The sequence below is a fragment of the Oreochromis aureus genome, linkage group 5, assembly GCF_013358895.1.
Source record: "Oreochromis aureus strain Israel breed Guangdong linkage group 5, ZZ_aureus, whole genome shotgun sequence".
NCBI lineage: Eukaryota > Metazoa > Chordata > Actinopteri > Cichliformes > Cichlidae > Oreochromis > Oreochromis aureus.
In genome coordinates this window covers 3,054,169-3,165,766 of record NC_052946.1, presented here as the reverse complement: position 1 = coordinate 3,165,766, position 111,598 = coordinate 3,054,169, and the positions used below count along the sequence as shown (strand labels likewise).

Genomic DNA, 111,598 nt, shown 5'->3' with positions numbered 1-111,598 from the left:
TTCTTCCTGATATTGCTGTCATTCGAACCGCTACATCGATCACTACGGCCGTCTTCTTCTGTTTGTCTACCACCACTATGTCCGGTTGGTTAGCCACCACCATTTTGTCCGTCTGTATCTGGAAGTCCCACAGGATCTTAGCTCGGTCATTCTCCACCACCCTTGGGGCATCTCCCATTTTGACCTCGGGACTTCCAGGTTATACTCGGCACAGATGTTCCTGTACACTATGCTGGCCACTTGGTTATGGCGTTCCATGTATGCCCTGCCTGCTAGCATCTTGCACCCTGCTGTTATGTGCTGGATTGTCTCTGGGGCATCTTTACACAGCCTGCACCTGGGGTCTTGCCTGGTGTGATAGACCCCAGCCTCTATGGATCTTGTACTCAGAGCTTGTTCTTGTGCTGCCATGATTAGTGCCTCTGTGCTGTCTTTCAGTCCAGCTTTGTCCAGCCACTGGTAGGATTTCTGGGTATCAGCCACCTCCTCTATCTGCCGGTGGTACATACCGTGCAGGGGCCTGTCCTTCCATGATGGTTCCTCGCCTTCCTCCTCTTTCTTGGGTTTCTGCTGCCCGAGGTATTCACTGAGCACGCTGTCAGTTATATATATATATGTATATATATATATATTTATATATACATATATATATGCGATCGTGGCTCAAGAGTTGGGAGCTCGCCTTGTAATTGGACGGAAGGTTGCCGGTTCGAGCCCCGGCTCGGACAGTCTCGGTCGTTGTGTCCTTGGGCAAGACACTTCACCCGTTGCCTACTGGTGATGGTCAGAGGGCCCAGTGGCGCCAGTGTCCGGCAGCCTCGCCTCTGTCAGTGCGCCCCAGGGTGGCTGTGGCTACAACGTAGCTTGCCATCACCAGTGTGTGAATGTGTGTGTGAATGGGTGGATGACTGGATGTAGTGTAAAGCGCTTTGGGGTCCTTAGGGACTAGAAAAGCGCTATACAAATACAGGCCATTTACCATTTGTATAGCGCTTTACTTAGTCCCTAAGGACCCGCTTTACACTACATTCAGTCATCCACCCATTCACACACTATATATACATATATATATCTGTATCCAGTAAGGGTCCTAAGGCTAGACCCCCCGTGTTAAGTGAGCCTACCGCAGACATGAGCGAGACAGATAAACATGAAGGCATGCTGGCTCGGTTGTCGCCCGGATCAACAAGGTCCGGGTCAGGTGTTGAAGAACCAGGGCACCCTGACGAGAGGTGGGCTACTGGAACAAGAAGGCATCGGTGTGCAAGAGATGAAAATAGGGCGTTGTTGGAATGCTACTACGCAAGTAACCCTGGCGGAAGGGGTTACATGAATAGTGACTCCCAAACTAGGCGAGTGGTTCCAGCAGATCCCGGGAACAACATCGGAGATCTCTGTCCAGAAGAGCGCAGTCCTGGGAACAGCTAAGATACTGCGCAGGACCCTCAAGCTCCCAGGCCTCTGGTAGAGGACCTGAGCTTGAAGGATAGACCGCCCACAGGGGCAAGCGGGGGATTTAAAAAAAAATAAAAATAAAAATGTAATAGTTTACTCTTGCTTTGTATGGTCAGCTGCTCAGCTGCTAAAACAGAACCAATTGCACCCCAATCAAATGTGTTAGATCTCTGGCCTACAACCACAAATTTAAAATACAAGGTTTCTACAGAAAAAAGCATGTGCCATGGACTCTCCAGTGTCACCCATAGTAGCCAGACTGAGCACTGAGGACACTTGGGTTGAAGTCAGTTCCCAAGAAGCAGATGCCATCAGTGTGAACACTTCAACTAAAAAGAAACAAACAAAAAGACAAACAAACAAAAAGCTAAAGATTCACATCACCACAGCTTTGTTTTATACTGTTTATATTTATCTGTATTTATTTGACCCTAACTCTCAGCTCTGCACATGATTTCCTGTATACCCAGACCTAGTGTATGTGTACAAATGACAGACAAAAGATTTCAAGATTTTATTGAATCTTTATCTTATCTCCCGGTGCATTTTAGACCTGGCAACTCAGACAAAAAAACCCCAAACCATTGGTTCATCCCAAAGACAAAACACCCAAGCACAAGCTAAACAACATAGTGTATGCAGTGCAGTGAAACCAAACAGCTACTCTACAAACACATTAAACAACAAAGGAGACTTACCTCAACAGGATAAGACTCAGCTATACACCCGCACTTAAAGGAGAAAATACACTCTTTCAGGCATGCCATTACTCACATTTTGGACAGAGAAGACAGACAGTTTGAGAGAGGAGTAAAAGAGGCCATCTAAACTGTGAACGACGGTCATTGAACAAAGGTGTAATGCCTTTATGATACATTTAATTTGGAAGTGAGGAAAATCCATGATACACCAAAATTTGAGTGCTATATTAGTCTAAAAAGAGCAGATGAATGTGTGTGTGGGTGTGTGTGTTTTGTATGGGCGATAATGTTGACACACTGTGCTCTCAACAACGGACACTCTCTAGACTATTGTTTTCCTCCCAACATGCAAGTGGGAGGAAGCGGTGGAATGACCCAAGACATTAGTACAGACAATATCAGTCCAGCGGGGCAGGCCTCTGATTGCTCCGAGTTTGGCTGCTGCTTGTGGTGCTCTGTCTCAGCCTTAGGGCGGTGGTCCTTGATTTAGAGGTGAAAGGTGACTAATTTGTGGCCTGATTTCTCCCCTGTCAAAATAATGCAACAATATATCTGCACAGAAAGCTCTGAAGGAGGAAAGAGGCTGACTTCCGCAGTAACCTGATGCCTGTAACGGCCCCTAAAGATCTCATAGGCTATTGTGTTTTCTCTTTTTTTGCTTTGTTTGATGACTCCTTTACTTTTAAAAAGATCATGTTCCCTAAATATATATATCTAACCCTTACTAGATAAGTAAAACAGATTTTTCCTGGGTAACTAAATTCCCATTCTCTTTTGTGACATATAATCAAACTCTACTGTGCACTTCCCTTTGACCCTCTGTGTCACCACAGAGTAATTAAAGGTAGTGTGCTTGTGTAGAGAGATTTTTAAGCAATAACTGTCCACTCGACACCGACAAATCCCCCGCACACAAAGCAACATATATTAAGTTGTGACATCACATAGGAAAATGTATCCTAGGTGTAAGGAAGCATGCAAGTCTAAATTTTAACTAGACATGAAGAATGAGCTTGGACCCAATAAATACAATTGTTCGCTGCTTGGAGCCTGCTGAATCTGGGAGATGGATGGGAGGAAGAATATACCTTGGAAAACTTTTGAACCAATTTCAACATCCACAGTAATTGTTTGGAGGATATCCTCAATCAGTTTCCCCAAAGAGCACAATGAATAGTCTCACTGATAGAAACCTACTGCCCCTAACAACCTCCATGACCTGCACGCTGTGTGCCATCAGAAATGAATATGTCATCCTATACTCCAACTACCTCTCAGAGAACAAAGCAAAAAGAGGCTCCTGCTGTTTCAAACATCTCACTTATCTGATAAGCAGGGTATTTGGGAATATAAACAAGTTACATTAAGCAAATGTTCCTGTTAAACGTTTTCATACTATTTTTGATTAAAATTGCTGATGTGCGATATGATGACTGAATCCTATTTCCATTTTAGAATATTAAGAATGTGAAAATAGCTATTAAAGATCCTTTCATAAGGAAGTTTCAGAAATGCTAGATTGTATAATTTAAAAGGGAGATTATATGAAAGTAAAGAACATGATTTCTTGATTTTGAAAATCTGAAGGTAAGTGGTTTTGACTTAGTGATACTAAGACCATGCAAGAGACAGGAGGATGCTATCCAAAAAACAAAACAAAAGTGTGCTGAGAGGGGATGCACAAGGTGAATCAGATTATATAGCTAAATACTGGATGAAAAGATGACTCCCAGCTCGAGCACTTTGTCAGGAGATGATTTTTCCAACACAACAATGAAACTGAATACAACCACCGAACATTTTAATGCACAAGAACTGCAACAGAACCTCTCCTCCACCTCCAAACATGTATACACAGATTTGTAATAGTTTGTTGTGATCCAATAATAAGGTATGAAAGATCAAAAATTAAGACAAACAACAAAAATATTAATGCTAGTAATGCTAGTTTGCTCACTTTTACTGTATTGTACTTTGCAGTCTTTATTTTTTAATAAAGTCGATCTAAAATGTTTTTAAAACATACAAAACAGACTCAATCCTCAGCACTCCAACTTCAAAATAATAGTTATTATTTATAATATAATATTATAATATTTAACATTTTAAAGACACGTATTTTAAAAATATACTTGAAGATACTTATTTTTTCAGCAAGAGATAAGAGAGCAAAAATTCTGTTTGCTTTAAAAATGTAAAATTTCGTGGTTAAAAACCACATGTGCATAAATTATTATTCAAAACACAATCATTTGAAAGTCATTTTGGCCTAATTTATGAAATCATTGCAAAGATTACAATAAACCAGTGAGCTCCAAAAAGAAGCCAACACTGTGTAAGAATCCTGATGCACAGCTGTGTGGTATACAGTATATTATGTTTCCACTACTCCTTAGGTGGCTTGCTGAAAGGAGACAGGCTGAAGAACATCATGCATGTTTCTTAATGTTGGGGCGCCCCCTTTTAGACACAGCTAGCATAGTTTTGAAGTTTCCTCAAGGACCTCACAGCATACCATATTATCCCAACACGCCCTCTTCCAGCTCCATGAATTTGCAGTTGAGTGAAAAAGAAGTAGCACTATATGCAGTTTCGTGAATAACTAAGTGCACACCATGATTCAGCTGCTTGTAGAACCACCTTTGGTATTTAAGTATTCATTAGAAACAAGCCTCAGATAATTGGACCAAAGAAAATGACACACCTTTCAGCCAAGAAAACAATAAAAATATGCTTCTGTAAGTTCATTCTAGTTTAATGTTTCTTCTTCTTCTCATATTTTCAGTTTTTATCTGTCATACTAACACCCAACATGCAAACTTGAGCCTGAGAAGAGCTACTGATGATGGGATATTCTGTGGAACACACTGCCTCTTGGCTTGTTTCTTCAAGCTAAGAGGCAGCAAGCACAGAAGAAATACAGGACAATAACGTCTTTCAGTCGTGTTGTCTTTGTATACAAAAAATGCTTATCCTCAGCTGTCATGCTAAGATGACTTCATCACCACTAGAAAAGCAATAAAGGAACTCTATCCGTTTTTTTTATATTACTACCTTAAAAATACAAAAATACAATCCAGAATAACTTAATAATAATACTTTAACGAGTCTCCAGTACTACAGTCTATGGTTTTGCAACTTTCTACAAGTTTGTCCCTCGAGTGTCCCCCTAGCAAATGTCTGGGACGTAGGGACGTAGGTGGTGGTGGTGGGCAGCCATATTGTCTCTGATACAGCAGAAATCATACACTGGCACGGGCGCACCGGCGAAGGAGGGAGGCGAGGACTGTTAGTTTGCCGAAACCCTCATTATTTGGAAGCATTTCGGTCGTAGAACTGATCAAGGGGGTAAATATCAGCCAATTTTTGTGTTCACTGTTGATTTCGCAAAAACAGCTTTTCTGTTGGAATTGGCGAGTTCTAATGTTAGCCATGCTAAGATTAGCAGGCTATTAGACAGGGCCTGCCCAGAGCCCACAAGTTAACGAAACCTCAATACACAGAAAGCAATACCGGTCTTGGATTTAACGAACTAGATCAAGTGCTTGAACTATCGATAAACACACTATCCGCCGCATTACATTTGAAAACACTGCATTTCTTCAGGCTTAATACGTAAGTCGCTATAACGTTGACTTACCGAATGTCGGACGAATTCAAGCGAGTACGTAAGTTATCTAATTGAAAGATAACATTACACTAGTCCACGTTACCGTTATAACTAGTATTGCGGTTTTCGGTGAAAGGTGGTATGCGAGCCTTGTGCAAAAGGTTAATTTAATTTGGCAATACTTAAATGTGCTAGACGACTACTTAATTCCTCCATCTAGCTAAAGTTAGCGAGATTTCTATTGAACCCATGAGTTTATCCGGTGTTCCACCGGTTCATCTGGAAAAAAAAGGGTCCCCAGTGCATGATTCTTCGTTGATTATAAGTGACGGACGAATTATTTCTTAATGTTAAGTTAGATTTAGGAATATATGCGGAAAGGTACATTCGGGATGTTTTTGTATTTACTTATGTTTTCATTTAAGGTTAGGGTAAAAAGCTATTCTATTCTATTCTATTCTATTTGTGGAACACTGTGTCAATCACGTGTGAAAGTGAGATCTAAAGGTTTTTTATTCCCCAAGATGGTGAGCAACCTATCAGTCGAAACAAAGTTGAAGTGATAAAATCCAGTTGGCGTTATATACATTATGTTGCTTTTACTTGTTTGCCTGACATGCGTAAGACCTTGAGTGACATCCCATTATTATTATTATGGTTTCAACTCTAATGGAAAAGCTTTCCACAAGGTTTAGGACTGTTTATGAGAATTTCTGACCATTCTTCCAGAAGTGCATTTGTGAGGTCAGACACTGATGTTGGACATGAAGGCCTGGCAAAGTTGGAGGCCTTCATGTCAAAGACATGTTCAAAATGTCTTTTTATACTAAAACGTTAAGAGTTCCTTTCACTGGAACTAACGGACTCATGAAAAACAACCCCACATCATAATTTCCCTCCAACGAATTTCACATTTGGCACAGTGCAGTCAGACAAGTACAATTCTAGCAACCACCAAAACCAGACTTGTCCATTGGATTGCCAAACAGGGAAGTGTGATTTGTCACTCCATGTCCAGTTGAGCTCAATGCTTTACAGCGCTGTGTCCAATGATTTACATTGTGGTTGGTGATGTAAAGCTTGGATGCAGCTGTTTGACCATAGAAACCCATCCCATGAAGTAAGGGTGGGCGGTATAAAAGGTATACGGTAGAAACGATATGAATTTGGCCAATGGTAGAGATTTTGACTATACCGCTCTACCGCGATAGTGCATGTTGATGGTGTCATCAAGCTGCATCTGTTTTTGGTCGAAAGCATCGCAGCGGCTGCAAGCAATATCATCGGCAAATTACAAAAGTCACTGCCGTTTAGTTTTCTGTCTTCGTTTATGTTGGAAGTGATAGCAGAGCTTTACGTTTTATTTTTTTCCAGAAACCTGTCAGAACATGCTACAGCATGTTTAGGTAGAAACTAGTGAGGTAACTTCCTTGGATATTTCCACTGTTGGAGAGGTCCAACACTGGATACTTTCAAAACTCGTTTAAAGACCCATTTTTACTCCTTGGCTTTTAATTCTGTATGAGTCTGTCATTATTTTATTCTTATTATTTTCTTATCTTTTGTTTTACTTTCCTTTTAAATTTATTTGATTATTCTACTGTACAGTACTTTGGTCAACAGTTGTTGTTTTTAAAAGTGCTATATAAATAAAATTGATTTGATTTAACTTCCTGCTAACTTCTAACTCTGTTCTGTTTTCATGGAAGCCTGGATGTTAAACTTCATTGTTACACCTGGTAAAGCAGTGACGCTGACCATTTTATTAAAGATTAACGAATTTAGACAGTTTTTAACGCTCAGTGATGCAGTGTCCGTTTGACTTTGGGACCTGAAGCGGACGGAGTTTTGGACCCAGATTACTCCGCGAGGCTCCTGACTACGGTAGCCGTAATGCTCCCAACAATCCGTCAAGCGGTGCGGCCTTGTAGCTAACCAAACCTGTACTCAAACATTTTTGACAGATTTTTGAGCGCCGTGTTCCACATAAAATTGGTTCGAGGTCAGTAAGCACAACCAGAATTAATACATAAGGCAACCCGAATTCTAAGATTTTAGAGAAAATTAAAGGATCGTAAGTGCGCCTTTATAATGTGGGAAATACGGAAGAAAAGAATATATCGCAATATATATCGTTACCGCACATACTTCAAATTATACCGCAATATGGATTTTAGGCCATATCGCCCAGCCCTACCATGAAATTCGCTATGCATTGTTCTTTAGTTAATCTGAATGCCACATGAAGTTGGGAGGTCTGTAGTGATTGACTCTGGAAAAAGTTGGTGACCTCTGCTGACTATGTGCCTCAGCATCCAATGACCCCACTCTGATCGTACATGGCTGAATTGCACCCATTCTGGATTTCTTCCACTAACAGCTAACTGTAATATTTAGTTGTGAGGTAATGTCACAACTGAACTTATTTGCACAGGTGCCATTCTACTGTGCTGGAGTTAATTGAGCTCTTGAGAGCGACACAAATTTTGAAAATGTGAAATCTTTGACAGATGTTAGTAGAAACGGTCTGCCTGCCTTTGTGCTTGATTTTTATACACCTGTAGTCTACTGTGGAAGTGCTCTGTGATTTGAAATGGGTGAGTTTGGGACTAGGACTGGGCCATATCATACCATTCACGGTAATACCGGTATAATGTTAGGAAATGATAAGAAAATGAAATATCGCCATAGAACATGGGTAAAACGCACATGCGCAGTGCCTTTGTTTTCATACGCACATGGCGGAAAAAGCATGGTGGTGACGGAGAATGAGAAGGATCATTGAATGAAACAGATGAACCAGAATTATTTTGTTAAAATGGTGCAACTTCAGTGGTGTGGAACTGGTTTGGCTTTTGTCCGTCAGATACACACCAGAGCACAATTTTTGGTAGAGCATGCAAGTGGACCGTTGTTATTACCGAACCGATTTTGTGTGGTACACGCCAGATTGCCCTGCCCCATTTGGGACTAATAGCCCTTTTCACCTAGTACCTATTCGACTGATTCTACTGGGTTTCGGTCATTTTCCATTACAATTGGGTACTACCTAATGTGTGTGGGGCCGTTATAGCATCACAGCCGAAAGTCCCGTTACGTCATTTGTGTTCAACACAAACACAGCACAATAACAAGATTCATTGGGTGTCTTTGTTGTTTTTTGGAGGACGCTTCAAAGTGCAGTTTTATGACTTGGTATCACATGTATGACATACATTTATAATTGGGACATACCATTTCATTTGCATTAGCTAATGACCGTAGTTGGTGTGTAGTTTGCCATACTGCTTTGGTACTGTGCCTGTAATCCACCTGTTGATGTCATGTTCTCTCTTAGGGTTTGGCCAAAGCCATTTGACTAATTGATTACTTCTGATGGTGTTTACTAGCTCCTTTAACCTTGAACTGAAACAGGCTAGCGTATGTTATCTAAAATAATTGTTGTTTTTTCTTTTTACGTTTGTAGCTTTAAAAAGGTGTACACTTTGCCAGTATTTTAATAGCCACTCTTTTGTTGTATTTATTGCAAACAAATTGCATTGCCATCAGAATGATGGCTTGATTAATGTACAGCAAAAAGACAATGGAGTTGGTAATACAGGAGTGTGAGTCCAAATCAGGTTTCTTTGATGATTAATTTTCTGTTCCAATCTTTTTTTTTTTTTTGTCAGCTTTCCCACCTTGCCCCTGGTGGCCCCTCCCCCCCCCATCCTCAGGCAAAACCCCCCCCCCCAACCCCATTCCCTTGTGGCATCTACCCCCTCACCCCTACCTCCCTCCCATCCCCTCTTCCTCCCCCCCAGCCTCCATCCCTCTGGCTGTCATCCGCTGCAGTAAGATTTCCCCATCATATCCGCCAAGCTGTCGGACATGTCAGGACCCGTGCCAAGCCGGGCCCGAGTGTACACAGAGGTCAACACTCACCGGCCAAGGGAGTACTGGGACTATGAGTCCCATGTGGTTGAATGGGGGTAAATATTTTGATTTGTAGACAAATTTACACATGCTAGTTGAGAAATGTTCGAGACTGATATTTGGTTGCAAAATTACTGTATTTTACAGAAACCAGGATGATTTTCAGTTAGTGCGGAAGTTAGGACGTGGCAAGTACAGTGAAGTCTTTGAGGCAATTAACATCACCAATAACGAGAAGGTTGTGGTGAAGATACTCAAGGTAAAGCTGTACAAAGGCTTACTTTTATATCTCATAAAGTCATTATGCATCCTAACTCTTTTTCTTTTATCATTTAGCCTGTAAAGAAAAAGAAAATAAAGCGTGAGATTAAGATTCTGGAGAACCTGCGTGGAGGTCCTAACATAATCTCTCTGATTGATATAGTGAAAGACCCTGTAGTAAGTATCATAGTTATTTTGAAGAACATCTAAGGTGTTGTTCACAAGTACAGCAGAGATTATATTTTATTTGCCTTTTATTTTTTCTGATTACATAATGTGTTATTCAGAAAAAAGATGCATTAAATATTGGGATGGTGTCATTGTAGCAATAGCACATTGAACCCACCACTTGTGCCAGCTTATTGGTTACACTCAGGAAATTTGTGTCTGTAAGTACTTAAGTAACCACGGCTAGATGTAAGCAGTTTTATAGTAATAAAATGCAGTGAGGGCTCTGTCCAAGCAGTGGAACAACACACTGTGTCTGAGCCATCATGGTCATTCAAGATTAAAACAAATACAGATTAAGATTTCTGATTTTGAATTTTAGAAGTCAAGAGCAGAAATACACTGTTTATGACAACGTATACCCCATTGTAACATGTAGTTTCTGAGTACCTATTTTAGTTGATTTTGGACAAACCTTCTGCGACCAGTTTAAAAAAAAAAAAACACACAAAAAAACAAGTGTCCAAAAAGCAGAGGGCTGAAAACTCCAGAACTTATCTCCCTGGGTGAGAGTGGAGAATGTCTTTCATGGTTATTTCTACTTAAATAGAAACTGATTTTAATAGAGCATCAAAGATTTAATAGTGAAAGTTGGTAGCTCTGATTCACACTGTGATTAGCATTATTTGTGGATATGGTTGTGCAGCCTATGGTAAGAGAGACCACAGTTTGATTAGACTTTTGATGTTTTATATTAAAAGAAAATTTAAGGCTCACAGTGTGGCTGTCTACTTGGCTTGTACAGAGATAGATTTAGTGCTTTTTCTTTGTGCATTCTTCTTCTTCTTAAATTGTTTGGATTTTGTATGAAACTGCAAACGAAAAATAAAATAGACCAAATGTCTCACTTGCAGTCCCGAACACCTGCCTTAGTCTTTGAACATGTTAACAACACAGACTTCAAGGTAGGAACACACTATGATTTTTCTGTCACGCATTTTATTGTAATATATTTCATCCTCCTTTCTTGGCATACTCGATGTTTTACCGTACACGTGTGTGTATGTGATGGAGGAATAGGATAGTCCAGTGCTATGTCTTCGGTGCCAGAAAGTCAACAGTCTTCTGGTTCTATCCTCAATCACTGGCACAGTGCTCCTTCTGTACTCCTTCTGTGTGACACATGGGTGCTGTCATTTAGCTCTAGGACTTTGCCATTTAAAGACTAATGATTTTAATTTTGGGATTCAGCAACTATACCAGACCCTGACGGACTATGATATTCGATTCTACATGTATGAGATCCTCAAGGTGAGTCCTCCAGCTCACTCTATGATGTGTCAAACTCAGAACGTTGTGATACTTGTTTAGATGAAGACCTTACACACGACACTATAATTCCCTGGAAAATGTTCTTTGACTGTGTTTTTCATCGGCTTTTTATACTTAAATGCTGATAACAAAATGAATTTTCCCGTAGGGAGAGTCATCTAATTATCTCTAGCTGTTTTGGAAATCTTGGGAAGAAAAACTTAAACATTATTTAACAATGTCCCTTTGGTATTGTTTGTAGGCTCTGGATTACTGCCATAGCATGGGAATAATGCATAGAGATGTGAAGCCACATAATGTGATGATAGATCATGAGCACCGTAAGGTGGGTAAGAGATGACGTTGCTTCGGAAATGTAACAACATGATAAAGTTCATTGTCATTGCTGTTGTGTTTTCTGTTTGCCTCTCTGTGTGGATTCCGATTCTTCACAGTCACTCTACTGCATTCACAGGTTGAAGCGCAATGTTTTAATTTCCACTTACTTTACTTGTACTTAGTACATGCCCTGGTTCTGAGTGCTAATCGCTTAATTTCTTTGTAGTTGCGTCTTATTGACTGGGGTCTGGCTGAGTTTTACCATCCAGGACAGGAGTACAATGTCAGAGTTGCATCTCGCTACTTTAAAGGCCCTGAACTTTTGGTGGACTATCAGGTACGGCAGTGAGGCAGTAGCATGTGCTTTAGCATTTTTCTAGAGTGCAGTTGGAGGTCTTTGTGCTGTGGATACTGAATTTTGAGTCTTTGTCAGTCACTGAATAACCCTGAATGATCCTGTTGTCCAAAATTACAGTCTTGTTCCTTTTGAACTGCTAGGCTGTATTTTAAGTCAAATCAGTTCAGTTTTATTTATATTGTGCCAAATCATATCAAGTCACCTCAAGGTGTTTTATATTGTAAGGTAAATAATAGACTTTGTAATAGATTTCAGCGAGTAGTGTTTCAGCCATCTTCTCATCTTTCCTCATGATTGGTTCTTCCACTGTATGTATTCTGTATTCAGATGTATGACTACAGCCTCGATATGTGGAGCTTGGGCTGTATGCTGGCATCCATGATCTTCAGAAAGGAACCTTTCTTTCATGGTCATGACAATTATGACCAGGTGAATAAATCTAAGCTATTATTGTCTTTCCCTTTTTATTTACTTTAAAATTGTTTTTTGCTCTTTGTCTGTACTTGTTCATTTTAAAGATTATGAGTTTCATAGTGCACATAGGGTATACACATAGGGCTGCTCAATTAATCGAATTTTAATCGTGATTACGATCTGGGCTTTCAACGATCATTAAAAATGACTGAGCCGATTATTAGCTCCTCCTCTCGCGCTGCTCCGTGTGGCAAATCGAGCGCACTTCTCTGTGTTTCGAACACGCGTCACAACAATTAAGAGGACCCGAGGGAAGCTCGGAAAGCTAAGCAGAAGTTATTTGGAGAGGATAATGGCTGCTGAAGAAAGAATGCCGTTGGTTGAAAAGAGGTAAAACGACTTCAGTGGTGTGGAAACATTATGGGTTCGCGGAGTCAGACGTGGATCAAATATTGTGCAGTATTTTAAAGTTCACTAAACATAGATGTTTACATTTTTCATTTATTTTTTATATTGCAAACATTTGCACTGTAATCAGTATTTGCACACTATTTTATATTATTTTTTGACATCTTTAAAGCCATTATTCAATACATTGTTATTGTTAAATAAATATCGTCAAATAATCGAGATCTCAATTTCAGTGAAAATAATCGTGATTATCATTTTTGCCATAGTCGAGCAGCCCTATATACACAGAATATTTATTTTGGCTGTTGATGTTTTCTGTCCTCCAAACTAGTCAACTACTGTAGTTTCTTTTTCTTTCATTTTTTTAACGACTATTAAATGAATTCCCAGCAGGATTTATAGATATTACCGTGAGCTTTTTTTTAATAGGGTTTTGATCTACTAAGTGTCTAGATGTTTTCTGTAAACAGCTGGGAAATAGATTTTATTATAGTGCGTGCGTGCGTGCGTGTGTGTGTGTGTGTGTGTGTGTTTGATGATTTCTGAATGACTGTGGCATGTTCTCCTGCAGTTGGTGAGAATAGCCAAGGTGCTGGGGACAGAAGACCTCTACGACTACATAGACAAATACAACATTGAGCTGGAACCTCGCTTCAATGACATTCTTGGCAGGTACTAGATTCAGCTGAATTATTGTTAGCAAATGCGCCTGCGGGGGGGGGGCGAGGCGGCGACGGGGCATCATGCCGTCAGGTAATTCTAAGATGGGTCAAATTGGAATTTCTTCATGGTTTGTGATAATCCAGTCAGAAACAAACACAACCAAACTCCACAAAGACTGAACTCATTTAAATATCCACAAGAGAACGGAGCAATACAAAGAATCAATGTGAATAAAGTTGTATTTATATAGCACATTTTAAGTTAAATATCACAGTTCAAAAGAAGAGTTTTAGCTGCTGGGTGACTGATGATCCACTGAGTATGTCTTCTCCACTCCCATCTTATTACTCATTCATGTGTGTATACCCATTTTGGTGGCCACAAAATGTTACAGAAATTTGTAATGGGATGATCTAAAGTGTTTACTGTTTTGTGTTTACATGCTGTAAACGAATACAAACACAAGGCACTAATCCCCCCCCCCCCCAAAATAGGCATTCTCGTAAGCGGTGGGAGCGATTTGTCCATAGTGAGAACCAGCACCTGGTCAGCCCCGAGGCTCTGGATTTCCTAGACAAACTGCTGCGCTACGACCACCAGGCCAGACTCACTGCCCGTGAGGCCATGGATCACCCATACTTCTGTAAGCCCTCACCATCACCTCTGTGTCTATCTATATTCATTTATTTTTTCTGCTAACAATAAAATGAAGGTTGCCATGACAAGAAGTAATTTATTTATTGTTTCTACAGTCCCTATTGGGAAAGATCAGTCTCGTGTGACCGGATCAGCCAACCTACCCAGTGGGAACCCTGCTGTTAGCACAGCAAACATGATAACTGGTGAGAACGCGCACCTATACCAATAGTATACTGGCCTACAATTTAAATCCCCATGCCTTTTAATCCATCCAAGTTTCTCTTTAAAAAACAAACAAAACTCATGGGTTTGTGCATCTTTGTGCTTTAGGTTTATGTTTTCCTCAACCAACATGGCAGAGTTATGTATTAGCTTCATTAAGATGGATGTCCTACAGTATAACATCCAAATCTCTTCAGTTTACTGTCATATAATAAAAAAAGGGAGTTGTGTACCAGGGACGACCATATTAAGGATATCCACTGTTGTCCTAAAGTAAAAATTTACTTCAGATTCTTAATGTTACTTCCTGGTTTACCTTTGGTCAAACACAGTGTGGTTGCATTAAATTATGGATTTATTTCCTCTTGTACAGAACCAGTAGTTCAAATCCTTGGAATTGATAAAGCTGCCTGCTTCGCTTACTGGTTTCACTTGCACTTGGGCAGTTTGTGTGCTGGAGGAGGAAACTAGTAGTGCGGTCTACAGCATGGATATGGGCATCACTTTTATTTCTATTGCACAAAAGGATCAGAGTGCAGTGGTAAATTTTAAATTGTGTCCAGGACAGAAACGACTACATTATCCCACTAGAAAGTGCATTTTCTGAAGAAACTGCAGTGTGAATGCTTGAATCTGAATGTATGCACTGAAATGAATTAATTGCTGAATTTTAAGTTAAAAATTTTGAATGAGATGAAAAATACAGAAATTTTCGCCTGAAAACAAAAGTGCTGAACGGCTAAAACCTGACATCCACAGAGAAGAAGTTTGAAAATAGTTGAAAATGTTTTAAACGGAAATTAGAAAAACCTAAGAAATGAGAAAAGAAAATTTAAAGTCAGAAAACATCTGAATGAATAATAAAAGTTCATATTCTTTAAATCACTGAATGACTAAAATGTGATCCCTCCACTTGGATCCACACAGTTTAAAAAGTTTGTATCTATGAGCTTTGAAAGACACGCTGTTGGAAAGAGAAGAACGATGGCGACGTTTTGAGGGTAAAATGATGGCTGTAGAGCAAACACTGTGGACACAGCAGTGGTTGAAAGACAAGTGTTTAAGATGAATCTTGGCACAGTGAGAGACAGAGCTCATTAAGCAGGCAGGTGTGAGCCTGGTTGCTATAGTGACTGCACCCAATGGCTCCATACACACGCTCACAGACATGCACCTCACTTTTGCTGCTTAAAATGAACAGAAAAGTCAGGTCGAAACAAATCGCTCCCAAATGAAAAGTACAAGTCCTATTGACGAAATTCTTTCACCGTGAGCGGCAGCAATGTCCAGTCTACCTAATTCTCAGTTTTCATGCCTGTGGAGTTTATTATATGGACGTGGTGACAGTGTAAAAACACCATGCTCTTCTGATTTTCAAACGAACCTTCTGAGCCATTTTAACATTAGAGTCTATGGAGGAGTTGGAGGGAGGAGGCTGTGCTTTGGTGACATTTATGAAAGAACCATAACACCTAGTACAATAGTAAACACATTGGATGAAAGAGGACAGCGATGGCTACGTTTTGAGGGTAAAATCAGACCTGTAGAGCAAACGCTGCGGACACAGCAGCAGTTTTAAAAATATTTTAAGATTAATTTTTTTTCGCTCCTCTCACTCTGGCAGTTGAGCTGTCTCACTCTAGCCCCAACATTTCGTCCCATACACACCCATTATAAACTCTGAAACGGCTGAAAAATCATCATGAAACTTAAACTGGAACTGAAGAAAAAGTATAATAGATATTGAAAAGATAACTACAAGTTGAATAGTTGAATGTCTTGTCTTCGTTTTAAAGTTTGAATGGTGGCGCTATGTCAACATATGTGGAAGTAGTAGGAGTTTAAAAATGAGTAAGTTGAATGAGGATTTGAAGGGTCTCCCCATTGAAATACATGGGAAATTTTTGTTGAAAAAAGTTGAATAATTTTAAAAATATAAATGTTAAAAATGAGAAAAATACAAGCAGTCATGTCCAAAAGAAGAGGAATCTAACGGTGTTTGAATGGTTTTTCTAAGTTGAACGGTTTTGAAGGAGTAGGAGTACAAAAACGTACGGAATAGATAATAATAAAATAGAACTAGAAAGTGCATTTTCCTGAAGAAACTGCAGTGTGAATGCTTGAATCTGAATGTATGCACTGAAATGAATTAATTGCTGAATTTAAGTTAGGAATTTTGAATGAGATGAAAAATACAGAAATTTGCACCTGAAAACAAAAGTGCTGAACTGCTAAAAGCTGAAATCCACACAGAAGAAGTTGGAAAAGAGCTGAAAATGTTTTAAATGTAAATTAGAAAAACCTAAGTAATGAGAAAAGAAAATTTAGAGTCAGAAAACATCTGAATGAATATTAAAAGTTCATATTCTTTGAATCACTGAATGACTGAAATGTGTGATCCCTCCACTTGTATCCACACAGTTTAAAAAGTTTATATTTCTGAGCTTTGAAAGACATGCTGTTGGAAAGAGAACATCGATGGCGACGTTTTGAGGGTAAAATGATGGCTGTAGGGCAAACACTGTGGACACAGCAGCAGTTGAAAGAGAAGTGTTTAAAATGATCTTGGCACAGTGAGAGAGAGAGCTCGTTAAGCAGGCAGGTGTGAGCCTGGTTGCTATAGTGACTGCACCCAATGGCCCCATACACACGCAGACATGCACCTCACTTTTGCTGCTTAAAATGAACAGAAATGTCAGGTCGAAACAAATCGCTCCCAAATGAAAAGTATAAGTCGTATTGACAAAATTCTTTCACCGTGAGCTGCAGCAATGTCTAGTCTACCTAATTCTCAGTTTTCATGCCTGTGGAGTTTATTATATGGACGTGGTGACAGTGTAAAGACAGCCTGCTCTTCTGATTTTCAAAGGAACTTTCTGAGCCATTTTAACATTGGAGTCTATGGAGGAGTTGGAGGGAGGAGGCTGTGCTTTGGTGACATTTATGAAAGAACCATAACACCTAGCACAATAGTAAACACATTGGATGAAAGAGGACAGCGATGGCTACGTTTTGAGGGTAAAATCATACCTGTAGAGCAAACGCTGCGGACACAGCAGCAGTTTTAAAAAATATTTTAAGATTAATTTTTTCGCTCCTCTCACTCTAGCAGTTGAGCTGTCTCACTCTAGCCCCAACATTCCGTCCCATACACACCCATTATAAACGCTGAAACGCTGAAAAAACATCATGAAACTTAAACTGGAACTGAAGAAAAGTATAACAGATATTGAAAAGATAAATACAATTTGAATAGTTGAATGTCTCGTCTTCGTTTTAAAGTTTGAATGGTGGCTCTATGTCAACGTATGTTGAAGTAGATACAGTTTGAAAATGAGTAAGTTGAATGAGGATTTGAAGGGTCTCCCCATTGAAATACATGGGAAATTTTTGTTGAAAAAAGTTGAATAAAATTAAAAATATAAATGTTAAAAATGAGAAAAGTAGAAGCAGTCATGTCCAAAAGAAGAGGAATCTAACGGTGTTTGAATGGTTTTTCTAAGTTGAACGGTTTTGAAGGAGATACAGTACAAAAAACGTACGGAATATATAATAATAACTAGAAAGTGCATTTTCTGAAGAAACTGCAGTGTGAATGCTTGAATCTGAATGTATGCACTGAAATGAATTAATTGCTGAATTATAAGTTAAAAATGTTGAATGAGATGAAAAATGCAGAAATCTGCACCTGAAAACAAAAAAGCTAAACTGCTAAAAGCTGACAAGCACAGAGAAGAAGTTGGAAAATAGCTGAAAATGTTTTAAATGTAAATTAGAAAAACCTAAGTAATGAGAAAAGAAAATTTAGAGTCAGAAAACATCTGAATGAATATTAAAAGTTCATATTCTTTGAATCACTGAATGACTCAAATCTGATCCTTCCACTTGGATCCACACAGTTTAAAACCTTTATATCTCTGAGCTTTGAAAGACGCAGTGTTGGAAAGAGAACAACGATGGCGACGTTTTGAGGGTAAAATGATGGCTGTAGAGCAAACACTGTGGACACAGCAGCAGTTGAAAGAGAAGTGTTTAAGATTAATCTTGGCACAGTGAGAGACAGAACTCGTTAGGCAGGCAGGTGTGAGCCTGGTTGCTATAGTGACTGCACCCAGTGGCTCCATACACACGCACACAGACATGCACCTCACTTTTGCTGCTTAAAATGAACAGAAAAGTCAGGCCCAAACAAATCCTTCCCAAATGAAAAGTATAGGTCGTATTGACAAAATTCTTTCACTGTGAGCGACAGCAATGTCTAGTCTACTGAATTCTCAGTTTTCATGCTTGTAGAGTTTAATATATGGACGTGGTGACAGTGGAAAGACAGCCTGTACTTCTGATTTTCAAACGAACCTTCTGAGCCATTTTAACATTGGAGTCTATGGAGGAGTTGGAGGGAGGAGGCTGTGCTTTGGTGACATTTATGAAAGAACCATAACACTTAGTACAGTAGTAAACACATTGGATGAAAGAGGACAGCGATGGCTATGTTTTGAGGGTAAAATCAGACTAGTGGAAGAAACGCTGCGGACACAGCAGCAGTTTTAAAAAATATTTTAAGATTAATTTTTTTGCTCCTCTCACTCTAGCAGTTGAGCTGTCTCACTCTAGCCCCAACATTCCGTCCCATACACACCCATTATAAACTCTGAAACGGCTGAAAAATCATCATGAAACTTAAACTGGAACTGAAGAAAAAGTATAACAGATATTGAAAAGATAAATACAAGTTGAATAGTTGAATGTCTTGTCTTCGTTTTAAAGTTTGAATGGTGGCTCTATGTCAACGTATGTTGAAGTAGATACAGTTTGAAAATGAGTAAGTTGAATGAGGATTTGAAGGGTCTCCCCATTGAAATACATGGGAAATTTTTGTTGAAAAAAGTTAAATAAAATTAAAAATATACATGTTAAAAATGAGAAAAATAGAAGCAGTCATGTCCTAAAGAAGAGGAATCTAACAGTGTTTGAATGGTTTTTCTAAGTTGAACGGTTTTGAAGGAGTAGGAGTACAAAAAAAACGCACGGAATCTATAATAATAATAAAATAGAATAAAGATTACAACAACAATACTGTGAATGCTTTTACAAGCATTCACACTAATAATAAAGATTAGAAGAACAATACTGTGAATGCTTTTACAATATTCACACTAATAATAAAGGTTACAACAACAATACTGTGAATGCTTTTACAAGCATTCACACTAATGAATGCTTTTACAAGCATTCACACTAATTAACACAACTTTGACTCTTTGTAAGCAGCTACACACGCAGCATGCTAGCCACAGCTAGTCAAGAACCCAAAGCTGAGTGAATGCAGCAGCCAGACCCTGAACTTCAGCAAACTGATGAGCAGTCAGGCTGCAGCCTCTATCATATGTCTAAAGTAGAATTACTGTGGGCTGGGTTTTAATCTTTGCTTTGTGCTGTTGGCTTTGTGTTCACACATAAATACTAAGAGAAATATCATCTCTGTCTTATTAGGATAGGGATTTGTGTTGCTGTGTGGGACTCTAACCCATAGGTTTATATTATTAAAAGGTAATTATGAGATAATACATTTCATGTTATTTTACAGAAAAAAAAACTTTCTCCTGGGAGTAATAATTGTACTGCAAAACTGTACTTTTTTAAAAATAATGACCCCAAAGCTGATACCTCCAACATTTGGCCACACAGCATGCAGTTAATTTGCACAAATGTCTTTAATATGCGATGCGATGGTGGTGACTCTTCAAGCAGGTCAGTGAGCACCCAATCAGAATCGATATTGGAATTGGTTAATTCTTATCAATTCCGATGCGAATTTGAAACTATTGAAAACTTTCTGTCGACTCTGAGGTAGAAATGCTAATAGTCGGAGTGCTCGACTGTCCTGATGGTCCTTTTCTCTCACAGGTATCTCTGCCTTGCCAGCCTCTACTGCCCTGGGGCCTCTCACTGGCTCACCTGTCCTATCTGCTGCCACCAATGCCCTGAGCACCCCGGTGCCCGCTGCTGCTGGCGCCCCACAGTGACACCCTCACCCAGAATCACACTAAAAACACCCCCACCCCTCCCTGACTTATCAATCTCCCACTTTCATCACCACCCAGTCAGGATGGGGGAGGGGTGTCTTAGCAGTTCTCTGCCAGCCGTCACCATATCCAACTTAACTCGGTGTGACTACGCTTCAGGAGCTGGAGGCAGCAGTTATCTTACAAAAAAAGAGCTGTTTTTCCCTCCTGTGAATGAGAGTGTTAACACGACATATGAAATGAATGTTGTTTATCTGGTATTTTTTTCATTTTGCCCCCCAAGTGTGTTTTGGGTGGTGAGACTAAGCAATGGTCATTCCTCCCCCACTGTGTGTTTTAGTTTGGCAAGAGAAGGCCACTGGTCAATAAGAATATCAGCAGAAGGTAAAAGGAGATGCTGGCTGCCAGGACCAAGAGGAGATACATATATGTATATATATATATGTACATCGTCAAACACACAACCTAATGAGAACACTCATCTGACCTCCCCAGGAGAGTTGAAAAACCCTCCAGATCACACTATTTTGGAAGATTTTGGTGCTGTTCTGTACCCCAGGTGTATGTAAACACAATGACACTTCAACACTTTCTCTGCCCGAGTAGCTTTGTCTTGCCTTTCTTACCAAACAAGATCACTCGTCTTCTTTTGCTATGTGACTCCCTGTCACGTCATCCTCCTTTGTTTTTTTTATTTTCTCTAATCCAAAACATTGTGGACTGCTGGATAAAAGTTCTCTACCATCAAGGTGTCTGTTCGACTCTAGTGTTGTTGTGCGATCTTTTAAGAAGCCAGGTAAGGGTCATTCAGGTTCTCAAAGAAATGGTTTCTCTAAATGCGCTGCTTTCCAGTTCCTTGAAATACTTCAAGTGGCTTTTCTTGAATTACTTCAAGCTCTAACCAAAGTTTACTCAAGTTGTTTGGAAGAAGAGGCTGACCAATTGCTTTTTTTCCCTTCCCCTCCAGTGGGAAGCTTGTTTAATAGGAGTTTCTCACAGAGTGGACAGTGTGATGTGTAGTGAATGGAATGAAAACATAGGACATTGTCATTTGCTGGTAGGGCTGTCACAATACCAACAAAATGAAGTACAGTGACGTATATTTTTTCTTCTTTTTTTTGGAACACCTTTGTGCTTTAAAGCCACATGCGAGGATGTATATTTGTGTAATCAGGACACAATCAGAGGAGGAACATTGTTGGCCCTCTATGTTCCTCTGCTGAACTTTTTATGGAACTGAAGAATAAGATAAGGGGCTGTCATCAACTCTCTTCACGTGCCGCTCCACAAATGAAACAGAATTGAGAAGCAAGTGCAACCAGAAACGACAGCAAAATGCGATAGACTCCCATCTATTTGAAAAGGAGTGTGCTTAAATGAGGGAACTGCAGCCCTTAAAATCCAGAGTAAGTAAAGTAAATTAAGATTAATGTTGCATTGCGTAGGGCAGGTATAATCCTTTCACTGAGACAGCCCTACCTGCTGGTGACTGTTAGAGAAAAGTTCACCTCTTATGTATAGTGAGTGACATGCTTTTTGAAGAGTCCTGCAGTTAGTTGGCTTTCACCAACACGTTGAGGGAAGCGGTGGAGTATAATAGCATTTGAAAGATAGTTTCCCCTAATGTTTTAGTGCCAGAGTTTGAAAGTGCAAGTTTTAGATCCTGCTGTACATTTGCCTTTTTTCCATTTCAAAACCTGAAAATGCAAATAAATCAAAACAAGTATACATTGACCTGACAATGGAGCAGTTTAAATCCCTACATCACTGTATATATTTTTCTGTCCTTATGTAGAAGACTAGTATTTGAAAATATTTGTGTAAATAAATGTGTTTTATTTATCAGGTAAATCTGTCTGATTCATGTCTGTCATGATTACACAGACTTGGCTGCTACAAATGCAACATCTGGAAATTAAGAGTTTTTTAAGAAAGATGCACTGATGCTAAATGAACACTGAAAATATAAATATGCAGAAGAAATGTGTGTGTATCCCAAAGTGCAACTTCAGTTTTGAAAGGTGTTGCCATCTCGAGTTCAGTGTTTACAACTCTGTCCCACAGCACCAATCGGATGTATGCCGTTTCTACTACTTGTTAAAATCTACTACCTCTTTCTGTGCAAAAACAAATCTGTGTCCAGTTGAAGTGGATGTTTTTCTTCAGATGTTGCACAGTATCAAGAATTTGAAGCCTGTTCACATAGATGGAACACAGTTGGTTTTTCTGCCATTAATTGTCCTCCTCCCATTCAAAAAGTCTACCATAAGGATGTGTCTGCTTATAGGCCAGTTGTGATGGACTATAACTCCCCCCTCCACACACACACACACACACACACACACACACATTTCTGTTGTAGATGGTGGGGAAACAGTTACTTTGGTGTAGTATGAAAGATTTATTCAGTAGGACAAGCTGTAAAATCTATGAAAAGTCCAAAAAATTTGCCGTCCTCCTCAAGACTACAAATAAAGTAGATGCAGAAGTTCCAGAGTGCATTTCTTTTGTTGCCATGTCATCAGGACTTCTGTGAACTTCCACTGCATTATAATCTTGTGTGTAACACTTATGTAAACTAGTGGAGTAGTAATGGTATTTGTTTTGTTTCAGTGTATGGGGGGGGAAAAAAAAAAAGCTGTAATTTAATTTGACAGTGAAACCACACATACACAGTTGCATTGACAATCATTTTGCCCCCTTGCAAAACACAGTGTTGAGTGTTTAAACCTGCTGAACTCAAGTTCACGTTTCTAGTAGACAGCTCCCAATTCCAGTGTCTATATGCACTCCCTAACACTTTTTTCGGGGGGAAGGGCACTTAATGTTGATACTTTGAGATAAACAAGCAAACTTTTTATTTGACAGTCACCTCTCATCCCCACTATCCCCTGCAGCTGGATAGTGTAGTGGTAAGACTACACACCTTTGGAGTGAGACTCGCACGTTTGTATTCCCCACCCAGTATCCAGTAAGGGTCCTGGCTAGACACCCCCCCCGATGCTAAAACCATGTCCTGGAATGCCGCAGCTACATCTATGTCTCTGCAGCTTGGACACAAGCATTTCACTACATGTTGTACTCTGTATGAATGTGTATGTGACAAATAAAGGTTGTTTGTTTGTTCTAAAGCAAGAGCTGGAAAGATAGTTGACCTGTTAAGTTCCCTTAACAAAGAAATCCAATAAGCCCACAATGGTAAAAAAAACAAAAACTCATGTCACCCAGTTAAATTCAAAAGACATGTTACAAAGTCCTATATCATTCATGTTCAACCCTCATGAACTTAGGCACACGCTAACTATCGACTTTTATTTTGACTAAAGATTTCAGGTCAGCTGTTTGAGGTGATGTCTTCCTAAACAGTTCATTATCTTTTTGGTTCAGTCCGATGTGCAAACCTGATAGTGCACTCTCTGGTATCGCGGGGAGGTATTTCTGCTGCTGATGAAGCCACAGCACTCCCGATGGTGGTAAAACCTGTAAAACAACAGTGGAGGCCTCACATTGCATCACTCGGGACTCTCTCTATTTGATCAAATGAATAGACTGCAGATCACACCTGTTCAAACGCAACTCCTTGTCTATTTCCTCCAGAGTCTTCCCTTTTGTCTCTGGTAGCATGAAGTAGAAGAACACTGCAGCTGCCACAGCAGTTAGCCCATACACAAGAAACATCCCTGACAGTCCAATCATATCTGCAGAATTAAAACACACATTTCTTTTTGCTAATATGTTCAAAAAAATATTTACACTTGTGGGTCTTGATATGTTTTTAAAGATCCCCTCTCATACTAAAGCAATTATTTAAAAAGAACATTAATCTTTTATTTTAAAAATCCTAAATGTTCAATAACTAGTTTTACATACACAGGCTGCCATTTGTGTGTTGGGTTCTAGGTCAATGACATACAACTAGGGCCATAAGTTTTTGAATAATGAAAATAAATAAAGAAAAAGAAATTTGCTCCTGTAAATCACAACAGTGGATTTTAAATCAAACAAGTAATGTTAATGGTTAAACTTTGAGCTTTCAAAAAAAATTCTGCATTTATAGATTTTGTATTTTGCATTTTCTGAGTTTATTTATTATTAAAAAATATTAAACTATTTTGTGCAACACATTTAACTTCAAACTGGAGATCTTTTATCTTGGTATACTATTAACTTCATGCAAATTATCCTTCTGCACAGGAGACCCAGCTCATCACATTTCACGCTGAACTTTTAGGGTCAAGGTTGGGTTCATTTAAAAGTCAACATTATAGCTATCTTAGTTTAAAAAAAGGAAAAAAATAAAGTATAATTCTCCATATTTCACACTTTCAGAGTTGTCTCCATTCAGTTATAAACAAGTCACTCCGAATTTTCACATAATTGACAGTTAACAAGCTTTCAAGCAGCTTTCAACTTTTATATGCTAGCATGACACCAATCACGAATTCCCATCTCAAGAAGCACAAATAATTGTAGTATTTGAGTATTATCCACAGCCAGAAGCAAATCTGATAAAAACTGGAGGTGGGAATGAGAGAGTAACTCGCTTTACAATACTAAAGCGAAGCGTTCCACATTTTTGTGGGTGGCTGTAGCGCAGGAGGTAGAGCCGATCATCTACTGATCGGAAGGCTGGTGGTTTAATCCCTGGCTCTCCCTACTCTGCAAATATCCTTGTGCAAGATACTAACCCCAAGTTGCTCTCCGATGCATCAATTGGAGTATTAATGTGTGTGACTGGCAGTTAGAAAGCACTTCAAAGCATAGAGACAGTGCTTGTGTGAATGGGATAATGTGGCATGTTGTATAGAGGGCTTTGACTGATATAAGAATCAGTCCATTTATCATGTATCATGAAATCAATAGATGTAATGAACATTTGTTTTGGAAGCATGTTATTATTATAATTATTATGATTTTTTCATTCATTTATTTTTTGTGATAAACTAAAGGTAAACATCTAGCTACTTTAAAACCTATAGTGCTATTGAAACTCCAAAACTCACCAATAACATTCAAAAAGGTGAAGGTGACCAGCAGATTTGCAGCCCAGTTGAAGCAGTTGGTGAATGCGAATGCTCTTCCTTTAACAGCAGCTGGAAATATTTCACTCAGGAGGAGCCATGTCACTGATCCAAAAAAAAAAAAAGTTATGATAACCCACAGGTAAAAATAGTATTGGAGGTAAAGCTATGCTTGACAAATACACAGAAATTATTTCAAGCTTTAAATCTATAAAGTAAATAATATTGAGTGAATTTACACACTTGGTCCAAATCCAACAGAGTATGCACTGACAATACCCATCATACACAGGAGGATGATCCAGTTGAATACTTTGCCGTGGACTTTAGGAAAAGTTTCTGGAGTGGGTTCCAAAGAAATGTGGCCGATTTTATTGAACACTACATCTTTATCTTGTGTGGTGTTTTTAAAAAGAGAGTGGCTTCCAGCCAGAGACGTATCAAAAACAGAGTCATTGCCAACAGGTGAGTGATATGCATGTGTTTCGTTATCATCAATGTTTTGAGAATTACAAGGTCTCATAGCGGTCACCTGCGAATGTCCACTGAGGAGTCCGATGGTTATTAGGCACAGAGCCATGACAGAGCAGCCTCCGATGAGCAGAGGCCTTCTGCCCACTCTGTCTGAAAACGCCATGGATATCAGAGTAGCAATCACTTTGACCAATCCCAACCCAACTGATGCCAACACTGCTGAGGAGTCACTCTGAAATCCCACTGTGTGGAAGATGGTGGAGGCATAAAAGAGTACGTTTGGCTGGCCTGTGAACTGCTGAAAGAGTACTAATCCCAGCCCGATGACAGTCCGAGTCCTCATATTGTCCTGGCGCTTGAACAGGTAGAAAGTGCTGTGTTGAACCTTCTTATTTCTCTTGCTAGACTGCACTTTTGAGTCATCTGCTTCTTGGGCTTCAGTCCTGTCATTTTGAAAGCACTGACTCTGGTTGAAAGAATCCTTACTACTGGAAGGGAGTAAGCAGATGGACATGAGCTGTACCAGTGTTGGTACCACAGCTAGACCAAACATCCACTTCCACCCTCTTTTAGAGCCAGACAGGATATAGTTAATGGCATAAGCTGACAGGATGCCCACAGTAATCCCAGCCTCATACAGTGTTACCAGGAAACCTCTGCGGTCTGGACTTACTACCTCAGACACAAAGAGGCAGCAGGACATGGAGGATACAGACATGGCAAAGCCTATTGTGATCCTTCCTATAACCAGTGCTAAGAATGAGTTGATGAGCAGAACCAGGCTGGCTGTCAGGATCATGACATTGCTGATGAGGATGGAGTTCCTGGAGCCATGACGGTCAATTAGGCAGCCGCCAATGATCGAGGCCAGCAAGGCTCCTATCAGCAAGGAGCTGACCAGCGCCTCCTGCTGAATGCACGACAGCCTGAAATCAGCCTTGAGCTGCAGTAAAGCACCCGATATGATGCCCAGCTCATAACCAAAGACAAGTCCGCCCAGAGTAGACACCACACTGGCCAGTGGGGTGATAGGACGACCTGTGAGGAAAGAAAAATTAAGATGGTTAATTTTCAAAGTATAAAAGAAAATGTATTGCCTCCCAAATAACCTCAGTTGTTAGGAATTACACAGAAGAAAACTACTGAAAGGTTATAAGATTTGCCTCCATTCATTTTATGTTATTCGTGGTAAACTGAATTGGAAACATTCTTTTTCTTTGTGTTTGTTGGGTTAGCGTCTAGAAATAAAGAGAGAACTTGAAACAGCTTGGTTTGGTGCATACTTAGATGATGTTATTTGGACAAAATCTTAAATCCTTCAGATGTCAGGAGTTAGTTTACAGTTTACTAAACTCCTGACATCATCAGCAAGTGGTATTACAACTTCATCTTGCTGATGACGTTAGATCAACAGGTGCATTTTAGCATTAGAAAGTACCCTAATAAATGAGCCACATTGGTCACTGTGATCAACCTGTGGTTCTCTGATGTTCAGAATCTATTGAGTGAAATGCAAATGAGGCAGAAAAAGATGAAGATGTAACCTGCTGGAGTTCAGTCTTCCCTTCATATGTGTGTATGTAGTGATTTAATTTGCACCTTTGCACCTTTGAGTAATTAAAGATGTTGTGCTGTTCAATAATCAAGTTCTGAATGTAGATTCAGGGCTTCAGTGTGAAATGTGAGCTATCAGCAGCTAGAACAATCAAGCATGCATTTGCACTGGCAGATCACATTAGTCAACGCTAATGCATTTTACACAATATTTACACCAATTGACTTTATGTCACAGTAGAGATCTGCATTTTATTGTGGTAAACTAATTTACATAAAATTACCTACTCATTGCTTCGGTCTTGTTATGTGCACATTTAAGCCAGACCATGAAGCTCTAAATCCATCTTTCAGAAGACATTCACTGTAGAGTATATGGGAAACAATAAAAAGATGATCTGCATTTCGTGTGCTGTCCTCCTGCTCTGGCGCCCACAGGAAGCCCTGCTGACAGAAAATCAAAGGAAGCCCATCAGAGCCTGTTGCAGCACCGCTGCCATGACAACGCTCTTGTTGATTACAATGATTTCATTAGGGAGTCCATGCAAAGTAGGTATAAAAAGAATGAAATAAAACATGTCTGTGTAGAAAGCAGTTAGCTTGTCAAAGTGTAATTCTGCCAAACATCCTGTCACCTGACAGTGACAGGGCAGTGGAGAATTTGATGTGTCGCTCTGAAATATCAAGAGGGAGAGGAACACCATTACTGCAGTTAAAAAGCACTTGTGTCTCTGCTGACTCTGGAAGCCATTAATTATCACTGACAAGCTTCAGTATTCAGTAGCTGGAACACTGAACTGTCACTGAAACATCCAAACTTTCCTGACTGGTGGATGAGTCATTCAACAGTTCATTCACTGATCAATAACTTGGACAGTGCTCATAACTAACATACAAAAGACAACGATTCAACTTAACGCTTTAACTGAAACTTTGACATATGTTGGCAGAGTCGTCTGTCTTTTTGTGCTAGGCGCATGTCAGTCCAAGGTGTATAAGAGCCTTCTATGAGAATAACCTAACTAGTTTAACAGAGTAACTTTTCATCACTTTTCTTAAAACAATTAATTTTTTTGTTAAACGTTTTTGTGTGAAAGATGGATTCATTCAATCTTTCAATTCATTAAATATTTAAATATTTAAAATCTGCAACTAGAATGATTTCATAAGTTACTCTCATAAGTTACAAAATTTGCTGTGCTTTTTAGATAGTAAGGCAGTAAATACGGTATACAACTATTATATTTGTTTCTGACTATTATTGCAAAAATAATGATAATAATAATAATGATGATAATAATAACAATCCACCTGGAATTAAATACCATGTTTAGAAATCTGTAGCACGGCTGGGTTTCGCACTTAAAACCATGACAGTAAAAAGTAAAATATTTCCTTATAAAACACTTCAATAGCATTTTTACTTTTAGTTACGTAAATGCCACCATATTCTTCTCCCTCTGCGTAAAATTCTGAATTCCGTAAAATTCCTCTTCACAACTCTCTTGCAGCCTATTTTAACGCTCCAGCTTCTTCTGTTGTGGAGAAATGTAGCTCCATTATTCATCTCTCCCACCGTATTTAAGCAGACACAGTGGGCACGCACACACGCACGCACAGGGCAATCCGTTGTGAATTTACATATTTTTGGGTAGGACAGAGAAATGGACTCACCTCTGGCAGCAGAAAACAATACACAAAAATGCTCCTGGAAAACCTCTGGCCCTCCAGGAAGTTGGGGCTACGTGGCAGCAGTGTCGAATTGCAAAGAAGAATTTCTTGGCCAAGTTTTGACGCCAGAGGTCGTCAGCTATGGAAGTTTCCCGGGAAGGTAATCCAGGCAGAGGATCTGCAAGCACCGCCCACAGCCGGCCAGAGCAGAGAGAAGGACCAGTCCGCTCGCTTTGTCACACACACACACACACTAATGACGAAAAAGAAAACCCCACACCCCGTTATGAAATCATTTAACGTGTCCGTGAAAGTGACGTGCTGAGTTGAGTAGCATAAAGATCTGAAGTGTTAAAAACATACTCGTACTGCATTTTGCGCGTATTATTAACTGTGATATAATTACTGGTGATGATAGTGATATGTCAGTGCAGTAAACATAATATAATATCACATAATTTGCAGTGCTGACACTGAAGGTTTCTAGAATAATTAAAGCTGTAGAATATATTCTTACGTTTAAAAAAAAGAGATATGTAAGCAATCTATATACTGTATACACTGTAGGCTTGCCTTAATTAATTACACTATATTGTAGCTGAACAGAAATACTGTTTAACAACCTCTGTTTGTGTGTGCCTGCCATTTATTCTGGTTTGGTAAACTGGAAATTCTGCTCTTACTTCATATGATCGATTTAATTTTCAATGAAAATGTTGCGCTGATGGTACCTTAGAAATATGTGCCTAATATGGAATTCACTATCATACCGGAGATAATGTATCTGAAGTTCAAGAGCAGGACCACACCCCACAAATCCCCCTTCCAGTGGTGTGTCTATAAACGTCGACCTCCTGCCACACACAAGTTTATCATTGTTTTCATGCCCCTCTCCTCCTCTCCTCCTATTTGCCATCCCCTTTTAAATTTATCAACATCTGGTAGGCCAGGAAGCTGCCATTTGTCTTCAGTTTGAACCTGCCAATGGATTATTTTTTTTGGACAGAATGTACTATAGAATTATTTTTAAAATGGTTTTGTAGGAGTCTTTCAAAGTATATATAAAGAAGACAATTTGATCTCAAATTTCTAAAAATGAGCTTCACCACCCTCATTCAAGACCATCCATGTTGAAACTACTGTGGGCAGCTATTTTGAAGTTTTGTCTAAACAAATTTTAAAACCTGTAGTCACAGTGATATAAATAACAATGACATAAAACTACCAGAAGTTTTGGATATAAAGAAAGTTTTCTTTTTCCTTTGAAAATTCCACCAGTGTCTTTTCTTTTTCATAATCCTCTCAGAAATGTAGATTCAGGGATCTTTGAGTTATTAAAGAAAAAAAAGAAAAGAAAAGTGATATAACAAAGCCACAGGATTTACAAATTCTACTTTATCCTTAATTTGCTGAACAGTTTTTCATCCTGACCCCATCTTGTATTTTGTCAGTAATGGCAAATAACTCGGAGTGATTATCAGGTGCCAGGAGTAAAGCTGTTAAATAAAATCATCCTCACCAAGCAGAGGTGAGGATGATTGCGACAAAGCAATAAAAACAAAAACTGGGATTGAAGGGTTTAGGTAAGCAGCAGAATGGCCAACGGCTGTCTTCAATTTGAAAATGGCTGATATGGATGTAACAGGTTGTATCAATGGAAACTAAACTTAAAATGTTAATACTATTATTACTGCAGGGTCTTTACATTATAAATAAAGTGCCTTTAGGCGACTGTTGTTGTGATTTGACACTATATAAATGAATCGAATTGAATGAATACACTAACTGGCCAGTTTATTAGGTACACCACTTGGTGCTACTGTGTTGTACCGCCTTTTGCCCTTATAACTGCCTTAGTTTTCAAAAGCATTGTTTTTGCAAGGTGACGAAAACATTCTTCAGAGATTTTGGTCCATGCTGGTATGCTGCCATCACACAGCTGCTGCAGATTTGTCATTTCCATGATTTGAATCACCGCTCCACTACATTCAAAAGGTGGTCTATTGCATTAATACTAACAATGAAGGCCTCTTTATGTACAGTGAACCCAGTGTCATGTTCAAGAAGCCGGTTTTAGATGGCGTGAACTTTGTGAGTCATAGGTTATCTGTGTATATTTTGTGTATTATTTGTGTATATGTGTTCTACATCGAAAACTTTTCTCTGTATTTATGTGTAGGTATTTTTGTGGTCGCTAGGTGGCAGACGTAAAAAAGAGCAAGGAGGAAAACGGAGGGACCGCACAGCGTGGAGGAGGAAGTAAACATGGCGCGGGAGAACAACATGGCGGTCCCTGAGTTCCTCAGGGAAGCAGAGTTGTTGAAGCAAGGGGCAGAAGCCCGGGTATACCGGGCCGAGTTTCTGGGAAGGCCAACCATAGTGAAGGAAAGGTTCCCTAAACGCTACAGACACCCAGCCTTAGACGAAAAGCTGACACACCGCAGGACCGTGCAGGAGGTCCGCGCCATATTACGGTGTCGGAGAGCAGGCAAGTCCTCCGCTTGTGGAAGTGATCAAATTAGCACCACCCGAAGGCGGTTTAAGAATATTTGTAGCCAACTAACCGACTGGATTGACTGTTGGCTTTGCTGGTTGTTAGTTTCTGAGTCAATGATTAAGCCAGACTTTTCAGCTAAATTGCTTTTATTATCTGAACACCAGACGATATTTAATCTGCAGAGACATAGACAGCAGCAGTTCTACCTTGTTGGAAGCTTCAGGTCTGTCAATATTTAGTTTTCTGGTTTGTGACTAAATGATTAAGCAGCCATTAGTAGATTAACAACAAAGTGAACTGTGTTTATTACTTTGCTCGTTTCATTCAAATACAAGAAAGTGATCCCTACATAACTCATAGTGGGTATATGATGTCTACAAACCCCTTCTCCACAAGGGGGCACAATAGATGAGCAAATGCTTCCACAGATGTTTAGTCACAGCTTCTGCATAAAGTCAACTTCATAAAAAATTACATATTCAACCCTTCTCACATTTTATCTCTTATGTTTTGTTGTGCATTCTCAACTTCTGTGTTATCTGTGCCCCTTATTCAGCATGGATTTGAACATTTTCTCTAAAATCTGCTCCACCCACACTGAAACATCTTTTAGCCACACACAAACCTTAATTGATGATTGATTGGTATTGTAGTCACACAAAGTTTGTAAAATCAGACTTTTTCATCTTCACAGGAATATCTGCCCCTGTAGTCTACTTTGTGGACTATACCTGCCACTGTATCTTCCTGGAGGAGATTGTGGGTTCCTCAACTGTGCGTGACTATATTGCATCTGCTCAACAGTCTGACTCTTGCAAGGAGCTGAAGTTGCAGAGGCTGGCTGAGCGCGTGGGGCAGGTCCTGGCTAAAATGCATGATGAAGATGTCATCCACGGAGACCTGACCACCTCCAACATGCTGCTGAGACCCAGCCCAGAGGGAGGAGAATCCGACCTGGTCCTCATAGATTTTGGTCTGAGTTACATCTCTGCTCTGCCTGAAGATAAGGGTGTGGACTTGTATGTGCTGGAGAAAGCCTTCCTCAGTACCCACCCCAACACAGAGGAACTATTTGAGAAGTTGCTGAAAAGCTACAAGGCGTCATCCAAGAAGTCATCAGCTGTCATTAAAAAGCTTGACGAGGTTCGGTTGAGGGGAAGGAAGAGGTCAATGGTGGGGTGAAGATACTCCCCATGTGTGTACAGGGGCAAACTTGTGGAATTTCATAATACTGAAATTAAGACACTGTTGTGCACAGTCTGTAAATTAACATACATAAATTGTAATTGAATATTAAACTATTTTCTAATAAATGATGCCTCAGATCTTGCTGTTTATGTGGTGATTTATATAAAAATGTTACATATAAAGCTAAACTATTATTTTCACTTTGTTCCAAAAGTCTGAGTGACTGCGTAAGCAAAAAAGTTTCACAGTTGCTCTCTCTCTCTTTATATATGTATATATATATATGTGTGTATATATATATATATATATCACAAACTTGCAATCCTATATACATGGTATATACCACATACATACATGAATGGATGAATGTATTTCAACAAAGCCATGCTATGCATCCAATCAAATAAATCTGCCAGAAAGGAACAACGGTGTGGTCTTTCTACATGGGATGATGGTTGTCTGTCTGCCTAGTTAAGTGTGAGGGCAGAATAACATGTATATATATGTGTGTATACGTATGTGTATATATGTAAAAATAAATGTATGTATGTATACATACATACATACATACATATATATACAGATATATACATATGTATACATCTGTATATATACATGTATGTATGTATATATATAGTAGTTTGTGTTCCATGAAAAATGGAACCGGTAAACTGAATTTATGAAAACACACACAATAAGTGGATCAATTTATATTAAGAACTTTATAACACTACTGCATTCATTTTGAAATGAGCACTGATACCTGAAGCAGTGATGCAGGATTTTAAAGACAGCAGTAATGAGTGTTTCCTAAATCACGGAGAAGGTTACTTGTAGAGAACAGTCAGCTATTCAAGTGACTTTAGTTTAGGTCCGTTTTAATTATATAGCAGCAAATTCCAATAACAGTTGCCTCAAGGTGCTTTATATTGTAAGGTAAAGACCCTACAGCAGTACAGTGAACATGTTGGATGGAGAACAAACTTTGGAATAGAAATGACCAGAAATTTTCACAAGTACCAACTTTGGTTAGACCAAACCAGAACTTACTGGTGACGACATACATACAGGGGTTTTGGGTTTGAATTTCATGGTTGGCTGGAGCCTTTGTGGATAGTGTTTGCAGATTCTCCTTGTGCCTCTTTGGTTTTCTTCTGCAGTTAAAATTCTGAGTCTGAATCGCACTAGAAGTCAGGTAGGCAGGTCAAAGTCCAAGAGGAGGTGCACTATGACTGATAAGCAGACACTTAAGGCGAATGTTTAGCCACCACAACCATGCTTAATAACACAGGATTTGTAACGCACCACGTGATCTTTAGTCAACTGTGTTTGAATTGTGCGAACACACCCAAGTAAAAACAAATGTGTCACATGTCACTTTCATTTTTAATTTACAGTGACGGTAACATCTGAGACACCATGGATCAGCAGCGTATTACAAACATGACGATTAAACTCATGGTTCTTGCTTTGTACTGTAAAGGTGAGTGTTTGTTAGTGTTCCAGCTTCTAAATGACAGCTCTGTCCTTTTCATTCTCATAGTCTACATGACTCCTTCCAGGTTCCTTAGCTGAGATCACCAGAGAGCTCAGTGTCTTAGTGGGCAATGAGGTAACGCTCAGCTGCATGTTCGACACACCGCATAAGCTAGTGGAGTGGAGTGCTCTTAGTATTGAGTGGAACATGGTGGACAAACATGCAAAGAAGAGCATGGTGTACACGCTGGAAGATGGAAGAGCTCAAGTGTACAAAGAAGGTTCTGTGGTGAATGAAACGTGCCTGCGGCAGAGTGATGCGTCCCTGCAGCTTCATAATGTCACTGTAGGAGATGAAGGGCTGTACACTTGCAGAGTCATCAACCCTCTGATCTACACAGAGTCCACTGCTCTGAAAGTGCTCGGTACGCCTGGGAGTTATATGGGCCAAGAAAGCCATAGTGTTTATCTAGCTTAATAATACAAAAAAGGAGAAACTTTAAAGTGAAGTTGCAGGTAATTTAAAATGCGACATTTCAGTTGTCAGCAAGCTTCACCAAAGAGACAAGCTGTAGGTTATTTTTTGTTTAAGACATCACGCTGTATGAAATTTATACATGTATGAATTTATTCTCAAAGTTTAAACAAGGTGACCCTCTGGAAGAGGCTGAACTATAAAAAGGTAGTATTCTCATAAAATTTACAGTAATATATATATATATATATATTTATACATATATATGTGCACAAACAGTTGCCTGCAAACCTAAATGAACTGTCTCAACGTTGTAAAAATTCCAGGGTGCAGCTTATCAGCAGCACGGTATGGAGATCTGCCAGTTGTGTTTGCTGCTTTCTTTTTAAGAAAATTACCCAACTGCTCACTTGATTAATAATAAATGTGTTACTGAGGACTTTATGGTCTTTATAGCTTCAAGACCAAGATGCACAAAACAATTAGTGACATTATATCCATTTTTGTGCAAATTGTCGAATTCAAGCACAATGATTTTAAATAATTTTAATGATAACAATGTAATATCTGTTTCTGAACCATACACCTTTAGCTCAGCCTTCAGTGTTGCTCCCAGAAAAGGCAACAGTGAGAGAAGGACAGGAGAAAACCATACAGTGTGATGTAACAGGTTTCTACCCAGAGAAAGTGGCTGTGACGTGGCTGATCCAAAATGGCACCCAGACCATCCATGCAGGGTTGGGCCAACTGTCCCGTGTCTGCAATGAGCTGGCTGTACACAACCCAGATGGCACCTACAGCATTCGTAGTGGCATCACGCTGCACTCCTCAGTACTAAGGGGTGGAGAGATACATGTCATCTGCCAAGTTGAGCACCAGACCTACAATGGTCTCTACAACCGATCTGTAACACTGGCTGTTCAAGGTGGGATTTTATTTATTTATTCTTTGGAGCTCTTGATTTCATAGATATATAGTGGTATACTGTAGCACAGGTAATCAGAAGATTGATAGTTTGATCCCTGGCTGCTCCAGTCTGCATGGCAAAGTATCCTTGGGCAAGAACTAAAAGTTGCTTTCTGATGTGTCCATCGGCGTATGAGTGTGTGTGAGTGTTAGACAGAAAGCGCTTAAGCAAAAAAGCAAAGTACAAAGCAAAAGTGCCTGTAGTTCACTTGAGTTTTCCTGTAGAGAAGAAAAGCACTATAAGAACCATTTAATATTTACTATGTTACTTTCATGTGCTTTTCCTCCAGCTCCACCAGAGCTGCTTCACAGTACAGCCACTGTGATAGCTGTTACAAGTGTAATAACTTTGCTACTGGTCACCTGTGTTACTGGAGGATCTTTATATCTCTACAGATATTTTTACAAAGGTATGTATCAACACAAACACATTTTTTTTGTTAAATTTTGATAATTTTCTTTGCTTGGTCATATTTGAATGCGAGAATGTCAGATGTTCACATTAAAGATGTCTACAGATTTAACGAATTTGGCAACTATGTGTAAATTAACGGAAAAACTACAGCTTAAGACTACTCTGAATAGACCAAATTGGAGTTGACCTCATGGTTACTGTCGTGGGGTCCTCTCCTAAACTTCTCCCGAACAAATGCAGGCGTAGTCAGGAAGCATTCAGTGTGGATAGTTTATTCTGCCGGCCTCCCAGGTGCACAAAAAGATTATTTACAAAGAAAATAGAAAACTAACTTAATTCAACACAAAACAAACATCTATATACAAAACACAAGCGGCTGAGCCAGTCTGCATGTTTCCCTCTCTGTCACATCTCACAGAATACCCAGGTAGGCCCTGACAGCCTTCTTTTATACCCCATTGCCCCTCCCACTAGGCATAATAGTCATCTCTTTATTATTTCTTTTCCCAAAACACTCTTTTTCCCCTCAGCTTATTTCCAGCTGTATTCCTACAATACATTTATATGTATATACAGACATTTATGGCCAATTCCAGGCAGCCTACAGTGTTTCACAATAACAAAAAAAACCGGCTTGCATAACCACTCGTATAATCGGCGATCACAGCGAGTCTACGTGACCGGCTTTATTAAAGGTAAGCGGGAAAAATATGTTGGCCACCTTCTGCGCCGCTCAAAATACCTCTCACCCCTTTTTGTTTATCCGCCCGGTCGACGAAAAGAGGCGCAGCCACGGTAATTGTAGAAACTAATGGTGGTGGTGCGTGTATGCGCCCAGATCAGCTGTCTGCGGCCCGGGACGGTGTAACTCCGTCACAGTTACATTCAGAGTTTTATTTGTGAAAAAAACAGAAACTTTTCTGTTTTTCTTTTCTTCCAAGAAAATGTAACTACCTTGTTAACAAGAATATTTTAACATATTTTTATAAAACAACATATTATCATATGTCATATTTTCCAGTTTCTAAATAAATGATCCAATAAAACCAATTTTTTTTTTTTTTTTTTTTTTTTTTAATGTGTTAGAAATAAATCCCCATTTTAGTTAGTGCTGTTTGGCCAATATTGCTCTTCATCCATTGATGACCGGACAAAGACATGCTGTGGATAAGCCTAGATCTTTTTTTTTTTTTTTTTTTATAAATTTAATTTAATTTAATTTAATTTAATTTAATTTTATTTTCACTTGCTACACACGGGACAGACATGAGTGGGGGAAAGACTCCTCCCATTTTACCTTTAAATACTTTAGGAACCACAAGTAAGCCCGCTGTCTGAAAGTGAATTACTTTATTGGGGTGATACGATACTATGAACGCTTTAAGATAAAACAGAGCCTGATTATTCAAGACCTTGTATGTGATGAGAAGGATTTTAAATTCAATTCTGTATTTAGGGAGCCTTTTTTATCCCTTTATTACCATCCCTCTAAAGTGTTACCTAGATAACATAAAATTTGTTTGATTTCAAAAAAGTTTGATTTTGTTAAAATGAAAAGAAAATGCTGCTATTTCTCTTCACAGTTCCATTTAATGTTTCGGAAATCAGTCAGCCCATCATAATATACGCTCAGGTACCCACAGAACTGATGTGCACCATTCAGGGATCCACAAGGTGGGAGCTCAAAGTGAAATGGTTTAAACTAAGAACCAGTCCAGACTCAGTGATTCAGTCAGAGTCAGGTTCTTCAGATTCCCTGCTGGAGACTGAGGATCTCAGCGAACAGGCTTGTCTGCAGTCAGATGGCAAAAATCACACATCTGTCCTGCCTGTATTTCTGACTGTTACTGACGACCAAACCAAATACCAGTGTGTAGTGTGGTGCAAGGACAGGAGCTTCAGAAGGGAGACCACAGTCAAGGTTAAAGGTGAGTAGTTTTGGCTTTGGGAGCAGATTATCAGACAGGGCACTCTGAGAATTCAGCTCAGTGGGGAAATCCCCAGCCCAGTCTCATAAGAAAACATGTTCATGTGCACACAAACTGTCAAGCTTTTTGTGAGTGTGAGCATGGATTTGTAATTGAAGTTCTTTTAATAGGGAGGATGTTTCATGTCAGAAGCATGATTTTTTTTTTTTTTTCCAGAGAAACACAGAAAGCATCACACTGAGAAAAGAAAGCTTTAAAAGATGTGGCCACTATTGTTCCCAAACCACAATCTTTTTCTAATTACAAGTTTTTAATCCCTAACCTCAAACAAGCTGTTTGAAAATCTGTGCTGTGTATGACTCGAACTTGTCATACACAGCACGGTGGCAAAAGTTTTTAACTCCACCCCCAATTCCTCTTATAACTAAAATGCAACTTTAAAAGTGGGAAATATGCATTACGTGTAAATGGACATTAACTGGTACAGAAAAAAAACTATAAAATTTGTTTCCAGGAACAAATAACAATAGATTAAATATTACAGCTATTTCAAGAAATGTCATGAGACTGTGTTGGAATCCCATAATGCCATGCATCCTAACTCTAAAAAGTTTAACTGGAGAAACACGTGACCCAATCCACGTGCACCAGTAAGTGCAGTAGGCATATGTAATCCTATTTATAATAAAGAAGTAATGATTGTGTAGAAATTCTATTTATCCATATTCCATGACATAGTTAAGTTCTGTACCATAATTTATATATATGAAGTTATATACCAGACTAGGAGGCACAGTAGCTTGGTTCAAATGCACTGCCTTTGGACCAAACTGTAAATGATTGTCATTAAATAACAATGAAAGTAGTTTTTTCAGAGGCCAGATATATTAGAACACTAACACAAGTTCGTTTTTTTTACCTGTTTACTGTAGTTTGACAATGGACATTGAACGTTATGTGTAGACTCTCAGCTTGAAATGTAATTGGACAGTTTACTCAAAGTGCTATTTCACAGGCAGGTGTGGGCAATGTCATTATCAATTAAGCAGATAAAAGGCCTGGAGTTGATTTAAGGTTTGGTGCTTCCATTTGGAAGGTTTTGCTGTGAACAGACAACAGATGGTCAAAGGACCTCACCATGCCATTGAAAACAAGCCATCCTTAAGCTGAGAAAACAGAAAAAAACCCACTCCTAATATTGGTACAATAAATTGAGTGGCAAAATCTACGCTTTGGTACATCCTGAGAAAGAAAGAAGCACTAGTGAACAGTGGTGGATGATTGCAGAATTATTTCCATGGCGATGAGAAACCCCTTCACAATAGCCAATTAAGTGAACAACACTCTCCAAGGGGGAAGCATATCGATATTCAAGTCTACTGTAAAGAGAAGACTGCATGAAAATAAATACAGAGAGTTCACTGCAAGGTGCAAGCCACTCATACGCCTCAAGGATAGAGAAAAGCTCGATAAGAGTTTGCTAAAAAACAAACAAACAAACAAAAAAAACCCCATCTAAACAATGCCAGCACATTTCTGGGAAAACATTCTTTGGACAGACTGAAACCTCTACCAGAATGATGGCAAAAAAAAGTATGGAGAAGGTGTGGAACAGCTCATGATCCAAAGCATACCGCATCATCTGTAAAACACAGCAGAGGCAGTGTGCATGGCTGTTAGTGGCACTGGGACACTAGTGTTTACTGATGATGTAGCACAGGAGGATACAGAGGGGTTCAGACACATACTGTCTGCTCAAATCCAGCTAAATGGAGTCAAATTGATTGGGCAGCGTTTCATAACACAGATTTACAATGACCCAAACATACAGCCAAATCAACCCAGGAGTTTATTAAAGTAAAGGAGTGGAATATTCTTGAATGGCCGAGTCAGTCACCTGATCTTAACCCAACAGAGTATTTCACTTGCTGAAGACTAAACTTCAGACACAAAGGCTCGCAAACAAGACAGCAACTGAAAGCCGCTGCAGTAACAGCAACAGAGCATTAAAAAGGAGGAAGCCCAACATCTGAGTTCATCCATGAGTTCAAGACTTCAGGCTGTCATTGCCAGCAAAGAGTTTTCAACCAAGTGCTAGAAATGAACATTTTATTTTCAGTTATTCAATCTGTCCTGTTGCTTTTTAGACCCTGTAATAAAGGGATTGTGTTAAGATTGCTTTGGTTCCTCACATTCTTATGCAATCTCTTGATGCATTCTCAATCATCCAGGAAAGTAAATCTCCAAAAGTTGAATCTTTTCATCTGGACGTAGCGTTTTGTGGGAGAAACGTTTCGTCACTCATCCAAGTGACTTCTTCAGTCTCAGCTGACTGCAGGTTTCCCCAAACCTTATAAACAGTACATTTGCATAATGACTGAAGCATCCAACATCACCATGGAGGAGAGGAAGGCATTCACTTCACTTAGTGATGACAACAACATTATCATCCTTCCGGCAGACAAGGGTAGGTGCACAGTATTGCTTAACCAGAAAGACTATCATGAGAAGATTTTGTCACTACTCAGTGATGAAAATACTTATGAGCCCCAGAAACGAGACCCAGGAAGTGGCTACAGGAAGAAGGTGATAGACTGTCTGAAGCGGTTGGAACAAGACAAGGCTATCGACCGGACCTCATACCACAGGCTGTACCCAGGGGAGTCTACACCAAGTCTGTATGGTTTACCGAAAATACATAAGCAGGGTGCACCTTTAAGACCTATTGTCTGCATGATCAACTCGGTCACCTATAACATCTCCAAGTTTCTGGCTTCGATCCTCAACCCGCTGGTGGGCAGCTCTGAACACCACATCCAGAACACCCTGGATTTTGTTGAGAAGGTGAGAGATGTCATTATGGAGGCAGATGAAACCATGGTCTCGTACGACGTTACATCTCTCTTCACTTGCATCCCAGTCACGGAAGCATTGGAGGTAGTTCGTAAGAGATTACAGGATGACACCAACCTCAGCAACAGGACCACTCTCAGCATCGACCAAGTGTGTTTGCTTTTGGAACTGTGTCTTCATTCCACCTACTTCACATACAAGGGTCAGTTCTACAGGCAGAAACATGGGTGTGCCATGGGCTCCCCAGTTTCACCCATCGTGGCCAATTTGTACATGGAAGAAGTGGAAAAGAGGGCTTTGCTATGCTACCCTGGAACACCACCAAGCCATTGGTTCAGATATGTGGATGACACCTGGGTGAAAATCAAATCTCAGGACGTACTACATTTCACGGATCACATTAACTCGGTGGACCAACACATCAAATTCACCAGGAGGATATGAAAAGTGGCAGGTTAGCCTTCTTAGACTGTGAGATTTCCATCAGTAATGGGGACATCTAAAAGCTGGACGTGTACCGTAAACCCACACATACGGATCAGTATCTAAGGTTTGACTCTCATCATCCACTGGAGCACAAACTGGGTGTCATCAGGACGCTACAACACAGAGCGAACACCATCCCCACTGACACAGCGGCCAGGGAGGCAGAAGGACAGCACATCAAGAAGGCCCTGAGTAATGTGGTTATCCCAGCTGGACTTTTGTCAAAGCTGGGAAGGCACCTAAAGAAAGCTCCAGCCGATCCAGGAGAGAAGGACAACCGCTGCCCAGGCGAAAACCTGTAGTGATCCCATATGTGTCAGGAGTATCGAACAGTTGAGACGCATTTTTCTAAACACCGGGTCTCTGTGGCTGTTAAACCCCAAAACACGCTGCGCCAAAAACTGGTCCACCCCAAGGATCGGGTCCCCCGACACAAACAGAGTAACATAGTGTACGCTGTTAAGTGCCAGGAGGATTGCCAGGATTTATACATCGGGGAAACCAAACAACCTCTGGCGAAGCGGATGGCACAACACAGAAGAGCTACCTCATCAGGCCAGGACTCTGCAGTCTATTTACACCTACAGGCCAGTGGACACTCTTTCAACGATGAGGATGTACACATCCTGGACAGGGAAGAACGCTGGTTTGAGCGCGGAGTCAAGGAGGCCATTTACGTGAAGAGCGAAAGACCATCTCTGAATCGAGGAGGGGGCCTAAGGGTACATCTTTCGCCATCTTACAATGCTGTGATTGCAGCCATTCCCCAACTCTCTGTGAATGGTACTGATGGCCATTGATCAGTGTTCTTTGATCAGTGGGTTTTGGTCAGTGATTGTTGATCAATGGTCATGGGAATTTGCATAATTATGATTAAGGAACTGACCTCACAGCCCATTGTTCCTTCAGTGGGCTGGTTTCAGTCATTATGCAAATGTACTGTTTATAAGGTTTGGGGAAACCTGCAGTCAGCTGAGACTGAAGAAGTCACTTGGATGAGTGACGAAACGTTTCTCCCACAAAACGCTACGTCCAGATGAACAGATTCAACTTTTGGAGATTCTTATGCAATCTTTTGGTTCAACCCACTGAATTAAAGCTGCAGGTCTGCACTTCAACTCCATCTGAGTTGTTTCATTTCAAATTCGTTGCAGTAATGTACAGAACCACAATTAGAAAAAAAGTTGTCTGTGTCCAAATATTTATGGACCTAACTGTATTTATGGTATGACACAATCTTAGCTTTTTCTACCATTAGCATGTTTGACTACATAATTTAATTATAAAATTATGCTTGTTGACTGACTTCATTTTCTTGTCATGTACTCTCCTCCCACCACACACACTCACATATTTCCAGTAGAACCATCTTTTCTTAAGATCTCCAGCATTCCTCAGATCCCAAAGGTGGAGAGGCTGCTGGTTCTCTGCTGTCGCGTGGAGAACTTTTACCCCCAGGACATCGACCTGGAATGGTACAGGAATGATGGGGAGAAGGTCCACCTCGTCACTCACTTTGGCCCCTTCTCTGACCAGAGCCGCCTCTACAATGTGTGGAGTAAGATCGAGCTCATCATGGCCATAGAGGATGAGAGGGCCATGTACACTTGCCGGGTTTATCACTCCAGTTTCCAAGCTCCGGGGTACAAGGATGTCTTTTACCACATCAACACTCAAGGTAGCAGGTTCATATGTTTTAGATTAGATGAGATTAGATTAATCTTTATTAATCCCTCGGGGGGTTCCTCTCAGGAAATTCAGTTTCCAGTAGCACAGCACCGACAGAAGTTGCATGTTACAGAGTTGAAATACCAAATAAAGGAGAATGAGAGTAAGGATATGAGCATAAATATACCATATATACAAATATACACATATATAAATACAGAATATATAATAGGGATAAATAGCAATACCAGTGGCTTGCACATTCGAGTGAGTCTATTGCACAGTGATTATTGCACAGTCAAATATCAAAAAAAATTGCACAGTGAAAAAAGCACTACAGCTCAGTTGTTCCCGCCTTCCTTTGTCCCCGTTTCCCCTTCCTCTCCCCTCCAACGAGGAGTTAAAAACTCCTTTGTCCCACACGCCGTCAGACTGTTTAAGTCTGTTGATTCTTGACTTTGGGAGAAGCAACCTGTCGCTGAATAGGCTCCTCTGGTTATTTATGACCGTGTGCAGAGGATGCCCAGCATTGTCCATAATGTCCAGCAGTTTCTTTAATGTCCTTTTCTCTGCCACTGTCACCAGTGTCCAGCTTCATGCCGACCACAGAGCCAGCCTTCCTGATTAGTTTCTCCAGCCTGGATGAGTCCTTCTTTGCTGTGCTGCTCCCCCAGCACACCACAGCATAGAATAGTACTCCAGCAACCACCGACTGGTAAAACATCCTCAGGAGCTTCCTGCAGATGTTAAAAGACCTCAGCCTCTCTGATTAGATTAGCTGGTTAAGAAAATGTCCTGGTGATGATGGATGTACAGTAGTATGCAAAGGTCTTGAGACACCCCCTCATTTCTTTATATCTTGCTAGGAAATGGGACCTAGATGCAGTGATTTATGAAACATGCAGAAATAAATGGAAATATGTCTACAGTGCAAAAAAATACAACCATGCATAGCTCCCGATAGTTTTGCATGTTCATAATTCTATCAATTTTGACAACATCCCAAACACCACTAGTAGCCCCAAAACATGACAGTCTCCACAATGTTTACAAATGTATTTCTCAAGGACATGATAGATAGTTTTAAGGCCTCCCACTTTTTCTTTTGTCCCCTTTCGTGTTTTGTAGTTTTCTCAAAGTTTTTAAGGACACGCTGAACCTTTCTGCTAAGATATGACAACTAATGGAAATTTTTGTTGGTAAACTAAATTATACTGTGTTATAGATTCAAAATTGAACTATAGAAATGGGAATATATCAGGTGTGTGTGTCACAGGCTGAAAACAGTGCCTAAAGATACAATTTATAATTGGTTTGTTGCTAAGTTTTCTGTTATATGTTCAAAAAGCGCTGGTCAGAGATCAGTCTGAAAATGGTCAGAGGCATATAAGAGGTGCCTTTCTGGCATGAAATTGATTGCAATTTATGGTAAATCACAACCTGGCCTTTAGAGTCAAAGGTAGCAGAGACCATGATGCTCTGGGAAGGTAGACTAGTCAGTGTTAAAAAGGACTACTTTTCTATCAGTTACGATTACAGATTTATGTTTCTTTTTCATGTGTTACAAGAAACTGAAACTTAATTTCTGAAATGTCAGAAAATAAAACAAAGTACCTAAACTAGCTTTAGCTACTGATGATCTGTGAAACTGTACACTCATTGGCTAACAACTTGTCCTTCTCATCACATCTGGGATTTTACAACCAGGATGGTGATGACAGAAGCTTTAAAATGGTACTTTAGAAAGTAGTGGGTCATGGTAGCTTTAGCTTTTTTGTTGTCTATGCCTCACTATCCTAAATCTACTTACTATCCTGAATTTCAACCACATCTTATAGTTTTTGGGTTTTTTTTGTTACCAGTAGGATACTTCAGACTTGTACTTAGCAATTTAATCATTTATAAATTTACTTTGAATTACTACTTTATTTCCATTCCACAGTTTGTATTTTCTTCCTCACTGAAGATTATACAAACAAGAGTTATTCAAAATGATCCTTCAATATCAACATATCCATAATGCTTTACTACATGTGTTGCTTTGTATGTTCAAACAGGAAGCCCTCCTGATGTGATGTTCATCGACCATGAACCTCAGTGTCCTAAAGTGAATGAAGAGTGTTCTTTGCACCTGCACATAAAAGACTTTTGTCCTGAGGAGGTGTTGGTGACATGGACTAAAGATGGAGACAGGGTTGTTTCTGGTGTCTTCAATACTCCCCCCAGCCTGAACGTCAACGGCCTGTACTCCATGTTCAGTTTCCTCAAACTCAATCCCACCAAGAATGACCAAGGCTGCACATTCAAATGCCAGGTGGTTCATAGTGCTCAGAAGGAGCCTGAGGAAAGGATCTTCATATTTCCAAAACTCTGCCTAACAGACAGCTGTTGATGTCTAAACCTACTTTGGATCATTTCACATCTGGTGTCACTGTTCTGGGTCAGTTTGACCCAGCTTTTTCTGTTTCTGTTTTGGGGTTTTTCTAAATTATGATTTGTTTGGATTTTTGAGTTGTGCTGGTTTGATTTTGTATTAAGGGTTATTCTTGGTTTTGTTCTCTTGATGTTATTTGTTGTCCTGGTCTCTAGTTTAAGCCACTGTCTTCTCTGTTTCAAGTGTTATATTCTTGCAGTCTATCTCTCAGTGTCAAGTTTGCGTTTTTGTGATTTGTTTCGTATTTCCTGTTTTTTTTGTTTTGATAGTCCCAGTCCTGTGTCAGTATATTCAGTTTTACCTGCCCCTGTCTCGTTAGCCCTAATCTCACCCAGCTGTGTCTCCCTCCTGTTTCCCATTCCCTGATTACTCCCTTGTGTATATAAGCCCTGTGTTTGCCTTTGCTCTTTGTTGCGTCAGTCCTTAGTTCCTCTGTCCAGAGTTTTGTTTTTTGGTGAGTTTAATCTTCTAAGAGGTTTTTCCCAGCAATAAAGCTGCGCTTTGAGTTTTACCTCTGTGTTTGAGTCCTGTTTTTGAGTCCACCTTTCCTGCCTGCCTGCCACACAGCCCACCATGACATCTGGGGAGTAAATCATTTCAGTTTTAATTCTGCAGTTCTGCTGACTACAAAACTGTAAAACAGAAAACAAAAAAATTGAAATGCTTTAGTGTAATATCTGCAAATTTTATCCTGCCTGAGTATCACTTTAGGTTAAACAGGCTGGGTTATCCACATTTAAGACCGCTATAAACCTTTTCTGACAATCTTAAAGACCACTTCGTGTCCTCTGGATAATACAATAGTCATTTCATTATTATTTTTTGTTTTTAACACACACAATATTGTATTTCATATAGTTAACAGTGTCAGTTAACTATTAAGCTATTAAACCAACTCTTCTAAGGTGATGCTAGAGGCTCTACCTTTTAAGCTACTTGCAGAGTTAGTGCAGTCAGTGCACACGCTGCTTTGAATTTACTCTAAGTTTTGAGTAACCTTGGTTTCATTGCTATATGTTCCTATATGTAGTCTAATTGCTGCATGTTTTTTTGTTCTATTTTGTTTGTGCAGAACATTTTTATTTGTATAGCAAATTGTAGTTTGTAGTTGCAAACAATTTCAAGTTTTGTTACAAAGATTGTTGACAGAGGGACAATTGTTTTGTTGTTGTTTTCTATTAACAGAATTACATGTTGAAACACAGCAAGTAAGTGTGTTCTAATTGCTTAAAAATTATTATTTTAATTTCAATTTATAATTTATGTATTTCAGTCACAGTGTTGGAGGCCAAGTATTTCAATGTAGTTTTAATTAAGTGAAAATTTACATGATGTGATAAAGCCGAGGTAATCAATTACAAACCCAACAGGTCCGGTTACTAAGAGTTCTTTCACAACAAGGTCCAGATCTCAAGTCTATTTCATCTCATGGATTAGGGTTAAATCGAAACCGTATATTTCCATTTTATTACAGTAATATTTAAGTTTTTGTTCAAATTAGGACACATGTGGCTAACAGAGTGAACTTCACCTTGCAAATAATAAAAATATTCTTTTTCTATTTAAAAATTTCTATTTTCTGAATCAACTTTTTTCACCTTCAAGCACGCAATGTCTGCTCGTCTCTATTTTGTGTCTGTAGTAAGCTACGATTTGATTGGCTTTTCTACCTAACTAAACGTTACCTAACTACGTAAACAGTAGGTGATTACTGTAAGGACTGGTTTACCTGTGGCCATTGTTTTATGGTGTACTGATAAAACAGTGCTCTGGGTTTATGTATTATGGGCAAATTTTTTCTGTCACTGATTATTGGTCTGGACAGAACGAGCACTTCGTCTGGATCTGGACCAAGCTCCGCCATCTGGTGATATATGTGATAAAGCAACCCTAGATTTAAAAAAAAAAAGGTGGTTTTTTTTAAAGAAGAAAATGTAGTAATGCTTTATTGAAACAGTATTATGTCATTATTATACTGCTGGCAAAGTAAAGCTAGTATTTTGCTGATTTCTTTTGTTTCGAGGTTCATATCCATTTGATTTTATAAATTATTGGTTCAAAACAATTCTACTAAATCTACTAAGTTGGCTTTATCAGTTTTATTTACCTTCTATCGTGAAGTAACAGTACAAATAGAAGGCAACATCGCAGACATCGAGGACAGCTAAAAGTACCTGTGAATCCCACAGGCAAATGGGAACCACGAAGAAGCCGCTAGGAAAGTTGCAACCATGAAGTACCTGCAGAGGGTCAGGCAAGTCCTGAGGAGTCAGCTGAAGGGTCACAAGAAGGTGATTGGTCACTTGCAATGTTGAACCTGGAACAACATTATTTATGATGATGTGGGAACAACACCAACACGAGGAGATTAGATCGTCCACACTGTTGCATTAGTCTGTGTCTCCCAGTTAATTTGTGTGTTTCCCCTACAGCTCCGCACCGCCCAGGTAGTAAAAAATGTTCTTTGCTAGCTCATTCCCGGCTCATAACCAGCGCGCTCTGCCACCAAGGGTGAGCATTGGTTAATGGTCATCATGACATGTGACTGATACAAGCCAGATCCTTTTATTTAGCAAAATTGTGATTAATAGTTAAATGTTGAGGGGCACAGACAGAACTCCACATGCACACAGACATAAAAAAAAGTTGCCTCAAGAAAAGGGCACTTGGGGCACCCATGAGGAAAAGGGCAGGTGCCCAAGCCCTTCTTCAGACCACACTGGTTATCAGTGTGGCTGCTTTCAGTGGTTTCAGAGCTTTCACCACATCAGTTATGGCAGCCTCTGTAAGAGTAGAGAGATCACTTTCACCTCAGGTGAGAGCAGAGCTGCAGAGATTGCTGGTTGTTGCTTCAGGAAGTGTTCCAGCATCTCCAGTGTGATGTTCCATCTGGCCACCCCATCAGTCACCAGCTTATGGGCAGCCTGCTTCTCTTTGAGCTTGCGACTTGCACTACTGCTGCGATGAACATAGGATGCTATGTGTCTCACTTGGCTGAGCAACAACTGAAACTTGCTACAGGTATATGCCCTGAACACAAAATTTATAAGCTTTATATAAGAATTCAGTAAAAACACAATATTTTTTTTGAAAGCAGTTGGTTTGTCTTGCAACAAACCAAAAAACATCTCATTAAATGTGGATTAAGGCCTCTTCAGGCAAGCTATGATAGCAAGTTTTACCAACAAGTAAATACTAAAATTAAGGATGTTTCCTCAAGATTTAGTGGAACTAAAAAGAAACAGCTGCATCTAACTGGGTTGACTGGCAACATATCAGTAATATGATTGGGTATAAAAGAGCATCTTAAAGAGGCAGAGTTTCTCAGTATTTCAGAATAATATTTCTCAACGTAAAATGCCAAAGACTGAATATTTCATCATCTATAGTACATAACATCATCAAAAGATTCAGTCTAGATAGTTTTCAGCAAGCGAAGGGACAAGGCCAAACACACCATTTGGATGCCTGTTATCTTTCAGGTATCCGGTTGCACTGCATTAAAAATAGACATGATTCTACATGAAGCAAATCATTGCATGAGCTCAAAAGGACTTCACTGTGTGTTATGATTTAATGTTGTCAGTGTTTTGTTTTATGTTATGTTTAAGGATTTGTTCTCATTTCCTGTTTTATTGTGAAGGTCTGCGTCTCATGTGAGTGTGTTCAGTTTTACCTCTGTCTCGTCTTGTTGATTATTCCCAGCTGTGTTCCCCACCTGTGTGTAATCTCCCTGTGTTTCCCTGTGTGTATTTAAGTCGCGTCCTCTGTCTTTGTAGTTTGGCTGGTCCGTCTGTGTATCCACAATGTCTCATCCGTGTGTTTCCCTGCTGCCCAACCGTCATCTGTTTTCTGCTCGCTGTTATTCGTGTTCAGGTTTGTGTTTCTGTTCAGGGTCAGTAGTTTAGTTTTCCCAGTATAGTTTAGTTCGCCGTTCACCATTTTGTCCATCTCTTTTGTTGTGTTTGCCTTAGTGGCACCAGCCATTTTTTTTTTTTTTTTTTTAGCCAACCTGGTTGTCCAGTTTAAGATAAAGCCTCTTCTCATCCCACAATCTGGTATTCATCTTCTTTTATGTTGCGGCTATGAGCCGGGTCGTAACATGTGCTAATATCATTGTCTGTTAACAGTTTGGCATTGCATTTGTGGATACAATCTATTCAGTTGCCTAATGCTAATGAAGTCATGACTATTTCATTGAAATGTCTACAATTCAATAACTTATTCAATTGAGGAATATGATTCAATTATTTTTGGAAAAAATTACTTTGGGCCCTTGAAATACATATCAAATAAGAAAAGATTCACACTAGCTAAAATGATTAAAAGAAGTCTTGTCTTTGTTTTGTTTATTGTAAAAAAAAAAAAAAAAAAAAAAAAAAAAATTGTAAATAAATTATAGAAACTAAGGTAACTATAGTTTAGTTACTATAAATGAAAAGATATCTTCTTGCTGGATGCAGAAATGTTAAATTATTAATTTCATATAGATGCTACTCTGAAAGTGCTGCTGAGCCTGGACTTGCCTGTTTTATTAGATGGACGGTCAGAGCTGGCGTCCCCTCTCCATCATTGTGTCCATCATTGCTAATAAAAGGAGTTATTTACAATCTCTTCACACTCTATCTTCTCCATATCACCAAGGTATGAGGAAACTCATCTGTCACAATGATAAATCTCTGAAGCTTTTTGTTTGCTGGATGTCTTTCCACACAAAAGGAAATTGAAAGAAGAGGGAGTGGCCACTTGCCTTACAAGCTGGTCTCCAATCAGTTTATGGTAAAAGACCAGAGGTTTATCCATGAAGCAGATGTACAAACCACTAAGAAAAAGCTGCTGGTCTCTCAACTTGCCCAGGTCAAGTGATTGTTAACAGGAAATGGACACGCTGATAAAACAGACACAGCTACTGTTTCAGTGAGACAAGCAGAGTAAAACAATCGAGGAGCTTCATGACACTACTCTTTGAGATAAAAGAAGGGAGATCAGTTTACTGAGAAATTTAAATAGTCTATTTTTAGATTTAACAAGGCCAATCTGCCACTGATTTAAGGCTAATGTTACTTTATTTATACCCGTAGGTGAATTTACTTTACAGAAGAATGATAGCATTTGACATCCCTTCAGATAAAAACGTAGGACTGCCGGGTGCTGCTTGCGCACGCGCCCCGTTAATTTAACGTACCATCCAAATGGTTAAAAAAAAGATTAGGCCATAGTTGTTATGATAGGGGTCCATAGAGATTAAAACAGTTATCTGTAATTATCTGTACCAGGTTTTAAATGTTTATTAGTATTTTAATGGTATTGTACTGGTGTATCAAACTGATCTGAAGGAATTACTGCTCTCTGGCACACTGCAAAGCACTAAGTTAACACTTAATAATTGAGCTTCCTGTATTGGTGCTGCTTCTTATATCCAAGTGTCTCACCAATATAAGATGAGAGACATGGATTGAATCTTTACTAGTATTTATGTCGTAACAATCAAACGTAAAACATTTACAGCACATTGCTGAGAGTTATAACAAAGGTTCAAAGTACACAGCTTTGCCAAAAAAATTTAAAAATAACGGTCCTTGGAAAATATTAACATTTAGTTAGTAACACAAAAAAGTGTGGAACCAATTATGACTTGATGACTTTCAGAGTCTCACACGAAGAATGCTTTTTTCCCCTGTCTGTAACATAAATGAGCACACTGAATCTCTGAGTCAATGCAAAGTAAATGCTTTGACTCAGCATTTACTTTGCATTTATAGTAGGTCAGTATAATCACAAACTGCAGAAGCATTACAGAGAATTTATAACTTATTAACCACACTGGGTAAATCTGGAACACAAGGCAAATGCTCAGATTTTTTATTCTCAAACATCTGTAATTATTCAGTTATAGAGTCCTTTTCTTAAAAATTTAAATCTTTTTTAAATTACAGAAACACATTCTTACAACAATAATCAAAATAAATACTAAAGATATTCCAGGCTATTCAGAGGTGTGTCTGTATCTCTTTGTTCTAAGGATATTTTAAAACCACCTGACATCTTCAGGTCTGACGCACCTGCACGTCCATTTACATTTGGCAGAAACTCGAGCTGATTTTGGTCATATTGCAGTTATGTCAGCGACATTCATGTACATACTCCCTAGTTATCTAATATTCTAACATTTTTCAGACATATAAGGCATATGAAGGTTGAACAGCCAACTACATCCTCTTCATAGTGAATGAAGTTCACCCCAGCTCCACAGTAAGTCATAGCTGTAATCCCATGATGTCGAGAATTTATTCTTTTTTCAACTAAGCATTCACCATAAATTGGTGTTACAGCAAAAAAAAAAAAGATGAAAAAAAAATCTAGCTGGCTTAAAGTATATAATAACAAAAATTCAAAAGGTTTGCTCTAACCAGAAAATTACCCAAGCACAAAAATGCAACAAAGATATATATTGCTATTGTCAGTGATGCAACTGGTGTGAAATCACTATATTAAAAATCTTTATCTGAAGCAACTGTTAGGGCACTTTGGAAGAATGCACAATCAGCTCAGTCAGAATCCAGCTAAAAGTGTAAAACCTGAGTCCATCTTGACAGTAGGATTATTGACAAATGTAATGTAAAAACAGACAAAAAATAAGAGTTTTGTCGAGCACGCTGTGGAGACTGGCTGATCAGCTGAAGTCTCGGTTGGTGAAGACCATGGGGGCCACCAGTGTCCATGTGTACAAAGCCAAACAAACCCAGCTGGAGGTGATTTTCACCCATACTGCTGGCCACTTGGTTGTTATGGTGTAGTCTGTATTAGGGCTGTCAGAACAAAAAATGCAATAAATATATTCATAAAAAACTGAGAAAGCTACTTTAAGAAGGAAATTCCTTAACTTGTTTAAGCAGAAATCACAAAATCTCTTAGCTGGAAAACTGCACCTCAGAAAAATAAAGTCAGCATATCAATTATACAGTAGGAAATCGCCTGTGCTTGGCTTATATGGTGCCATTAAACCCCTAATGAAACATTGTGGGACCATTTACAGTTTTAACAATGAGTTATGAATTTCCTAATATACACAAATGCACAATGGACTGACAGCTGCACAGAAAACTAGATCATAACCAAAAAAAGAGTTCAAAACAAAAGATGAAACTGATCTGCAAATTCAGCAGACCATTGTTGTCCTCATTCTTCTTGGTACTACTTGACTGAATAATACCAGCCACAGACACCAACAAAGGGCAATTCTGGATATTTAAACCATTTTCTGGGTTATGTTAGTGCCAGAATGTGACTCTTATGGTCAACCATAACATTTGTGTCATAACACGTCTCTCTCTGACAGATAAATGCTTGACAATATTTTGGATAATTTTACAAAACTAATTGGATGTAAAACCCCCCGTTTTGGTTTATAACCTATTTTGAATGCATTGCTTCATATAGCATTTATCCCTTCTGTTGTATAGTTTCTGTCAGTCTGGTTCATGCATCTGAATGGATACAATCGCATGAAACAGTGTTTGCCACACTTAAATGTTTCACATCATCAAACAAATGTAAATATTTGACAATAATATGCAGTTTTTTAAATAAAGGTTTTAAAATAAAGATCCAACGAAATTCAGGAGAACTGAGAAACAAAGTAATTGATATATTTCAGTCTGGAAAATGTTATGAAGCCATTTTTAAGGCTGTGGGACTCCAGTGAACCACCGTGAGAGCCATTTTACACAAATGGCAAAAACATGAAACAGCGGTGAAGCTTCCCAGGAGTGGCTGTCTGTTTAAAATTACCCCAAGGATGCAGCGACGACTCATCCAAGAGCTCACAAAAGACCCCAGAATGCTCAAAAACCCTCCAATGTTGCTGAATTAAAACAGTTCTGCAAAGATGTGCGGGCCAAAATTCCTCCACAGCGCTATAAAAGACTCATTGCCAGTTATCGCAAACACTTGATTGCAGTTGTTGCTGCTAATGGTCCCAACCAGTTATCAGGTTTAGGGGGGCTTTTTCACACAGGGCCATCATTTTAATTTGTCTGATGCTCTGAAACATTTAAGTGTGACAAACATACAAAAAAATAGCAAATCAGGAAGGGGGCAAACACTTTTTCATACACTGTATATAAAGGAAATGAAATAAATCCTACAAAATATCTTTATATATGAATGGTAATTCATATATAAAGATATTTTGTAGGATTATTGACCACCTAAACACTTCAAACTACACTTTAGATGCTGTGCTAAGAGAGAAGGGAGCCACTGACCTGTACCAGTTAGTGAGGGTCATCATGATGTAAAGTGAGGCCAAGAAAAGCATGAAATGGAAAAAGGAGTAGCTGTACTGGACCATGTCCCGCTCATTGTCCTCCACCCGTCTGGGCCCTGTCGACTCCTCTGACTGTTCTGCTGTGCTGCCCACCTCAGCGAGGATGACTGAATCTTTGGATGCCATAGTTAGCTTGTTAACCTGGCTGTTGCTGGATGAACGAATGCTGGAATCAAAACAGAGATGAATGAACTGACCAAAAAGAAAGAAAAGCAAGTATTAGGATCACAGTATGAAAAAATAACAGACACAAACACAGTACACATTAACAAGGAAGGCTTAGAAATGCTTAACCCTTCATCAGGTGAGGAACCATAACTAGTAATTACAACAGTACTCTACACCAATAACAGCTCAGTGGTGAAATTCTAAAATTCCAGGAATTTTAGTAACTACTCTGAGGGATACATCTTTCTAAATCTTCACACTGATTGTTCTGTTCAGATCAGAGGTTCCCAAAGTGGGGGGGCGCACAGCCATTGCGGGTGGGTTGGGGGGGGGGTGGAAAAAAAAAGAAAAAGAAGAACGCGTGGACACTGCTAGCATAATGGACAGGTTTTTGACGGGGCTCCCACACAAACGCAAAGCAGGAGATGAAGCATCGCCAAATATGTTGCCAAACCAACTTCATTCTAAGACAAAGACAGGAAAATATGGTGAAGCATATCTTCCCTTTGGCTTCACCTGCACAAGTGCCGAGGTAGGTCTCCCCTGCAAATAGTTTTCCCTGCGTCAGGAGCAGCGCTGGGCTCTCCAAATCACGGACAAACAGGATCCCACATTCTTGATTTTTGGTTCACAAACACTTCTTGTAATGACTAACTACTCCTGACATTTTGGACATGTTAGCTCTTTGTGCAGTAAAGTTACAGCGGGATACAAATAATATCAGGCTGATCCTGCCGTAATTTGTTCCCCCGGTTCAAATCACGGACAAACAGTATCCCACAGCTGTTTATGTGTTTAAACCAATTTTGCACAGAGAGGCATTTTTTGAAAAATGTATTGACAGCAATGTTGAATATTATTACACAGGAAAAAAAACAACTACACGTAAAATAATCACACCGTGACGCCTCTGCCTTTCTAAATGGAGGGACAGTAACTGTGTGTGTATATGTAAGCGTGTAAAACCTGAAGATAGTCAGATTAACAGTAACAGTATTTTGAATCTATCCGCCACTGTAGAAATTCATCTCATGTAAACAATAATGTGGCGCACAGCGTGACGTGAAAAAGGCACACACCTTTGACGTTGCGTGACGAACTCTGTATTCCAGTCGTCCACACGTAAACGCAAAAACTGAGTTTTCAAAAATTTCCAACCTGGCAGGAGTTTTTATAAAAATCTCTTTTGTTGTAAAACAAAGGGGGGCCTAGCAAAAAAAGTTTGGGAACCACTGATCCAGATCATTATTTTAATTTTCTTTTTAATTCACTTTTCTTTACTTTTAAGTTACTGAAGAAATGGTAAATGGAAAAGCACTTTGTGTTTCCTATTATCTCCTTTTACTCCTTTGCTGATGATATTCAACTATATCTGCCTCTCAGTTCTGACAGGTCCGGGCTTTAGCTGTATGATAAATAGTGGATAAAACAGAAATTGTCCTTTTTGGAAGTTCCATCAGAGGGTTTTCTGGGAATCTGTCCATCTATGTTAAGCCCTATGAAAAAAACTTTGGGATTTTAGGTTTGAAAAGCAAATAACCTTAGTGGCAAAAAACAGTTTTTCCCTTCTCTGCTTTTTATTGAAAATTAAGCTTTTTTTTCTTTTTGTGAGAGATTGTACAATTGTCATTCATTTCCTCCTGCTTGGACTGGTCTCTGTCAGTCCTCTCTGTCTGCTTGCCCAATGCTGCTGCTCGGTTGCTCTAAAGAAAAAATAGATCATATTTGACCAGCTTTAGCTTAGGGTTAGGGTTAGGGTTAACCCTGGTTTCCTGTAAGGTTTGGAACTGATTGCCTTACACCTCTTATACCCCCTTATTCAGCTTCTAGGTCCCACTTGTCAGCTGATCAGATGCTTCTGCTCTCGCTCACTCTAGATTTTCACTCATAGTAGAGATGTTCTATTCATGTTCTTGAATTGAATTGAATTGAATTGAATTCAATTTTATTTATACAGCGCCAAATCACAACAAAAGTCGCCTCAAGGTGCTTTATATTGTACAGTAGATCGCACAATAATAAATACAGAGAAAAACCCAACAATCATGTGACCCCCTATGAGCAAGCACTTTGGCGACAGTGGGAAGGAAAAACTCCCTTTTAACAGGAAGAAACCTCCGGCAGAACCAGGCTCAGGGAGGGGCGGGGCCATCTGCTGCGACCGGTTGGGGTGAGAGAAGGAAGACAGGATAAAGACATGCTGTGGAAGAGAGACAGAGATTAATAACAGATATGATTCGATGCAGAGAGGTCTATTAACACATAGTGAGTGAGAAAGGTGACTGGAAAGGAAAAACTCAATGCATCATGGGAATCCCCGGCAGCCTACGTCTATTGCAGCATAACTAAGGGAGGATTCAGGGTCACCTGGTCCAGCCCTAACTATATGCTTTAGCAAAAAGGAAAGTTTGAAGCCTAATCTTGAAAGTAGAGATAGTGTCTGTCTCCTGAATCCAAACTGGAAGCTGGTTCCACAGAAGAGGGGCCTGAAAACTGAAGGCTCTGCCTCCCATTCTACTTTTAAATACTCTAGGAACAACAAGTAGGCCTGCAGTGTGAGAGTGAAGTGCTCTAATAGGGTGATATGGTACCACAAGGTCATTAAGATAAGATGGGGCCTGATTATTTAAGACCTTGTATGTGAGGAGCAGGATTTTGAATTCTGGATTTAACAGGAAGCCAATGAAGGGAAGCCAAAACAGGAGAAATCTGCTCTCTCTTTCTAGTCCCTGTGTTTGTCCCCAAACTCTGGAACGCCATTCCCCTCACAGCCAAATCTGCCCCCTCTTTTAAAACTAGACTTGAAACTTGATTTTTATCATTCTTCCTTTTGTACATTACTTTGGTCAGTGTGAGTTGTTTTTCAATAAATGTTGAAATGTTGAAATAGTTCCATTTATATAACATGCCTCTTTTATTCATTCACAAACTACAAGTCTTATTTCTGCTGTGAGTGCAGCCATTGGCTTTGCTTAACCTATTGAACCTCAATGCCCCGGTACCAGGGGTGAGAGGGAGAACATCTGGTTTAAAGGGATGTACTGCCAGATCTGTTATTTAAATATAGACGTGTGTGGTATCCACAGAAATGTCAGAGTGATTTTGGTCCAGAAAACTGGACCAAAAAACTGGACTAAAATTACGATTCACGTTTAAAAAGGCTCATAGTGTACAGTCTTGTTGTTGTTGTTTTTTTATTTAAAAAATGACCTCTGACCAAAAAAAATAGCCTGTATTTGTATAGCGCTTTACTTGTCCCTAAGGACCCCAAAACGCTTTACACATCCAGTCATCCACCCACTGGTGATGACAAGCTACATTGTAGCCACAGCTGCCCTGGAACACACTGACAGAGGCGAGGCTGCTGGACCTGGCCCCTCTGACCACCACCAGTAGGCAACGGGTGAAGTGTCTTGCCCAAGGACACAACGACCGAGACTGTCCAAGCCCGGGCTCGAACCGGCAACCTTCCGATTACAAGGCAAACTCCCAACTCTTGAGCCACGATCGCCCCGATTCAATAGCAAAGAAATTTCAACTTTTATAGATTATGCCAAATTGTGCCCAATAGCAAAAGCTTAGCTTTTATCTCCCATAAATCTCTTTAACTTTGCTCTGTTTCACTTCAGTAGCATTAATCTTTGCACAGGTAATGTCCATATATTGATTCATCATTTTCTTTGGTTTTTGATCTACTGCAGCATATTTTAAAGGCGGTTGTGTGCTATAAAAGACCAGGCCAGGAAAAACTCGCTGGTACTTTTCTGCTTTGTATCCTCAGTTACTTTGACACAATGGCATCTGCTGTGATGCTTGCACCTCTGATAAGGTCTCACAAGTGTTCAATTCACTTTGACCATGTCTTTTTCAAGCAGGGACCTCAGCAAAACCGCTGGGGCTTAACAGGTTAAGGAAACATTTTTATAGTGCTAAACTCAGTCATTTCATAGCTCAATCATATCACATCATCAGGTTTTCAACAGAATTTTCTTGGTGACCATTTTAAACACATTTATTCAGTGCTGCTGGCTTCAAGTTGGCTATTGACCTGGCTTTGGTTTTCTAGCTGGTATGGTTAATCTGATACTATCAACAACAACAAATGATGTCATACATCTCACCTTTAGTGAAGATTGCTTGCAAACAAGGAGACAGTGATGATGCAATGCTGAGCTGTGAAATGCAGGTCCTATGATTCTTATTAGTGCAAAATTACATCCTCACAGACAGCCCCTACTAATTTAATTAACTTTAACTTTTTAATTTAATTGAGATCATGTTTTTAAATCAAGTTTATCCAGATATTGCTTGCCTTTTTAAATTAGTCTTGCTGACTGAACAATAGCCAGTTCATAGTTCAGCTCTCATTACAAAACAGCAGCTTAACCAGTTTTAACAGCCCGTGTTGTTATTTTCATGTGAACAACCTAATCCACATTCTTCAATGAGCACATTTTAATCCCACAAATTCAATGCACTAAACACAGCTTAGATGGGCCTCTGGTAATGTACCCCCCTCCCTTCTTCCTTTGCTCATCTTTCTCTCATGTGTGCCAGCCTATTACTGACTGCCCTGTCTATTTAATGGAAGTTGGGAGTATGTGCCTCTGTCTTCCAGACATGCAGTTCCGTCTTTGTTTTTCATCATTTTTTCCCCACTTGGAATGGAGGCTCCAGTGGTCTGTTTTTTTCCTCACAGATTCATTTGTTAGTTTAGTTCATTTGTGCTATTAATTTAGGGAAGGAAATTCTGTGTCCCACTGTGTGGCTGACCTGGTCTCTGTTACTTTCTGCCAGGCCTACGAGATGCAGAGTTTTTTTGTTTTTCTGTTGAAATGAAAAAGGCTCTTGTTGACAAATTTGAACTTGTGTTCAAATTTGCCAACTTGGTGTGTGATCCTCTTTATATGCTGCAGTCGCTTAGATTAGTCGAGGCATCAGTTTCTTTAGCTGTGGATAAAGAAAGTGAAGGGTATGTAGCTATGCAATACAGTAAGCAGGCTACTTCCACAGACAAAGGTGAAGAGTGTGTATTATAGATTAGTGTATAGTGCATTCGTTCTTAGGTATGCACAAACATCACATCACCTACTGCTTTTTGGACTCTTTTTTTCAAGCTCCAATATAAGTCTTGATGCATTCTCAATCATCCAGGTAAATAAATCCCAAAAGTTGATTCTGTTCATCTGGACGTAGCGTTTTGTGGGAGAAACGTTTCGTCACTCATCCAAGTGACTTCTTCAGTCTCAGCTGACTGCAGGTTTCCCCAAACCTTATAAACAGTACATTTGCATAATTAGTGAAACCAGCCCACTGAAGGAACAACGGGCTGTGAGGTCAGTTCCTTCATCATGATTATGCAAATTCTCATGGCCATTGATCAACAACCACTGATCAATGGCCATGAGTACCATTCACAGAGAGTTGGGGAATGGCTGCAATCACAGCATTGTAAGATGGTGACAGATGTACCCTTAGGCTCCCTCCTCGATTCAGAGATGGTCTTTCCCTTTTCACGTAAATGGCCTTCTTGACTCCGCGCTCAAACTAGCGTTCCTCCCTGTCCAGGATGTGTACATCCTCATCATTGAAAGAGTGTCCACTGGCCTGTAGGTGTAAATAGACTGCAGAGTCCTGGCCTGATGAGGTGGCTCTTCTGTGTTGTGCCATCCGCTTTGCCAGAGGTTGTTTGGTTTCCCCGATGTATAAATCCTGGCACTTAACAGCGTACACTATGTTACTCTGTTTGTGTCGGGGGACCCGATCCTTGGGGTGGACCAGTTTTTGGCGCAGCGTGTTTTGGGGTTTAACAGCCACAGAGACCCGGTGTTTAAAAAAAATGCGTCTCAACTGCTCCGATACTCCTGACACATATGGGATCACTACAGGTTTTCGCCTGGGCGGCGGTTGTCCTTCTCTACTGTTTATAAAGTTGGGGAAACCTGCAGTCAGCTGAGACTGAAGAAGTCACTTGGATGAGTGATGAAATGTTTCTCCCACTGAAAACGCCACGTCCAGATGAACAGAATCCAACGTAAGTATTTTGGTATGGTAACAATTTAGTAAGTACATTTGAATGAGAAAATGCTAATTCGTTAGCTAGTACTAGGAAGTGAGGTGACCATTAATTGAAAAGGGTACACTGCAAAAGTTGCTGTGATGGAGGAAACTGGCTACAGAGATCAAAAGCATTTTTTTTTTTGCATCAGTCTGTAAGCATGTTTTTTTAATGCTGTTTAACACTGCAAAAATAGACTGGTTCTTATATATTTACAATGTTACCTGGAATACAGGATGCACAAGATAAATATAATGAGGCCCACGACGCTCTGAGCATCCCACCACTGCAGGTAGGGAGATGTGAAGGCAGGTTTTTCTGTCCCAGTGATTGTGGTAATCATTGCCGTGGTGGCTGTCTGGTTCTCGGTCTCTATAGGTCCCGGGGTCGGGGCTGCGATCTGCTGGAAGATACTCAACAGGCTGGGGTTGCATTCCCGGTCTGAGATCAGCAAAACAAATAATAACAATAATAATTAAAAAATACTTTCAAAACCAAACACAATATTTGAATCTACACAAACTGACACAGACATATTTGGAGACATACTCTATATCATTACATGTGGTGCACAACTGATATGTTTTTAGGAGCTCTGTGAAATTAACTTGAAAATAGTACTTAAAATTGCAATACTTCATGTATAACTACCTTATGGAATAATAATTAACTACATCATGCTGTGTTAGCTTAGGTGCAATTTGAACAAAATAACCCAAAGCTTTTCTAAAAAGCAATAAATCTTAAGGTTATGACACAAAAAGATCTTTTCTTTGAAATGACTGGAGAAGTACATAAATATGTACAGATAAAGGATTGTTTGAGTCTATTGAAATTCCCAGACAATATAAACAGTCTCACCAGGCTCATTGGTCATGGCAGACCAGGTTAGAAACATAGTGTACAAGGTGATGAAAGAAGACTGTAGTAGACCTGAATGAGGTTGAGACTCCTGGAAATACACAGATAAGATTTATCAGTGCCAAGCATTTACTTCCCACAGGTTTGAACTGAAACTGTACATATGTATTATATAAAAAGAAGTCATAATCCTGTGTTTACTGTTTAAGTAATCCAAACACAAAAATGAACCTTTGTTTATTATTTAGAAAATATCTAGATGCTTAAAAAAGGCCAGCAACAGTGGGAATGTTTGTGGGTAGCTTGGGAAAACCTGTTCAGCTAAACTCTAATTAGCCAACTGCCAATGTTTTGGGTATCTGTACATAACATGAATGATTTTTTTCCTGATAACTTTTTACTATCTGTACTTTCTACTACTTACCTTTTCAAAACAGGCTTGTTACTTTTGGTTTAACGCATTTGAAGGATGCTATCATTTCACATCACTACCCTTCACACATCAGTTTTAAGCCTTTTAACAAATGAAAGGTAATCCTATTCGTGCCAGGGGATATCGCATAAAAGAGAACAAAGAGTCGTGTGCCATAGTGGGCAGTTTAAGTGGGTTGTGTTTTCTTTTTTTTTTGAGCAGCAGGTCAGCTGATCACAGTACATTGAGTGAATTGTGCTTTTTGTCACCATCTGTAAAACTGATTTTAGGGTTCCCTGCCCGCTGATTCTCACCTTAACCCCTGATTGTACTCATGTTTCTGTTTTGAGGCAAAGAAAATACAGCTATTTTTTCATTTTCCTTCTTTTTCTAGTTTTTCTTCTTCTAATTGATTAATTCAACCTGAGTACATTTATTAGAATTAAAATTTAGACTTAAATAATGTTTTTATTCCCATCTGATATTATTTTATTATTGCATTAACACGGTTCAGTTAGTTTTGCACAAAAATAGCTGGTAGAAGCTATGTTTACTTTTCAATATTGTCTCCTATAGCAAAACTAAACAAGCTGCTACAAAACACAGTCATAATGTTTTGAAAAAACAGAATTAAGAGAGAGATATCCAACCATTTTCAGGTTTATTCTGTCTTTCTGTTTTACACTGTCAAACTCAGCAAAGGGGGCTTAGCATCAATTCCATGCTACTATAGATGCCCATCATGACATGATGCTAGTAGCACAAACATTTGCAAACACAAAGCAGAATCTTCAGTGCTTAGAATAGTGTGTCTTGTTTTTGTTTGTTTGTTTAAAACATACTAGGTTTTATGTTTATCTGTGCATCGCAGACATGCCGTGTATTCACACCTGGACTTTAGGCAGGACTGAGACAACAGAGGCAACGATGCAGAGCAACATGTTGAAGCTGATGAAGAATTTGTTGATGAAGCATTCATTGGGTTTCGTGTAGAAGACAAAGAACAGCACAACAGCTGTTAATGACAGGATGTAGTTCAGGATCGTGACAGCCAGTAGAGCTAAAAATACAAGGTAGAAACAGTTCAAAGCTGAAACCAAAAACCTGATTTGAAAGTAGATTTGTGAAATCTGTGTGTGCTACATGTATGCTTTTTAAAAAAAAAAATTCAGAGTAAGTGCTTGCTTATGTAACAGTATTTAGAAGGTGAATACAGCATGTAACTGGGCCAGAGTCACTGACCTGCATACCAGCCTCTGGAGTTGCCATTCTCCATCTTGTCAACCCAGGACTCATTCCAGGAGTGGGCAAAGTCCACCAGCAGCACCAGCTGAATCAGAATGAAAAAGAAGGCTCCACCAGAGCCTATGACAAACCATACTGCAACAACACAAATACACAAGTAATTGAACTACTCGTCTTTCACACACACTAACAAATCTGTGTGTAAAAGAGATCTGCGTTATCAAGGATTTTAAATACAAATTCTTACTGTAGGTGAAAGGCCCTTCAGGGATGTAAAAGGCACCAACTGTAATTGCCACCAAGGCAGCAAACTTAAAGAACCAAAATCTGAAACAAATTGTTACTGTCATAAGTCTCAGGAAAACTGTCTCAATCAAATATCTCATCTGCTTTCACAGTTATATATCCAGAGTCCAATCAGTTACCCTGAAAGGTCCAAACACACTTTTGATATGAATGTGCATTACACATGTATTTATTTAATACTTATTTAATGAATTTATCACTGTTACTTTTTTATGTTATGCTGATCATATCCCCCCCCCCTCGAAACTTGAAAGACACACTGCTGGTGAGACCAAATAAGAACTTTACAGCCAAATATGATGATGGACATTATATATGTGCTAGTATGACATCGGACAGCCATGATGAATATTTATTGTTGCATTTTTTAAACTTTGTAAACTAAAAAACAAAGATCTTCTGCTAAAACACATCTTGTATAATTTACATTTTACAACCTCACAGTGTTAAAGAGCCAAGGTGGACTAGAGTGCAAACACAGACAAGGCCTGGAAATGCAATATTTAAATGCAATTGATCTATGGCTGCTTTGTGTTTATGTACCTGCTATGGTACAAAAAAGTCTAAAACTGAACCTCAGGATTGGTAGGACTGTGCTGGTAAAAATATTTACATGTTGCTAGCTTTACTGCAGTACTTACCCATTGTGGATAGCAGCACGTGGATCTCTGCTGTTCTTTATGTTTATCATGAGAACGGAGAACCCCAAGAACCACATACTCATTCCAAAGCATATACGGTAGACTGCTTGGTACCCCACAAACATCTCACACTTGACATCCGCCTGTAGACCACGGACAGACGAACCTGCCCCATCCTCACAAAAGCCTGGGATCTACAGAAAATCAGAGAAAGACCCTTGTTTTCTGTACATCTAGGGGAGATTTTTATATGCATATGAGGCTTTTAAGAGAGTGTAAAGAAGAGCCACTTAATAAGGAATTACAAAAGTCAAGTTTTTCAGCATCATTCTGAGAAAAATTGTATCTGATTTTAGCAATATTACACAGATAATAGAATCCATACACATTTGTTTAATTTGTATGATGAAGAACATATCCTGGCAGTCAAAGTAATACCTTTGAGAGTACGTGTCTGATTAGACACAATGTTTTCTAAGATTTTTAATACTAAATACAATAACCCGAATTTTATCAGAATTTAGTACAAGAAAATTACAGGTCAAATGTATGTCATGTTTTCTAATAATACTGCCTCAAGCATGTATAAAAAAAAGTATTGGTCCTAGCACAGAACCCTGTGGAGAAGGCTCCCTGTTTACTTGAACAAACTGTAATCTATTAGATATACATGGTTCAAAGCAGTTCAGTGTATTTTCATTAAATCCAACAGTGTGTTCCATTCTGTCTCGTATAATCTTATAGCCAACAGTACTGAATCCTGCACTGATTTAGCAGGACAGGTACAAAGTGTGGTGGATTTTTCTATGATATGTATAACTATGTAACTATATACACTATATATCTATGTGCACTGAACATATATATTTTAACTTTCATGTAGTCTTAAGCACAAGGCATTTTGCTTTAGGTTTATTAAGGTTTTACAGTAACAGGGCAGTTAATGCTGCTGAGAGTTCACCTGAATAAGTCACTCTCCAGCTCCGGTAACTAACCTTCCCTAATGCACACTCAACGTCTTTCATGCAGCACAACCAAAACAGTAACATTGTAACAGAGATCCTGAACACATCACGATAAAATATCATACGATATAATCACACACACACACACACACACACACACACACACACACACACACACACACACACACACACACACACATACTTTGAACCTACACTGAAGTGTTTTTATATATGACAAACCTATGTAGTTATAAGATTATATATTATAAGATTGTTTGACCATGTCATGACCTATCGCAGAAGGCAAAGCAAAGGGTTAACCTAAGGGTGTCCCTTTGGGCAGGGCCCTCAGCCAGAGCCCTGCCCGTACCCTGGCCTGTACCTGACCCCTGCAGCTGTGTTTGGGCGCGTGGGAAAGTTACCCAGCAGCAGGGGGCGGGGATACTGATCCCTATATATTAGGGGACCAGAGGACACCCCCAGCTCTTTTTCTCCTGCTGCTACTTCCTGTCCGTCTCTGTGTTGCTCTGCTGTCTGTGCTTAAGGCTGTACACCCCGGGGTTTTGCTTTGCTTGCTTTCTGCTATGTAACTCTATTGCTAAATGTCTGTATGTATTTTTCCTGCTGTTCATATGATTCAGTGTATTAAACTCTGTTCCAAGAATTCTGCTCTTTTCCAGAACATCTTTTTGAGTGTCTTGATTTTAATTGGATCTAAAAGGGTTGGATCTCCACATCGTTGGTGGGAGAAGGTTATCATGATGGCTTCAAAATTCGCGACCACAAAAGAGTCCACTGTCTGAGGCCATAAGAAGTACGGATGCACCACCTGAAATGTTCCTAGCTGATTATGATTTCCAAATTTCTAACTTTCTTCAAAGTGCAACCTTCTAAGTACGTTTTGCAGATTCTGATTTGCTAAGAACTATAACTAATGAAAACAACAAGAACCTTTTCCTAATCTAAGCTTTACATCATTTCCACTTTCCTTCTAATTTTCTCTCCTCATTGAAATGACATGCTGATGGCTTGGTGAAAGTAATTATTAAAGTTAGTTCAAAGAGATCAATTAGAGAGAAGCCATCTAAATAAATATCACAGGCTGCTGTACTTAGCTTCTGTAGGAAGGATGTGAATGTTTTTTTTCACCAATGATTCAAATTTTATTTGTACTTGCAAGCAGAGCTAAACTCAACAGGAAGCTTTATTGCCGTAATTCAGGGCACAAAGTTCAAAAATTGAGACTAGGCAGAAACTAGGAACAAACTAAGCACTAGGAAAGAAACATAGCTCGAAGGGAACAAATGACAACAACATGACAAAGAACAGAGAGACTCAGACAATATATACACAGCAGGGAATTTTGTGTTTGTCTTTTATGGTATATTTGATATATCCTCATGATATTGTTGTTACTGGTTCAGCATAATAGTCTTTGTCCAGGATCAAGATTGCATGTGAACAATCACATTGTTATGTTGTCAAAGCTTTTTGACTTGGAGAAAAACCTGCTGATGTCTGCTCCGAGAAGGGGCCGGTTAGGGCTATGGTGTTAGGGTTAGGGTTGTGATGATCGAGCTTCTTTTACAGTCAGATGTAAGTAAAGCAAAGTCTCTATTCCAGTCTCAGGTCTTTAGCAGCAATAATGTAATAGGTTTTCTACAAGATTTTATCTGTCTCTGACATTGATAAGGAGAAAATTTGGCTCTTTCATCTTTATAAAATTGCTTTAGTACACTGAGGTTTGTAGACATCTGTTTACGCACAGCACTCTTGATGGAGATGGTTACAGGCCTGGACTTGTGCTGACAAGCGGTTTGGCTTTCATCAAAATTATCATCATCTCCACTTTAATCCTAACTTTTTACTAACAGTAAATAAGGTGTTAAGTACTATTGTTATTATGGTTATTATTATTATTGACTATTTATTTTCCAAAACATCATAAGCTAAACAAAATGCTCAGAATTAAATAGAAAAAAAAAATGCAATTAAAGAAAGGAAAATACTAAAGAGAAAGGTGTGGGCTTTAATTGCTTCAGTTTATACATATTCAAGTTTCCTTATCTTAAATGATTTTACCTTTCATTAAAATAGCTTCTGTTATTGCTGGATGTCATCAGTCATCACATATTCTAATCTCTTGGTACTATTTCTTGGGAGCTATGAATCTGGATTGGACTGTGTTATCTGGGGCTGACATGTCATGTGCTCCTTGTCTTCCACTTGTTTTTCTTCTTTTTCTTTTTCATATGAACTTTGATTGCAAACTTTACTTGAATCACAGTTAATGTCTCAGAGAAAACAACATTCAGCATCCCTGTTATGTCAGCATCACTTTATTTATCCATTTTTAAACGATTGTCAACGATTGTTTTAAACGAGAAACAAATTGTGCTGGTGCACGTGTTATAAATCTCATGGTGGCTTTGCATGAACACTCATGTTTTGCATCAGTTATGCACCAGTTTCAACCATTATAATTTTATTTTAACGTTAAATAATGTAAACTTTACTGTGAATGTAAATGTCTATCCTATGGTATTTTTATGGTCAACTCCTACCCTTTTGAGCTGCCGATCCACACCCGGTGACAGCATGATGCAGGCAACGATGGTGCCTATCAGCATTATAAAGGCATAGATGATCCTGGTCACCGTGGAGTTTCTGATGCTCGGACAGCAGCTACATGTCAGGCACGCAGCACTGCTGCACAGGCATGGCACCTGGAGGATCAATAAAAAATCACACTTGAAGCAAAAGTGGAACATCCAGGGATTTGTGTAAGAAAAAATGTAAGCGATTAATGTGAGAACACAACATATACATGTTCTTAATCAAACATGTACCGCATAATACAGTGATGCACTTTACTAAACCTTTGGATTTTTGTTTTTTAAATTCCACTACTGACAACAAACACAGACAACACATTTTAGTAACATAGAAAAATATTTCAATCATTTATTTTAGATTTTTAACTATTCAACTGCCAGTACAGACTGATCCTCGTGTTTGTACTGTTATGCTGTACACAGTCTACTGTAACGTCTCATTGAGTAACATGCAATGACTCAGCACAGCACTGGCAATTAGAGACAATGACAATCACAGAAAAACTACTTTGCACTGAGAGCACTCTGTATTTTGACCACTGTGCCATCTGATATGTTGTGTCATAAAGGGACTACTTTATTGCCATCAGGCTTGCAGACATATGAGGCAGATTGGCTTGTGTGGTTCTGAGACTTTAAACAAATTATCCCTCGTTAGGTTTTTTTCTGCAGGTTAAAAAGTTGTCACAAGTTTGCTGTGTTTTCTTGTACTGACTTACTGACTTATTATTGGACAACTCCTTCACCCTTATTGTGAAAATTACTTAGTTATTCCTAATGAGTTTGCAGCAGTCCTCCCCATGTCCTGTTTTTCCCTGCCTGGATATAATTAATGATGAAAGCTTTTATTGGCAGCTGCTGTCATGGAGAAACTTGTATGTATCTCTTTTCTGGAACTGCAAATAAAGCAGAAGCACTGAGTGTTTCCAACTGTTGCAAACTGACAGAGTAAAGTATTCTGCAGTAAACTGGACTAACTGACACATGGAACCTGAGGCATCATTGTCTCACTTTTTCTGTAAGTTAAATGTGTGATTTCTAAGATAATCAGTAAATTAATGTTCTTAGCTTGCTAGGCAAGACGAGGAGTGAGCTGTCGGGGGGAAGCTGGTGTTTGGTAACTAATACATACATAAATGAATCTGCTTGCACATGAGTGAGCTTGAATGTTAATTAAAAGAACTATAGTTCAAACACTACCTTGGCGTCTCTCACTGTACTGAACAGCAGGATATTAAGACTTCTAGCTGGTACTTAAAGATGAGCCACTTAAAAGGTTTACATGAGAAATAGATAAAAGTAATTGGGCCTGCCTAGTCAGCAACTAATGTTACAGTTACTGTTCATTTAACATGAGCATAACATTATAAGAATAACAGGCTGGGCTCTTCTTCTTATGATTATCAAATATTTGCAAACAGTAACATGTTTCTGTCTCTCTCCACACATGTATGGATAGTAACACAAATTTTAAAAATATTGGCAAGCACCAGTGGTACCCCGCAGCCTCCTAGTAGATGCACCTATAGTATCGATTTGAAAGTCCTCTGTGACTTCCTTCTTAAGTTATTGCATTAACAAACTTGAGTGTCTATGCTGCCCGTCTGCCTGGCAATATCTGAAGCTGTTATAGCTGCAAAGGGTGGACTGACATCATATTAAACATTAAAATTTTAGCTTTATATATCAAATCTATTTCAAGATATATATTTATTGAAAAATGTCTATTGACCCACTTGCAGCATGTTTTTCCACACTTTGAAATCTGAAGTTAGGTCTCAAAAAAATATTAAAGAGAAAAGCCTGAAGTTTTAAATACCCCTTCCTACCATGACATTGAATCAGAACCTGCAATTTTGAACAGACACATGAAAAATGTTTGAGTATTAGCTAGTTAAAATATGACAAAAAAATTCAAGCAGTTCTGTAAAGCACAGACTAATAAAAAAAAACATTTCTGAATGGTATATTGTTGTATGTTGTATTTGTTGTGGTCAGAGTCAAAGTAAACTTTATTGTCATCTGTGCTATATTCAGTAAAGTATATAGAGAGACGAGACAACGAGTTCCATTCAGTGCAAAAGACAAACAATAAATATAAGAAGAGTAAGAAACAAATATACACTTTAAGATTAAGGTAAAAGGTAAAAGGTATACACAAATAGAATACTTTTTAGCATAAAGTTCTTAATCACAAATGAAATGAAAGAAAACGCTACTGTCAATCAACTTTCATGCTGGATGGAACCAATATGACAAGTTGTACCACAATGGCATATCAGTAGGGATCAGGCAACCAGCATGTTGACTGCCAGAATAAATGCTGCAAATACATATATATATACATATATCTATATATGTATATATATATATATACATATATCTATATATGTATATATATATACATATATATATATATATGTATTTATTTAATTTCTTTTTTGGTGCACAATTAACGCACAGAGGAATTCACGCACAGTTTGTGACTTTGGCCACTTTCGTAGTTCAGGATGTCTGGAAGTGACGCAGCAGTAACAATATGTATGGTGAGCAGAAAGTGATAAAGAAAAGAGACTTCTGAATGGCAAGTTCAAAAAGCTTTGTCAGATGGTCCCCTTGACAAGACCAGTTATTTGTATTTGTATTAAGATACATAATTTGCATGACAATGAGAAAGATAAAGTGGAGGAGGATTTGAAACAGGCAAATGTGGTTCACTAACTGGAAACTACTGGACTGTGCTAAGTAATCACAGTTACCTTGGGGTAACAGCACATTAATTTGGACCACAGTGGGAACATGTTTTAAATGTTATGAGGACAGAGGAGAGGCACTTTGCCAACATGTGCGCCAATAACTTTATGCAAGTGGTCTATTCTACCTCTAGAATTAAAGACACTGCATGCCCATAGAGGGCATGCAGTGTCTTTAAGGTTTTTCTGGAGAATATTCATTATACATTCAGTACACATTAACAGTTAGAGCTTAAGAATCATGTGTGATGTTGTATCAAACTATAGTATGGTAATATGTGTACCTAAATGTATCAAAATTTTAGTATTCACTTTCATTTAATGAGCTATCAGTTGCAGTAGAACCCCCAGGAAAGACTGTTAAAACTGGGGCAGCTATTTAAAAAAGGCAGCATGTGGTGTTTGTGGTCAGACCCAGCAGGCCTGTGGGCAGGAATGTGTCACAGCGACTCCTCCCTAAATATATACTTTAGCTACATTGATTCTAAAGCTTTGAAAATATGCCACAAGAATATTTGTTTAGCGTTATGTAAACTTTATATTGCTACTCCAAAGTTTCTAAGTCTAGTTTGGCTAGACATTGTTTACAAGAAGAAGCAATATAATGCAAGTAGTACATGCTAACCTTTATATGTATGTGTATGTTAGTGTCTTTACTTAGAAATATAAGTGGACTAAACTGATAAAGTTTTGGTGTAGTAAAAACAAAACAAAAAATCACAGCCTGACACTGTCAGACAGCATATGTATTTATTTACAGTAAACCACTGGACTCTAATATACACTAATACCAGACGTGGAGTCAAGTGATAACCATACTTGGAAGATTGTCAACAAGTATGCCAGCCAGACAAGGTCAGCTTAGTCCTTCTGCAGACTCGGCCTTGAAAAGGTCTGCCAGAAAACATACAGCCTGAAAATGGTTGGCCATGCTTCATCACGATCTCAACCATAAATAAACCCAGACAGAAAATATACTGTTAATACCGTTTTTTATAGTTTTACTTGTGTCTGTCTTTTTGTATAAATGAAGTTGTTAAATTGACAGATAATACAGCTCTGTGAAAAACTGAATGCTTTATTACAAGATATATTTGTGGTATTTGCTCTAGTCCTAATTGCGTATCCATGTAGTGCTATTCCTCTCTTGCCTTATATAAAAAAGATACTGTTTTCATTCTCTACGTTTCATCTACTGACATTTCTAAATACGACGCTTGTTGTGTTCTTATTATAATGTAACAAAGCGCAACTAATCCAGTTAATCACATGCCAGCAGATGACCAAGTGCGTTAGGATTAACTATCTGTTGTGCCGTACATTTGAACTGGTTCTCACGCGGCAGCTACTTCATGGGAATTCTCAGATTTCTGCAGATAAAATCAAAATATAGCGTAGCTGAAACGTTACCGAAACCATAACTGTTTAAACAAACCTGAGCTAGATCACAGAACACAACGGGAATTAATATAGCAGCTAACTGAGTGGGTCCCTGTTCTTTAGCACTAGCCTACTACCTGTTGCTGTCTACGCTTCAGGGTGTTACGACACCTTACATTTCTCATCACTTTAAATCTCAAGGTGCTTGTAAAAACCTCACTTCTGAGTCGGAGCATTAGACCTTACCCAGCTTGCGAAAGAAAATGCCGCCAGAACAGCTCCCATGGTTGCCGGGTTTCTGAACAGAAGCGCACAGTCTGTGTTCTTCTTCCCGTTATTTCTCTTCCGTTCTTCTCTGGTGTTTTCACTATCGAAAGAAAATAAAGCTTCTCTATTAGGCGGTCAGGATAGAACGAGAGCGCCTCGAACTACTTCAGAGCTTTGGCTGGCTGAGGTAACGCTGGGTGACGTCATGACGTTGTTGACCGGTTGTCATTTGTACAGGTTTTGGTGACGGTATGTGGACATACTAATACGTAATTAGTTTTTCTAATTGTCATTAACGGTTTATATGTTATAAAGTATTTTAACAATACTAGAACACTGATAAAGTTATTTATCAGTTAGTGGTGAAGTCTACTAGTGTTAGTGGTTTACTGTTTATTGTTTCTTCAGTCACAAGTCATACATACTCAGTTTCATTTATACATAAAAGAAGCGCTTTCTGTATTAATTTATTTAGGATTTGAAAAGCCTGTGTCCTTTTTATAGGTCTTTCATTCTTTCATTTCAGCCCTTCTCTTGTATGTTGTATCACAATCTCTGGCTCGCTTCCATAACACGTCTTTTGTCCTGTCTTCCTTCCCTCACTCCCAACTGGTTGCAGCAGACGACCTGGTTCTCCTGGAGGTTTCTTCCTGTTAAAAGGGAATTTTTCTTGTTCATGAGAGGTGGTCAATTGTTGGGGGTTCTCTCTATTATTGTAGAGTCTTTACCTTAAAATATAAAGTTTCTTTAGGTCACTGTTGTTGTGACATGGTGTTATATAAGGAAAATTGAATTTAGCTGAGCTAAACTGTGGTCCTCTCCCTCCTCTTTCACATCTCTGTTTAAATATATTGGTTTTCACTTGTCCTTTCATGGTATCTATAATTTCTCTCTTTGTCACCCCTTGTTCTCCATGCCTGTCATGATTATTTGGTTTGTTGGGTCCTCATATCAGGAGGCTGTAGCTGATACAGAATTTGTAGATGACCTGATACAGCAGGTCATCTACAAATTTGGAAGGTTGGTGGTTCACTTAACCTTCATGCCAAAAATCCTTGGTTAAGATACTAAACCCAAGCTGCACTACTGTTAAACAGAAAGCACTTAAACAGAAAAAGAATAAAAAATTGCTTGTGTAAGTGGCTGAAAGAGACATGTTGTGTAAAGTGCTTTGAGTGTTCAGGTAGAGCAGAAAAGCTCATATAATAACTAGACCATTTATCTTTTACCATATCACAACATCTGACAGGATGATTACGGATGACAGGATTCCGATAAAACATTACAGTGTCAATAACTGTCTAGGTTTTCACAACTGGAATGAAAATATTTTTTTAATTAATTAAAGAATTAAATTTTTTTTTTTTAAAGTTATAGCTTTAACTTCTTAGGTAAGAATCACAAACATTCAAAATGGTTACCTTAGGTAAGGGACCACATTTATGGTTCTTTTTTACTATTTCCTGAAATGATTAATTAATCAAAACAAGTGGCTTTTACATATGTAGAAAAGTTAAGAAAAAAAACAGAAATTGGCACAAAGTGTCACGGTTGTTAAAGAGAGGACTCAGGCACGGAGCTCAGAAATAAAGACAGTGCATTTATTTACAGTGCAGCAAGGTGACAACAGTTCAAATGTGCAACAATGGTGATAGTGCGTCCTTCCTTCCGTGTAAGCCCGTGCGTGGTAGTGAGTGCCCGTCTCTCCTCCAAGTGCTTCCTTTGTGTCCGTGAATCCTCCGTCAATCCCTGGGTGAACACACACACGACAGCAAGATGAGTACGTAGATCAGACAATACTTCAATAACGCTAGCGGCTCGAAAACACTACCAGGCTTAGTGCAATACTCCGGCGCTGTCTGTCGCTCAGCCACACCATTAAGTAGCCCTGCTGAAGATGGTAGTTGATTGGCAGCAGCTGGTGGATTGATTGCAGGTGCGGCAGCTCCGGGCGACAGCACTTTCGGGTCGGAGGTAGCCTGTTGCTAGGTTACCTCCTAACACATGACAGCGGAGCCGGAGGGGAAGACAGGGTGATAGGAGAGACACACATGCACACAAATATACACACTGGCAGGTCGACCATTCAGGGCACCGTCAGATCCTGACAGTACCCCCCCTCTAACGGGAGACCTACCAAACTTGTCAGTGTAACCAGTATGTAACAAAATATATAAACAATGGGCAAACATTGTTTTTAAATTGCTTTTAAATTTGATAAACAAATCAGCTCCGTAGTCAAGGGATCTTTTTATCACCTACGGATTTTAGCTAAAGTCAAGTCCTACCTGTGCAGGAACGATCTAGAAAGGGTGGTCCATGCTTTTATCACTTCACGGCTGGACTACTGTAACTCCCTTTACGTTGGTTTAGATCGTTCCTGTTTGCATCGCCTCCAACTGGTGCAGAATGCTGCTGCTCGCATGCTGACCGGTTCCAAAAAGAGAGACCACATCACTCCGGTCCTCTGCTCTCTCCACTGGCTCCCAGTTGCTTTTAGGATTGATTTTAAAATTTTACTGCTGGTATTTAAGGTTCTTAACAGAACTGCACCTCCTTACCTGGCAGAGCTTCTTAGCATTTACTGCCCTAGGAGATCTTTGAGGTCAGCAGATTTGATGCGTTTAGATGTTCCCAGGTACAGATTAAAGACTAGGGGAGAGAGGGCTTTTGCTGTGGCTGCACCCAGACTGTGGAACAGTCTACCCCCTCACATCAGATTCTCCACAAGCCTAGGAACTTTTAAAACTGCTCTTAAAACTCACCTATTTTCACTGGCTTTTAGCAAGGTTTAACCTATTGTTTTTAATTTATTGTTTTATCTGTGAGGCATTTTATGTACCTGTGTTTTATAGCATTTTTATTTGTATTTTATTGTACAGCACTTTGGTCAGCCTCGGTTGTTTTTAAATGTGCTTTATAAATAAACTTGACTTGACTTGACAAATCAGAAGACTTCAGGAACGACAGGAGCCCAGAGGATGGGTAACCACAATGAAAACACAACTGCAAATGATGAAGCAATGGTTCAACTGTATTTGAAATTTGTGCACTGTATTGCATTTGACAATAATACCCAAAATTGTGTGTGCGTGCACAGATACCCAAAATAAAAAAGAAACAAATGTTAGACCCGAGTCTTTTAAAGTGTCAATAGGATCCAGATCAGGCCTGTTTGGTGATCTGGTGATTTATTGGTGTGAGTTCAGTCCACGATCGATGTATGGTTTGCACAGTTTTGTCCTACCAGTTCAGGCAACCAGACTTCAAGATTCAATTCCAAATGGGCTGTGGCTCGCCATCCATTGCAATGGAAAATTATTCCTCTCCTGCGTATTTTCACAAAGTCTGTAATCCAAAGTTCTCCGGGGAGTCTCGGCTCCTTTCTCCGACAGAATTACTTCAAATGAACATTGTTCACACTTAACTAACAAAACTTCTGTTTAAGGTATAAAGCATGAACAAAATGTGTTTCAATTTCTAATGTTGTACAACTAATCAAATTCTAAACGTTTTCATTACATGGCAATGTAGCTATCACCAGTCATTAAAGCAATTCACACTGTTCATTAAAAGCAGCAAACTCAATATACTCTGCTCACTGTCAAGTAACAACAGTGATGAATAAAAGTAACACAATCAAACATTTCAATTTCAACAGATAGACATACAGTTTTTCTTTAACCTAACAACAGCTAATACGTTTTTAACACTTAACAACGGGAGTGTGCGTTTAGCTAGTACCCGCTAGCTACTTGCATAGTACCGTCACCATTAGCGTTCGTTTTTGAAGCGAACAACGTTAACATTTTAGGATGCCGATCAGCGGCTATGACAGTTTGGTTACTCACCAGTGCAAAGCACTTCGTATTCATAAAATTAGCTTCGGCTATCCAAATCTGGCGGCTAATCAAGCAGATACCAACAGCTACCACGTTTTCCCCACAGGTACAGCTATGGCGCGTGGTCTGAGCAGCCTTAGCAGCGCAACCAAACATGAAAACACAAGGCGGGACAAACAATCCCATTGGTTGAACCGCATTTGTATCCAGGTCAAAAAAATAACCTTTGAGAAACAAAAATAAATAAATAAGACAAATAATGCAATTCCATACAAAATCATTTGGATGTTTTTCTTTAGAGTCTCTCTCCAATTATGAGTGTTTTTTACTGAACAGAATAAAACACCTTTAATAATAATTACAATAAACAGTCTCTGATTGCATCTGTTTGCCACTGGGCTACATCAGGGTGCCGGCGGCGGAATTCTCTCACCATGGCATCAAAAAGAATTGCGGACCGCGGCACCCAGGAGCGCTCTTCAGGACCATACCCGTCCCAATCCACCAAAAACTGAAAGCCCCTACCACGGCGCCGGACATCCATAATGCGGGTGATGGAGCACGCCGGGGTGTCATCGATAATCCGGGTGGGTGGCGGGGGCCCGGGAGGAAGGCACAGCGGGCTGGTCCGAACAGGCCTCACCTGTGAGACATGAAAAACATTGTGAGTTCGCATGTTATGAGGGAGGCTCAACCGAAACGTCACCGGCTTCAACACAGCTTGGACAGGAAACGGGCCAATGAACCGAGGAGCAAGCTTCTTAGATTCAGTTCTGAGAGAAACATGCTTGGTCGAGAGCCATACCTGCTGGCCCACCTGGTGGTCCGGTGCCGGGGCGCGGCGGCGATCGGCCAGTCTCTTGTTCTGTTCTCCCGTTCTCATGAGGGCCGCTCTGGCGGCGTGCCACGCTCTCCGACAGCGCCGCATGTGGAGCTGGACAGATGGAACGGCCAATTCTCCCTCAGTGATGGAAAGAAGCGGGGGTTGATAGCCCAAGGACACCTCGAACGGGGACACTCCGGTGGCCGCTGACATACTGGAGTTGTACGCATATTCCACCCATGCGAGCTGCTCGCTCCACGTCGATTGGTTGGAGGAGATAACACAGCGCAGCATAGCCTCCAGCACCCGATTAGCCCGCTCTGTCTGGCTGTTGGTCTGGGGATGGAAACCTGAGGACAGACTGACCTGAGCCCCTATTTCCGCACAGAACTCCCTCCACACCCAGGATGTGAACTGGGGACCACGATCAGACACGATGTCCCGAGGAATGCCATGAAGCCGAAAAACATGCTGGGTGAGAAGGCGAGCCGTCTCCAGAGCAGAAGGAAGCTATGGCAGGGCTATAAAGTGGGCAGCCTTGGAAAACCGGTCAATGATAGTGAGTACAGCAGTGTTACGTCAGGATGGAGGCAGTCCCGTAACAAAGTCCAGAGCAACATGCGACCAGGGACACATGGGAACAGGCAAAAGGCGTAGGAGGCCAGCGGGTGGCGAGGTCGGCATCTTGTTCTTAGCACACACAGGACAAGCCGCCACGTACTCCCCAGCATCCTGCAACAGAGTGGGCCACCAAAACAACTGGCGCAGGAAAGAGACAGTGCGGTTCTTACCCGGATGGCAGGCAAAACGGGCGGTGTGGGCCCACTGAAGCACCTTACTGCGGGCCAACGCAGGAACAAACAGCTTGCCCTCCGGGCCGTGCCAGGATCCAGCTCCTGTCGCTGGGCGTCCCGCACAACCCGTTCAATCTCCTAGGTCAAAGCGCCGACAAAACAAGATGGAGGCAGGATGGGCAAGTCCTTGTCATCGCCCCCGGCCTCAGGCGTAAACTGTCGTGACAGTGCATCTGCCTTGGCGTTGCGAGATCTGGGTCTGTAAGTGATGGTAAGGTTAAAGCGAGTAAAGAACAGGGCCCACCTGGCTTGTCGGGCGTTAAGGTGCTTCGCAGCCTGGAGGTACGCCAAATTTTTGTGGTCCGTCCACACCACCACTGGATACTTGCTCCCCTCCAGCCAGTGTCGCCACTCTTCAAGGGCCATTTTAACAGCGAGAAGCTCCCGGTCTCCAACATCGTAATTCTGCTCTGGGGGCGACAACCGGCGAGAAAAAAGGCACAGGGATGCATTTTACCTGCCACCCGCTGCGAAAGGACGGCCCCCACCCCGGAGTCAGAAACATCCACCTCCACGAAGAATGGGAGCTCCAGGTCAGCTTGTACCAGCACAGGCGCTGATGAAAACAGAGCCTTTAGTTGAGCGAAAGCCGCTGGCGTCCAGAGACCACTGGAACAACAACTTGGGAGAGGTAAGGTTAGTCAGAGGTAAGGCAATCTTGCTAAAGTTGCGAATGAAGTGCCTGTAGAAGTTGGCAAATCCCAGAAATTTTTGCAACTCCCTGCGATTCTTGGGCTCTGGCCACTCAACCACCGCCTTGACCTTAGCTGGGTCCGCACACAGCCACCCCGTTCCACTATAAACCCCAGGAAAGACACAGTCGGAACATGGAACTCACATTTTTCAGCCTTCACAAACAGGCGATTCTCCAATAGGCGCTGCAGTACAAGCCTCACATGCTCCACATGTTCCGCCGGGCTCCGGGAAAACACAAGGATGTCGTCTAGGTAGACAAAGACACAGTGGTTAATGAGATCACGCAGCACATCATTAATCATAGCCTGGAAAACAGCAGGGGCATTGGTGAGCCCAAAAGGCGTCACCAGGTATTCGAAATGCCCAAGGTGAGTATTGAACGCTGTTTTCCATTCATCCCCTTCACGAATCTGCACCAGGTGGTAAGCATTGCGGAGGTCCAATTTGGAAAAAATCGTGGCGCCCTGGAGGAGCTCAAAGGCGGACGCCAGCAAGGGCAAGGGGTACTTGTTCTTGATCGTGATCTTATTCAAACCCTGGAAATCAATACACAGCCGGAGCGTCTTGTCTTTCTTTGCCACAAAGAAAAATTCCACGCCCAAAGGTGAAGTGGAGGGTCGAATGATGCCGGCTGCCAAGGAGTCATTAATGTACCATTCCATCGACTCCCGCTCGGGCTTGGAGATGTTATAAAGCCGGCTGGCGGGCAAGGGAGCGCCGGGAATCAAATCAATGCCACAGTCATACGAGCGATGGGGCGGAAGCGAGGAGGCTTTGTCTTTGCTAAAAACCTGGGCCAGGTCATGATACTCAGGCAAATCAGGAGGTGCAACAGGCTCCGCGGAGCCAGCGACCGTCGCACCCAGAGTAGCGGAGCGGAAGCACAAAGCGTGACACTGACTGCTCCACCCCGAGATACGGCCCTTGGCCCAGTCGATCTGCGGATTATGTTGTTGCAGCCAGGGATAGCCCAACACAAGGGGAGCATCAGGAGATTTAAAAAGAAACAAACTGAGCTGCTCTGAGTGATTGCCAGAGAGGGTGAGTGTGATGGTTCGAGTGCGGTGAGTGACCGTAGTCAGTGGGCTGCTGTCAAGAGCCGAAACCTGGAGAGGTTCAGGGAGAGGAACACATTGATGCATTGAGTTTTTCATTTCCAGTCACCTTTCTCACTCACTATGTGTTAATAGACCTCTCTGCATTGAATCATATCTGTTATTAACCTCTGTCTCTCTTCCACAGCATGTCTTTCATCCTGTTTTCCTTCTCTCACCCCAACCAGTCGCAGCAGATGGCCGCCCCTCCCTGAGCGTGGTTCTGCTGGAGGTTTCTTCCTGTTAAAAGGGAGTTTTTCCTTCCCACTGTCGCCAAAGTGCTTGCTCACAGGGGGTCATATGATTGTTGGGTTTTTCTCTGTACCTATGAAGCGCCTTGAGGCGACTTTTGTTGTGATTTGGCGCTATATAAATAAAATTGATTTGAATTGAATTGAACAATGGTCACGGCTAATTTATGAGCTACTGATTCATCCAAAAAACTCTGCTCAGCTCCAGAGTCAATTAGCAAGCCCCTTTTTGTCAGGATCTGACGGCGCCCTGACCGGTCGACCTGCCAGTGTGTATATTTGTGTGCGTGTGTATGTGTGTCTCTCCTATCGCCCTGTCTTCCCCTCCGGCTCCGCTGTCATGTGTTAGGAGGTAACCTAGCAACAGGCTACCTCCGACCCGAAAGTGCTGTCGCCCGGAGCTGCCGCACCTGCAATCAATCCACCAGCTGCTGCCAATCAACTACCATCTTCAGCAGGGCTACTTAATGGTGTGGCTGAGCGACAGACAGTGCTGGAGTATTGCACTAAGCCTGGTAGTGTTTTCGTATGACTGTGGCATTGATTTATTGAAGTATTGTCTGATCTACGTACTCATCTTTCTGTCGTGTGTGTGTTCACCCAGGGATTGACGGAGGATTCACGGACACAAAGGAAGCACTTGGAGGAGAGACGGGCACTCACTACCACGCACTGGCTTACACGGAAGGAAGGACGCACTATCACCATTGTTGCACATTTGAACTGTCGTCACCTTGCTGCACTGTAAATAAACGCACTGTCTTTATTTCTGAGCTCCGTGCCTGAGTCCACTCTTTAACAACCGTGACAGAATACTCCAGCCAGCCATAATAACAATAATAATAATAATAATACATTTTATTTATAGGCGCCTTTCAGACCCTCAAGGTCACCTTACAGTAGCACATAAACAATACCATAAAAAACATTAAAAAAAGATGTATATATAGCAAACATGGTAGATAAAATTTAGACATAAACAATCGTGGAAGTGCATTCCAAAGTCTCGGGGCAGAACAACTAAAGGCTCTGAGTCCCATGGTAGTCAGGCGAGCAGGTGGAACTGACAGAAGGGAAGCTGAAGAAGAGTGGAGTGTACGAAGGGGTGAGTATGTATGGAGAAGATCGGATAGATATGGAGGAGCGAGGTTATGAAGCGCTTTGAAAGTGAGAAGCAAGATCTTGAAATTGACACGGAGGTGAATTGGGAGCCAATGGAGCTGTTTAAGAACAGGTGTTATATGTTCAGTGGATCTGGTTCTGGAAATAATACGAGCAGCTGTATTTTGAACCAACTGCAGTTTATGGAGGGATTTATGAGGTAGACCATAGAGAAGAGAGTTACAGTAATCCAGACGAGATGTGACAAGAGCATTGACAAGTATGGCGGTACTGTGTGGTGTGAGTGAGGGACCAAGACGGTTAATATTACGGAGATGAAAGTAGGAAGACCGAGTGATATTATTTATATGTGCTGTGAAAGACAGAGTGCTATTGAAAATGACACCAAGACTCTTAACCTGAGGGGAGGGTGTGACAAAAGAGTTATCAATGGATAATGAAAGACTGGTTGGAACTGTAGTCAGTTTGATCTGGTGCCTATTAAAATGAATTCTGTTTTATTGCCATTAAGTTTAAGAAAGTTGTGTGTAAACCAGACCTTGATTTCACTTAAACAGTCAGAAATGGATGTAGGTGGGAGAGTAGCTGTGGGTTTGGAGGATAGGTAGAGCTGGGTGTCATCTGCGTAGCAGTGAAACTGGATGTTATGCTTCCTAAAAATATTACCTAGGGGTAGGAGATAGATGATAAAAAGTAAAGGACCCAGGACAGAGCCTTGGGGTACACCGGAATTAACTGGAGTAGATACTGATCTGTGAGGGAGTAATTGAACAAACTGTGAGCGGCCAGAGAGATAAGAAGTAAACCAGGCGAGTACTGTACCATTGATGCCAATAGATGCTAATCTGTGAAGGAGAATGCGGTGGGAGATAGTATCGAAAGCTGCTGTAAGGTCAAGGAGAATGAGGATGGATATAAGTCCAGAATCAGCTGCAAGCAGAAGATCATTGGTGATTTTTACTAGGGCTGTTTCTGTACTGTGATATGAACGGAAGCCGGACTGAAACTGTTCGTACAAGTTATTTCCAATGAGATGATGATGAACCTGTGCAGCCACTATCTTTTCAAGAATTTTTGCTAGGAAAGGGAGATTTGAAATTGGCCTGAAATTATTTAGATTGGAGGGATCTGAACCATGGACTCAGCGGACTCAAACCCAGTTCAGCGAGAGCTCTCTGTTCAGGGCGAAGTTTTGGACCGCCATAAGAGCATGATGAAACACATTATGACGGAACAAACGGCGATGCGACAGATGCTTGCAAACATTCAAGGTATGTTACTCACCGCTCCTGGCACCTCAGCTTAGAATCCACAACCCACTCCATCAGTAAGTGTGGCTGCAGCTGTGTTCATTAATTTTCAGACAACAGACACAGGCTTAAGGCTCAGATTGTGCGAAGATAACGCTTATGGTGGAATTAATGACTGGCCGGGCGCTGCAATGGGCACAAGCCATTTTAAATGTTCAACCAAATATCTCCTACCAAGATTTTCTGACCAAGTTCCGCTGTGTGTTTGATAAAGGAACAGATGCAGATGCCGCTGCTAATCGTTTGTTTTCCCTGAAGCAGGGACTTAAGAGTGTTGCGGATTTCTCCATTGACTTTTGGATCCTGGCCGAGGAGACGGGCTGGGCAGAAAACGCACTCCAGGGAGCCTTCCTGAACTGCCTAAACGAAGAAATCAAGCATGAGCTGGCTACAAAAGAGCTACCTAAGTCTCTTAGCGCTTTGATTAATATGTGCATTCAACTGGATAATCATATGAGAGAGTTTGGGAGACAGGCAGGAGAAGGACGACGACCGGCAGGAGGCGCCAATACGCCTACCGGATTGCTTCCTTCTCAGTGGAGAGAGGAAGAAGAAGACCCAGCGGAGGATGAGGAACAGCCGATGCAGCTGGGCCGGGCTCGGTTCGGTGCTTCCCATCGGAGGAGAAGACAGCGCACGGGTGAGTGCTTCGTGTGTGGGAGAAGGGGACACTGGGCCGATACCTGTCCGAAGCGAGTAAAAGAATCCGTCCGCCAGTAGCTGTGGGAATACTGGCGGGTGCTACAGCTAACTCTGTTCCCCATCTCAGTTGTCCGGCCAAGCTGATTTTTCATTCCCTTACTCACTCGTGTAGCGCGCTAATTGACTCTGGAGCTGAGCAGAGTTTTTTGGATGAATCGCTGGCTCATAAATTAGCCGTATCCATTGTTCCTCTCCCTGAACCTCTCCAGGTTTCGGCTCTTGACGGCAGCCCACTGACTACGGTCACTCACCGCACTCGAACCATCACACTCACCCTCTCTGGCAATCACTCGGAGCAGCTCAGTTTGTTTCTTTTTAAATCTCCTGATGCTCCCCTTGTGTTGGGCTATCCCTGGCTGCAACAACATAATCCGCAGATCGACTGGGCCAAGGGCCGTATCTCGGGGTGGAGCAGTCAGTGTCACGCTTTGTGCTTCCGCTCCGCTACTCTGGGTGCGACGGTCGCTGGCTCCATGGAGCCTGTTGCACCTCCTGATTTGCCTGAGTATCATGACCTGGCCCAGGTTTTTAGCAAAGACAAAGCCTCCTCGCTTCCGCCCCATCGCTCGTATGACTGTGGCATTGATTTGATTCTCGGCGCTCCCTTGCCCGCCAGCCGGCTTTATAACATCTCCAAGCCCGAGCGGGAGTCGATGGAATGGTACATTAATGACTCCTTGGCAGCCGGCATCATTCGACCCTCCACTTCACCTTTGGGCGTGGAATTTTCTTTGTGGCAAAGAAAGACAAGACGCTCGGCTGTGTATTGATTTCAGGGTTTGAATAAGATCACGATCAAGAACAAGTACCCCTTGCCCTTGCTGGCGTCCGCCTTTGAGCTCCTCCAGGGCGCCACGATTTTTTCCAAATTGGACCTCCGCAATGCTTACCACCTGGTGCAGATTCGTGAAGGGGATGAATGGAAAACAGCGTTCAATACTCACCTTGGGCATTTCGAATACCTGGTGACGCCTTTTGGGCTCACCAATGCCCCCTGCTGTTTTCCAGGCTATGATTAATGATGTGCTGCGTGATCTCATTAACCACTGTGTCTTTGTCTACCTAGACGACATCCTTGTGTTTTCCCGGAGCCCGGCGGAACATGTGGAGCATGTGAGGCTTGTACTGCAGCGCCTATTGGAGAATCGCCTGTTTGTGAAGGCTGAAAAATGTGAGTTCCATGTTCCGACTGTGTCTTTCCTGGGGTTTATAGTGGAACGGGGTGGCTGTGTGCGGACCCAGCTAAGGTCAAGGCGGTGGTTGAGTGGCCAGAGCCCAAGAATCGCAGGGAGTTGCAAAAATTTCTGGGATTTGCCAACTTCTACAGGCACTTCATTCGCAACTTTAGCAAGATTGCCTTACCTCTGACTAACCTTACCTCTCCCAAGTTGTTGTTCCAGTGGTCTCTGGACGCTCAGCGGGCTTTCGCTCAACTAAAGGCTCTGTTTTCATCAGCGCCTGTGCTGGTACAAGCTGACCTGGAGCTCCCATTCTTCGTGGAGGTGGATGTTTCTGACTCCGGGGTGGGGGCCGTCCTTTCGCAGCGGGTGGTAGGTAAAATGCATCCCTGTGCCTTTTTTCTCGCCGGTTGTCGCCCGCAGAGCAGAATTACGATGTTGGAGACCGGGAGCTTCTCGCTGTTAAAATGGCCCTTGAAGGGTGGCGACACTGGCTGGAGGAGAGCAAGTATCCAGTGGTGGTGTGGACGGACCACAAAAATTTGGCGTACCTCCAGGCTGCGAAGCGCCTTAACGCCCGACAAGCCAGGTGGGCCCTGTTCTTCACTAGCTTTAACCTTACCATCACTTACAGACCCAGATCTCGCAACGCCAAGGCTGATGCGCTGTCATGACAGTTTACGCCTGAGGCCGGGGGCGATGACAAGGATTGCCCATCCTGCCTCCATCTTGTTTCGTCGGTGCTTTGACCTAGGAGATTGAGCGGGTTGTGCGGGACGCCCAGCGCCAGGAGCTGGATCCTGGCACGGGCCCGGAGGGCAAGCTGTTTGTTCCTGCGTCGGCCCGCAGTAAGGTGCTTCAGTGGGCCTACACCGCCCGTTTTGCCTGCCATCCGGGTAAGAACCGCACCGTCTCTTTCCTGCGCCAGTTGTTTTGGTGGCCCACTCTGTTGCAGGATGCTGGGGAGTACGTAGCGGCTTGCCCTGTGTGTGCTAAGAACAAGATGCCGACCTCGCCACCCACTGGCCTCCTACGCCCTTTGCCTGTTCCCATGCGTCCCTGGTCACACGTTACTCTGGACTTTGTTACGGGACTGCCTCCGTCCTGACGTAACACTGCTGTACTCACTATCGTTGACCGGTTTTCCAAGGCTGCCCACTTTATAGCCCTGCCACAGCTTCCTTCTGCTCTGGAGACGGCTCGCCTTCTCACCCAGCATGTTTTTCGGCTCCATGGCATTCCTCGGGACATCGTGTCTGATCGTGGTCCCCAGTTCACATCCCGGGTGTGGAGGGAGTTCTGTGCGGAAATAGGGGCTCAGGTCAGTCTGTCCTCAGGTTTCCATCCCCAGACCAACAGCCAGACAGAGCGGGCTAATCAGGCGCTGGAGCCTATGCTGCGCTGTGTCATCTCCTCCAACCAATCGACGTGGAGCGAGCAGCTCGCATGGGTGGAATATGCGTACAACTCCAGTACATCGGCGGCCACCGGAGTGTCCCCGTTCGAGGCGTCATTGGGCTATCAACCCCCGCTTCTTTCCATCACTGAGGGAGAATTGGCCATTCCATCTGTCCAGCTCCACATGCGGCGCTGTCGGAGAGCGTGGCGCGCCGCCAGAGCGGCCCTCTTGAGAACGGCAGAACAGAACAAGAGACTGGCCGATTGCCGCCGCGCCCCGGCACCGGACTACCAGGTGGGCCAGCAGGTATGGCTCTTGACCAAGCATGTTTCTCTCAGAACTGAATCTAAGAAGCTTGCTCCTCGGTTCATTGGCCCATTACCTGTCCAAGCTGTGTTGAAGCCAGTGACGGTTCGGTTGAGCCTGCCTCGTTTTCATGTCTCACAGGTGAGGCCTGTTTGGACCAGCCCGCTGTGCCCGCCTCCTGGGTCCCCGCCACCCGCCCGGATTATCGACGGCGCCCTGGCGTGCTCCATCACCCGCATTATGGATGCCCGCCGCCGTGGTAGGGGCTTTCAGTTTTTGGTGGATTGGGACGGGTATGGTCCTGAAGAGCGTTCCTGGGTGCCGCGGTCCGCAATTCTTGATGATGCCATGGTGAGAGAATTCCGCCGCCGGCACCCTGACAAGTTTGGTAGGTCGCCGGGAGGCTCCCGTTAGAGGGGGGGTACTGTCAGGATCTGACGGCGCCCTGACCGGTCGACCTGCCAGTGTGTATATTTGTGTGCGTATGTATGTGTGTCTCTCCTATCGCCCTGTCTTCCCCTCTGGCTCCGCTGTCATGTGTTAGGAAGTAACCTAGCAACCGGCTACCTCCGACCCGAAAGTGCTGTCGCCCGGAGCTGCACTAAGCCTGGTAGTGTTTTCGAGCCGCTAGCGTGATTGAAGTATTGTCTGAGCAACAATCATGACACTTTTTCTCTGGCACAGCTCCTGTGGCTCTGCCAATAATCCAGGAACCACGAGTTGCAGAGTCATTCACTATGAGGACCACATCTCCAGGAATAAAGTTGAATTTAATCCGTCCCCATTTCTGGTGCTGTTGAAGTTGTGGGAAGTATTCTTTAATCCATCTTTTCCAAAACAGGTGAGATATATATTAGACCTGTCTCCATCGTTAAGAGATTGCCTTTCTGGAACAGACGGGTAAATACGGGTTGGATTTGAGAAGGAGGAGGTGGTTTGGTGTTAAGGCTTCCAAATCATTTCAGTGTTCCAGTGTAATGGGTCTACTGTTGAAGATTGGCTACACTTCACAAAGAGCAGTTTGGAGTCCTTCTTCGTCCAAATGCTGTGTCTGCAGGGTGAAATTAAGGACCTTTCTGACAGAACGAATCAACCACTCCCATGCTCCTCCATGATTTGATCCAATTGGAGGACTAAAGATCCATTTCACTCACTTCAAAGGCAGCGTATCAGAGATCTTTTCCTGATTTTCTTCCATAGCTCGTGTCAGGTCCCACTCTGCATCCACAAAGTTGGTCATATCTGCTTTTGGGCAAGTCACCCATCTGCTGCTGGCCTGCAACTCCATGAAACCTTCTACCTTTGACATAATGTTTCTAATCAAAGTACCAGCAGCAGGAATCCAGTAATTCTGATGCAGCTTCGAGATGGTTGCTTCCACCATGACCTCTTTATGAATATGCTGTAGAATGAGATTAGAAATGTGAAGATCTTTAGCGATTATGACAGGGTGCTTTGAATTTTTTTTACATGAAAGCCCTACTGAGACATCTACCAACCCGCAGCACATAGTCCTCCAAAACAAGATTCAACTCATATATGTGAGTGCTTTGTTTCACACTCTCTCCCCTTTGGAGGCAGGAAATTTCTTCTGCATATATTTTCCTCTGACAGAACTTGATTATTTGCATCTCAGCATCCTCAGTCTCTCCCAATGAAAGAAAGCCGTTGTAGAACTCAACCCTATGATGAACACCTTCAGACTGAGTTGTATCAGATGCAGACTGGACTTGTCTTGTTCTTCCTGCAATGCAAAAACAATGTCTTGAACCTCAAAATCTAACCCATCACCCTAATAAGATGAGTCCAGGATGAGGTATGACTGATCAAAAGGGTCAGAGGATGATCAACATCATGTCCTTGCATCGATAGCAGCAGACACCTTGACTTCAGGGTCTTCATGTGGAAGTTCTTGCAAATTCTCTGGATTCACAGGCCAGTCGTTCTCTGGCTGTGTAAGCAATGCAGGATCAGATATCCATTCAGTGTCATGTAGAAAAGTTTCTACCTTCATACCTCTGAAAGCAAGGTCTGCAGAGTTATGCGTTGTGTTCACATACCTCCATTGGGAGGCCCTAGAAGCCTTGAGGATCTCTGACACTCACTTTGCCACAAAAAACAAAACCAGGAAGTCTCGCTATTTATATATTTCAACACTGCGGTGCTGTCTGTCCAAAACACTGAGTTTAGGAGAAGTAGTCTTAGCTCCGTCCTCCACGTTCTAGCCATATGAACTGCTGCTACCACGTCCACATTCCATGACTGGTTTTAAAGGTGCCACCCTGGACTTTCCCATTATGAAGGAACTGTGTATCTCCGAACGACTGTTGTGCAGCAGCAGGTAGGTAGGTACCAGCGCCATACCCCTTCTCACTTGCATCTGCAAAGTGGTGCAACTGAGTAGTGGTGGTCTCTCCCAAATCAGGAGTTTTTAAACATCAGCTGATGCTGATGTTGTCTAACAGGTGTAATTCTTCCATCCAGCTTTTCCACTCTTGAGCAACTGCTGATTGAAGGACCTTGAAAGATCCCTTTGGCTGTGAAGATGACAGGAGCAAGGAACCCCAGAGGGTCATAAAAGGAGTTTACTGTGGATAGGATCCCTCTCAGGGTCAATGGCCTGTTTGGGATGGATATGCAGAACTTAAACACTACACTGACTGTAGGCACCACCACACTCCCAACGCTGGCTCAATAGGTAAGAGGTCACAACCCAGGTCTCGGTCCTTCTTTGCTCTCTCCTCCTCAGGTATCATTGCCAGAACGCTGTGGCTATTACTTATCCACTTTGTTAAGAGAAAGCCACCCTTGGCGCAGATGTCTCTGAGATCTGAGTTAAGAGAGATGGCTTCCTCTTCAGAGCCTATTGAAGCAAGGCAGTCGTCCACATAAAAACTATGGAATGGTGTCAATCACCTGCTGGCTAAAGTATGCTTTGTTGTCCTCTGCGCATTTCCGCAGGGCATAGTTAGCACAGTTTGGAGAGGACATTGCCCCAAACAAATGAACACACATCCTGTACTCTTGCATGATCTGATTTAAGCCGCCACCAGACCACTAGAAAAATCTCAGTAGGGCAGTATATTCCTCTGGCACATGCACCTGGTGAAACATAGCTTCAATGTCAGACATCAAAACAACAGCCTCTTCTCTGAACCTCGTCAGCACACCAACCAAATCATTTGTTAATGCGCACTCAGGAGGTGCGCATTAAGAAAAAACCCTGGAATGATGCTGCACAGTCAAACGACCCGCATCTTCCCCTTGGTAGGATAGTAAACCCCATGGTGAGGGATATACCAAAGCTTCCCATCACTGCACTCTAATTCTGTGACTGGCAATCCCTTTGCTTAACCTCTAGATATGAGATCTTTCATGAAGGCAGTGTAGTCTTTGTGAAAGTCTTTATCTCTGATGAACCTTTTCTTCAAACCTAAGGCACGTTGCTCAGCAGTTGCACAGTTGTTAGGCATTCTTATGTCTTGGTCTTTCAATGGTGATGCTCTAGTGCTGTCTGTCTTGGTGGCCAACTCCAGGACTTTGACTCTTCCTTTGATGGCCCCATCTGCTCATCATGGCTGCTCTCAGGGAAGTCCATCTTGAACTGCTGTTTCCATAGCTTGTCCAGTGTAACAGCAGAAACTCTGTTAGTGGTAAATGTTGACAGATATCCTGGCCTTCCATAGCATTCTTGATTAAGTGGCTCGTTCACTGTCCAACCAAGCACAGTCTTAATGGCGAAAGGTCCATCACCTACACTCCAGATGACCTCCAAAGGTTCTAGAGCTCTGTGCATATTCATACCAATCAAAATCTCCACACTGGCCTTAATTTCTGGCAAATGAACACACTTCAAGTATGGCCAATCATCCAGGTCCTGTAGCTTTGGGATGTTACCCGTGTACATGTATTCTGTGCTGAGTGAAGAGGTCAGGCATGTCGCAGTATGTGTCACTGTCCAATCCAGCGACTTCAAGTTCAGGAACAATGAAGTTTCAATGAAGTTTCACAATGAAGTCCACCACTTTCTCTTGTCCCATGGTGTGCAGGAGAATCTTTGTCTTCGTCCCAGCAATATTCAGCTTGTCCATAAGAACCACTGTACAAAAGGACACTGAACTCCCTTGGTCCAGAAAGGTATATGTTTCCACTCTTTGACCTCGCTTTGATTTTACTGTAACTGGCACGATGGCAAGCTTACAGTCTTGTTCACTGGCCCCAGTAAGACCATTAGTCTGGATTGTAACAGGAGCGTTATCTGCCTCGGTATCAAGTTTGACCTCGTTCTTCTCCTTGTGGTGGATATGGAGCAGGCTTGCATGTCTGAATCAGAATCAGAATCAGAAAGGGTTTTATTGCCAAATGTTGAGCAGGTTTACAACATTAGGAAATTGCTGCGGTACTTAGTGCAAAACATACTGTCAGACAACGCTTAAATAAACATAAAAATAAAAATTTAAAGTGCTAAGTAGATAGATATATACATGAATGCAGGTGGTGATCAGTGCCAAACATGCAATGATGCAGTGAACACAGTGTAGGGTCATGTGTTTGTGGTGGGAACAGTCATATGGTTATTGCTCATGAGTCCAACAGCAGAGGGGAAGAAACTGTTCTTATGGCGAGCGGTTCTGGTGCGAATGGAACGAAGCCTCCTGCCTGAGGGGAGCAGGTCAAACAGACTGTGTCCAGGGTGAGAAGGGTCAGCTGTGATCCGAGCTGCACACCCCAGTGTCCTGGAGGTGTACAGGTCCTGCAGAGATGGGAGTCTGCAGCCAATCACCTTCTCAGCAGAGCGCACAACACGCTGCAGTCTCTGCTTGTCCCTGATAGTGGCTCCAGCGTACCACACGGTGATGGAGGAGGTGAGGATGGACTCGATGATTGCAGTGTAGAATTGCATCATCGTCCGTGTTGGCAGGTTGAATTTCTTCAGCTGCCTCAGGAAGTACATCCTCTGCTGCGCGTTTTTTATGACGGAGGTGATGGTGGGCTCCCACTTCAGGTCCTGGGTGATGGTGGTACCCAGGAAGCGGAATGAGTCCACAGTGGTGATGAGGGTGTCAGTCAGGATGATGGGGGCGAGTGGGGCTGTGTGCTTCCGGAAGTCCACAATAATCTCCACTGTCTTCTGGGCATTCAGCACCAGGTTGTTGTGGCTGCACCAGGACACCAGACGTTCAACCTCCCTCCTGTAGGCAGACTCATCCCCGTCTGAGATGAGTCCAATAACGGTGGTGTCATCTGCAAACTTGATTAGCTTGACAGACTGGTGGGTGGAGGTGCAGCAGTTAGTGTACAGGGAGAAGAGCAGAGGAGAAAGAACACAGCCCTGAGGGGAGCCGGTGCTGATGGTCCGGGAGTCCGAGACTTTCTTTCCCAGCCTCACATGTTGCTTCCTGTCCGTCAGGAAGTCAGTGATCCACCGGCAGATGGGATCAGGCACATTCATCTGGGAAAGCTTGCCTTGGAGACGGTCTGGAAGGATGGTGTTGAAGGCAGAGCTGAAGGTCCACGAACAGGATCCTGGCGTAGGTTCCTGGGTAGTCCAGATGCTGCAGGATGAAGTGTAGAGCCATGTTGATAGCATCGTCTACAGACCTGTTGGCTCTGTATGCGAACTGCAGGGGGTCCAGGAGGGGGGCCGCGAGGGTCTTGAGGTAGGAGAGAACCAGGCGCTCAAATGACTTCATGACCACAGATGTCAGAGCCACAGGTCTGTAGTCATTTAGTCCACAGATTGAAACCACAGATTTTACATGAAAGGCGTTTTCTGCATTCGTTGCTGATGTGCCCAGTACACAAACAGCCAAAACAGATGCCATTCCTTTTAAGAAATGAAATCTTCTCATTATGAGATTTCTTATCAAGCACAGCACATGACTCCAGTGCGTGTCCACCTTTGCAGAGCAAATCAAGATCATCACAGTACTGTGATGATCTTGAGCCCCTGTTTGATTCTTACTCTCAACATCAGAGACAGTTGTGCCAAAACTACTTCCTTTAGCCCTTGGATGTGGAGAACGTCTCCCTCCATCACTGCCCTTGGCTGTTAGGTGTGTTGCTGGAACATCAAATAGATTTCCAAAGACAGGATCTGTAGCAATTTTAGCTTGAACCTCAAGGAAGGAAACAATGTCAATGAGTGCAGTTCTGTCGCCTCTCCTGGATGTCACATGCTTGTATTGCCATACAAGCAATACAAGCATTGTATGGCGATTGCATGCCATACAAGCATGCAATCGCAGCAAGCATATTGGCAGTTGTATTTAATTAAGAGAGATCATTAACCTCTTCCATTGCATTGCAGCATCCATGTAAGAACAAACAGTATCCCTGAAGAGCCTTTCCATCTTCTGATCTAATCAGTGGCCATGAGTGAACTTTATTCAATAAGGAGATGCAATCACATGTCCATTCCCAAAGTGCTCATACAGAAGAGTCTTTGCCTTTACATATCCAGCACCATCAGGTGTATGCTGACAGCTTTTAACAAGTTCATTGGGCTGCCCCCTGGTGTACTGTGCAAGATAATGCAGGCAGTCGCCAGCATCACCAGTCTTTGCTTCTATGACCTGTTCAAATAAACGCATAAAAGCCTAAAAATGTAAAGGATCGCCATCAAAGGTTTGAATCTCTCTTTTGGGCAGTGAAGAGAGACTTTGCTGATGGACTGACATACAAGTTAATTCATTTTGTTTTTCCATAATGGACAACAGGTTTTCATTGGCTACTGGATGAGCAGCTTGTTGCCGAGACAAAGGTGGAATTGGTCTAAAAGTGTCAGAGGGCCCCATAAGAGTGGGTGCAGGCCTTTCCCTTTTCATACTCTGTTGTGCTGTTTTTACTTGAAGCTCTGCATTCCCAGTGACTGTCTGTGGTAAGCATCTGTGGAAGAAAAGTCTCTGTATTTCAACGCTGTTTCTTTTTGTTTTAAAATATGATTCCATTCCATTGGATTTCCGTGAAGCGACCCACAGTGGATCCAGTTCTCAGCACATTCACTTTTTCAACAGTTGCAGCTATATCTGCTTCAAACTGCTCATATCTGCTTGAAGTTGTTCTTTCTTTCTCCTCAATTGCTCCTCCTATTCTTCAAGAGAGTGTTTTTCTTTGAGCATATGTTGACGTGCGAGGAAGGCAGTCATCTGCCCTGAGATGTGCAGATGAAGTGGATGATGTGCTTGAGTTGGATCTACTGCCTTTATTTGACACACTATCAGATGGCAACAAAGTGCTCAAAGTGCTTTGAGTGCTCAATCATCAGTTTATGGATCAAACTTAGCATCCATCACCAACATACAACCTTCCTCTCTCTATTTATCCAAGTCAATTTCATGTTCACACATTTAACCATTGTTAATAATTCATGCAAATCTACTTCCCACTATACAGCTTTATCTAATGTGTCTATATCTCTCTGGATAGCTGCATCATGCTTGAAGAACCCTGAACACTTGGCTGTTCACAGACTGCTGAGTGAACTGGCAAGTTGTTACTTCCTCTGTGATCTTGAGGATTGGTTTGTGTGGATTGTTTATTGTCCAATAGGAGAACAGCTAATATTTCTATCTTTCACATTTCTTAATGAGATTGTTACTCAGTATCCAAACACGTTTAGAATTGTTAAGTTTTGTTTAGATGTGTCAAGTGTGGATTAAATAATGGAGGGCATTGATAGGATATTATAAGTCCCATAAGTAGAAATAGTAAGGGTTGCTTTAAACAACACTTTTCTTAAAGATGAAATGCAAAGTCTCATAAGTTTTATACTTCTGAGTGTATTGCAATTTATTTTGAGACAATTCTGCTTATAAAACTGCTGTAAAGTTGGCTAATTACACTGTGATTTATATAATAACAGTTTTACATCCCGATATATAAATAAACCTGTTGCTGTAAATTGTTCTGATAAAATAGATACTTTAGATTGTTCATTTTAAATTTTATCCATTTTCACCTTATCACCGGAAGTTTAGATTGGTGAATCCATGTTCTAAACTATTGTTATAAATGGTAGATTTATAACAACAGGTGGTGGATTGTAAATCTAGAACTGAATGTTTCCTTTTAAAGCTTTCCCATATGTACATGTGCTGTCTGAGAGAAGATGCATTTCTCAAAAATGTATCCTAAAAAGTTTAGAGTACAGAGCTATAAAAATCTAAATCTTTATTAAAATGTTTTAAATCTAATTTATTTATTTATTTTTGATAATTTTTCTTTTCCCGTTTGGTTTTTTAACCATCGGAATTATTGTTTGAAGGTCAAGAAAGATGCCCAACGGATTTACTTTACCAAGTGGATCATCACAGCCTTACTGTATTGGTCCATTTGATTGACCTTTCCTATTATCATTGTTTATTTATTATATTTTAAGTTATTACAGACAGGACAGACATGAACTGGGGGATAGGAAAGGGAGAAAGAAAGAAAGAGAGGGAGGGAAAGAAAACAGGGGAAGAGGGACAGTGAGACAGGACACTTAAAAAAAAGAAAAAAAGAAGAAAAAAGAAAAAAATCACCTAGATCACCTGTTGAGAGAAAAAAAGAGAGAAAACAAGCAACAAAAAAGAAAAAAGAAACACAATACACACAGCATCATTGCAATAACCTAAATAAATGTAAGTAACAGTAAATACGAAATACTGAATGTTATTGTGCAGCCGACAGCGCACAATGTACTTTGAGGTAGCAGCCAAGAAAGGTGTAGTTTGTTTCTGTGAGCACTCGTGTGCACACCTGTGTGGACATGCGCGCTTGTATTCAAAAGGTTTCTCAATGTAACGATATGCTAGAGGGTGTGCCATGTCCCCCATGGCATGAACCAGGCATGGAGGAGATCCAGGCCCCAGACATCCAGAGGCCCCCCAGAGCACGAGAGCCCAAGGAGGATCAACGGAGGGGCCACTGTGCCACCCTCCCAGAAAGAACTGAGGAGAGCCCCAGACGTGGGGTCACTGAGCAGCCACGGTGCAGAAGCCACAGGCAGCTTCAGTGACATGCCCGCCCACTCTGCTGGCAGCCAGCCATGCCAGAGTGGAGCCCAAGGCCCAGAGGCCTGAGGTCCGAGGGCCCCCCAGCCCGGCCTCCTTCGTGGCTCAGTCGGGCCCCTTCTGGGGGGCCCGCCTGAGCCACAGGCCCCCGGCCCAGCCAAGCAGACACCGGGAGTGAGCCGGTACATGCCTGAGCACCCAGCCCCGGACACCGAGAACCACCAATGCCTGAGGGGAATCAGCCACCGGCAGGGAGTGTGGTGAGTGGAGATAGGCCCCCACTGGGAAACTAAACCCCATTAAACTGCACGCTGCTTTGGTCTGCTGTGGTTAGCCATAGACTGAGGTCTCATTACCAGCAACGATCCTTCACAAGAATTTTAAGTCAGTTTGAAACAGAAGTTGATTTTTGGTTGTTATGTACGTTTGAGGATTGTGGTGCAATTGCATAGTAATTAAAGAGGGCAGAACCTGTCATGCCATGTTATGCTTGTCAGAACGGAATTTCCAGAGAATGATAAAAAAAAATTCAGTCATTCTAGGAGCTGTGTGGACATGCCCCAGAAATTCAGTTCTGTTCATACAGAGCCAAATCACAGCACCAGTCACCTCAAGGCAGTTTATACTGTAAGGCAGAGACCCTACAATGACCTTGTATGGCAGATCAGACAAAATCATGTAAGGTTTTTTATTTTTGTGTTCTTAGAACTGTTTGATCATACCTGTAGATTCATTCACTGGACTGCAGGCTTACTTGTTGTTCCTAGAGTATTTAAAAGTAGAATGGGAGGCAGAGCCTTCAGTTTTCAGGCCCCTCTTCTGTGGAACCAGCTTCCAGTTTGGATTCAGGAGACAGACACTATCTCTACTTTTAAAATTAGGCTTAAAACCCAAGTAAAGCTTCTCCTCATTTTTCTGGGAATACTGTCAAGGGCTGCCAGGACCTGGAGGCATTCGTGAAGTATAACCAGGATTTGATGAATGACATGACAACTTATATATGTGTATGTAAACGACTTTGAGAAAAGAGTTACATGGAATCCCTGTCCACTGGACCTACAAAGTCATTCACTATACAGGTGACATCAGTGTGCCGCGCCTCACGTTGTCACTGGCATTCATGATACCAGTGGTATTTGACAGTGGTATCAAAAGTGATGCATAATTCTGTTTATTTGTGCTGGTTTCTATCAGGGACCAGTCTAAGGAGCCAAGAGTTTGCGTAAAATGAGTTTCCACGTAAAATGCCTTTCCTGAGAAGAGGAACACAGCCAGTTTTCTAATGTGATATGCAAATTGCAGAACATACAAGTCAGCAACTTGATCCCTGACAGGTACTATCAATTCTTTATTAAGAGACTAGATGTTGTTAATTTGGTTTATGGGAGATGGGTTGACACCTTCACAATGAAGAAGCTGAAAGTTTCCAGTTGAGAGCAAAATTTCCTTATGCATCCTGGACACTGGAGACCTTGAACATTTCCTTTTTGAGAGGAAAATCTCTCTCTTTTGAACATGAAGAGTGAGAGAAATCCAATGCCTCGCACATACAAAGATAAATAGACTTGACCTGCTTTATTACAAATAAAAGAACTGAAAAATATACACACACAACAGATTGTTTATAAAATGGATAAAGGATCTGTGTCAGTAGCCGCTAAAATCTACAACCCATTAAGACCTTTTATGTACTGTGAATTTTAAACATCATTGTAACAGACAAAGGTTCACTGAGAAGATTTTTTACTGCCTTATAAATATGTATTATTTATTGACACTCTTGGATCACTTTGAAATTATGTTGTTTTTGAATCTCTTAACATCTACCATGTCACTGGAAACCTGTGTAGGATTATGGACCATCATCCTTTTCAACTGAATTTATACCTGTACGGTTGACCCAGATGGAAAAGATTGAATGTATGAGGCTAATATCATGTCTGATATCTTAAATATTTAGTAGCATGTAGCTTAAACTAAACCCAACCCAAATCCTAGATGGATTACTGGGGACCTGACAGAGGTTTAGTAAGTATGTTTATTTTCTTCTAATTATCTTCTTATTTTGGGTGTCACCAAAAGCAGATCATTTCCCTTCATCTCACCATATCCCCTGCATCCTCCTCTGCCACACCATCCCTTACCAATGTCCTCCCTCACTACATACCTTACCTGGCAAATCCATATACAACATCCTTTGAGCAGTATGTCGACTATCCTTCTGCACAAATCCAAACCATCTCAACCTGGCCTCTGTAATGTTGTCTCTAAACTGCTCAAGCTTCTATGTCTGTGATATACTAATTTTTATGCCTGTCCATCCTGATTATTTCCTATGAAAATCATGGCATCTTTAGTTTTGCCACCTTTGTGGCAAATCTGTGCAAAAATATGGAATCATTGTCATGTCATGAGAGACCCTGCTTTATGCAGTTCAACAACCCGACCACGTTCAGAAAAGTTTTTTTTGCCCTTGCCATCATAACATCATAACAGTGTGACTACCTGCCAGAAAATGACAATGAATCCACATTTTTGCACAGATTTGGCACGTGGTCCTAAACCTTTGATCCGCTGTTAAACCTGTTTCAGTTTAAGCTTTGTTTTCAATAAATTGCATGCTCAAACAATGTTTTGTCTCACTCCCATTTCTTCTTTTTGCATGTTGAAGTTCGACTTGGAACCTTGTTAAGATCCAACCATGCAAAATATGATTTTTGGCCATTTTTCAAGTGGTCTTAAACTTTTGATCGGAACTGTACTACTACTACTACTACTAATAAAAATTAATTCACAGAGACTATAATGACAATAAATTACATTTTCATTACATTTATAACTGAATAAAATATAACAAGAAGTAACAATTAAAAAAAAAAACTAAGACATACTTGTTAAACATACAAGATATGCTGATAAGAAAATAGGGCTAGGTTTGAGATTCATTAGAGATTCATTCATTAATTCATTAGAATTTAATCTGATGGCAGTTGCTTGTTACCACAGAGACAGCAACAGTTAATGATATTATACAAAACCTTGCCCCACATATCCTGATGTTGATTATTAGCTCATTAACTATATGCAATTACAGTGAATTTATTCATTTATGTAATCTAACTAAAAAGTCAGACTAGATCATTGCAGAACCAGCTGCCCTGTCTCACAAAGAGGCAGGACTTCAGTTTGGTCCATTTAACTTTCTGTTAAACGGCCATAAAAATATATGTAAAAGTTAGAAGTAGAGATGATTACCACAAATACAAGCTCATCATTGTGTTGTCTTTACTGTTTTAAGTGTACGTCAAACAAAATCATATTCAAATTTATTGAGTTTGCTTTATAGATAACCATACATTTTCTTACACCCTTACCCAAATCTGGATTGCGAGGGTTGAACCCATCTGAGCTGATTTCGTTTTAGAAATGACAAATAGTCCAGCTAGTGTTTTTTCTAACTTGCTTAAAAGCCTTCAGCCATTCTAAACACTGCACAGTGAGTGCACTAACAGGGGAGAGCTCATATTTTCTCCATTTTCTATTTTCTCTATTTACATATCTGCCAGTGATGTCCACTGATGCACTTAGCATTTCTTCTATACACTCTTTTCAATTGTTGTTCCTTTCTTAAGTCACTGTCAGTAACTTTTGTATACACGATCCCATGGTTTGTGTTTTGTGCTGTTTGTTGTTCATGGTCTTTCTATATCAGTCTGAATCTGGAAGAATCTTAAGTTCCAAAAAGACACCAAAAATGTGAAGCAGCAACATAACGAGATTACAAGTGGACCATTTCTAATTTTCCAAAATATTTGCATGACAAATTTATTTGCTATCAGAATCAGAATAAGAATACTTTATTAATCCCTAGGGAAATTATGTGGGTTACGGTTGCTCCAGTACAGTAACATTAAGAAAAAGAGAAACAGAAACAAAAACAGACTAGACTATTAGCAATACAATATGCCAAGATATTAGGAATAGTACAATATATACAAATCACTAAATAATAAATATCCGGGGTTGACAGATGTGATTATAAATAAATATCAAGAAAAATAGACAGCAACATTACCAAGTAGAAAGAAGCATGTGCAAAAGGATGTAACTATTGCAGTGTTTACAATGTATTAGATGGAGGAGTTGTACAGGGAGACGGCCACAGGGAGGAATGATTTCCTGTGTCGTCCAGTGCTGCTTTTTGGTAATCTTAGTCTCTCACTGAACGTGTTCCTGTAGCATGTGGTCTCTGGCTGCAGCTGTATCATGTTGTTGCTACCTCTAACTTCTCATACACATCCATCAGGCTGTTTTCTGTTTTTGTTACCAGACTCTGCTTACAGAATTAGAAATGATGTCCCAGGAAAAATCTGCCAGATGGTAATATTTATCTGTTGCAATAACATACGTTTGTTTGGGATCTTTCTCAAACACCAAAAGAACACAAAGTACACATTCAGAAAGAGGAATTTTTTGTCTCTTGGTTTCTTTCCACATCAGAATATTCAGAGTTTCAGATTCAGAGTGGGGAGATCCAGTCAAATATATGCTTGAGATGGGAGAATCATGATGATTTGCAACCTCAAAGGAAAAAGATCCTCCATACTACTGCGATTTATTGCCATAAAGCAGACAACATATTACTTCCTACAGAGAGGTGTTTTACAAAATATGAAGGAAGTTGTGCATGTTGTTTTTGCAGAATCAAGAAGCAGTTCACAATTCTTGTTTCAACTTCAGTCAAATATCTAAAGGCATTTGTGGCTTTAGATATGGGAATAATACTTCATGAAAGTGAAGTCCACCAGGAAAATGTTATACTGGGAAAATATAAATCCTCATTGTGTTATGTTCCTGTTTATAAAACAGTCCTGGTGTGATACCAGCCAAAGCTCAAGTGGTTAGTCTAACAAGCCTGGTACGCACATACTGGCTGCTATGCCAGCGTGGGTCACAGATCTGATAAGTCATTTAATGCAATTCTTACACTAAAGCCAGACCCATGTTCCTTGCCCTGAACTTCCTATGTTATTGTGCTGCTTGAGACAGGATGTTATACCTCATTAATGTTGCAGTTCCAGACAATAGATGACATCAGCAGATGTAATGCTTACTGTCAGACCTTGCTAATTCATTCCTTTGCAGCTTGTTTTTCTTTTGTTATGGGTTTATTTTTGTTCTATTATTTCCCCTAGACTCTCTTACAATGAGCTATAAATGTGTTTTTTATTCTACTGAGCTTTTGCATTGAAAACCATGCAAATGCTTAATGTTATACAGGCAAGGAATGTGCTCTTACTATGAAGTTACGTGATCAAGCTGTTATAGGCTACATAAGCACACCCTTTCCTGAAAATGTGCACATGACATAACTAGCAGCTGGGCTTACTGCCAAGTTGCTCCACATCTGGAAAGAAATGTATGGTGCTTTTCTTTTTGCCTGAACAAGGTACCAATAAAACGTAGTGGAATGTGTAATAGGCATTTCAGAAACTGAAGGACACCAAAAATACATTCAGACCACTGGATAAATGTAATTTATGTTTAATACAAACTTTCCTGCCAAATTACACAAATTTGAACACTCTTAGCTGAATATGTTAAAAATGTCAGGGTGTTGCAGTGGTTAGTGCTGTCACCTCACAGCAAACAGGTTCCTGGCTGGGCCCTTTCTCCAACTTGGACCTTCTCAGTGAAATTTCCATGCGATAAATAAACTTCCTGAAGTGTATGAAGCACTGTTTGAGAGTATATTTTTAAAATGGCTTAAAAATAGTATACCTAAAGAGTGTACCTGTAACCTATTTCAATTTCCTTCTAATGCTTTGATGACAACAGCACTCAAGATGACTCAAGATTCATGGACTTCAACCTGACACGTGGAGTCCAGCATGATCTGATAATGTTTGAAAGAGCTCCTTTTTATAATAAGTTTCACTTTCTCAGAGATCCTCGGCAAGGTTAGCAGACCCAGGCTGTCTTTGTCCTAGCTGACTTGACAAAATCTAAAACTCGAGTCAGAGATAGTGTGTATCACCACTGTGGTTATCAAAACTGTAAATACAGACAATATCCTCACTCGCTTTAAATTACTATCCCATCTGCCATTAGGTTATATGTATATGTAATAATTTATTGATACAGATATTTTTCCTAAAGAAAGAAGCTACACTGGATCTGTAGCCTCAATTTTTATGGCAGCCATCTTCAATACCATTCCTACAGCGTCGGCTAAAACAGATGGAAAGACAAAGCAGCACTGCAAAAAAGAGATCCAGGGTTACTAATTGTGGTTAATGTACAAATAGTACAATCCAGCAAAGACTAAAAGCAATTAAACATTGCTTTTAGACAGTAAAGACTTGGGTCACATTTTGAGGTTTAATGCTGGCTCCTTTGAGCGACCTGTTTTTTCACCAGTGTTGGTAGAAGCGCTCAGCATTGCCATTTAGTTGACACAACGTGCTTACGGTTCAAAATGAAGTTTGCTCATTAAAAAAAAATAAATTACTTTCTTAAAACTAATTAATACACATTGTGACTTATAAAAGCAAATAGCTTAAAAATCCAGTAATGTTCGGTAAAGAGGAAAATGTTTCAAATCATAGGAAAATCACTGGAGTTATAAGAGGCAGAAAAGCATACACACACCACGTCTATGTTATTGCTATTTATTGTAGCTTAACCTGTCAAGGACAGACATGTAAAGAAAATTCTGTGTCAAGCCTTTTTATTGTAGTTTGCCTACATTTGTTAAGTATGGATGGCTTGGTAGCATGATGGTTAGCACTGTTATCTCACAGTAACAGGGTCCTGAGTTCAAATCCACCAAAATGCCTGAGCCTTTCTGTGTGGAGTTTACATGGGTTCTCTCTGGCTTACTCTCAAAGACATGTTAGTGGGGTAACCAGAGAGGCTACCATAAACTTTAATGTGCGTAATTTTGCTACATGGGGGTATAAAAGCACAAGAGCTGAAGTCAGTTTACATATCAAGGGATGGGGAAGTAAAAGTAAAGGCAAAATAGAACCCACAAAAAATTTAACTAACTAAAAGTAACTAACTTGTAAGGGGGACAAAAGTGATGACGATTCTAAGGGCTCATGACTGACAGGAGTCCTACAAAACACTCAACTAGTCTTCATTTTTTCTTTTTTTCTTTTGAAACAAACAATAAAATCCAGTCAGCCTCTGACCTCGCCAGTTCAGTTTGGCTTGGTCCAGGTGCACTTGCTCCTAGCTGATGCTGAGCAGTAAGATAAATATGTTAGGATGGCTCAGTTTAAAGTGAAGTCTGTATTTAAAAAAAGAAAAGAGAGACAGGGGGAAATGAAACAAATAAAAGTCCACGGACACTGTTTGACTTTATTAGCTAATATATTTAATTTCTAACAGAAAATAACATGTTTGAGTTATTTTAGCCAACATGTAATTGGTGCAGGCAGACCCTTTGTACATATGTGTACTAAATCACTTATCTGCTGACCTGTTGCGAGGCCAAACAGATCAAACCTCTGGCTCAGGCTGCTGTATCCTCACACCCACACTCCTGACACTGAACCAGCCCCACTGATATGTGAAGAATGAGGTAAGTTCTTTTAAGTAAAAAAAACATGTCTAATTGCAGGATGCCATTTAGGACTTTCCCCCCACACACTATTAATTTTGTAATTTGATTAATAATCCATTATCATTATAACATCACATAAAGAGCATTTTTGGACAAGTGTGCATTGCTCTGCATATGTTTTGCACACTGCCTGTGAGTGCTGCAGGTAGCCAGAGCTTCCAGTAAGCAAAATCACATTTAAACCTATTTTGGTTGGCTATACCTTGTTGAATTATAATGTTTTCCAATACCTAATATTATAAAAAATACTTTTACACCATTTTATGGATAAGAATTTAAATGTACTTCCATCCAAAAGTTAATATATATATTATATATTTATATTTTGTGTAAAGTACCAATCACTGTAAAATAAATAAACAATAAATAAATAAATAAATGAATAGTTTTTAATCTAATGGTATCAATGAAAATATTAAAATGTAAAAAATGGCTTGCACATATCTCATCAGTCATGCATAAAATAAAAATATCTATTTATTTAAACAGAATATTGATCCTTGTCTGCAAAGTATTACAGCTTTAGGGCTGGCATGGTTTGCAATAGTAAAGTGGTCGGGCCCAAAGTGATTTTTTTTTCTTAACTGGGCCCCAAACCCTGAAAACAGCCCTGCAAACTAGATTTAAAGATAAGACATGGACAATTAATTAAACATAGAAAAGCACAGGAGAGGCTATGTTCAACTAACACACAAAGCATCCTTCTAAAACACCACTTAGAATGTTAGAATAGTCCTAGAAACATAATAATAAATCAAAACTAGAACTCAAGAATAACAATGAAAAGTAAACTAAAAACTCGTAATACAGTAACCTCACAATAACCAGAAAAGCCCCAAAAGGACCCAACAAAAACCCGACCATGTCACACTTTCTTTTATTGTAAAGATGAGCAAAATCCTTATTTTAATAAAGCAACCATTTGAAAAACAGAGATCTAGTGTTTAAAGTGCGTCTTTAAAAATGAAATTAAAAAATAACGCTATTGTGTCTGTACAAAACAAGTTTTGGAACTAAAAAAACAACAGTTTTACCTTTTAATGGCCCACAAAAATAATGATGAATAAACTTACTGCGGTTGAGTTCAACTTAATTTAACTGAGCTGATCCAACCCATGCAAATTACATCAGTCCAACAAAAGTAGTGAATGCTTATGGAGAATAATTTATTAATGTGGAAATCCAATCCATGGTTATGTTTCTTCCATGATTCTTAGAGTCTGGTTAATATAAAGCTTTAATTGATTTATAACAACTTTCACATAGCTGTCACTCCATCCATCCATTCTCTTCCCCTTATACTTATCATTGTGGTGTGGGGTGGGGTCTACAAGTTAGACTTTTGTAAATGTAATAACCAGTCAGTTTCGCGTTTTTGAGTATAGAAATACTTTGTATTTGACTGTATTCTTATTCCTGCGTAATGGTGGTTTCCCCATAGCAGAGATGGCAGTATATTCGTTATCAATTCTTCTCTGCGATTTTTACACTTTGCAAAGCACCACAGTGGACCAGACTGAAACCTTAGAGCAACTTTTATTCCCACGGTGCATGTTTGACACACATACTTCAATGGAACCGCGTGAGGGTTCCGCATAATGTGCATCGCCTTTGCTACCCATCTGTATGAGATATAATTAAATTATTTCACCTTTGTGACACGCGGATACATTTGATGATTTTACTTTTATTTATTTAGGTTAAAAAGAAGAAGAAATAAGAGAGCACTTGAAAAGTTTTAGTGGTATTTCTACTTCAGACTGTCCACTCCAGTTTCATACATAGCTGTTGGTGTATTTTATGTCTGTTTTCTCTAAACAAACGGCAGTAACTAGGCTGTGCCAGACTCCTAAAACAAGTGCTGTTAAAATCCCTTTTATGGTTTGAGTCTCAGTCGGTTACATAACAAGTGTTGAGGTGAAAAATACAACTCATGGTGAAGTATAACAAAGCTTCATCTAACTGTCCAAAGGTAGGGCAGTGTAGCACATAACACAAATAAGTGTCAACAGCATACCTATACTTTCTGCTGCACTGTACAGAAGAAAGATTTGAGGTGAACTAAATACGCAGAAAATAAAAATATATAGGTTGTTACAATGCTTAACACTTGGAACAGTTAAAAAACAGAGCTATATGAGCTGGAGCTTCAGCTTTAAGTCTTTTTGGTAACATCCAGGGAACCATCCGGACATTTGACTTTCTCTGTGCACTGACACCTCAGTGACCTACCCCTCGCCAGTCCTCCTTTAAGCACAATCATCAGTCGCAGTCACGTACTTTGTTCAAGGATCTGTGGAAGTGCTGGCGGTGGGAGACATGTACAGACAAGGAAGAGCAACTCGAGTTAACTGATTCTGCGTCCTATCCACTCGTCTTGTCGAAACTGTTGCACGTGTCTGCGGGTAAATCCACGTCCGCTTCCATGGGTTTGCGGTAAATAATTGCGCTCTTGAGTCCGGCAAGAGACATCCTGGTCCGATTACTGAAGTCTTGAAACTTTGTCAGGAAATCGTCATTTCCTACAATATAAATCAGCGGGTTTATCGCGCTGTTTAGACAAGCCAGGAATCTGCCGACCTGGTGTGCAATGTAGATGTCGTCGAAGAGGTGGTGACAAAGCCCATCTTGTTTCAAAATCCTGGTAGTGAGATTCAAATTTCGAAATATATGATAGGGAATGAAACAGATGGAGAAAAGTATGACCAGAATCACGACCAGTTTCAAACACCGCTGCTTCAGCAGTGGGTTGACATTGGCGTTCTTTGCCAGAACCACCACAATGTGTCCATAACAGCCCAAAATGATGACCAAAGGCAGGACAAACCCGGTGACCGTCCAGCTGATGCTGTATGGCAGGTAGTATCTGGTCAGGTTGGTTGAGGTGGTGTCAAAACACGAATTTGTTTTTTTTTCATCATTCTTGTCAAAGAATATATCAGGAGTAATTTGAATAATGACCAAAACCCAGACCAGAGCGCTTATGGCCAGAGAGTGGCGACTGGTGATTTTCCCCATTACTTTCATCGGGTGCACAATGCCCAGGTACCTATAGATGCTTATGCAGGTAAGGAAGCCGATGCTGCCATAAAGGTTGAGGTTGAAGCAGAAGCGCGTCACCTTGCAGAAAGGCTGGCCGAACTGCCAGTCGCTCTCACGCGCGTAATAGTAGACGAGGAACGGCAGGGTAAACAGATACAGCAGGTCCGCCACCCCGAGATTGAACATGAAGATGTTGATGTTTCCGTTTTTCTTCCAGCTCACACACACGCTTCTCAGTCCACAGATGTTGGACACCGTCCCGACAATGAACACGGTGATAAAGACGGGCGGCAAAAAGCTGTGCGTAAAATTCAGATTGATTAGGTTGCCCTCACAAGGTCCTTTTGTGTTGTTTACAGACATCTCTCGCATTGATGTAAAACCTTTGTCATATAAAATCTCCCACAAAAACACAACAGCAGTCAGTGATCGGCTCGCTCAGAGCAATGACCACCACTGGAAGCTACTCGTGAAAAAAAAAAAAAAAAAAAACACAAGTGAATATGCAATTTTAAAAAGTATCCGCCCACTTTTTCCAGCTTTGGTGGCACACTCATAATGACGTAAAGAATGGAAAAAAGAAAGTAAAAATAAAAACAGAGACGCACAAAGTACAAATCAAATTACGTATTGCTTTAAATCATTTGACATCACAGATGCAGTCAGCTCACTGCTGTGTAAAACGACACTAAAGGATACAGCCAGCTTTCTCACCGTACCTTATAATATTTAAGTGACTTCGATGGTATGTGATCCAACCAACTGAAACACACATAAAAATAAATGAAATAATATTTAAACAAGCTACAGAAACGTTTTAAAAGATCAAAGAATAAATAGAGATTTAGTAAAAGATTACTCAAAAAACTGTTCTGTTGTTCAGAACGTCACAGCATAGACATTCTGCGTTGTGACACTAGTTTCCCAGGCGTCTCCACTCTGTTCTAGTTACCCTTCTTTGTATGTACAGTCACTATAATCCTTTGTCACACTGTCTGTGAATCAGTCTGGCCATTCTATTCTGACCTCTGGTGCCAGCAAGGCATTTATAATTTTGCATCACAAGCTGTTAACTTATTCCACATCTGTTTTAATTTGTCCTGAGCCAAGCTTTTCTCCTGAGTTCTTTCTTGTCTCATTAATTTCAAATATTTGAAATATTTAATATCTTTAGACAGTTTTGTTTTTACATTGTTTACATCAGTATAATTACTCTTTTTTTCCCCAAATTTTCCTGTTGAAAAACATTATATACTTTGTTTTTTTATAATTCTGTAATAAAATGATTTAAAGAAAGGTTTCTTTGACTCTGAAAACAATCTAATACTCGGTATAAGTGGCAAAGGTAGTTTTTCTTTTAAATGAACAGACTTCTACCATGCCATAAATCTCTAATCTTTCCCAAACTTTTGTTATACTTAAAATACAAACTAAATAAAGGTCAACTTCACAAAGATTTTATTTTGTATTGAGTGAGACTTTTTTGTACTCCTGAAGCCTAGTTGTCTATACAGTATATTCAGAGGCAATTAGGTTAAACGACATGCTCTGGCCACTCTGTTCTGGCTTATTTTGTAGGCTAACACTGGATATTATTTGGTGCTGTCACAATATCAGAATTCAACTACATGATGACAGACAGAAAATCTCAAAGTAGCCCATCAAAGTTATGTAAATTTTCATCATGTCCTTTTTGCCTGTCTCTTCTGAAGCCATATCTATAAGTAGTTTAGAACCTTAGAAACTATTTGCATATTCACTAGTAAAGGGGCATTGAGGAAAGACCTTAAAACAGAAGGCTGTCATTTTTTTCACTGCAGTAATTTCCCCCTGATGATGATTAAAACTCCACCTGAAACCATAAACAACATGGGCTTGCTGAGACTGCCTCTAATCCTGATCTAGTCCAAAGCTGAAATCTCCGATCTCATCTTTGACAGCTCATGATAAGAGCTTTAGGTTTTTACATTTCTGACAACACTGAAACAAATATAAACCTTGTGGTTTCACCTAGCAAAGAAATTTGGATCGGCACATTGTTTTAGCAGGACTTGCCTGAGTGGTACAGAGCAGAAAAGAGCAAAATGGCTGGATATTTTACTTATTTCCCTTCAGCTCTGAAGAAGTATTTTGTAAAGAGTTATAGAAGACGACTCAGTAGAAATAAGCTCGCAGATATTTTTCAACTTGAAACACAATTCAAATCAGTATTTTCCTCATCTAATAAATATTTCCATAAAAACAATTGTTTTACAATACAATTCAAACTAAAGATTCAGTAACCAGTTTTGGTTTGGATAACAGTTTGGATTTTCAAATCTAAAGCCTGTGTTCACTGTCCTGTTTGTTATCGTTTGGACTATGTCCAGAGCACACTGCTATATAGTAATTTTTTTTATTCAACAACAAAAAACAAATTAAAGTTGTTAAAAGGTGTGATACAGTAAAAATAAAACAAACATATTTCAGTCGGTATTGAGAGAGGGAGAAAGTGAGAAAAAGAGATAACCTCAATAGAAAACTTTAATGGTTGTATAGGCGTTTCATTACATTACAAACCTAGACTAGATAAGCAATTGTTAACCTACTTGATTTAATCAGGCTAAGACATAATATATGACATACCGGTGGTACCGCATCCTTATTTCAGTTCTATTTATATGTATGTGTTGAAGTAGACCAATGACACAATGAAAGTCTAAGTACTATAGAAATGCTGATTATTTGTCTCCACCTAGTGGCTTACCCCAACACATACATGGCTGTTCTCATAAACAGGTAACGCTATAGAAAAAGACAACATTCGAATTCACAGCAATTTAGAATACCTAAATAATCTAATAAGTATGTCTTGTGCTGTAGGAAGGCAGTACATGGAGATAACCCACATGGTACACGCATATTATGGAAACGCCGCACAGACCCCAGCTAGTTTAAGCTCAGGCCCTTCATGCGGTTAGGCAACAGTGCAGATCACAGTGCTATAAGTTTTGCCATGAACTGCTGAACCTTCTTGTTATTGTGTTAACTTGTTATTGTGTGTGTATATATACACACTATGTATGTATGTATGGATGGATAGATAGATGTATGTGTGTGAGTGACCTGTGACAGAAAGAGATTGCCTTCACATCACAGCCAAGAGAGATTAAAAGGTCCTGATATCCAGCCTTATGTTAGTAAAAATGATCAGTGCTAAAACAGAGCTTTTCCCTGTTTCCTAATAATAAAGCATTGCTATTCTTAATGAAAGAAATCAAAATATAAGTTTGATCAATATATAAATGAGAAATGTAGTGTGAATAGTAAAAATGACTGTTCTTATGTCTGGTCAGCCTGGTCTTGTTGCAGTCTTGGGCAACTGCTTTGTCTACCAGTAGACAGTAGACAAAGCAGTAGTATTCCTGCCCATTTCCTTCTGTGCCCCGCTCTGCCATGTACCTGTTAAAAGCCCCGGAGAGCTATCCACCTAGGCATGTAGAAGCATGCTTGATTTTATACACCTGTAGCCATGGAAATGACTGGAACTCCTGTATTCAGTGAGTTGGATGGCTGAGTGAATACTTTTGGCAATATAATGTATACGGTTCCAGTTCACAACAGTATACCATGGTCATGGAGATATTGACTATTTTTTAGTGCACATGGACAACATGACTTAATGCATATTTGTTTGTCTCTGTCCGTTTAAAGATTATTGGTACACATGTGTGTAGAAACAGACAGCTGCTCTTCACATTCAGTGTCCATTCTGGTTTTTCAGCCCATATGCAGTTTGTTTCTTAGCATATGAGCGTTACAAAACCTCACATTCTGAAGATAAACATCATTACTGGGACTCTCTGGTGCACTGTGACAAAGTGGTTATGCTTGAACTCATTTATCACTTCTCCCTTAACCATATTGATAATTTATCCCTCTTCTTCTGGTAATGTAAAACTCACTTTACTTTGGACAGTGACAATGGTGTTCCAGCAGTTTCCTGTTGTTTGGCAGGCTTGAGATTTGGTAGCTCTTTGGTTGTCCTTGGGCTTACTAACTAATCTCTTCTTATATGAGGGTGACAGTTTGGGTCTTGTAGACCTTGGCATATAGTGGGGACATATCCAAATAGCTTGTAAGCATTTATGTGCAGTTGTTTGAACTGATGATCTTGGAATCTGCAGTTTCAGCAAGTTTTGGTCATTTCAGTAAGTGCCGTCAAAATAATCTTTTGTATGCTTGCAAAGGGAATAACAGTTGTAATCAATCACAATCACTAATGACAAGGTAATATACCTTGGCATTGTCATGTTAAAAGACAATATAGAGCCCTCGGCACAATTTATTAAAAGATGTGAATAAGTGCATGTATATATTTGACCCGGTAGGTATCATTTTGAACCTATGTGGATCAAAGAAAATCCAAAATAAAATTGTGCACCCAATTTTTTAAAGTCATTAAAGATGCATCCTGTGCAATTTATTTCACCCAGGGTAAAAAGAACAATTCAAAGAAATCATTAAAAGTACAAAATTACCATGAAAATTGTGGCTACAATAAATGTATGTCAAATTCTGACCACATCTCTATGTATTTTTTCACAAAATTGCCAGCCTTAATGGTCTTCTCCTTTGACAGAATCATAATGTCATGTAAATGTAAAACAGTACATTTGTTCATTTGTTTTGTCTCTGTAGAGCAAAAACAAACGCTATTGTGTGAAGTGGTTAAACAGTGGTTAAAGAGGTCAAACCAAATGTTACTACAACAGTGAAATGCTGCTTTTGAATACTGATGTGCCTAAAAGTGTCTGGACTGTCACATTCCAGCTGTGAAATGAGCGATGGTGCTTAACTACACAGTCAGCTTGTCAATTTCAGATTCAGTTCAGGTTCAAAACAGAGTTCAGTCAGAGCTCAGGCTCAAACTGCAGAAGACCGAGTGCCTTAGTAAGTGCCACATTTATTGCTTTCCATGTTTACTTATACCTAACAGTGAAAGTCTATTCCACCATCAAAAACAATATTGTTAAGAACTTTCGCTCAAATAGTAATAGGTTATTAATACTGTACTACCATAATATCCAAATAGATATGCTGCTTTCAGAGTGCACAATCATGCAGCTGTACTTTTCATTTCAGGATAAAAACCTCGAAGGCCGTTGAATGTTTTACTACAACTACTAACAAAATGTTTTTAACCCTTTCACGCATAGTTGTCACTACAGTGGACAGCTATTCAAAAGTTGTTTTCTTGTATTTGTGTCAGTGTTGATGGTATACTTGCACATAAACCACTACATTGGACGCTCATGTGTCACTCCATACACATCAGTTGTCCGCCTAAGTGGACATGTAAAAAGCCTCTTTTAAAAGTACGTTTAAAAAATGAAGTTCAAAAATCTTTTTTTTTCATGCCTAAAGATGAATAAAAGTACTTAAGAAAAAAATCCGGATTAAGGAAAGGGTTAATCATTCTTCATTAACCCTGGCAAAACTGAAGGCCTTGTGTTCAGCCCCAACAGAGTCACAAAGGTTGGTCATTGCACTGGTCTCCTTGCCAGCGACATCAAAACACTCAAATTTTAACTCATATTTCTGAATGTAATTCTTCAAGTCTTTTTTCTTTCATTTAGGAGACCTTTCAAAATTCGAAATGTTACTGTCATCAGAAAACTTATACAGACTTTTACACACTCTAATCTTCTCATCAGATTACTATAACTTATCATGTGCACTTCTGAGTGCTCCCTAGTCAGCATTCAATTAGTCTACAATACAGCAACTAGGCTGTTAACAAAAATAATTCAGAATTAATTTTGAAATTCTAGTGACCGCTTTAAAAGCCCTGTATGAATGTTTGATCCCATCCTGAATTTGTAAGTTTTTCTCACTTACAAAGAGATAAACAGTCTATACGTTTTATGGTAGCTGCATTTTAATGGAGAGAGACAAAATATTAACCAAAATCCATAAAATGTTCCATAAAATGTATTAATTGATAATTGATTGTCATTGAATGAAGTCAGGATTTGATTCCCAAGCAAAATATGGCTAGCAGCTGATGGAGAAAACACTTGTGCGCAAGCAATATCACCTTTCTTAGTTAGTTGCGTACCAGGTTTGTATACATCCCAAGAGGGATTTTGGCCAATTCCTTTTTAGAGAAACACTCCAGATTCTTTAGGTTTCCTGGCTGCCACTTGATAACTTTAAACTTCAGCTCCCTATAAAGATTTACTATTCATTTCATTTCATTTATTTATTTATTTATTTCACACTTGGTACAACAGTTTCCACAGTTAGTTCTTTCAGACAAACCAACCACACTTTCTATCGGTAAAGCACTGCAGCCATGTGTGAAAAGCAGCAGGAAGAAGAAAATATTCTTATTAAACCCTGCCCCCTATCTACAATCCAACTTATATTGCAAGTGGGCACCAAAAATCAAGGAACAAACTAACATTTATCTCCGGTCCTAACGGAAACCAAACAACAAATTTACAATCAGAATATACCACTCCACATAGTAACAAGGAGAAAAGATAAGTAAATAAAATAAAATGAGGCAAAAAATAAAGGATCCTTTTTTCAATTAACTCCAATTTCGTTTACGTTCTACATATTGAGTTATCGTTTTAGACATGTAACACTTTTTAAAACAATGTAAATTTATACAATTCTTTAAATTATAATGAAGAGAGTTCCACAGTCGTATACCCCTAACCGTTGGACTCATTAATCTTTGTGTAGTCCTAGCTAGCTGATGCTT

General features: G+C 40.5%; 6 protein-coding genes and 1 non-coding gene across 9 annotated transcripts; 4 read left to right on the top strand and 3 right to left on the bottom strand.

The window, feature by feature from the left end:
- The first annotated feature begins 5,330 nt into the window (after window positions 1–5,330).
- Window positions 5,331–22,344, top strand: csnk2a4 (casein kinase 2, alpha 4 polypeptide). Of its 2 annotated transcripts, XM_031735378.2 has the most exons (13): window positions 5,332–5,504; window positions 9,438–9,737; window positions 9,829–9,940; window positions 10,018–10,119; window positions 11,025–11,075; window positions 11,362–11,421; window positions 11,684–11,767; window positions 11,987–12,097; window positions 12,446–12,547; window positions 13,515–13,615; window positions 14,101–14,249; window positions 14,359–14,448; window positions 20,375–22,344. In XM_031735378.2, exons 2-13 carry the CDS (start codon window positions 9,637–9,639, stop codon window positions 20,491–20,493), a joined length of 1,182 nt encoding a protein of 393 aa, XP_031591238.1. In that variant the 5' UTR covers window positions 5,332–5,504; window positions 9,438–9,636; the 3' UTR covers window positions 20,494–22,344. The 2 variants fall into 2 exon arrangements, with proteins under 2 accessions (XP_039468052.1, XP_031591238.1); XM_039612118.1 differs by lacking the exons at window positions 11,025–11,075; window positions 11,362–11,421 and having other exon boundaries at window positions 5,331–5,504.
- Window positions 11,129–11,265, top strand: LOC116316759. The gene has a single exon (XR_004199183.1). It is a non-coding gene; the product is annotated as a small nucleolar RNA SNORA57 (small nucleolar RNA).
- slc2a10 (solute carrier family 2 member 10) lies at window positions 21,606–29,351 on the bottom strand. The gene is made up of 6 exons (XM_031735385.2): window positions 29,217–29,351; window positions 27,831–27,986; window positions 25,758–27,026; window positions 25,497–25,619; window positions 24,056–24,191; window positions 21,606–23,973 (listed from the first exon to the last, which is right to left on the bottom strand). Exons 2-6 carry the CDS (start codon window positions 27,871–27,873, stop codon window positions 23,877–23,879), a joined length of 1,668 nt encoding a protein of 555 aa, XP_031591245.2. The 5' UTR covers window positions 27,874–27,986; window positions 29,217–29,351; the 3' UTR covers window positions 21,606–23,876.
- Window positions 29,352–31,405: 2,054 nt separating this feature from the next.
- Window positions 31,406–33,036, top strand: tp53rk (TP53 regulating kinase). The gene is made up of 2 exons (XM_031735383.2): window positions 31,406–31,701; window positions 32,405–33,036. Exons 1-2 carry the CDS (start codon window positions 31,479–31,481, stop codon window positions 32,890–32,892), a joined length of 711 nt encoding a protein of 236 aa, XP_031591243.1. The 5' UTR covers window positions 31,406–31,478; the 3' UTR covers window positions 32,893–33,036.
- Window positions 33,037–34,295: 1,259 nt separating this feature from the next.
- Window positions 34,296–46,156, top strand: LOC116316748. Its single transcript, XM_039612043.1, has 7 exons — window positions 34,296–34,381; window positions 34,461–34,799; window positions 35,442–35,774; window positions 36,106–36,225; window positions 37,814–38,158; window positions 42,858–43,175; window positions 45,223–46,156. The coding sequence occupies exons 1-7, from the start codon at window positions 34,318–34,320 to the stop codon at window positions 45,555–45,557; spliced, it is 1,854 nt and encodes a 617-aa protein (XP_039467977.1). The 5' UTR covers window positions 34,296–34,317; the 3' UTR covers window positions 45,558–46,156.
- A 4,898-nt stretch (window positions 46,157–51,054) lies between these two features.
- si:ch73-267c23.10 (serine incorporator 1) lies at window positions 51,055–71,788 on the bottom strand. Of its 2 annotated transcripts, none has more exons than XM_031735376.2 (10): window positions 71,579–71,788; window positions 67,149–67,310; window positions 63,620–63,813; window positions 62,920–62,999; window positions 62,670–62,807; window positions 62,318–62,487; window positions 61,016–61,106; window positions 60,379–60,595; window positions 53,867–54,094; window positions 51,055–52,408 (listed from the first exon to the last, which is right to left on the bottom strand). In XM_031735376.2, exons 1-10 carry the CDS (start codon window positions 71,615–71,617, stop codon window positions 52,273–52,275), a joined length of 1,455 nt encoding a protein of 484 aa, XP_031591236.1. In that variant the 5' UTR covers window positions 71,618–71,788; the 3' UTR covers window positions 51,055–52,272. The 2 variants fall into 2 exon arrangements, with proteins under 2 accessions (XP_031591236.1, XP_031591237.1); XM_031735377.2 differs by having other exon boundaries at window positions 62,670–62,792.
- A 29,010-nt stretch (window positions 71,789–100,798) lies between these two features.
- On the bottom strand, window positions 100,799–105,292 carry LOC116316757 (P2Y purinoceptor 1-like). Its single transcript, XM_031735384.2, has one exon. The coding sequence runs from the start codon at window positions 105,214–105,216 to the stop codon at window positions 104,167–104,169; it is 1,050 nt and encodes a 349-aa protein (XP_031591244.1). The 5' UTR covers window positions 105,217–105,292; the 3' UTR covers window positions 100,799–104,166.
- Window positions 105,293–111,598: the final 6,306 nt, after the last annotated feature.

Bases quoted from the DNA above. Each gene is read 5' to 3' on its own strand.
- csnk2a4 (XM_031735378.2), top strand. From the start codon at position 9,637: ATGTCAGGACCCGTGCCAAGCCGGGCCCGAGTGTACACAGAGGTCAAC. The intron at 10,120-11,024 runs GTAAGTATCATA...TCTCACTTGCAG, and splicing joins ATATAGTGAAAGACCCTGTA to TCCCGAACACCTGCCTTAGT. The intron at 14,449-20,374 runs GTGAGAACGCGC...TTTCTCTCACAG, and splicing joins CACAGCAAACATGATAACTG to GTATCTCTGCCTTGCCAGCC.
- slc2a10 (XM_031735385.2), bottom strand. From the start codon at position 27,873: ATGGTCTGGCTTAAATGTGCACATAACAAGACCGAAGCAATGA. The intron at 27,027-27,830 runs GTAGGTAATTTT...CTTTCCTCACAG, and splicing joins TAACAAGACCGAAGCAATGA to GTCGTCCTATCACCCCACTG. The intron at 25,620-25,757 runs GTGTGTAAATTC...TTTTTGGATCAG, and splicing joins CTCTGTTGGATTTGGACCAA to TGACATGGCTCCTCCTGAGT.
- tp53rk (XM_031735383.2), top strand. From the start codon at position 31,479: ATGGCGCGGGAGAACAACATGGCGGTCCCTGAGTTCCTCAGGGAAGCA. The intron at 31,702-32,404 runs GCAAGTCCTCCG...TCATCTTCACAG, and splicing joins ATTACGGTGTCGGAGAGCAG to GAATATCTGCCCCTGTAGTC.
- LOC116316748 (XM_039612043.1), top strand. From the start codon at position 34,318: ATGGATCAGCAGCGTATTACAAACATGACGATTAAACTCATGGTTCTT. The intron at 38,159-42,857 runs GTGAGTAGTTTT...ACATATTTCCAG, and splicing joins GACCACAGTCAAGGTTAAAG to TAGAACCATCTTTTCTTAAG. The intron at 43,176-45,222 runs GTAGCAGGTTCA...ATGTTCAAACAG, and splicing joins TTACCACATCAACACTCAAG to GAAGCCCTCCTGATGTGATG.
- si:ch73-267c23.10 (XM_031735376.2), bottom strand. From the start codon at position 71,617: ATGGGAGCTGTTCTGGCGGCATTTTCTTTCGCAAGCTGG. The intron at 62,488-62,669 runs GTCAGTGACTCT...TTGTATTTTTAG, and splicing joins CTCCAGAGGCTGGTATGCAG to CTCTACTGGCTGTCACGATC. The intron at 54,095-60,378 runs GTAACATTGTAA...TTTTGATTCCAG, and splicing joins TTGTGCATCCTGTATTCCAG to CATTCGTTCATCCAGCAACA.
- LOC116316757 (XM_031735384.2), bottom strand. From the start codon at position 105,216: ATGCGAGAGATGTCTGTAAACAACACAAAAGGACCTTGTGAGGGCAAC.